The 141,207-nt window shown below is 45.0% G+C and overlaps 7 protein-coding genes and 1 pseudogene across 9 annotated transcripts; 6 read left to right on the top strand and 2 right to left on the bottom strand.

The window, feature by feature from the left end:
• Positions 1–51,353: 51,353 nt before the first annotated feature.
• LOC125540673 (1-aminocyclopropane-1-carboxylate oxidase homolog 2-like) lies at positions 51,354–53,771 on the top strand. The gene is made up of 3 exons (XM_048704261.2): positions 51,354–51,917; positions 52,975–53,296; positions 53,401–53,771. Exons 1-3 carry the CDS (start codon positions 51,403–51,405, stop codon positions 53,653–53,655), a joined length of 1,092 nt encoding a protein of 363 aa, XP_048560218.1. The 5' UTR covers positions 51,354–51,402; the 3' UTR covers positions 53,656–53,771.
• Positions 53,772–55,312: 1,541 nt separating this feature from the next.
• On the top strand, positions 55,313–58,842 carry LOC125534750 (1-aminocyclopropane-1-carboxylate oxidase homolog 6-like; annotated as a pseudogene).
• Positions 58,843–73,615: 14,773 nt separating this feature from the next.
• LOC125535119 (disease resistance protein RGA5) lies at positions 73,616–79,200 on the top strand. 3 transcript variants are annotated; one of them, XM_087542753.1, is made up of 5 exons: positions 73,616–74,122; positions 74,234–74,530; positions 76,270–78,248; positions 78,331–78,694; positions 78,794–79,200. In XM_087542753.1, the coding sequence occupies exons 1-3, from the start codon at positions 73,704–73,706 to the stop codon at positions 78,245–78,247; spliced, it is 2,694 nt and encodes an 897-aa protein (XP_087398879.1). In that variant the 5' UTR covers positions 73,616–73,703; the 3' UTR covers position 78,248; positions 78,331–78,694; positions 78,794–79,200. The 3 variants fall into 3 exon arrangements, with proteins under 3 accessions (XP_087398879.1, XP_048554129.1, XP_048554130.1); XM_048698172.2 differs by having other exon boundaries at positions 73,616–74,530; XM_048698173.2 differs by having other exon boundaries at positions 73,616–74,530; positions 78,316–78,694.
• A 15,610-nt stretch (positions 79,201–94,810) lies between these two features.
• LOC125534751 (disease resistance protein RGA5-like) lies at positions 94,811–102,026 on the top strand. The gene is made up of 5 exons (XM_087542752.1): positions 94,811–95,638; positions 97,954–98,393; positions 99,977–101,551; positions 101,660–101,720; positions 101,865–102,026. The coding sequence occupies exons 1-4, from the start codon at positions 95,562–95,564 to the stop codon at positions 101,707–101,709; spliced, it is 2,142 nt and encodes a 713-aa protein (XP_087398878.1). The 5' UTR covers positions 94,811–95,561; the 3' UTR covers positions 101,710–101,720; positions 101,865–102,026.
• LOC147982945 (disease resistance protein PIK6-NP-like) lies at positions 94,833–95,402 on the top strand. The gene has a single exon (XM_087540593.1). It carries the CDS (start codon positions 94,833–94,835, stop codon positions 95,400–95,402), a length of 570 nt encoding a protein of 189 aa, XP_087396719.1.
• A 381-nt stretch (positions 102,027–102,407) lies between the features above and the next one.
• LOC125535122 (1-aminocyclopropane-1-carboxylate oxidase homolog 3-like) lies at positions 102,408–132,698 on the top strand. Its single transcript, XM_048698175.2, has 2 exons — positions 102,408–103,242; positions 131,835–132,698. The coding sequence occupies exons 1-2, from the start codon at positions 103,034–103,036 to the stop codon at positions 131,956–131,958; spliced, it is 333 nt and encodes a 110-aa protein (XP_048554132.1). The 5' UTR covers positions 102,408–103,033; the 3' UTR covers positions 131,959–132,698.
• LOC147982944 (uncharacterized) lies at positions 108,373–109,695 on the bottom strand. Its single transcript, XM_087545647.1, has one exon. The coding sequence runs from the start codon at positions 109,693–109,695 to the stop codon at positions 108,373–108,375; it is 1,323 nt and encodes a 440-aa protein (XP_087401773.1).
• On the bottom strand, positions 113,840–119,685 carry LOC147982943 (uncharacterized). Its single transcript, XM_087545646.1, has 3 exons — positions 119,605–119,685; positions 113,978–115,131; positions 113,840–113,864 (listed from the first exon to the last, which is right to left on the bottom strand). The coding sequence occupies exons 1-3, from the start codon at positions 119,683–119,685 to the stop codon at positions 113,840–113,842; spliced, it is 1,260 nt and encodes a 419-aa protein (XP_087401772.1).
• Positions 132,699–141,207: the final 8,509 nt, after the last annotated feature.

The raw sequence follows: 141,207 nt of genomic DNA, 5'->3' as shown, positions 1-141,207 counted from the left end.
TAAATATATATCCCTTTAGGGGTAGGCACGCCTGTGGCAAGGTCTTGAGTCAATTTCAGGGCTCCTACAAAGTATGGACAATTGGCTTTACGCCTAGGGATGTCATTAGCATGAAACCATTTGGAACAAGCCTTCCCAATCCTTGCTTCATATTCCGCCTTGTTAATACACAACTCTAATGTCAGCTGTGGCCTAGTCTTGCTATATGCCAAATCAACATTAAAGAAGTCTCCGACTCCGCCTGGGTTGCTCCCTTTGATATCCTGAGTTGCTGCCACTAGTAGAAAAGGGGGCAAAGGTCCAGGCCGGGTCAGCCCATTAGTCCCGGTTCAATCCAGAACCGGGACCCATGGGGGCATTGGACCCGGTTCGTGAGCCCAGGGGGCCGGCCGGGCCACGTGGGCCATTGGTCCCGGTTCGTCTGGACCTTTTGATCCCGATTGGTGGGATGAACCGGGACCAATGGGCCTGGCTCCTGGCCCACCACCATTGGTCCCGGTTGGTGGCTTGAACCGGGACCAAAGGCTCCCATTTAGTCCCGGTTCATGCCACCAACCGGGACCAATGAGGTGCCTATATATACCCCCTCGTGTGAGAGCAGAGCACACTGCTCTGTTTTTTCTGGCCGCCGAGGGGGAGAGGGCTTGGTGGTGCTCTAGCTCACCTCTTATGCACACAAGGTGTTCGATGGAATGCCCGAGCCACACTACTTAAGCTTTCTCCTCTCCAAGCCCGACCTCCAAGCTCCATTTTCCTCAATATTTGTCTAGGTTTAGCGGTCCGTCACGCCCCGTCCCCGTCTTCACCGCCGTCGATCACCCGCGCCGAGCTCATCAATCACCGGCACCACCGTGGTGAGCCTCTTGTTCTTATCTTCTTTCTGAAAGGAAAAAATATTCTTACTTGTATGTTTACATAGATACTTGTATTATTTTCTTACTTTTATTATTGCATCTTATATAGTGCAATGGTTTTGGTATCCGCCCCCATCGGACCTCGTCCTGTCTATGATTCGGATGTGGTATATATTATCTTTATAACTATTGGTTCATTTATTGTTTATGAAAATTATGATGACCAATGTGACATAGATTTTATTTATCTAGGAGGTATGTGAACCGGAAATTCCAACCGACCCTATTGTCGAGAGGTTAAATTTAGTTGAAGAAGAAAACAATTTCTTGAAGGAAAAAATAAAAAAAATTGAGGAGGAGAAGATGATATTGGAGTTGCATGTTGCGGATGTCGTCGATGATCACAAGATCAAGATGGATGCAATGCACTTGAAGATTAGAAAGATTAGAAAATATGCCATTCATACCGAGGCTTGGTATCATTATGCCGTTGGATCAATTGTTACCTTGGTTGCGCTTATGATCACATTTGTTTTCGCATTGAAATGTTATACATAGTTTCAATGTATGGTTTAATTAATTAGATGCTCTGGAGAGCTATATGTTGTTAGATGAGAACTATGTATGTACTTTGGTTTTAATGTGATGATGAACTTCTATTAATTTGGACACTTAATTATATATAATGCACGCAGATGAACCGGCAATGGATGTACGGTGACAGACACACCTCCGAGTACAATAAGGGCGTGCATGAGTTTCTCGATGCGGCTGAGGCAAACAAGCAGAATGGTTTTATGTGTTGTCCATGCACTAAATGTGGGAATACGATGTCTTACTCTAACCGGAAAAAATCCTTCACTCCCACCTGCTTTACAAGGGTTTCATGCCACACTATAATGTTTGGACGAGGCACGGAGAAATAGGGGTTATGATGGAAGACGGCGAAGAAGAAGAGTACGATGACAACTATGTGCCCCCTGAATACGGTGATGCTGCAACGGGGGGAGCTGGTGAAGATCAAGAGGAACCAGACGATGTGCCCAATGATGCTGCAACGGGTGAAGCTGCTGAAGATCAAGAGGAACCAGACGATGTGCCGGATGATGATGATCTTCGCCGGGTCATTGTCGATGCAAGGACTCAATGCGAAAGTCAAAAGGAGGAGCTGAAATTCGATCGCATGTTAGAGGATCACAAAAAAGGGTTGTACCCCAATTGCGAAGATGGCAACACAAAGCTCGGTACTGTACTGGAATTGCTGCAGTGGAAGGCAGAGAATGCTGTGCCTGACAAAGGATTTGAGAAGCTACTGAAAATATTGAAGAAGAAGCTTCCAAAGGATAACGAATTGCCCGACAGTACATACGCAGCAAAGAAGGTCGTATGCCCTCTAGGATTGGAGGTGGAGAAGATACATGCATGCCCTAATGACTGCATCCTCTACCGCGGTGCATACAAGGATCTGAACGCATGCCCGGTATGCGGTGCATTGCGGTATAAGATCAGACGAGATGACCCTGATGATGTTGACGGCGAGCCCCCCAGGAAGAGGGTTCCTGTGAAGGTGATGTGGTATGCTCCTATAATACCATGGTTGAAACGTCTGTTCAGAAACGGAGAGCATGCCAAGTTGATGCAATGACACAGTGAGGACCGTAAGAAAGACGGGAAGTTGAGAGCACCCGCTGACGGGTCGCAGTGGAGAAAAATCGAGAGAAAGTATTGGGATGAGTTTGCAAAGGACCCAAGGAACGTATGGTTTGCTTTAAGCGCGGATGGCATTAATCCTTTCGGGGAGCAGAGCAGCAATCACAGCACCTGGCCCGTGACTCTATGTATGTATAACCTTCCTCCTTGGATGTGCATGAAGTGAAAGTTCATTATGATGCCAGTTCTCATCCAAGGCCCTAAGCAACCCAGCAACGACATTAATGTGTACCTAAGGCCATTAGTTGAAGAACTTTTACAGCTGTGGAATGGAAATGGTGTACATACGTGGGATGAGCACAGACAGGAGGAATTTAACCTAAAGGCGTTGCTGTTCGTGACCATCAACGATCGGCCCGCTCTCAGTAACCTTTCAGGACAGACAAACAAAGGATACCACGCATGCACGCACTGTTTAGATGACACTGAAAGTATATACCTGGACAAATGCATGAAGAATGTGTACCTGGGCCATCGTCGATTTATTCCGACCAACCATCAATGTCGAAAGAAAGGCAAGCATTTCAAAGGCGAGGCAGATCACCGGAAGAAGCCCGCCATGCGTACCGGTGATCACGTACTTGCTATGGTCAATGATTTACACGTAATCTTTGGAAAGGGTCCCAGCGCACTAGCTGTTCCGAATGACGTTGAGGGACACACACCCATGTGGAAGAAGAAATCTATATTTTGGGACCTACCCTACTGGAAAGACCTAGAGGTCCGCTCTTCAATCGACGTGATGCACGTGACGAAGAACCTTTGCGTGAACCTGCTAGGCTTCTTGGGCGTGTATGGAAAGACAAAAGATACACCTGAGGCACGGGAGGACCTGCAACATTTGCACGAAAAAGACGGCATGCCTCCGAAGCAGTATGAAGGTCCTGCCAGCTACGCTGTTACAAAAGAAGAGAAAGAAATCTTCTTTGAATGTCTACTCAGTATGAAGGTCTCGACTGGCTTCTCGTCGAATATAAAGGGAATAATAAATATGCCAGAGAAAAAGTTCCAGAACCTAAAGTCTCATGACTGCCACGTGATTATGACGCAATTGCTTCCGGTTGCATTGAGGGGGCTTCTACCGGAAAACGTCCGATTAGCCATTGTGATGCTATGTGCATTCCTCAATGCAATCTCTCAGAAGGTGATCGATCCAGAAATCGTACCAAGGCTAAGGAGTGATGTGGCGCAATGTCTTGTCAGTTTCAAGCTGGTGTTCCCACCATCCTTCTTCAATATCATGACGCATGTCCTAGTTCATCTAGTCGACGAGATTGTCATTCTGGGGCTTGTATTTCTACACAATATGTTCCCCTTTGAGAGGTTCATGGGAGTCCTAAAGAAATATGTCCATAACCGCGCTAGGCCAGAAGGAAGCATCTCCATGGGCCATCAAACAGAGGATGTCATCGGGTTTTGTGTTGACTTCATTCCTGGCCTTAAGAAGATAGGTCTCCCTAAATCGCGTTATGAGGGGAGACTGACTGGAAAAGGCACGCTTGGAAGGGACTCAATAATATGCAGGGACGGATATTCTTGGTCTCAAGCACACTACATAGTTCTACAGAACTCTACCTTGGTGACCCCGTATGTCGATGAACACAAGAACAGTCTGCGCTCCAAACACCCGGAGCAGTGCGACGACTGGATTACATGTGAACACATCAGGACTTTCAGCAGTTGGTTGGAAACACGTCTCAGAGGTGACAACACTGTTTGTGATGAGCTGTACTTGTTGTCCAGGGGACAATCTTTGACTGTATTGATTTACAAAGGATACGAGATAAATGGGAATACATTTTACACGATTGACCAAGATCAAAAGAGCACCAACCAAAACAGCGGTGTCCGCTTTGATGCAACAACCGAGAGGGGAAAGGACACATATTATGGTTACATAGTGGACATATGGGAACTTGACTACGGACATGATTTTAAGGTCCCTTTGTTTAAGTGCAAATGGGTCAATCTGAACCGTTCGTCCTAGCCAATGATGTGGCACAGGTTATCTATGTGAATGACATGTCTACCAGACCGAGAAAAAGAAAAGATAAGGAAGCGAATACATCATACGATGAGCCAAAGCGCCACATTGTTCTTTCAGGAAAAAGGGACATCCTGGGAGTGGAGGGCAAGGCAGACATGTCTAAAGATTATGAAAAGTTTCATGAAATTCCTCCCTTCAAAGTCAAGGCTGACCCTAGCATCCTGATAAACGATGAAGATCATCCATGGTTATGGCGCAATAAGCAAATGACACAAGCGAAGAAAAAGTGAAGACATTCTCTCGCAACTATTATGATGATACCATGCCAACTTTGTAACAGACGAGTTCATTTGAAATGCTTTAATGTCTTATGGTTCGGCCCTCGTAATACCATTAATCCCGGTTCGCTCCTTGTCAACTATGTTCTCACCAAGAACACTCTCAAGAGGGCAGCCACGTGGGCCATTGGTCCCGGTTCGTCTGGACCTTTTGGTCCCGGTTCCACGCACGAACCGAGACCAATGCGCCTCGCCACTGGCCCATGACCATTAGTCCGATTTGTGCCACAAACCGAGACTAAAGGGTTGGTCCTCGTTGCGGTCAGAGTTTAGTCCCACCTCGCCAACCGAAGGACGCTCACACCGGTTTATAAGCCCGTCCCTCTCTGCCTTGTTGAGCGCCTCTCAAAGTGAAAATAGATGCCCCTATACAGGGAATTTGACCTAAATTCATAGTGAATTTCTCTGAAATTCATAGAAATTTATTATGAATTTAGGTTGAATTTTCTCTATAGGCGCATCTATATTCATTTTTTTAGTAAAGTTAATCACAAACTTGTGATTCACACAAATTTCAAAGAATTCAATTTTTAACTATTCAAATTTGAAAACTAATGGCACTAACATAAAGTTTATAATTTTTCTAAAACTAATGGCACTAACAGAAAGTTTATAATTTTGCTGACCTAAAAGCAAAAAGAATTAAAAAAATAAAGCAAAAAACAAAAGAAAATAAATAATGCAGAAAACAAAACAAAAAAACTGGAAAAAAAATTAAAAATAGGAACAATAAGTATTTTGTTGTAAGTAGAAACAAAATAAAATAAATAAAGCAACAAAGAAAACAAGAAAACAAAAAAATTGTTTCCAAATTTGAAAACTAATGGCACTAACAGAAAGTTTATAATTTTTCTAAAACTAAAAGCAAAAAGGATTAAAAAATAAAGCAAAAAAAAATAATGCAGAAAACAAAACAAAAAACCTGGAAAAAAATAAAAATAGCAACAATAAGTATTTTGTTGTAAGTAGAAACAAAATAAAATAAATAAAGCAACAAAGAAAATAAAAAAACAAAAAAATGTTTTCAAATTTGAAAACTAATGACACTAACAGAAAGTTTATAATTTTTCTAAAACAAAAGGCAAAAATAATTAAAAAATAAAGCAAAAAACAAAAGAAAATAATTAATGTAGAAAACAAAACAAAAAAACTGGAAAAAAATAAAAATAGCAACAATAAGTATTTTGTTGTAAGTACAAACAAAATAAAATAAATAAAGCAACAAAGAAAATAAAAAAACAAAAAAAGTGCCAACTACTGGGCCCCCACGGCCTGAATACGACTAGAAACCCTACCATGGGCCAGGATTCAGGCCCGCAGGAGGCCCAGTAGGCCCACAGGCAGATAAGTGACTTTAGGCCCGTAAGCCTGTATTTGAGAGGAGCTCGAAGTGGTCAGCGCAGCAGCACTTATAAACCACTGTCGAGCCCTCTCGGCTAGCGAGGTGGGACTAAACATCCCACCGCACCGCGCCAGTTCCAGCACATGGCCTTTGGTCCCGGTTGGTGCCACCAATCAGGACTAAAGGGGCGCATTGTGAAGGAAATATGCCCTAGAGGCAATAATAAAGTTATCATTTATTTCCTTATATCATGATAAATGTTTATTATTCATGCTACAATTGTATTAATCGGAAACATAATACATGTGTGAATACATAGACAAACAGAGTGTCACTAGTATGCCTCTACTTGACTAGCTCGTTAATCAAAGATGGTTATGTTTCCTAACCATGAACAAAAGAGTTGTTATTTGATTAACGGGATCACATCATTAGAAGAATGATGTGATTGACATGACCCATTCCATTAGCTTAGCACCCGATCGTTTAGTATGTTGCTATTGCTTTCTTCATGACTTATACATGTTCCTATGACTATGAGATTATGCAACTCCCGTTTGCCGGAGGAACACTTTGTGTGCTACCAAACGTCACAACGTAACTGGGTGATTATAAAGGAGCTCTACATGTGTCTCCAAAGGTACATGTTGGTTTGGCGTATTTCGAGATTAGAATTTGTCACTCCGATTGTCGGAGAGGTATCTCTGGGCCCTCTCGGTAATGCACATCACATAAGCCTTGCAAGCAATGCAACCAATGAGTTAGTTGTGAGATGATGTATTACGGAACGAGTAAAGAGACTTGCCGGTAATGAGATTGAACTAGGTATTAAGATACCGACGATCGAATCTCGGGCAAGTAACATACCGATGACAAAGGAAACAACGTATGTTGTTATGCGGTCGGACCGGTAAAGATCTTCGTAGAATATGTGGGAGCCAATATGAGCATCCAGGTTCCGCTATTGGTTATTGACTGGAGATGTGTCTCGGTTATGTCTACATTGTTCTCGAACCCGTAGGGTCCGCATGCTTAAGGTTTCGATGACAGTTATATTATGAGTTTATGAGTTTTGATGTACCGAAGGAGTTCGGAGTCCCGGATGAGATCGGGGACATGACGAGGAGTCTCGAAATGGTCGAGACGTAAAGATCGATATATTAGATGACTATATTCGGACATCGGAAAGGTTCCGAGTCATTCGGGTATTTTTCGGAGTACCGGAGAGTTACGGGAATACGTATTGGGCCTTATTGGGCCATATGGGAAAGAAGAAAAAGGGCCTCAAGGGTGGCCGCACCCCTCCCCTTGGTCTGGTCCGAATTGGACTAGGGAAGGGGGGCGCCCCCTTCCTTCCTTCTCCTTTTCCCTTCCTCTTTTCCTATTCCATATGGGAGGTGGAATCCTACTAGGACTAGGGAGTCCTAGTAGGACTCCACACTTGGCGCGCCCCCTCCTAGGGCCGGCCTCCTCCTCCCTTGCTCCTTTATATACGGGGGCAGGGGGGCACCTCTAGACACAAGTTGATCCACGTGATCATATTCTTAGCCGTGTGCGGTGCCCCCTTCCACCATAATCCTCGATAATATTGTAGCGATGCTTAGGCGAAGCCCTGCGACGGTAGTACATCAAGATCGTCACCATGCCGTCGTGCTGACGGAACTCTTCCCCGACACTTTGCTGGATCGGAGTCCGGGGATCGTCATCGAGCTGAACGTGTGCTAGAACTCGGAGGTGCCGTATTTTCGGTGCTTGGTCGGTCGGGCCGTGAATACGTACGACTACATCAACCGCGTTATGCTAACGCTTCCGCTGTCGGTCTACAAGGGTACGTAGATCACACTCTCCCCTCTTGTTGCTATGCATCACCATGATCTTGCGTGTGCGTAGGAAATTTTTTGAAATTACTACGTTCCCCAACAGTGGCATCCGAGCCTAGGTTTTATGTGTTGATGTTATTTGCACGAGTAGAACACAAGTGAGTTGTGGGCGATATAAGTCATACTGCTTACCAGCATGTCATACTTTGGTTCGGCGGTATTGTTGGACTAAGCGGCCCGGACCGACATTACGCGTACGCTTACGCGAGACCGGTTCTCCCGACGTGCTTTGCACAAAGGTGGCTAGCGGGTGTCAGTTTCTCCAACTTTAGTTGAACCGAGTGTGGCTACGCCCGGTCCTTGCGAAGGTTAAAACATCACCAACTTGACAAACTATCGTTGTGGTTTTGATGCGTAGGTAAGATTGGTTCTTGCTTAAGCCTGTAGCAGCCATGTAAAACTTGCAACAACAAAGTAGAGGACGTCTAACTTGTTTTTGCAGGGCATGTTGTGATGTGATATGGTCAAGACATGATGCTAAATTTTATTGTATGAGATGATCATGTTCTGTAACCAAGTTATCGGCAACTGGCAGGAGCCATATGGTTGTCGCTTTATTGTATGCAATGTAATTGCACTATAATGCTTTACTTTATCACTAAGCGGTAGCGATAGTCGTGGAAGCATAAGATTGGCGAGACGACAACGATGCTACGATGGTGATCAAGGTGTCGCGCCGGTGACGATGGTGATCACGATGGTGCTTCGAAGATGGAGATCACAAGCACAAGATGATGATGGCCATATCATATCACTTATATTGATTGCATGTGATGTTTATCTTTTATGCATCTTATCTTGCTTTGATTGACGGTAGCATTTTAAGATGACCTCTCACTAATTATCAAGAAGTGTTCTCCCTGAGTATGCACCGTTGCGAAAGTTCTTCGTGCTGAGACACCACGTGATGATCGGGTGTGATAGGCTCTACGTTCAAATACAACGTGTGCAAAACAGTTGCACACGTAGAATACTCAGGTTATACTTGACGAGCCAAGCATATACAGATATGGCCTCGGAACACGGGGACCGAAAGGTCGGGCATGAATCATATAGTAGATATGATCAACATAGTGATGTTCACCAATGAAACTACTCCATCTCACGTGATGATCGGACATGGTTTAGTTGATTTGGATCACATGATCACTTAGAGGATTAGAGGGATGTCTATCTAAGTGGGAGTTCTTAAGTAATATGATTAAATTGAACTTAAATTTATCATGAACTTAGTCCTGGTAGTATTTTGCAAATTATGTTGGAGATCAATAGCTCGCGTTGTTGCTTCCCTGTGTTTATTTTGATATGTTCCTAGAGAAAATTGTCTTGAAAGATGTTAGTAGCAATGATGCGGATTGGATCCGTGATCTGAGGTTTATCCTCATTGCTGCACAAAAGAATTATGTCCTTGATGCACCGCTTGGTGACGGACCTATTGCAGGAGCAGATGCAGACGTTATGAACGTTTGGCTAGCTCAATATGATGACTACTTGATAGTTTAGTGCACCATGCATAATGGCTTAGAATCAGGACTTCAAAGACGTTTTGAACATCATGGAGCATATGAGATGTTCCAGGAGTTGAAGTTAATATTTCAAGCAAATACCCGAGTTGAGAGATACGAAGTCTCCAACAAGTTCTATAGCTAAAAGATGGAGGAGAATCGCTCAACTAGTGAGCATGTGCTCAGATTGTCTGAGTACTACAATCGCTTGAATCAAGTGGGAGTTAATCTTCCAGATAAGATAGCGATTGACAGAATTCTCTAGTCACCATCACCAAGTTAGTAGAACTTCGTGATGAACTATGATATGCAAGGGATAACGGAAACGATTCCCAAGCTCTTCGTAATGCTGAAATTGACGAAGGTAGAAATCGAGAAAAACATCAAGTGTTGATGGTAGACAAGACCACTAGTTTCAAGAAAAAGGGCAGAGGGAAGAAGGGGAACTTCAAGAAGAACAGCAAGCAAGTTGCTGCTCAAGTGAAGAAGCCCAAGTCTGGTCCTAAGCCTGAGACTAAGTGCTTCTAGTGCAAAGGGACTGGTCACTGGAATCGGAACTACCTCAAGTGATTGGCAGATAAGAAGGATGGCAAAGTGAACATAAGTATATTTGATATACATGTTATTGATGTGTACTTTACTAGTGTTTATAGCAACCCCTCAGTATTTGATACTAGTTCAGTTGCTAAGATTAGTAACTCGAAACGGGAGTTGCAGAATAAACAGAGACTAGTTAAGGGTGAAGTGATGATGTGTGTTGGAAGTGGTTCCAAGATTGATATGATCATCATCGCACACTCCCTATAATTTCGGGATTAGTGTTGAACCTAAATAAGTGTTATTTCGTGTTTGCGTTGAGCATGAATATGATTTGATCATGTTTATACGGTTATTCATTTAAGTAGGAGAATAAATTGTTGTTCTGTTTACATGAATAAACCTTATATGGTTACACACCCAATGAAAATAGTTCGTTGGATCTCGATCGTAGTGATACACATAATCATAATATTGAAACCAAAAGATGCAAGATTAATAATGATAGTGCAACTTATTTGTGGCACTGCCGTTTAGGTCATATTTGTGTAAAGCGCATGAAGAAACTCCATGCTGATGGGCTTTTGGAATCACTTGATTATGAATCAATTGATGCTTGCGAACCATGCCTCATGGGAAAGATGACTAAGACTCTGTTCTTCAGAACAATGGAGCGAGCAACAGATTTGTTGGAAATCATACATACTGATGTATGTGGTCCGATGAATATTGAGGATCGCGACAGGTATCATTATTTTCTGATCTTCACAGATGATTTGAGCAGATATGAGTATATCTACTTGATGAAACATAAGTCTGAAACATTTGAAAAGTTCAAATAATTCCAGGGTGAAGTGGAAAATCATCGTGACAAGAAAAAAAAGTTTCTACGATCTGATCGCGGAGACAAATATTTGATTTACGAGTTTGGTCTTCAATTAAAACATTGTGGAATAGTTTCACAAACTCATGCCACCTGGAACACCACAACATAATGGTGTGTCCGATCGTCATAACCGTACTTTATTGGATATAGTGCAATCTATGATGTCTCTTACCGATCTACCACTATCGTTTTGGGGTTATGCATTAGAGAAATCTGCATTCACGTTAAAAAGGGCACCATCTAAATCCGTTGAGACGACACAATCTGAATTATTGTTTGGCAAGAAACCAAAGTTGTCGTTTCTTAAAGTTTTGGGTTGTGATGCTTATGTGAAAAAGTTTCATCCTGATAAGCTCAAACCCAAATCGGAGAAATATGTCTTCATAGGATACCCAAAGAAGACTGTTGGGTACACCTTCTATCACATATCCGAAGGCAAGACATTCGTTGCTAAGAATGGATCCTTTCTAGAGAAGGAGTTTCTCTCGAAAGAAGTGAGTGGGAGGAAAGTAGAAAACTTGATAAGGTAATTGTACCTTCTCCGTTATTGGAAAGTAGTTCATCACAGAAATCTGTTCTTGTGACTACTACACCAATTAGTGAGGAAGCTAATGATGATGATCATGTAACTTCAGATCAAGTTACTACCGAATCTCGTAGGTAAACTAGAGTGAGATCCGCACCAGAGTGGTACGGTAATCCTGTTCTGGAAGTCATTTTACTAGACCATGACGAACTTGCGAACTATGAGGAAGCGATGATGAGCCCAGATTCCGCGAAATGGTTTGAGGCCATGAAATCTGAGATATGATCCATGTATGAGAACAAAGTATGGACTTTGATGGATTTGCCCAATGATCGGCAAGCCATAGAAAATAAATGGATCTTCAAGACGAAGACGGATGCTGATAGTATTGTTACTATCTACAAAGCTAGACTTGTCAAAAAGGTTTTTTGACAAAGTTCAAGGTGTTGACTATGGTGAAATTTTCTCACTCGTAGCGATGCTTAAGTCTATCCAAATCATGTTAGCAATTGCCGCATTTTTATGAAATCTGGCAAATGGCTAAACAAAACTGCATTCCATAATGGATTTATTAAAGAAGAGTTGTATATGATACAACCAGAAGGTTTTGTCAATCCTAAAGGTGCTAACAAAATGTGCAAGCTCCAGCGATCCATCTATGGACTGGTGCAAGCATCTCGGAGTTGGAATATGCGCTTTGATGAGATGATCAAAGCATATAGTTTTATACAGACTTGCGGTGAAACCTGTATTTACAAGAAAGTGAGTGGGAGCACTACAACATTTCTGATAAGTATATGTGAATGACATATTGTTGATCGGAAATAATGTAGAATTATTCTGCAAAGCATAAAGGAGTGTTTTGAAAGAAGTTTTTCAAAGAAAGACCTCGGTGAAGCTGCTTACATATTAAGCATCAAGATCTATAGAGATAGATCAAGATGCTTGATAAGTTTTTTTTTCAATGAGTACATACCTTGACAATATTTTGAAGTAGTTCAAAAATTGGAACAGTCAAAGAAAGAGTTCTTGGCTATGTTACAAGGTGTGAAATTGAGTAAGACTCAAAGACCAACCACGGCAGAAGATAGAACGAGAATGAAAGTCATTCCCTATGCCTCAGCCATAGGCTCTATAAAGTATGCCATGCTGTGTACCAGATCTATTGTATACCCTACACTGTGTTAAGCAAGGGAGTACAATAGTGATCTAAGAGTAGATCACTGGACAGCGGTCAAAATTATCCTTAGTGGAATAAGGAAATATTTCTCAATTATGGAGGTGACAAAAAGGTTCGTCGTAAAAAGTTACGTCGATGCAAGTTTTGACACAGATCTGGATGACTCTAAGTCTCGATCTAGATACATATTGAAAGTGGGAGCAATTAGCTAGAGTAGCTCCATGCAGAGCATTGTAGACATAGAATTCGCAAAATACTTACGGATCTGTATGTGACAGACCCGTTGACTAATATTATGTCACAAGCAAAACATGATCACACCTTAGTACTCTTTGGGTGTTAATCACATAAACGATGTGAACTAGATTATTGACTAGTAAACCCTTTGGGTATAGGTCACATGACGATGTGAACTATGGGTGTTAATCACATGGTGATGTGAACTATTAGTGTTGAATCACATGGCGATGTGAACTAGATTATTGACTCTAGTGCAAGTGGGAGACTGAAGGAAATATGCCCTAGAGGCAATAATAAAGTTATGTTTATTATTCATGCTAGAATTGTCTTAATCGGAAACATAATACATGTGTGAATACATAGACAAACAGAGTGTCACTAGTATGCCTCTACTTGACTAGCTCGTTAATCGAAGATAGTTATGTTTCCTAACCATGAACGAAAGAGTTGTTATTTGATTAACGGGATCACATCATTAGAAGGATGATGTGATTGACATGACCCATTCCATTAGCTTAGCACCCGATCGTTTAGTATGTTGCTATTGCTTTCTTCATGACTTATACATGTTCCTATGACTATGAGATTATGCAACTCCCGTTTGCCGGAGGAACACTTTGTGTGCTACCAAACGTCACAACGTAACTGGGTGATTATAAAGGAGCTCTACAGGTGTCTCCAAAGGTACATGTTGGGTTGGCGTATTTTGAGATTAGAATTTGTCACTCCGATTGTCGGAGAGGTATCTCTGGGCCCTCTCGGTAATGCACATCACATAAGCCTTGCAAGCATTGCAACTAATGAGTTCGTTGTGAGATGATGTATTACGGAACGAGTAAAGAGACTTGCCGGTAACGAGATTGAACTAGGTATTAAGATACCGACGATCGAATCTCGGGCAATTAACATACCGATGACAAAGGGAACAACGTATGTTGTTATGCGGTCTGACCGATAAAGATCTTCGTAGAATATGTGGGAGCCAATATGAGCATCCAGGTTCCGCTATTGGTTATTGACTGGAGATGTGTCTCGGTCATGTCTACATTGTTCTCGAACCCGTAGGGTCCGCACGCTTAAGGTTTCGATGACAGTTATACTATGAGTTTATGAGTTTTCATGTACCGAAGGAGTTCGGAGTCCCGGATGAGATCGGGGACATGACGAGGAGTCTCGAAATGGTCTAGACATAAAGATCGATATATTGGACGACTATATTCTGACATCGGAAAGGTTCCGAGTGATTCGGATATTTTTCGGAGTACCGAAGAGTTACGGGAATACGTATTGGGCCTTATTGGGCCATACGGGAAAGAAGAAAAAGGGCCTCAAGGGTGGCCGCACCCCTCCCCTTGGTCTGGTCCGAATTGGACTAGGGAACGGGGGCGCCCCCCTCCTTCCTTCTCCTTTTCCCTTCCTCTTTTCCTATTCCATATGGGAGGTGGAATCCTACTAGGACTAGGGAGTCCTAGTAGGACTCCACACTTAGCACGCCCCCTCCTAGGGCCGGCCTCCTCCTCCCTTGCTCCTTTATATACGGGGGCAGGGGGGCACCTCTAGACACAAGTTGATCCACGTGATCATATTCTTACCGTGTGCGGTGCCCCCTTCCACCATAATCCTTGATAATATTGTAGCGGTGCTTAGGCGAAGCCCTGCGACGGTAGTACATCAAGATCGTCACCACGCCGTCGTGCTAACGGAACTCTTCCCCGACACTTTGCTGGATCGGAGTCCGGGGATCGTCATCGAGCTGAACGTGTGCTAGAACTTGGAGGTGCCGTAGTTTCGGTGCTTGATCGGTCGGGTCATGAAGACGTACGACTACATCAACCGCGTTGTGCTAACACTTCCGCTGTCGGTCTACAAGGGTACGTAGATCACACTCTCCCCTCTCGTTGCTATGCATCACCATGATCTTGCGTGTGCGTAGGAATTTTTTTGAAATTACTACGTTCCCCAACACATTGGTACCGGTTCGTGGCACAAACCGGGACCAATGCCCCCCTTTAGTCCCGGTTGGTGGCACCAACCGGGACTAAAGGTGGGCATTGGTCCCGGTTTGTGCCACGAACCGGGACCAAAGCCTTTCCTATATAACCAAACACTTAGAAAATTTCCCCCCACCCGCCATTCTTCTCTCCAACGGCGCCAGGCTGCTGCGCTGCTCCTCGACGCCGGCCCCTGCCCCGACGTCGCCGTCGCCTTCCCTAGCCGCCCGAGGTCGCCGTCGCCGCCGCCGCCCGCTCGCTGTCGCCCGTGCCCTCGCCCGACGCCGTCGCCGCTCGCCGCCCTGCCCCGACGCGCGGCGCGCGCCCCGGCCCGCCCGTCGCCGTCGCCCTGCCCCGCCTGTCACCGTCGCCCCGCCCCGCCCGTCGCCGTCGCCCTGCCCCTCCGTTGGTCCGGCCGGCGCCCCTCCCCTGTTTTTTTATATATTATATGCTTGTGTATATTGTGTATATTGCTTCTTTGTGTATATTATGTATATATGTCAGTATATGTATTGTGTATATTGCTTCTTTTAAGATTTTTTTTCATATATATGTTTGTATTTTGTATTTTGCTTTTCTATAAAAATGTATATATGTTTGTATGTTCTCTGTGTATATATGTTCATATATGCAAAAGTTAGATTTAAATATTTAGAAAAGGATTATCTATATATGTTCTCTGATTTAGTACATTTTAGGTTAGTTTCATTTTTATAAAAGTTTTATATATTTAGGAGAGGAAAAAGGAAAATAAGAAGAGGAAAAAGGAGAAGAAGAGGATAGGAAGAAAAGGAAGAGGAGAGGAAGAAAAGGTAGAGGAGAATAAGAAAGGAATAGAGGAGAAGAAGAAAAAAAATAGAAAACATTTGTATATATGTTCATCTTCTCCTCTATTCCTTTCTTCTTCTCCTCTTTTTTTCCTTTTTTTCTTCGATCTTCTCCTCTATTCCTTTCTTCTTCTCCTCTTTTTATTTCTTATTCGTTTTCTTATGTTTTATCGGGTCTGTCGTCGTCGATATACCCCTCCCGATAACTTCAACACGAGGGGGGGGTCGATATACCCCCTCCCGATAACTTCAATATGAGGGGGGGGGTCGATACACCCCCTCCCGATAACTTCAACACGTGGGGGGGGGTCGATATACCCCCTCCCCGATATATTATTTTCCCATGTACGTATCTCGTGTCGATATAAACTCCCGATAACTTCAACACGTGGGGGGGTCGATATACCCCCTCCCGATAACTTCAACACGAGGGGGGGTCGATATACCCCCTCCTGGTAACTTCAACACGTGGGGGGGGTCGATATACCCCCTCCCCGATAACTTCAACACATGGGGGGGTCGATATACCCCCTCGCTCCCCGATAACATTATTTTTCCCGTGTATGTATGCCGTCGTTGTCGATATTACCCCCTCCTTGAAGCATTCTCGAGGCCACCCCAAACCCTTGAAGCGTTGTTGAGGCCACCCCAAACCCTAGAGAAGCAGCGTCGAGGCCACTAATTAATATGATTCCTTACTGTGATTAGTTAGCTAGTTCTATGTTTGCCACTAATATATCCATCTGTCATGTTTGAATAATAATTGCCATGTTGTAAATATCTGTAGAAACTATGGACACCCCCGAGACGAAGCACAAGAAGAGTTGTTGGGGGACATAATCGCACGAGGAAGTGATGCCGTCTGCTCGTTGTTTCTCAACGACACCGATGGTCTGGAAGCAGCTGGCTATGATTATGATGGCTCCGGTGACCCAATGCCGGTGCAAGAAGGAGACCGTGAGGACGGCTCCGGTGACCCAATGCCGGTGCAAGAAGGAGACCGTGATGACGGCTCCGGTGACCGAACCGAGTCCGGCCAGGTATATATATTAGTTAAGCCTGTGCTGACTAGCTAATTGATGCATTCATTGTTTTGGTATGTACACATATTAATTAAGTCTTTGTTCTTTTTTCTAGCCCTCTGGATCGAGCACAACTTCGGTAAAGAGACGAGGCCCGAAGAAAAAGTTGAGCTTGGATGAAAGGTTTGAGATCATAGCAATCGCGCGCGACGGCCAACCGATTGAACCCATCCGGACAAAGAACGCATTTGTTGCTCAGTGCGGGGTTCTGGTTAGGGACAAGATCCCGATCAGCATCCAGCAATGGTTAAAGCCGGCTACAGAAGACCCTGAGGTGTCTTCTGTCAATGATATGCAAATAAATGATCTTTGGACTGAGCTGAAGTCAAATTTCACCCTACCGCCAGAGGATGATCCGGAGAAGCCAGTTAAAGAGCAATTAATCAAGTCTTTTGCTCTTAAGAAGATGGCAGACCTATTCAGGAGGTGGAAGAAAGACCTGAATAGGTTTGTCGATAAAAAAGAGACACCAGAATTCAAGGGCAAATATGAGAAGATCAGAGATCACTGGCCCGCATTTGTGGCCCACAAGACATCGGAAAAGAGTAAGAAGATGTCGGCGACAAACAAGCAAAATGCTGCGAAGAAGAAGCATCACCATCGCACGGGGTCAGGTGGCTACCTCGTAGCCCGGCCTAAGTGGGCCAAGGCTGAGAATGATCTGGTTGATAAAGGGATCGAACCAGAGACAATGAACTAGCCAGACCATTGCCGGACTTGGTTCTTCGGGGCTGGTGGAACCTTGGACCCTGTATCAGGGAAGTGCATTTGGACGGACGAGCAATTGGAAATACAAGTCAAGAGGCTTCAGCACTATATCGAAGCAGCGCAGCAAGGGACGTTCGTTCCAGACAGAGAGAACAACGAGCTCACAATGGCCCTCGGGAATCCTGAGCACCCTGGACGGACACGAGGCACGCCAGGCTCCATTCCGTGGAAGGCTGGGTTTCCGGACGCAGGCGGTTACAAATGCCAGGAGAGGAGGAATAAAGTGCAGCACACCCAACTGCAGGCGCTGCACGCAAGGGTACAAGCGATAGAGAAACGAGAAGCAAATTGCAGCAAACGAGCTGCCGAAGCTTCCCCCGAAGCTACCCCGCCATCTCAGCGGAGAAGTAGCGTAGCTTCCACCGAGCTTCTTCAGCCGGAGCATGTCTTGACGGCTCCTGCCAGCTATCCTGTGGATGCTATCACGGAGTCTCAAAATTGCCACCTTATGACGCAATTGATGAATTTGAAGGTCAAGGCGGCTGTTGGCTCTGTTTTTCCTACTGAACCCGCCGCAACTTTTCACTGCCGGCCGATTCCAGAAGGATATGCTAGGGTGATGGTGGATGAAATAACGGAGGGATTTGAGGACCTCCAGCTTGACCACCCTACCGGTGAAGGGGATACTCGGCTGGGTTCTGCTCTGAAGACTCCATGCCTATGGCGGAAGGAGCTCATCAACCTTCCGAACTGGACGCCTCCGCCTCCTCCTCCTCCTCCGGCGAGTCAGGGCACTCCGCCTCCTCCACCGCCTCCTCCTCTGGCGAGTGACGATCAGGGCACTCGGCCGGCTCCTTCTCCGGCGCGTGGCGGCACTCTGCCTCCTTCTCCGCCTGCGCCGGCGCGCCCGAGCAGCCAGCCTCCTCCTTCTCCGCCTCGTCAGCAAGGGCGGAAGAGACCCGCCGCCGCTCCGGCTGCTCCCGCGCGTCGTAGTCCTTCTCCTCCGCCTCGTAAGCAAGGAAAGAAGACAACCGCTTCGTCTGCTCTGCCGGCGTCTAGCAGTATAGCCAGAGGCGGGAGGAAATACAAATTCGGTCCATCTCTGAAGACTCCAGAGAAGTTACCATAGGAGATGACCCCGGAGGTGAACGCGAAGATCACGCGAACAGAAGTGAAGGACTGGTTTCAAGGGTTGAAAGCACAGAGACATCCACCTCCGGAGGAGAAGGTAGATCTAGTGAAAGCGAAGCGCACTCTGGCTGCCCTGAGAAAACCACCCAAGTCTCCGCCCAAAGGCAACTATGAGCGCATTATTGGAAAGGCATTTGTCGAAGCGGAGCTGTCGGGAAGTACTGTCGGTGATCAAAGGATGAAAGAACGATGAGCTGGGAAACAAATTGCCCAGCTCGGCGAACAAGCGAAGCAATCGTGCCCCCCGCTCAAGGTGCCTAGCGACATCGTCGCTAATGATCCGAGGATGGTGCCCGGTTATAGCAATCTTGGAGATTACCTGCCCGACGATGTACATTATGATTTCTTGGAGGTGCAGATACACAGATACGAGTACGGGAAGCCTCTCGTCAAAGATGAAAGATCTCTAACAACGATGATGCGAAGATTGCATGATTGGTACATGAAAACCTGCAGAGAGTCTGGGGGGATGATTACTTTGTATCTGAGAGTTAGAGAGGAGCATGACCTCGTTGGAATTGAACTGTTGCATGTTCCATTTGAGGAGTTCTTTCAGTTTTTCAATCAATTGACCCTGAATAAAGCAACGGTCACCTGCTACTGTCTGTAAGTAGTACTACTTCTGTCAATAAGTCTCTCTATATAGGTCAGCTCTTTCATTGCATGTATTTATAATTATCCTCACTATATTATGCAGATTGAAGATCGTCGAATTGAAGAAAAGACAAGTCGGTGATATTGGGTTCATTAACACAAATCTCATAGATGCAACTGAGGTTAAATTTCATGCCGAAGATACCGAGGCCAACTTGCTACGATCGTTGGTAATAAATGAAAACAAAGATATAACACTCTTTCCTTACAAATTCAAGTGAGTATTACTGTCTTGTGCATATTCGGTTTCCTTTATATATTAGTCCAGGTTATAGTAATGTAATTGATGAGTTATGCATGCGTGCGAAGGTTCCACTATATTCTCCTAGAGATTAAGCTTGAGCAGGGAGTAGTAACTGTCTTAGACTCGAAACGAAAAGATCCCCAGGAGTATGCGGACATGACTCAAATGCTTGAGAAGTAAGTTAAATCGATCATTATCCACCATATCAGCAACTTTGTTCATTTCTGATATCAAGTAATTGTTTTCTTTGTCTGGCAGGGTTTGGAGAAAATTCACCAAAAAAGCTCTGGGACTTCCGAAGAAGCTAGAATTTAGACACCCGAAAGTAAGTACTATAGTAGCATGTTCCGCGCATCTCCTAGTGATTCAAGCTCTAGTTTCATCAATACCATTTGGCATTCTTGCTTATCAGTTTGATTGACCTCTATTTCTTGTAAAGTGGTTGTGGCAGGAACAAGGGAATGATTTCTGTGGATACTATATTTGCGAGTCCATCCGCCACACGACCTGTGAGCGGGGCTACTCTGACGAACAATATGAAGTGCGTAAATAACAATATTCACAATTTTATTTTATTACCATCATTTGTGTTGAGTTTCATTCATTCATATATATATATATATATATATATATATATATATATATATATATATATTGACCCCCTTCTTCAAATTAGATGTTTCGGATGCGGGATGAACTCCTAGCACCAGATCGCATGCGAGTAATTCAAGAGGAATTGGTGGCATTCTTTCTTGACCACGTGATCGCTGAAGACGGAGAATACTATGTGGACCCTGCGTCCATATATTAGGAGATTATATTTGTAAGAGATAATTATTGTATATATGTAGCCGGTAGTGTCGGATAGATATAGGAGAACTTGTTGTTCGACCAATCTCTCGTAGAAGGAGAGGTGGTCGATATCACTTCTCTCTGTATGCATATATGTTCATGACGATCTTTTGTTTCCTTCGTTTGCTTACTGGCTAGCTAGCGTGTCTAGTCCTCTCTATACGTATGTATAGTACGTAGCGTCGACCAAGCACGGACATAAGAGAGGACACTTCTCTCTATTAATTAGCTAGCTAACACAATATATGAAACACCTAAATTAACCCCCCAAAACCCCCACCCCCCTTCAAAAAAAACCCCAGCCACAGAAATGCTGACGCGTGGATGCCTATTGATCCCGGTTGGTGCTACCAACCGGGACCAAAGGCCCTCCTGCCTGGGCTCGGCGCACAGGCCACGTGGATGCCCATCTGTCCCGGTTCTGGACTGAACCTGGACTAAAGGGTCAGGGCATTAGTAATGACCCTTTAGTCCCGGTTCAGGAACCGGGACAAAAGGCCCTTACCAACCGGGACAAATGGGCCGTTTTCTACTAGTGTGCCTCTAACACCGCACATTCTCCCATGATCTTCACGTAATAAATTTTGTAAGGTCTATCATAGTATATCATTGTTCTCATCTTCACAATCAATATGTAGTGATGCACCTGGATTGTTCATATGGTTGACCTCATCTACTACTCTTTTCTTTCCTTCTTTGCTTCATCCTCCTATCAATTCCCTCTGGAATGTCTTACCAAAATATAGCAACTACATGATGAGGCGCACTCAGGAAAGAGTAACACATAGGACCCAGTCCAGCTAAGTGATGCTTGAACTAGGTTTAACCCCGACCAAGTTTAATAGTTCCACAATATCCACAAGACAATGCATTTTCTTCCAATGATTTCCGATGACACCATATATTTGTTACATCATTTGCATTACCTTAAATAAAAATACAGGTGCATATGTAATGATTTTTCATGTAATTTGGATAAAATTTGATTCAAAGCAAAATGAATGCACACTGGATAAGAATCCGTGTTTTAGAAAGGGGCGTCATTTATTTTGCCCCTCCTTCAAACAATATATCTATTTGTATGGCTACTCCAATATAATCATTACAAAAATATTCTACAATCAATTGGGGCATCCCATACAGAATCTGTGAATTTGGCCATTTTCAGTGACAAACTGACAATCACCATGGGTTATTGGCAAACCATGAACTGCCTTATTAAAACAATAGACAAAAAAAGACGTTTACTAAAGTGAATAACTCAATGTTGTTTAGCCTTATTATAAGGACACTAGACATGAATCTAGTACAAATTGTTTGAAGCAGGGTAACAACTATACTAAGCATAGCTCAATTCCAAATCTCTAGATCTTTTCTTCATCTCTTGGAAAACTGATTGATTATTTACTATCGTCAATGCAGTGGCTCAACAATTGCATAGGGAGAAGGAATTATGCATCATTTATCATGCTAATGTTCTTTGTTTTGCTGATGGTGGGTGCCAACCCTGAATTTTTTGCAATCTTTATATGTTTCAGAATTCCACTATTTAGCAAACTAAAGAAATATACCAAATAGAACTGGTCAAACAAAAAATTCTTGAAAACTGAAGAAATAACTTTTCTTTGGTATTGGAATCGGCAATGGAACCTCCGGGCCTCTGCATATGCCACCATTATGAGCCACACCGGTGACAAGCCCGCTCCGGATGATGTTGTCCATGAATCCCATGGCTTGTCCTCCTCCTCCTCCTCCCGATGAACGGTTGATAGGGATGGTCACGCTACCACTTCCATGACCTCTGCCTCCAGATCTGCTTTGTTGGCCATCAATGAAAACATCACCTCTGCTCTGACCGACGGCTATAGACATAGAGAATTTATGATTATTTGCAAGGGGTTTTCATTTGGTTTTCACTGGGTTAACATCACATCTCGGTTATTTATAATGCTAATACTTCAAGAGAGATGGAAATTCATCTTTCAATTGTTTGGCATAAAGTATTGCATATGCAAGGAACCAAGGAGAATCACGACAAACCTAGCCAAATGGAGCAACTTCCATATTGGGGCCTCACCCACCAGGCGAACCAGAGTGAAAGACGACCTTCCTGTGAACACCCCCGCTCGCATGGATGGTTGTATGAGGTGCCTGAAGCTTCATCTTATCAATACAAGACACTTTCGTGAAGGGACAACACACATTGGAGAACCCTAGCCATTGCCACCACTACCAGAACACAGAGAGAAGAGATCTGGAGAACCACCAAAGATCTTTGTAGTTTTGATCCTTCCATCTCCATCATCATTTCATCACTCAACTATTTTAAGAGGAATTCCAAGTTGTAATATTGATTTGTAAACTCTATTCATACTCATCTAGAGATCGAGACTTGTTTGATCATTCATTTCATTGTGGATGTTTACGGTCTTATTGATATGGTTCTAATGGGTTTATTCTCCGAGATGATTGGTTATTCTCCTATGTTTGTGAGTAGTCCCCCCTAGGCGTGGGAGATGTAGGTGAGTGGTAAGATTCATTTGTGTCCATTCTATATGTCATCATTTGTGTTTGTAGTCTTATGATTTGTCTAGTAAGTTGTTATTCTGTGGTGAACTCTATGTGTGTTGTCCAGAGGGCCCAGGCAACATGATCTCAAGATCTACATAGGTAACACATATTGTTTAGGAAATCTGTGACCTTTGACGTGACAGGTGGAGACATCTATGAGGACCGAAGATAATATGTGATAACAACGATCCATTAAAGTTACTCGTAAATGCGCACGTGCAACGCACGTTAATCTTTAGGCAATATATTAATTGCATGCGGATATTAGGTATGCTATTATTTGTCTGTTAGTCATGTGATTAATGCAATATTTGGTATGATATTAATTGCATGTTAAACACATTTAACGCTCCCCGTTGGAGCAGTCTAGGTCGTTGGATTGACTTAGTTCGATGGACGAGATCAGTTGGATCTGCCCCTTTGGGTCTTTTTATATTGGTATAGATGCTTGGTTCCAGTATAAGGACCTTAATTTTGGATACTACCACTCTATGGCAACGGCAAAGAAGGACCATAGAATGGAATATTATCCCTCTTGGAGGAGTTCCATAACCTTATGGTGATCCGCCTACCAAACAAACAAATTAAACACTATATTCGTGATACAAGGTAACCGGTATTACCGTCGCACTTGCACACTTGATGTATACCATAAAATGAATTCTCTCCACACCTAACCTCTTCATTGAAGGAAGATAACCTTAGTTTCCGTTTTATTTATGTTCCTTACTTTCAAATGCATTATGCTCGTTGCCACAGACTCATCATATTTACTACTCTGGTCTATATGCCTCTTAGGACAATAACGATATTTGCAAAATCACAAGCAGTTATTCATAAGAATTGTGACAACTTATGTGTGACAGAAACGCTACTTATAAATACTCTCCTCCTCTCTTTGTTGGGACGATTAGTAATTTAGATACTTATGCAAAAGTGCTACACCACCCTGTTTGGCGTGTAGGACATCAAGACGCATGACATGCGCCATGGATGTTGGCGATGACCGCCATTCCTACTGTTTGCAGCTCGCCATCGCCCCGCCCCCTCCCCTTTCCAACAGCCACCATGACGGAGAGCACCCCACTGCCCCAGGTGGAGGTCGTGGAGTGGCGAGAGCATGGCCGCGCTGCAGCTAGATAGGGAGCCAAGGGGTGGATTGTGCGCCACCTTTGCTGGCTCACTTCCGCCATGCTGGTCGCCGCTAACATTTTGCGGGAAATGGATTCGAGGAGAAGAGACGAGAGAGACTAAGTGTTTTCGGTTTCTAGGGTTAGTGCTTGGCTGTATAGTAGCAAGACACGGCATGGTTTCCTTGGCTCTCGCAACGCTGAATTATTTTGCTCGAAAGGCCCATATACCGGGGGCAGCGAGAAGCTCGGTATCCGCCCGGTAACCGGTTTTCTCTGGCGGTACCCAAAACTTGGATACTAGCGACCGAGAAAATCACAAGTTTTAAATGCAAAATCGTAATTTTCAAATATCAAAACTTAACGTATTATGCCCTCGTGCAGGATCCACCTACTTCGCAGATCGCGAAGCAATCAGGTGACCAGAAGGGATGGGCAGGTGCATGCTCCCGCTCCTACATCCCCCTACGAATTTCTGCCGATGAGAACTGCTACATAGACGATGGCATGTGCCCGATCTCTGGACGACGAGATACAACAGCCATCGATCACCTCAGTTCACGTGGGCTATAGCCATCGATCGCAAGGTCGTCTGCAGATCGTCTTCCAAATTGTCGTGTGCAGAGTAATTTCATCTGCCGATATATGACACCTCGAGCGACTAGGGGCCTTTGTGTGTGGGGGGGCGTGGGGGATGAGGGGGGGGGGGGGGGGGGTGTTCTGTTTGTGCACGAAGATGAAGGACAATTCCCTCACAACACCGATCTAGCTACACAAACTTTACGTGGTGATGAAATCAGGAGAAATACAACAAGCACACACGTTCGTCAGATAGCCAGCCACCACGTGCTGATTCTCCAGGTCATGACATCATCGATTACGGTCCGCACGTGTGCCACCCTACCGCCGTAAAGCACGGAAACAAAGAAAAAATATCCCAGCCGTGTTTAATAAAACCCTGCACTATTCATATATATACGTGCCTTCCCTGTGCTCACGTACGTCGCATCCCGATCTATAAAAAGAGAGAGAACAGAGGGATTCGCTAGCCAGAACCAGCAGCTTGCGGCACGACGGCGATGGAGACGACCGAGAAACAGGCAGCAGCGGCAAGCGCCGCAGCCGATGGCAACGAGGCGGCAGAACCGGTGGCGGCCTCGCTCTCGGAGTGCTAGAATCTGGCAGAGGGCGACAAGGCGGAGGCAGGCATGGGGAAAAGGATGGTCAGGGTGAGCCAGAAGTACATCGACATCGTGCTGAGGGAGAAATCCACCGGCACCAGCATGTACAGGAAGAACAGGGCCATGGAGATCGTCGAGAACTACAAGGGCCCCCTTGATCTCCGGTCTCTCGTGGCAATCAGCAATGGTATTAGGGAGAAGATACACGCCGACGACGCAACGATCCTCGAGCAGTACCACCGCCTCGGCTACGCCTACGCCGAGGTCAAGCAGGAGGAGGAGCCGTCCATCGACAATGAGAAGGTCTGCGCCCCGCTCGCCAGGTCAAGGCCGCAGGTCCCGCCGGCTTGATCTTCATCTGGAGAAGACTTCAGTGTTTATAGATTACCTAGCAAACTTGCTACTGATGCCTGTATCATCTACCTATTCTATTCTAAGTTCGTTTAATTCGATTGTGTTTGTCAGACCAGTTCTCATATGGTACACTGGAACAAAAGATCTAATATGGGACAAAGGTTAATTGTGCTGCATGCCTGCATAGTATGCTCAGAGTTTCTCCTATATTATTGTGCTCTCCCTTCTGTCAGTGATTGCTATGTTGATTGGCCCCTAAGATGCAGCGGAATTTGTATTAGATGATAAACACTATTGAGTCACAACATCGTACATGTGCCTTGTGATTATAATAAGTTTCCACTCATAGATTTTTAATTTGAAACGATCATTACCAAGCTAAAGATGAGGCGGATTTGAGGATTATTACTTGTCACACCTAAACTTAATAATCTTGCATCCTTGGGATTTGTAAGTTATTTACAACTTCTATACTCCAATACACTCCAAAAAGTTCCAGCGATCAACTAAAAAAATATATATGGATATTAATACATGGAACTACTATGGAAAAGAGGACATACAAATATGCTATCAGTTTTGCTAAAGCACATCACACACACACACGCGCACACACACACACACACACACACACACACACACACACACACACACACACACACAATAGAGTGGAGGTCGTAAAAAAGATACCATACGACTCACCAAATCACAAAAGTAGTATCAAAATAATACAAAAACACAAAATCTAGTTTAAAATAAATCATCTATTTGAAGTGATCACCAATATCATGGCTAAACTCAAACCACTGGTCAAAACTTTTGGCTTTTTGGAAAGTTTCATGAAGAAAATGGAATGGAATAATACAAAAGAAAAGGCATACATTAATTTGGAGGAAAAATATATTTTTGTTTAGATTTATGATCAAACATACTATTTTTTTTCTTTTGCTGTAAAATCATTTAATAAAAAGTAAAAATAATTAGTATAAATAGGCGAGAGCGTAATTACGTTGTCCTGACACCTACAATAAATATTTTGAATTGAAACACATGGCACAAAAACAATGAGTAAAGAGTAATGATAAATTATTTTATTTTTCTATACGATGGAGTGTCCGCTTATCATATAGATAAATATAAACAACTATCAGATTTGATGTCCAGCTAGGTGAGAAGACACATGATTATTAAGGGCAAGGACGCGACATAAAACCTAAACTCAACAAAGTCTATGAGGGGAAGGGGAAGTATTTCAGCCAACTAGACCGAAGCTAGGGTCGCCGCCGCCGGTGGCCGCTTGCTTTACGAGAGATTCGTGAAGAACGACGGTGATTCGAGCAGCCGAGAAGGATCGATTAGTTGATGAAAGCCTATGTCAAGTTAATGTGTACATAAGGGTGCTAGTGTGTGCGCGTGTGCTACTACTAGAGTCAATCGAGCTGCCTGTACAATGATGCACTCGTGAAGCCTAATCAAGTTTCTGATTGATGTTCTAACGGGTTGAATTTCTCTTCAAACTTATTGTCCCCTAGCAAGAATAGATACTGTTTGCTATCCTCCGGCGGCTCCTATCATCGAGACTTTTTGACTTCGCCGTTCCTCGTTGCACCTACTATTGGCAACAATGAAAGTCCTTTCTTGGAATTGTCGCGGCATGCTTTCAATGCTGGCAGTACGTGAGCTGTTGGATCTTTAGGGGCGGGTGAGAGCAGACGTGATGTTTTTGTCTGAATCTCATCTAAACAACAAGTCCACATTACTCATTACTCCCCAAAATACACGTAGACCCTACCCCTATGAGCACCTTCGAGAGACTGAGCCGACATGTCATCTTGAGATTGATGAAATTAACAAAGACGCCTCGTAGTTGACGGGAACGTCTCCTTCCACTGAACGTGCATCATCAAAAATCCTGAAATAAATTCAAAAATTATGTGAGCATCAGGACATGAACCCTGATGGGCCGGGGATACCATTGCCAGCTAACCATCCAACCACATGTTTTGTTTGCTAAACAAGTGGAAGGTTGGCACCTCGAGGGATGACAACCCACAACGAAATCCCTGGTGGGGCGTGACGTGTCCCAGACAATGACATACGCCACAAAACTAAGCTGTAAAGACGTTGTTATCTATAATACCTAGATAGTTGATCCCCACTATCATATTTCTCTTGACATGCAACCTATCCACATCATTGGTCCCACTCCCACCAATTATCTTGACACACTAGATCATGAAGGCGCGCGTTGCCGCGCCCGTTCATCCTTAAGAAAGGATACGTAAGTTAAAGAAATATTTGATAAAATTTAAATGACTCAAATTACGATGCTTCAATATTGCGATGGGGCATAATTCTCAATCATTTATTAGAATTTTTTGACTAATCACTTAAATCCTTTGTTAGTGTTTTTTTAGGGCCAATGGCAGTGGGATTTGTTAGTGTTTTTCCTATATCACAATCATCAGAATGTTCCAGAAATTACATAAAAAAACGTACCACATTTTATCTTAGTCTTGTGTGCTTTGGACATAATTAAACTCTCCGAGAGTTATTCAATGGAATATCTTAATAGAATTAGCTATCTTCTTAGGTAAAATGAGCATGCTGCAGCAAGGCGCAAACGGTATTCAAAATCAGGATCCTCGCAAGCATTCCAAACATTCAACATAATTTTTATTTAAAAAGTAATCATTGTATATAACCATGAACAAGTCCGGAAACAACAATCTGACAAAAAACTGTCTAACACCTCTTTAGCAAGTGCCACCACAAATTAGTTTTCAGAATGCTCTTGTATGCTATTTACCTGAACTTCCCTGTGCACATATTCTGCAGTTGATACGCCTGTAAAAGACATGGCAAGCTAAGTCGCTATGATTAGTATAACATAAGCTAAACAGCTGCTTTGCATGCTTGCAAATTGCTTGGGTAACATGCAATAACGCATACAAATTACAAAGACCAATGTACTCAGAGATTCAGGGATAATCTCTCTTGACATACATCTATCAGAAGAGAAAAGTGAAGGTATAACTCATAAGAAGGCTCATATTTATCTCCTACAACATGAACGACATTGCTACATCAATTGTTGGTTTAATACTTTAGGACATCATTACCAAAATTTTAATTATTGATACAAAATGTCTTCCATGAGTAGGTAGGCGTGAACTGAAAATTTTATAAGTCAGAAATTCCTATAAATCATTGAATAAAGAAATTAAAATATACTTAAAATATGGGGAGAAAAGCTCACCTAGCCTTGGGACTGTTTGCGCCATGAGGACTGATGAGTAGCTGCCTTCAGGCTTTATCGCCCAACCTCTTACCCTGAGAAAATGTTGTCCTCTTTCTTCTAGAGTTGCTGCCGCCAAGGTAGCACTCGAGATGGTGGCTTGTTGGCATGCACTTCACGCGTGGCCTTAATCGTCCAGCCGCGCTTGCTCTGGCCCGCAACCTCCATGGAAGAACGCTGCAGGGCACGACATTGCGAAGATGAGACCCACCACGGGGGCCTACGGAGGATGAGTTGAGGGCATCAACGCCGAGGACGACAAGCAATAGAAGCTCGCCGACGGGACGAAGGTCGGCGGCGGCGCAACGCCGAAGAACAGGGGAGCAGCTCGAGGTTAGGTTAGGCGACCTGGCATGTTATTAGATGGATAACGTACGAATCAGGCCAGGAGGCTTTGTACGTTCGACTGGAAAACTCTTGGGCCTTCTACCTAACGGCCCAATTCGGGACAGTTAGTGTAACTCGTTCCCCGGAGCAGCAGCCCGAAAATAGTACGCTGGACGGCCAAGCAAATCCTGTGCGTAGGTGAGAGTGATCCGACGGCTGTGGGCATCAAATCTCTGTGGAGGGCTGTAGCTAGCCCCGCTTTACTGTTTCTCAATGTAGGCTTCCAATGCATGCCCGCATGCCCATATGACTCTCTGTCTTCCAAGATGTTGGCTCCTGTTCTGGAACTAACGTAGGCATCTCAAAAGACATTATTGATGGTGGGCATTCAAAGAGACATGATCCACCGGCTTAGTTACCTTTTTTAGCATCTACAAATCTTGGCCAGCGCCTCTTAATAATCGCATCAGCATCTCTTCAAATTATGGTCGATGCGGAGGGGTAGAAAGGAGGTGAAAAGCAGGAGCGGTGGGGATCAACGAGCTTGCGACCCTGCGTTGCACCTCAAATCGTCTGTCCGCACCGCCGAGGAGGAGAATAGAGATGGAGGATCGGTGGCGCGCAGGGAGTCGGAGGACCACATATCGCTGCCGCTCAGGTCGGCCATCTACTCCGAGTCTCCGACGCGCTCCCCTCGCGGCGGCGCGACCTCTCGGAGTAGTGACGGCCCGGGTCCGCTCCGCCTCCAGTCCCATTGGGTACGTCGCCGACGGCAGGGACGGGGGACCAGCTCGCGGCCCTCGACAGGTGAAGATCTTCGGTGCAGGGACGGGGAACCAGCACCGTCGTGCACCACCCGCTTGACGACGAGTTGTTGAAGGGTATGGACTTCGACAAGGAGTCCCCGTCCAGGTACTATGATGACGTCGCGAGGAACCAAACGTGGCCGTACATGCCTACAAGGGCGATGCAGGTCGTGGGAGGCAGGATTTACATGCTCAGTTGCTCCCCGTGGGCCTGTAGTTCCTGTTCCGAGATGTGACCGCGCTCGGCGTCGGGATGTTCGATGTCCTGTGGGTGCAATTCTACAGGAACAAGCTCTGCCAGTTCACGCCCTGAGACGGGAGCATGGAGAGCGCATCGCATAAGTTGATGGCGGCATTGCCGGGTCGCTGGATGTTGTGGACAGCAGGTTCATCGACGCGGACACGCACCTGTCGCAGGTGCTACCACGGCTGGGAAGGTGCAGCCAATTAACACTACTCTTACGAGGCTACGACAAGTACTCTGTGTTTAGTGTGAAGCTGCAGATAAACTTGCAAAACCGGAATAGTAACACAGGTACCGCTACATTCTTCTTTACGGGCTCACACCACCGACCTGATAGCTGTTACCAACATACTATTAACAGTTATGATTTTGTGTTACGGTTGTTTATTTGAATTTATAGACACGTCACATTTTTCTTTGACAAAATTACAGGAAACGGTGCGTCCTTTTATAGCAAAAGCATAATCTGTAAGTGGTTACTGTTATGTCCATTCTGATTCTGATTCTAACTTGGTCCATACATTGATAGTGCATACTGCATACACAGCATAAGTCAAGAATTTGCAGGCTGGTGATTTCCTTGGCATTTCGCTTCTATGCATTTTTATCTCCCTATTGTTGTTATACAGATACATAGTGGAGTCATCGGTGGCATCTTCCTAACCACTGGCACATGCAGGCAATCCGATCAAGGTTCTACCATGAGCCGTCATATGATTGAAGAGCTATTGTGTCAACACCTACAGTTTTTGCCAGTTCTTGCAAATTTTATGTTTCAACTTTCTCAAGCATTCAACCAAAGTGCAGATTAATATATCAACTAGCACATGTGCTTGCTTACTTGCAGCAGAGCTCGATTTCATCAGGTGTGTACTATGAATTTGTTGGTCCCTTTGGAGATTTTTCTATTTATCTTGCCTAATGTGTTGATTGGATTTACAATTTTCTTTGGTTCATAATACTGAAAAATCTCTACAGGGTGCTGTCGATGATGGATGTAAACAATTTTACAAAAATATAATATGTGATCATAATGAAGGAAATATGCCCTAGAGGCAATAATAAAGTTATTATTTATTTCCTTATATCATGATAAATGTTTATTATTCATGCTAGAATTGTATTAACCGGAAACATAATACATGTGTGAATACATAGACAAACAGAGTGTCACTAGTATGCCTCTACTTGACTAGCTCGTTAATCAAAGATGGTTATGTTTCCTAACCATGGACAAAGAGTTGTTATTTGATTAACGGGATCACATCATTAGGTGAATGATCTGATTTACATGACCCATTCCATTAGCTTAGCACCCGATCGTTTAGTATGTTGCTACTGCTTTCTTTATGACTTATACATGTTCCTATGACTATGAGATTATGCAACTCCCGTTTGCCGGAGGAACACTTTGTGTACTATCAAACGTCACAACGTAAATGGGTGATTATAAAGGTGCTCTACAGGTGTCTCCAAAGGTACATGTTGGGTTGGCGTATTTCGAGATTAGGATTTGTCACTCCGATTGTTGGAGAGGTATCTCTGGGCCCTCTCGGTAATGCGCATCACATAAGCCTTGCAAGTATTGCAACTAATGAGTTAGTTGCGAAATGATGTATTACGGAACGAGTAAAGAGACTTGCCGGTAACGAGATTGAACTAGGTATTGAGATACCGACGATCGAATCTCGAGCAAGTAACATACCGATGACAAAGGGAACAACGTATGTTGTTATGCGGTCTGACCGATAAAGATCTTCGTAGAATATGTAGGAGCCAATATGGGCATCTAGGTCCCGCTATTGGTTATTGACCGGAGACGTGTCTCGGTCATGTCTACATTGTTCTCGAACCGTAGGGTCCGCACGCTTAACGTTACGATGACAGTTTCATTATGAGTTTATACATTTTGATGTACCGAAGTTTGTTCGGAGTCCCGGATGTGATCATGGACATGACGAGGAGTCTCGAAATGGTCGAGACATAAAGATCGATATATTGGAAGCCTATATTTGGATATCGGAATCGTTCCGGGTGAAATCGGGATTTTACCGGAGTACCGGGGGGGTTACCGGAACCCCCCGGGGGGTTGTTGGGCCTACATGGGCCTTAAGGGAGAAGAGGAAAGGAGGCAAGAGGTGGCCGCGCGCCCCTCCCCTTCCTAGTCCGAATAGGACAAGGGAAGGGGGGCGGCGCCCCCCCCCCCTTTCCTTTCCCTCTTCCTCCTCTTTCCCCTTCTCCTTATCCAACTAGGAAAGAAGGGAGTCCTACTCCCAGTGGGAGTAGGACTCCCCCTTGGCACGCCCCTCCTTGGCCGGCCGCCCCCTCCCCTTGGCTCCTTTATATACGGGGGCAGGGGGGCACCCTAGGACACACAAGTTGATCTTTGTGATCGTTCCTTAGCCGTGTGCGGTGCCCCCGTCCACGATATTGCACCTCGGTCATATTGTAGCAGTGCTTAGGCAAAGCCCTGCGACGGTTGAACATCAAGATCGTCACCACGTCGTCGTGCTGACGGAACCCATCCCCGAAGCTTTGCTGGATCGGAGCCCGGGGATCGTCATCGAGCTGAACGTGTGCCAAGAACTCGGAGGTGCCGGAGTAACAGTGCTTGGATCGGTCGGATCGTGAAGACGTACGACTACATCAACCACGTTGTGCTAACGCTTCCGTTGTCGATCTACAAGGGTACGTAGATCACACTCTCCCCTCTCATTGCTATGCATCACCATGATCTTGCGTGTGCGTAGTAATTTTTTTGAAATTACTACGTTCCCCAACAGTGGCATCCGAGCCTAGGTTTTATATGTTGATGGTATATGTACGAGTAGAACACAAGTGAGTTGTGGGCGATATAAGTCATACTCCTTACCAGCATGTCATACTTTGGTTCGGCGGTATTGTTGGACGAAGCGGCCCGGACCGACATTACCGTACGCTTACGCGAGACCGGTTCTCCCGACGTGCTTTGCACAAAGGTGGCTAGCGGGTGACAGTTTCTCCAACTTTAGTTGAACCGAGTGTGGCTACGCCCGGTCCTTGCGAAGGTTAAAACAGCACCAACTTGACAAACTATCGTTGTGGTTTTGATGCGTAGGTAAGATTCACTACAAGAATCTTGTTAATCCATGACGGATAATGTCTGTCATGGAACAGTGCAAAACCGTCAAGGAGGGTGGTCCATGACGGACTTAAAATCCGTCATGTATATCGCGTCATAATTTGACAACTGTACCACCATGACGGATCCTGGCCGTCACCGATTAGTCCCTAGGCCCGCCCAGGCCCGGTCCTCTGTGACAGACTAGTCCGTCATGGATTGAGATGACGTTGCACAAAAATGGGCTTGACATGGCATCTACATGGCACCAGCATGGATGTGACGTGTCATCCGCATTTTTTATTGTGGTAGTTTAGACCATTTATTTTGGTCCAGCCATGATTTCCATCCAACCAGCGCCACCCATTACACGTAATCAAACAAGCTTTCACAACAAAATTAATTTCTATTGAACAGGCCCATCATTTGAAGCATTTGACAAATTTCTATTCAATATTTCACTGAGTAAAGCCCTTCTAAAAGGTGGCCAATAATACATCCAGATAATACATCCAACATCAGATCACATGCCCTCAATAATAATTACACCAGATTACATCTACAAATATACAAGATTGTACAAACCCTCATAATCATCAAGTTCACGTCTACACCTCCAACTTCCTTTGTGGCTCCGACCACCAAGTAAACCTGTAACAAACAATATGCTTCTGTTACAAAATGGCAAGTTGATTACAACAACATAAATAGTAGTTATTACCATCTGAACCATCATTTTTATTTCACGTGATTTGAACCTCACTCGTGAGGCCTATATACTTAAGAGTTATGCCAGGATTGCTTGTCTTTCATTAATCAACAATATTGTTTCATTGCAGCAACACAACATCGACGACTAATCACGTGTAACCTAGTGCCAAATAGTTCAAATCATCTTGAAGGGCATAGGAGCTTACCCATGCCAAAGCGCTGAGGAGCTCCACCTTGTTGTGCAACTGTAGGTACCTTTGGAAAATTATCATCCCAAAGATCAGAGGGGTGTTGACAAATGATAAAGGGATAGGAACAAGATAAATTATTGTTTCTGGAAAACTACTTGCAACAAAATTGTACCTCTTTTTACCATAGTGCACACCTTTTTTCCCCTAAGCCATGATCATGAACTAACTTCGTGTCATTTTTCTTATGTAAACAAATACACCTATCTATGTGTGAGAACAGACATAATAGGTATACTATAGTATCAAGAATAGACAAGTGAGCTCTTTTTTACAAAAATGTATTTTACAATGAACCTAATGAAACTAATTATGTGGTGTAGATGTTGATATAGCTTCTAATAAACTTGGTCAAATTCAATTATTTTGGAATTGAGGAAGCAGATTATAAATAATACTCCTGCCTATTAATGGTAAAGAAAGCAAGAATAAATGAAATGTTCAAGGTGGAGACACTTTCAAAGTTACACTACACTTAACATGATTTAATAAAGTTGAACCACTAACTCTTGATTTTGATAATAGATCCTGCATTAAACAAATGCAAATTTTGATTATTATATTTAGAATTGGTAGAGGAAATCAATCAAACATAGAACTTATATAATGGGCTATGGCAATCTGATCTCTACCAGTACTGCAAAAAATAACAACCAAGATGGAAGTAATGATAAACAGAAGAGCTATACAGGGAAGTAATGATGAACATAAGAGCTATACAATGGTTCACATAACATTTCAGGGAAGTATATCTAAACTATTATAAAGTAGTTATGACTGACTATGTACTATATTAATGGGCTATTAATACATACACTTTACATCAGTAGAGAAATATGTCAGACAAGGAACACTGATTCCACAATACAGAAAGACAAAAAGGCTACAGTAGAATGTAAAGCAACATCCGGTAATTCTTAAAAGTGGATAACTCCCTTTTCCTGGTATATCAAGAAGCATTCTGGAAGTGATTGAACCTGTACTACACTCCCTTTTATTAGGCAGTAAGAAGAGGTTCAATTCTCCATCTCTTTCGGTTCTAGAAAGATACAAAAATGTATCGCACATACAGTTCTGCACATTCCCTTTTATTAGGCGGTAAGAAGAGGTTCAATTCATCTCTTTTGGTTCTGGAAAGATACAAAAATGCACAACAAATACAATTTTGCACTCTGAAGTTCACTTTAACAGAATACAGATAAAAAAGTACAATCAACTAAAAGTACAGCTACCTGATTGCAACAGTCATCCTAATCAAATCAGGAAAGCATCAAACAATTTAGTGACTATGAGCCTAATTTGCTACTTGACTATAAATTCTATAACAGAGGGATTAATGTTTGTAAATATTAAATCATCAATTCTTGAGAGGAAAGATACAAAATCAAGCTGAATCAAGCAGAAGAGGGAGGCAGAGGTCGCAGTGCTCACCGGAGACATTTGTAAGCCATAGGAGTACAGGACACACCGCTGCGCCAGAGACGCGGAAGTGGGCGTCGGGGTCGCCGCCGTCGAGCCCAACGCAGTCAAACGCACTGAGCTTGGGGGAGGCGGAGAGGCGCGAGGGGGCGCGATGCACGACGGAGCGGTGCTGCTGGAGACGCGCCAGCAACGGACGTGTCGCCGCAGCCGAAACCCTAGGCATGGGCTAGGGTTTGAGTGCGAGCGCAGGGGGCTGGGAGTGGCGGATCCAGACGGGCAGGAGGGCGGAGGGGTCGGAGATGAACTCGTGAAGGTGCTGCACGGTGGCGGACGTCGCCGGAATCGGCGGATGTTGGTGGCGGCGCGACGATTCGCAGGAGAGAGAGAGATGGGTCGCGCGAGGGATGGATTGGTGGGGGTTGCGGCGGATCTAGCAGATGCCGGAGCAGCGAGGTGAGAAGAGGGAAAGAGCCGGCGACGAGCAGTGGGAGGAGGCGATGTGCTGGTGGGTGGCGGCGATGTGTGTGAGAAGATGGGGAATGGGGAGGAGGGCTGCGATGAAGGGAGAGACAGTGAGAGGAGGGGGCCGAGGAGGAGGCACTTAGGGTTTGGTTTTTATACGTGAATGGTTAGGCGGGCTTTGGCGGGCTTTAGCGGGCTTGCGGGGCTGTACCGGGCCATTCATGACAAATTTCGAAAACGTCATGCGAAATCCGTCATGGATCAACAGATTTCTTGTAGTGATTGGTTCTTGCTTAAGCCCGTAGCAGCCACGTAAAACTTGCAACAACAAAGTAGAGGACGTCTAACTTGTTTTTGCAGGGCATGTTGTGATGTGATATGGTCAAGACATGATGCTAAATTTTATTGTATGAGATGATCATGTTTTGTAACCGAGTTATCGGCAACTGGCAGGAGCCATATGGTTGTCGCTTTATTGTATGCAATGCAATCGCGCTGTAATGCTTTACTTTATCACTAAGCGGCAGCGATAGTCGTGGAAGCATAAGATTGGCGAGACGACAACGATGCTACGATGGAGATCAAGGTGTCGCGCCGGTGACGATGGTGATCATGACGGTGCTTCGAAGATGGAGATCACAAGCACAAGATGATGATGGCCATATCATATCACTTATATTGATTGCATGTGATGCTTATCTTTTATGCATCTTATCTTGCTTTGATTGACGGTAGCATTATAAGATGATCTCTCACTAAATTATCAAGAAGTGTTCTCCCTGAGTATGCACCGTTGCAAAAGTTCTTCGTGCTGAGACACCACGTGATGATCGGGTGTGATAGGCTCTACATTCAAATACAACGGGTGCAAAACAGTTGCACACGCGGAATACTCAGGTTATACTTGACGAGCCAAGCATATACAGATATGGCCTCGGAACACGGAGACCGAAAGGTCGAGCGTGAATCATATAGTAGATATGATCAACATAGTGATGTTCACCAATGAAACTACTCCATCTCACGTGATGATCGGACATGGTTTAGTTGATTTGGATCACGTAAACACTTAGAGGATTAGAGGGATGTCTATCTAAGTGGGAGTTCTTTAAGTAATATGATTAATTGAACCTAAATTTATCATGAACTTAGTACCTGATAGTATCTTGCTTGTTTATGTATGTTTGTAGATAAATGGCCCATGCTGTTGTTCCGTTGAATTTTAATGTGTTCCTTGAGAAAGCAAAGTTGAAAGATGATGGTAGCAATTACACGGACTGGGTCCGTAACTTGAGGATTATCCTCATTGCTGCATAGAAGAATTACGTCCTGGAAGCACCGCTGGGTGCCGGGCCTGCTGCTGGAGCAACACCAGATGTTGTGAACGTCTGGCAGAGCAAAGCTGATGACTACTCGATAGTTCAGTGTGCCATGCTTTACGGCTTAGAACCGGGACTTCAACGACGTTTTGAACGTCATGGAGCATATGAGATGTTCCAGGAGTTGAAGTTAATATTTCAAGCAAATTCCCGGATTGAGAGATATGAAGTCTCCAATAAGTTCTATAGCTGCAAGATGGAGGAGAACAGTTCTGTCAGTGAGCATATACTCAAAATGTCTGGGTATAATAATCACTTGATTCAGATGGGAGTTAATCTTCCAGATGATTGCGTCATTGACAGAATTCTCCAATCACTGCCACCAAGCTACAAGAGCTTCGTGATGAACTATAATATGCAAGGCATGAATAAGACTATTCCCGAGCTCTTCGCAATGCTGAAAGCTGCGCAGGTAGAAATCAAGAAGGAGCATCAAGTGATGATGGTCAACAAGACCACTAGTTTCAAGAAAAAGGGCAAAGGGAAGAAGAAGGGGAACTTCAAGAAGAACAGCAAACAAGTTGCTGCTCAAGAGAAGAAACCCAAGTCTGGACCTAAGCCTGAAACTGAGTGTTTCTACTGCAAGCAGACTGGTCACTGGAAGCGGAACTGCCCCAAGTATTTGGCGGATAAGAAGGATGGCAAGGTGAACAAAGGTATATGTGATATACATGTTATTGATGTGTACCTTACTGACGCTCGCAGTAGCACCTGGGTATTTGATACTGGTTCTGTTGCTAATATTTGCAACTCGAAACAGGGACTACGGATTAAGCGAAAATTGGCTAAGGACGAGGTGACGATGCGCGTGGGAAACGGTTTCAAAGTCGATGTGATCGCGGTCGGCACGCTACCTCTACATCTACCTTTGGGATTAATATTAGACCTAAATAATTGTTATTTGGTGCCAGCATTGAGCATGAACATTATATCTGGATCTTGTTTGATGCGAGACGGTTATTCATTTAAATCAGAGAATAATGGTTGTTCTATTTATATGAGTAATATCTTTTATGGTCATGCACCCTTGAAGAGTGGTCTATTCTTATTGAATCTCGATAGTAGTAACACACATATTCATAATGTTGAAGCCAAAAGATGCAGAGTTGATAATGATAGTGCAACTTATTTGTGGCACTGCCGTTTAGGTCATATCGGTGTAAAGCGCATGAAGAAACTCCATACTGATGGACTTTTGGAACCACTTGATTAAGAATCAATTGGTACTTGCGAACCGTGCCTCATGGGCAAGATGACCAAAACGCCGTTCTCCGGTACTATGGAGAGAGCAACAGATTTGTTGGAAATCATACATACAGATGTATGTGGTCCGATGAATATTGAGGCTCGTGGCGGATATCGTTATTTTCTCACCTTCACAGATGAGTTAAGCAGATATGGGTATATCTACTTAATGAAACATAAGTCTGAAACGTTTGAAAAGTTCAAAGAATTTCAGAATGAAGTTGAAAATCATCGTAACAAGAAAATAAAGTTTCTACGATCTGATCGTGGAGGAGAATATTTGAGTTACGAGTTTGGTGTACATTTGAAACAATGCGGAATAGTTTCGCAACTCACGCCACCCGGAACACCACAGCGTAATGGTGTGTCCGAACGTCGTAATCGTACTTTACTAGATATGGTGCGATCTATGATGTCTCTTACTGATTTACCACTATCGTTTTGGGGTTATGCTTTGGAGACGGCCGCATTCACGTTAAATAGGGCACCATCAAAATCCGTTGAGACGACGCCTTATGAACTATGGTTTGGCAAGAAACCAAAGTTGTCGTTTCTGAAAGTTTGGGGCTGCGATGCTTATGTGAAAAAAACTTCAACCTGATAAGCTCGAACCCAAATCGGAGAAATGTGTCTTCATAGGATATCCAAAGGAGACTATTGGATACACCTTCTATCACAGATCCGAAGGCAAGACTTTTGTTGCTAAGTTCGAAACTTTCTAGAGAAGGAGTTTCTCTCGAAAGAAGTGAGTGGGAGGAAAGTAGAACTTGACGAGGTAACTCTACGTGCTCCCTTATTGGAAAGTAGTGCATCACAGAAAACTGTTTCTGTGACACCTACACCAATTAGTGAGGAAGCTAATGATAATGATCATGAAACTTCGGAACAAGATACTACTGAACCTCGTAGATCAAACAGAGTGAGATCCGTGCCAAAGTGGTATGGTAATCCAGTTCTGGAAGTCATGCTACTAGATCATGATGAACCTACGAACTATGAAGAAGCGATGGTGAACCCAGATTCCTCAAAATGGCTTGAAGCCATGAAATCTGAGATGGGATCCATGAATGAGAACAAAGTGTGGACTTTGGTTGACTTGCCCAATGATCGGCAAGCAATTGAGAATAAATGGGTCTTCAAGAAAAAGACTGACGCCGACGGTAATATTACTGTCTACAAAGCTCGACTTGTCGCAAAAGGGTTTCGGCAAGTCAAGGGGTTGACTACGATGAGACCTTCTCACCCGTAGCGATGCTTAAGTCTGTCCGAATCATGTTAGCAATTGCCGCATTTTATGATTATGAAATTTGGCAGATGGATGTCAAAACTGCATTCCTGAATGGATTTCTGGAAGAAGAGTTGTATATGATGCAACTGGAAGGTTTTGTCGATCCAAAAGGAGCTAACAAAGTGTGCAAGCTCCAGCGATCCATTTATGGACTGGTGCAAGCCTCTCGGAGTTGGAATAAACGCTTTGATAGTGTGATCAAAGCATTTGGTTTTATACAGACTTTTGGAGAAGCCTGTATTTACAAGAAAGTGAGTGGGAGCTCTGTAGCATTTCTGATATTATATCTGGATGACATATTACTGATTGGAAATGATATAGAATTTCTGGATAGCATAAAAGGATACTTGAATAAGAGTTTTTCAATGAAAGATCTCGGTGAAGCTGCTTACATATTAGGCATAAAGATCTATAGAGATAGATCGAGACGTTTAATTGGACTTTCACAAAGCACATACCTTGACAAGATTTTGAAGAAGTTCAAAATGGATCAAGCAAAGAAAGGGTTCTTGCCTGTGTTACAAGGTGTGAAGTTGAGTAAGACTCAATGTCCGACCACTGCAGAAGAAGATGGAAGATGTTCCCTATGCTTCAGCCATAGGCTCTATCATGTATGCAATGCTGTGTACCAGACCTGATGTGTGCCTTGCTATAAGTCTAGCAGGGAGGTACCAAAGTAATCCAGGAGTGGATCACTGGACAGCGGTCAAGAACATCCTGAAGTACCTGAAAAGGACTAAGGATATGTTTCTCGTATATGGAGGTGACAAAGAGCTCATCGTAAACGGTTACGTTGATGCAAGCTTTGACACTGATCCGGACGATTCTAAATCGCAAACCGGATACGTGTTTACATTAAACGGTGGAGCTATCAGTTGGTGTAGTTCTAAACAAAGCATCGTGGCGGGATCTACGTGTGAAGCGGAATACATAGCTGCTCCGGAAGCAGCAAATGAAGGAGTCTGGATGAAGGAGTTCATATCCGATCTAGGTGTCATACCTAGTGCATCGGGTCCAATGAAAATATTTTGTGACAATACTGGTGCAATTGCCTTGGCAAAGGAATCCAGATTTCACAAGAGAACCAAGCACATCAAGAGATGCTTCAATTCCATCCGGGATCTAGACCAGGTGGGAGACATAGAGATTTGCAAGATACATACGGATCTGAATGTTGCAGACCCGTTGACTAAGCCTCTTCCACGAGCAAAACATGATCAGCACCAAGGCTCCATGGGTGTTAGAATCATTATTGTGTAATCTAGATTATTGACTCTAGTGCAAGTGGGAGACTGAAGGAAATATGCCCTAGAGGCAATAATAAAGTTATTATTTATTTCCTTATATCATGATAAAATTTTATTATTCATGCTAGAATTGTATTAACCGGAAACATAATACATGTGTGAATACATAGACAAACATAGTGTCACTAGTATGCCTCTACTTGACTAGCTCGTTAATCAAAGATGGTTATGTTTCCTAACCATGGACAAAGAGTTGTTATTTGATTAACGGGATCACATCATTAGTTGAATGATCTGATTGACATGACCCATTCCATTAGCTTAGCACCCGATCATTTAGTATGTTGCTATTGCTTTCTTCATGACTTATACATGTTCCTATGACTATGAGATTATGCAACTCCCGTTTGCCAGAGGAACACTTTGTGTGCTACCAAACGTCACAACGTAACTGGGTGATTATAAAGGAGCTCTACAGGTGTCTCCAAAGGTACATGTTGGGTTGGCGTATTTCGAGATTAGGATTTGTCACTCCGATTGTCGGAGAGGTATCTCTGGGCCCTCTCGGTAATGCACATCACTTAAGCCTTGCAAGCATTGCGACTAATGAGTTAGTTGCGGGATGATGTATTACAGAACGAGTAAAGAGACTTGCCGGTAACGAGATTGAACTAGGTATAGGATACCGACGATCGAATCTCGGGCAAGTAACATACCGATGACAAAGGAAACAACGTATGTTGTTATGCGGTCTGACCGATAAAGATCTTCGTAGAATATGTAGGAGCCAATATGGGCATCCAGGTCCCGCTATTGGTTATTGACCGGAGACGTGTCTCGGTCATGTCTACATTGTTCTCGAACCCGTAGGGTCCGCACGCTTAAGGTTTCGATGACAGTTATATTATGAGTTTATACGTTTTGATGTACCAAAGGTTGTTCGGAGTCCCGGATGTGATCACGGACATGACGAGGAGTCTTGAAATGGTCGAGACATAAAGATTGATATATTGGAAGCCTATGTTTGGATATCGGAAGTGTTCCGGGTGAAATCGGGATTTTACCGGAGTACCGGGAGGTTACCGGAACCCCCCGGGAGCTATATGGGCCTTAGTGGGCCTTAGTGGAAAAGAGAAGGGGCAGCCCAAGATGAGCCGCGCGCCCCTCCCCTCCCTTGGTCCGAATAGGACAAGGAGAGGGGGCCGGCCTCCCTCTCTCTTTTCCCCCCTCCGCGAGTCCTATTCCAACTAGGATTGGGGGGGGGGGGGGAATCCTACTCCCAGAGGGAGTAGGACTCCTCCTGGCGCGCCTCTCCTAGGCCGGCCGCACCCCCCCTTGATCCTTTATATACGGAGGCAGGGGAACCCCAGAGAGACACAAGTTGATCCACGTGATCATACTCTTAGCCGTGTGCGGTGCCCCCTTCCACCATAGTCCTCGATAATATTATAGCGGTGCTTAGGCGAAGCCTTGCGACAGTAGTACATCAAGATTGTCACCACGCCGTCGTGCTGACGGAACCCTTCCCCGTCACTTTGCTGGATCGGAGTCCGGGGATCGTCATCGAGCTGAACGTGTGCTAGAACTCGGAGGTGCCGTAGTTTCGGTGCTTGATCGGTCAGGCCGTGGAGACGTACGACTACATCAACCAAACGCTTCCGTTGTCGATCTACAAGGGTACGTAGATCATACTCTCCCCTCTCCTTGCTATGCATCACCATGATCTTGCGTGAGCTTAGGAATTTTTTTGAAATTACTACGAAACCCAACAGTATTGAGATACCGTCGATCGAATCTCGAGCAAGTAACATACCGATGACAAAGGGAACAACGTATTTTGTTATGCGGTCTGACCGACAAAGATCTTCGTAGAATATGTAGGAGCCAATATGGGCATCCAGGTCCCGCTATTGGTTATTGACCGGAGACGTGTCTCGGTCATGTCTACATTGTTCTCGAACCGTAGGGTCCGCACGCTTAACATTACGATGACAGTTTCATTATTAGTTTATACATTTTTGATGTACCGAAGTTTGTTCGGAGTCCCGGATGTTATCATGGACATGACGAGGAGTCTCGAAATGGTCGAGACATAAAGATCGATATATTGGAAGCCTATATTTGGATATGAAATCGTTTTGGGTGAAATCGGGATTTTACCGGAGTACCGGGGGGTTACCGGAACCCCCCGGGGGGGTTGTTGGGCCTACATGGGCCTTAAGGGAGGAAAGGAGGCAAGAGGTGGCCGCGCGCCCCTCCCCTTCCTAGTCCGAATAGGACAAGGGAAGGGGGGCAGCGCCCCCCCCCCCTCCCTTTCCTTTCCCTCCTCCTCCTCTTTCCCCTTCTCCTTATCCAACTAGGAAAGAAGGGAGTCCTACTCCCAGTGGGAGTAGGACTCCCCCAGTGGGAGTAGGACTCCCCCTTGGCACGCCCCTCCTTGGCCGGCCGCCCCCTCCCCTTGGCTCCTTTATATACGGGGGCAGGGGGCACCCTAGGACACACAAGTTGATCTTCATGATCGTTCCTTAGCCGTGTGCGGTGCCCCCCTCCACGATATTACACCTCGGTCATATTGTAGCAGTGCTTAGGCGAAGCCCTGCGACGGTTGAACATCAAGATCGTCACCACGCCGTCGTGCTGACGGAACCCATCCCCGAAGCTTTGCTGGATCGGAGCCCGGGGATCGTCATCGAGCTGAACGTGTGCCAAGAACTCGGAGGTGCCGGAGTAACGGTGCTTGAATCGGTCGGATCGTGAAGACGTACGACTACATCAACCACGTTGTGCTAACGCTTCCGTTGTCGATCTACAAGGGTACGTAGATCACACTCTCCACTCTCATTGCTATGCATCACCATGATCTTGCGTGTGCGTAGGAATTTTTTTAAAATTACTACGTTACCCAACACATAATTAGGTCAGGTGAATATGGTTATACTATATATGATAATATTTTTCAACTCAAAACTCACAAGCTGGATTTAGTACTCCCTCCGTTTCTTTTTACTCCGCATATAAGATTTGGTCAAAGTCAAACTACACAAAATTTGATCAAATTTATATAAAATTATGAACATCTACAATACTAAAACTATATAGTATGAAAATAAGTTTCATGGTGCATCTGATAATATTGATTTCATATTGTGAATGTTTATATTTTTTAATATAAAGTTAGTCAAACTCTATAAAACTTGACTTTGACCAAACCTTATATGCGGACTAAAAAGAAACAAAGGGAATAGCATGTTTTGTTTCTGTTTGTTCATACTTGTGACAATAATTTTTGAAGCAATGTTAAGGAGCTGGCCCATTGCTGGAAAATTTCTTTTTTGATGGCATCGGTAGTAGATGACGTGGCTACAACAGAATGCAGGAAAATCATGTAGTGGAATGCTCCCATTCAGATACGAAGTCTACTAGATGTCCCGCAGCAACGCGCGGGGAATCCATCTAGTTAACTTAAAAGCAAGGGGCCACCTATTGTTCAGTTGGCTGGAAAAACAATTGGGCCAGTCGATTCCCATGAAAGGTTGGATTTGAAATAAACTGCACGATCTCCTTATACCTCCGTCAGACCCTTTGATGTTCATCTTCCTTTTTTTGCTGTCCTTGCAAATTCTTCTTCGCTCTCTTGCTTACCGCCGGTTCAACCACCTGCTCCCGCTCCTAGTGGCTAGCGGCGCTATCATGCACACCTCACCACCATGCCCTCTCCTCTGCCTCTATCGCGTTGCTGCCACCCCGAGCAACCTTCTAAACCTACACAGGCACCAAATTTTCTCCCACTCGCCCACGAATTTCTCCACCTTTGACAGCCATCAACCTACGATGCCGTTGCCGCGTTGTTGCCGACTACTGGTCGCTCCTGATCAAGGCCTCGCCAGCATCCCTACACACCTAGCGCTCGCCGTGGCACCGTTAGCTTCAATTGTGTTGCTTCGTCGGAAGTCGACTGGCACGAAAGAAAACCTGATCCGACCAAGGATTAGCAAAACCATAAAGTTAAGTAATCCCTCTAAAGTTGTGCAAAACTGCGTCAATTAATTTGGATGAGAGAAAGTACATACACTTTTCATGTTTTATGAAAAGGCATTTCTCACAATTGTTATTTCAAAATAATAAACAAGTAGTGCTGGTGAACCCGCATCCAAGATGATCCAAAAAAAAAACATGAACACACGCGTACGTACTCCCTCCATGCGGTAATATAAGAGTGTTTTTTACATTAAACTAGCGTCAAAAACACTTATATATTATGGGACGAAGGGAGTATAATTTTTTTTGTTTTTTGGAAAAGGGATGGACCCTGCCTCTGACGTACGTACGTTGTGTCCGTCGACGGGAGTCCAATCTGTAATACCCTACTGTTCAAAAAATATATCTGGAATACCCTATCTAGTAGTCGACTCCTAGCTAGGGCTTGGCCTGCATGTTTACATGCAAGCATGTATTTGCCCTCCGTGATCAGCTCACATCGCATCGACTAGTTAGATCTCCTGTGAGAGCCAGCTCACGGCACGACGGTGATGGAAACTACGAGGGAGAAACAGGCGGTGACAGCGGCAGAGACGCCAAGCAAGACTGCATCCCGCCGATCGAGCGTCGGTGAAGGCGACAAGACGGCACTCATGGTGGCCCTAAAGTGCCAGAAGCTGGTGGAGGGCGACAAGGCGGATGCGGGCAAAGGGAAGAGGATCGCCAGGGTGAGCCAGAAGTACATCGACACCCTGCTTCGGGAGAAAGCCACCTACACCGGCGCCTACATGCCTTCGCGGTCCATCACTACCAGAAATAACTGCAGCTGCCGACGGCCCCCGTCAGCATAGATGGAGGTATGCCGACGGCCTAGCTCAAGCCGTCGGCATATGTCGGGCAGTGGGCATAGAGGTGGACCCGACTACCCGGGCGGCGACAGTTGTTTAACGGCGTGAGGCCTACGCTGACGGAGCTAACGGGGGCCGTCGTCATAGCTATGTTGACATCGTCGATCCGCATGCTCTGCCACATCATCGATCCGAGCCCCTCGCCGGTCCGTGGGGTGGCATAGGTATGCTGACAGCCTGGCCATCGGCATAGGCCTGGCCCATGGCCTCTGCCATGTCATCAATCCGCGTCCTATGCCACGTCATCGATCCAGGGCTCTGTCGATCCGTGGCCGTTGGCATACCCACGCCCTAGGAGCTACCAGTGGGCGCCACGTGGCGAAGCTATGCCGACGGCCTAGCCGTCGGAGCTACCAGGCCGTCGGCATAGCTTCGCCACACGGCGCCCACCGGTTGGGCTGCACTTGAAGACGGTGTCGTCAGCCACCGTTAGGTGTGGAACATTGCCTACGGTCTGGGCCGTCGGCATAGCCGTACGGAAGCCGTCGGGGTTGGTCTCTATGCCGACAGCTTTTCTATGCCGACGGCATCCTGGGTACACCGACGTATATGTTGCTGACGGCCATATGCCGACGGTGGCCGTCGGTAATCAGGGCTATGCCGATGGCCTGGGCCGTCGGCATAGCCATTCATTGTGGTAGTGCATGGAGTACCTCAAAAAGTACAAGGGTCCCCGTGAAGCTGAAGCTCGGGCGCTCGTGGCCCGCGGCGAGGCCGCCAGGGAGATGGTGCGAGCCGGCGACGCCACGATCCTCGAGCATTACCACCGCCTCGGCTACGCCTACACCGAGGTCGAGGAGGATAACTCCTTCATCCATGCCCCAAAGGTGTCTGGCCCGCTTGCCAGGAACATGCCTCAGTCCCGCCGGCTTGATCTTCATTTGGATGTCACTAAAGCGATTAAGTTGATCACTAAAGTAGTGATCTAAATAATCTTATATTTCTTTATAGAGGGAGTAACTAGTATTGTGTTGGTCGGATCTGATATGCGACAGATGTGCTTCTAGCTAGTATAGTTTCTCACAGATTTCTCGTATGTCCTTGGCTCCCTTTATATCATTAGCTTTGATCAGTACGTTATGTATCTTGAATTCTTGTTTGACCCCTTGAGAAGGAGAGAAATTTGCATCAGATATTGTGTGGAAATATTTGAATTGCAGGGCTACTTGAAAATGCAAAACGAGAAACCTGTTGTATACTTTGCCGAGTGTGTCAGCTCGTGGTGGCTCATGGCAAGGTCTGCTGAGTGTCAATGGGACGTCACTCGGCAAACATGGACGCGTGGTGGCGCCTGGTGAACCCCAGGCACAACTTGGCCGAGCGTTTTTCAGCAAAGGGCGGGGACCTGTGGCATGATGCGGTGCTTCACGGTTTACTGAGTTTCTGCCACATGGCACCATCGACTCCCTTTCATATCAGTATTTTTTTCCTACGAGTTCTTGCGAGTGTCCAAGGAGAAGTACTCAGCAAACAAGGCTTCGCTAGACCATGATCAGCCTCGGAAAGGTGCCAATGAGGCATTGACAGAGATTTCTAGATGTCCACTACTGTTATTGGCATTTTTGTCAAGTTCCGGCAGCTCTCGGCAAAGGGCCAAACAAACTCGACAATGTGTTTGCCAAATTCCATCATCGGAAAAAAGGACTTGGCTGGGAAAACGTCGACAATGTTTACATTTGCTGAAAGCTGAATCCTTGGTAGTGGGCACTCGGCCAATATGCGGAGAGACATGCAAGTTCGCCAAACCAGGAACTCGGCAAACTGCCAGAGCGGACGGAATGGCCCGTTAACGGTGGCGCCATGTGGCGATGTGTTTGCCGAGTGTGGTGCTCGGCAAACCTCCTACAAATGAGAAAAAGGCGCGTATACATGTTTGCCGAGTCCCTTAGCGTCAGAACTCGGAAAACCTCAAATGAACAAGAACGTGACGTGTGGCCCAATGTTCACAGACTCCTAGGGAGACGGAGCTCGCCAACATTCGCCGAGTGTGGAATCCAAAGAATCTTGACGAATGAAGAAGTGCCACGTGTCATTACGGTTTGCCACGTTCCTTGTCAAGGGAAGTAGAGAAACCTATGTTGAGTGTAGCACTCGGCATAGCCTTTCTTAGAGTTGCCATTTCGTGCCACGTAGTGGAGACAGTTCCACTCCATGACGTGGCCACCGGAACGAATAGATCCGGCAACTACGTTTCCCTCGAGCATATATCTAGCATCCCCGTCAACGCTGGTGGCCAGAGTGATCTGGCACAGAATCAGGTTGTCTCATCGTCGTTGACTTGACCACTGTGTAAGAAAAGCCATGATGCTGAAATCTTACTCCAGAGTGATCTGGCACTTGAATTCAACTTTTAAATCTCATTCTTCTACAAATCTGGATGACTTTAAGATAGTTTAAATCAAAATAATAGTTGGCGAAATAGCTCCATAAATATTGCGGAAGCTTTGGTGCCTTCAACGTTGGCATATCCATAGTCAGGGCTGGTCCCCTGGGCCATGGCAACAAGTGCGACGACCTAGGGCCCAGCCCAAGCAGGGGCCCATATCTCTTGTGTGTGTATATACCTATATTCATAAAAATATTAGTATGTGAAAGAAGCGGGCACAACCCATTAGGAGAGAGGCCACACACGAACTCAATCGCAAAATCCTCTTCTTCAACGATTGAATGCCCTCAGTTCCTAAGAGCCCAAGACCCCAACCCCCTAAGATAATTAGTGAATTTTTTGTTGTATTTGCATCCTATGGATTTCTTAAGGTTCTATTATCCTATAAATGCCCCAAGGCCTCAGGCGGGCGAAGGTGAGCCAATGATGCACCACCCTGGCAGGAACCCAAGAGTAGCACCCAACACCTATTCAATGCCTTAAGCGTCGTCTTCTAGTACTTTCATAGGAAGTGCACACACCATTCGACCTTGGGCCTTGGCCCATTAACTTCTTCGCACCGTATGCATGTTTCTTCTTCGCGTTACACTCGTTTTCTTCTTCTTCTTGGTTCCCTTCGTTTTCTGGGCTTTTTTACTTCTGTTGTTATGCTTGTTTTTGTTCATTTTTTTGTTTTTTCCTCTCCTTTCTTTACTTTTTTTTTCCTTTTTCAAATTGATGACCTTTTTCCAACTTTGGAAAAAAAATATAAAACTCATGAATTTTTCCAATTGGTGCAGTTTTTTCAAATTCTGGAACCTTTTCAAATCTTTCAATTCATGAAAGTTTTCAAATCCGTGTTTTTTTAAATTCACAAATGTTTCCCAAATTCCTGAACATTGTTTCAAATCCACAAACTTTTTTTTGAGTCTCTGAGCTTTATTTCAAATTCACAAACTTTTTTTCAAATTTGTGGACATTCGTGAACTTTTTTCCAAATTCATGATTTTTTTTCAAATCGCAAACTTTTTTCAAATTTATGAATATTTCTCAAATTCACTAATATTTTGCTTCCAAATTTATGATATTCTCTGACTTGTAAACTTTTTTCAAATTTATGAACTTTTTTATTCATGAGTTTTTTCAAAGTCCTTTTTTTTAGTTTTTGAAATATCAACGGTTAACAAGCCAAACCGTTAAGGGTCAAATGGTTAATCGTTAAGGGAAGCGAGCGAGCGGGCGGTCGGTTGAGCGGTGCTTGTTTGATAACCCCAACTGAATCATGTGCATGTGCGTTGGTTGGCACAACCAATGCTTAAAGCGCTGGTTAGGATCTCATAGAGCAGCAACCCACATCGCCATATTCATAGACTAGACAAGCCAAGCCATCCCACATCCTGTGATCACAAATGTACTTGCATCTGTATCCACAAAAAAACAAGTACTTGCACTTGTCTAAACAAAACAAATGTGTTTTTTTTTTGCGAATCAGACAAGCGTTTCGTTCCAAAGTCACAGGGTTAAAATCGAAAGGCAATAAATCCTCACAATATGGGGATATCTGCCCAGCATCAAGTGTGGAACAAACTCCCTGTCATTCATTATCGACTTGATCTCTGCTATCAAGTGTCCATAGGCCTATCGAGACGAACTATCCGCCGAGAGGATCGACGTTGGCACGTTTTCCCACATGTGCAAGATTACCCGAACCAGGCAGCTATGCCCAATAGCACGTGTGCAAAGTGCAAACTAACATGCACGTATAATACATGTGCGATGCGACTCCATCCGGCTAAACATCATTACTGCCGGCCACTAGCCCTCCTTAATTAATAAAAAATGTGAAATAATTAGCCGCCATCTTTTCTTTAAACACGTGATGCTTGCATGCATTGCATTGCACTCTAACAATTGTTCCAGTAAATTAGATGGGACCTACGAATATATAAAAAGTTTTTAGGCTGGTCATAGTGGGAGTAATATAAATAGTAACATAGATGCCACATAAACAAAGAGGATGATGTGGCATGTAGTTAATAAAGAGAGAGACAAATAGAGTAACATACTCCCTTCGTCCGGGTTTATTAGGCCCAAACACCACTTTGATAGGACCAAGATAGTGCTTAAAGGAAGAGGTTGAAAACTAATATGTTATCATCACATAACGGTTCCCAATGCATAATAAGTCTATAAAATAATAATTGAAGGTATCTATTTTACCACACCTATGATACTACTCACTACGAAGATAAGTTCGTTTCCACAATGACTAGCCTTACGAATGTACGTAGCGTCATGCGATTGCCGTAGGGACTGGAGCGCGGCGGAAGAAGTCGTTTCCTGGTCGTGCGTGCGCAAGGCCTGGTCGCCGCGCCTCTATCGTGCCATGCGACATGGATATTTAATTCTGGAGCCACCCACGTTTTAGGCCTTCCTTCTTCCCGGTCGCTCTCGCGGCACAGTTTCAGCACGAGCAGCTGCACTCCAGCAAGCACACTCACCAGCTAGAAATTACTACATATAGAAGAGCACTCGAGCAGCCAAACCTATCCATCACACCCACGCCACCACCCATCCACGATCACGTACGTGCGCCACCAAACCATGTCGGCCACCTCCTACGACCGCGCAGCCGAGCTCCGCGCGCTGGACGCCACCTACGCCGGCGTCCGCGGCCTCGTCGCCTCCGGCGTCACCCACGTCCCGCGCATCTTCCGTGTCCCCGACCAGCACCATGAGCCACGGCAGCACACCACCGTCCACGCCGGCCAGGAACTAGCAGCCATCCCGATAATCGACCTCGGATGCGGTGACCACACGGCTGTGGTGGCTGCCGTCCGTCGGGCAGCGGCAGAGTGGGGGTTCTTCCAGGTGACGGGCCATGGGGTGCCGGAGACGGTGATGGCCGTGGCGACCGATGCTGTGCGGGCATTCCACGAGGCCGATGGTGGTGAGGGTAGTGACAAGGCGCGGCTCTACTCGCGTGAGCCGGTGAGGGCGGTCAAGTATCACTGCAACTTCGACCTGTATCAGTCGCCCGTGGCCAACTGGCGCGACACGCTCTACCTCCGCATGGCGCCCAACCCGCCTGACGCCGATGATCTGCCGGACAGCTGCCGGTGAGTGCTCTGGTGGTATCACAGTAGTTTCTCCTATCTTGGTTTTATGATTGGCACAAGCTAATGCTGGGCCCCGTTTTTTTCTAATAAACTTTCGTATAACCTGTTTTTTTGTGGGTTTCATATAACTCACTTTGATTGATTTGCCCCTTCCAGAAAAGAGTTTTTTTTACCCCTAAAAAAAGAACTTATTTTTGCCAGAACTTCCAGAAAAGAACTATCATGGAGAAAAAAGCAAAATAAAATAAAATAACCAGTGTTAAAGGAAAGCATAATGCATGATGTTTTGGACATAGCGTGGGTGGTAAGAAATATTTTCATTGACGCCAGTTTTTTACAAGATGACGACTATCATGTTTAAATGACATGTACTCGTCGTATATATTTCAACTAATAATTAGCGTGTGCACTTAAATAATTGTGTGAGATCTAACTAAATGCAAGTATGATGATCTACCCATAGTGATTTTCTTGAGAAACGAAGATCTATAGGTGATGAAGATATAACATATGCAATATGTTTAAAAATAATTATGTCGATGTAACGGATATGATTTAATTTGTACTGTATGTATATCTAAAGGATACATTTTGTTTAAGTACAATTATTGAGATCTAATGGTTATGAATTGTGTGCTACAATTATGAAGACCTAGTGGATACAATATGTATCAGATATGTAGATCTAGTTCCCCGCAAAAAAAAAGATATGTAGATCTAGTGGGTCTGATCTGTTTAGATACATTCACGTAGATCTAAAGATGGTGATAGGTCCACCAAATCATCGAGGGAATGTTTTACTTTTCGTGCGATAATTTCTAGCATGACTTTGTTTCTTCTTCTCGTTTTTTAGTTTACAATAAATATGCCATATAGTTTATACCTAAATGGTGTATGTATTGTTTGTGTGAGTTCATCCTTGGTTATTGACTAATTGATTATAGCTATGCTTTGAAATTACTTTCTATGGGACATATTTTTGTTGTTATTTTTCAGAAATGCTACTTAAATCACATGTTTGAAATAAATGACTTATCACTTAAATGTTGATTTGCAGTGATGTGTTGTTTGAATATGCCCACCAAGTGAAGAATTTGGGGAACACTTTGCTCGAGCTGCTCTCAGAAGCTCTTGGACTCAAACCAAGCCACCTAGCAGATATAGAGTGCAACCAAGCCCAGGTCTTACTGTGCCACTATTACCCTCCCTGCCCCCAGCCAGAACTCGCCATAGGGACAAGCCGACATTCAGACGGTGGCTTCCTAACCATACTTCTCCAAGACGAAATCGGCGGCCTCCAGATCTTAAAGGAGGAGCAGTGGGTAGACGTCACTCCTACTCCTGGAGCATTCATCGTGAACATTGGTGATCTCTTACAGGTACCTAAATCATGCTCACCCACCCTTAATTATTTGGTTTATTCAACATAGTGGCGTGTGCCATTCATTCTAAACTATTTATTTTACGTTACAATAATGTGCAGTTGATCTCCAACGATGGGTTTAGGAGCGTGGAACATAGGGTTTTGGCGAAGAACGTTGCTCCACGGGTCTCGATTGCAAACTTCTTCGGAACGCATATCGATCCGACATCAACAAGGATTTACTGTCCAATTAAGGAGTTACTGTCTGACAAGAAGCTACCGTTATATAGGGAAACCCTCGCTAGTGATTACATCAAACATTACTACTCCATTGGGTTAGATGCAAAAACTGCTATTTCTCATTACCAGCTATGAACTGGGATATGTGGAGAGCCTGTGCTCTCTTGGTGCAAACAAGAACCATGTATACCTAGAACATGAATAATTGAGCAATGTTCAATGCTAAGAAATGGATAGTATAATTGCATACATGTTAGGCCTTGCAGTTTTCCGACAACTAGTGTGATGGCGAGTGGCGGATCTAGGAATTGAACTTAACCTAGGCGCGGGCAATAATGGTCTATTTTTTTTACAAATGCAAGTATACTTAACAAGAGCTTGTTGAATTCAAGTACTCAATTCGGGAGAAAAAACATTAGAAAAAAAGGACTTCGAAACTACTAACATAGAGTCTTACGGCATCTTCAACGGCAACCCGCAAATTTGCTCCTGCATCCCTCCGTGGACAGGGAGCCAATCCGTGGACACGAACACGGGAGACCGCCATTCAACGGTAGTCACATATATCCGGCCTCCCTCATGTTTCTAAGTTCGCACGATCAAATAGCCGCATACATAGAGTCCAAACGTTTAAATAGCGCATGCAACACTAGTTCAAACTTAAAAAAGTTCAAATATCACATCCCCACATTGTTGTCCCCTTTAACCACCCCTTGATGCTCAATCAGATCTTCCTTCAACTGCTCGTGAGTTGACCAATACCGAATTTATTGATGCATTTGAATAAACTCTTCAAATGTGGCTGGATTTTGGTCTGAAAGTTTGATAGGATCACCCCTGTTTTCAAATTAAAGAGCTGCGGCAGCATTACCACCCTCATCCTCGACGATCATGTTGTGCGTGATCACACAACATGTCATCATCTCCCATAAGGTCTCCGGAAAAACTGCAAAACGGTCCTGCAGAACTCCAAATGCCCTCTCGACATCCTTTCTAGCTGCTTCTTGTCTTTTGGCAAAGTGAGCCATTTTTTGGCCAACTGTGTTAGAGATGGTGCTAACAAAGGTAGCCCAAAGAGGATAGATACCATCAACCAGATACTAGCCCATGTTTACTCATGTCCATTTAAAAGTATAATGGCAAGGATGAGCTTTTCCTTCAGTTAGCGTCGCAAACAATGGTGATCGCTCCAGTATATTGATGTCATTGTGAGACCGGGCATGCCAAAGAAAGCATGCTAGATCCAAAGATCCAATTATGCAACTGTTTCAAGAATGATGGTGGGCTTCTTAACATGACCTTGATATTGCCCTTGTAAAGACTTCGGGTCGTTCTTCCATTTCCAATGCATGAAGTGAAGAGATCCAAGCAAACCTAGCCACCCTCTTCCTTCTGAGGTTGCCAAGAGCCTCTTGGTGTCTACCATAGTTTGTTCTCTCAGGTACCGAGGTCTGAACACCTCGACCATGGCAGTTGCAAACCTGACCATGGCATCTTCGCATGAGCTCTCAAACATCCGTAGGTACTCGTCCCATGAATCAGCGGTCGTGCCATATCTGTAGTGCGGCCGCTCACTTCCGCCAACCAGAGAAGCCAATCGGTCCCACGGTGTGCTTCTTTAAGACGTAGTCATCATAGGACCGGACACCATGGTACAAATGATCGAAGATAGTCTTGCACATCTGAAAATGCCAACGAAAATGGTCAATAAATAGTGCATCAGGGGCAAATAGTCGATTAGACACCATCAGTGTCAAATGGCCAACACGCCCTATTGGCGGTTGAGCACTCGATGACCCTTGACCGAGCCCTTGAAATTGAGAACATGCTCCTCCGCACGCTCCGAGTCTTCAAGGACCGCCTGCATCGACACCATCTCATCTGCGTACTACTCCTCGTCAGACAATCTGTTGCATGAATGATAAGTCCATTTTGTATCATGTTTTCTTATTGTTATTTATAGTGTTTTTATCATTATTTCACTTTGTGATGCAATTTTAATGTCTTTTCTATTTGATTATGCAAGTGCAATGATAACCCACAAGTATAGGGAGTCAATGGTAGTCCTTTCGATAAATAAGAGTGTCGAACCCAACGAGGAGCAGAAGGAAATGATAAGTGGTTTTCAGTAAGGTATTCTCTGGAAGCACTGAAAGCAGAGGTAATAGATAATTTTGTAGCACGATAATTCGTAACAAGCAACAATAGTAAAAAAGTGCAGCAAGGTGGCCCAATCCTTTTTACAGCAAAGGACAAGCCGGAACGTTCTCTTATATAAAACAAAGCGTTCTCGAGGACACATGGGAATTATCAACTAGTCACTTTCATGTTTATTTGATTCGCGTTCGCTACTTTGATAATTTGATATGTGGGTGGGCCGGTGCTAGGGTGTTATTCTTACTTGAACAAGCAACCCTCTTATGATTACCCCCTCTCGCAAGCATCCGCAACAACGAAATAAGAATTAAAATAAATCTAACAATAGCATGAAACATATGGATCCAAATCAGCCCCTTACGAAATAACGCATAAATTAGGGTTTAAGCTTCTATCACTTTAGCAACCCATCATCTACTTATTACTCCACAATGCATTCCCTTAGGCCCAATTATGGTGAAGTGTCATGTAGTGGACGTTCACATGACACCACTAAAGGAAGCAACGACATACATATCATCAAAATATCGAACGAATATCAAATTCATATGATTACTTATAACAAGACTTCTCCCATGTCCTCAGGAACAAATGTAACTATTCAAAAATAATATTCATGTTCAAGATCAGAGGGGTATTGAATATGATTAAGGATCTGAACATATAATCTTCCACCAAATAAACCAACTAGCATCAACTGCAAGCTATAATCAACACTGCTAGCAACCCACATGTACCAATCTGAGGTTTTGAGACAAAGATTGAATACAAGAGATTAACTAGGGTTTGAGATGAGATGGTGTTGGTGAAGATGTTGATGAAGATTGGTCCTCCCACGATGAGAGGATCGTTGGTGATGTCGATGGCTTCGATTTCCCTCTCCTGGAGGGAAGTATCCCTGGTAGAATCGCTCCGCCGGATGGCAAAAGTGCTCCTGCCCAAGTTCCGCCTCAAGACGCCAGCGCTTCATCCTGAAAGTCCTCTCCTATTTTTTAGGGTAAATGGTCTTATGTAGCAGAAGGAAGGGGCCAGAGGCCTCCTTGGGCCACATAAGGCATCAGGGCGCGCCCTGGCAACTGGTGGGTCCCCTCTGGTATTTCTTTCCTCCAATATTTTTAATATATTCAATAAAAAATCCTCATGAAGTTTCAGTTCATTTGGAGCTCTTTAGAATAGGTATATCTACTGTAGTTATTTCAGGTCCAGAATTCCAACTGCCGGTAATCTTCCTTTTCATATAAATCTTGCAAATTAAGAGTGAAAAGGCATAAGAATTGCATCATAAAGTGAAATAATGACCAAATACATTATAAATATCAATAGGAAAACATGATGCAAATTGGACGTATCATTCTACATGAAGAGGGAGATTGCAGGTAGCTGGAATTCTGGACCCAAAAGAGCTAAAACAATAGCGATTCCCCGGAGCTCCAAATGACCTGAAACTTTACGAAGGTTTTTTATTGAATAAATGAAAAATACTGGAACGAAGAACCACACACGATATCTATATTCCTTTTGCTATTTGTATTGTACCAGGAAACTAACATGTGAAGTATACAGACTAATCATGGAAGTACACACATGCAATAATATGAAAAGTACATACACTAACACACGAATTACACATACACTAACACCGGAAGTTCACGTGCATGTCAAAATGACCTTTATTAACTCCTCGAAAGAGAACCAAAAGGAATCTTTTGAGGAGTTAAAGCCTTTTAGGAGTTCATCTAGATTCTCTAATACATGATATTTTAGCCATAGCGCGGGTGGTAAGAGATATTTTCATTGGTGGTAGTTTTTACAAGATATTCAGGGTGACGACTAACATGGTTAAATCACATGTACTCGCCATTTATACTTCAACTAAGAGTTAACATGTGCACTTAAATAATTGTGTGAGATCTAACTAAGTGCAAGTATGATGGTCTACAATAGTGATTTTTTAGATACGAAGATCTATATGTTATGAAGATATAACATATGCAATCTATTTAGGTATGGTTATGTAGATGTAACGGATACGATATATTTAGGTACCGTTATGTAGATAAAAAAGGTACAATCTGTGAAAGTACAATTATATAGAACTAACAGTTATGATACGTGTGCTTACACTTATGAGGGCCTAGCGGATACAATATGTATCAATTGTGTAGATCTAATGGATTTAATCTGTTTAGTTACATTTAGGTAGATCTAATGATTGTCATAGGCCCGCCAATGTTTTGCTGTATAGGACATCTTTATTTTTTCTTCCCTGTTTATTAGTATACAATAGATATGTAATATAATTTATACCTATATGAAGTATGCATTGTTTGTGTGAGTTCATAGTTGGTTGTTGACTATTTTATTAGAGCTAAATTGCGCAGTCAAATTACTTTCCATAGGACATCTTTCTGTTGTGATTTTTTAGGAATTCTTCTTAAATCACATGTTTGAAGTAAACCACCCAACACTAAAATGTTTATTTGAAGCAATGCGTTGTTTGAATATGCCCACTAAGTGAAGAATTTGGGGAACACTTTGTTCAAGCTGCTCTCGGAAGCTCTTGGGCTCAAACCAAGCCACCTGGCAGATATAGAGTGCAAGCAAGGGCAAGTCTTACTATGCGACTACTACCCTCCTTGCCCCCAGGTGAACTCGCCATCGGGACATGCCGACATTTGGACGGTGGTTTCCTGACCATACTCCTCCAAGGTGAAAACGGCGGCCTCCAGATCTTCAATAATGAGGATAAGTGGGTAGACGCCACACCAACACCCCGAGCATTCATTTGTGAATATCGGTGATATCTTACAAGTATTTAAATCATGGTTAACCACCCTTAATTATTTGTTTTGTTCAACACAACAGCTTTGGCTGATCATCAACTATTTCTTTTATGTTACAAAAATGTGCAGTTGATCTCCAATGATGGATTTAGGAGAGTTGAACATAGGATTTTGGCGAAGAACGTTACTCCACGGGTCTCAGTCGCGTACTTCTTTGGAACACACATCGATCCAAATTCGACAAGTATTTACAGTCCAATTAAGGAGTTGTTGTTTGACGAGAACCCATCGTTATATAGGGAAACTCTCTAGTGATTACATCAAACATTACTACTCCATTGGGTTAGATGCGAAAACTGCTATTTCTCATTACCATTTATGAATTGTGGTATGTGAAGGAGAGTTTGTGCTCTGTTGGTGCAAATGACAACCATGTATATGTAGAATACGAAGAATTGAGCAATATGCAGTGCTAAGAAATGGATAGTAAACTTGCATACATGCAAGTAATTGCAGTTTTCCAAGAACTTGTGTCGTGGCCAGTGGTGGGTCTAGGAATTGATCATGGTCAGGGCGAACATTTAGGGTCTAAAATCTTTTTGTACGAATGCAAGCTTATATGACTAAAACTCATGGAATCAATTACTAAAAATAGGTAAAACAAAAAAATGTTCTTCGGAACTAATAAAATAGTATTTTTCCTTGCAATGTGAACTTGATGCCATAATAGAACTCCACAAAACCAAGTGACACCTACAACATGTGAAACGAAGAATTGTGAATGTAGATCTTAGCACAAATGTGGTAATAGCTGTAGCTCTTTATAAGATGGAAGTATATCTTTAATATGTAGTTGAAAACACGAGATTCTCGGGGTAAATGATCTCGACGGTCGTTCAAAGAATTTAAGTTGTAGTCGTAGAAGCAAATGTGGCATCCTCTCATCGCTACTTCAACCAATCATAGTCTTTATGCCATGATTCCTTGAATGCCCTCCCTTTTTGTACGACCAAAAAATGATTCCAACGAGCCAGATCTCTTGACATTTCTGCCCTTCTCATTTCATCTCAAATTTCCGAGATAGCATACTTTTTTGGTATTTGGTGATTTGCCGATTTGGTATCTCGCTCGATTTGGGGATGGATTTCTCATTTCTCCATAAGAGCAATGTTTCTCCTGTGTTGATTCCAATTTGGAATTGCCTACAAAGTGGGGCCGGTCCAACATTGTAGCTGAGAGCGAGTTATTGTTTTTCAGGTTTATTGTCGGTATTCCAATGTTTTGGCATTGTTTTCTTGGGTTTTCTTGGGTTTTCTTGTTTTCTTCAGTTTTCCTTTTTCCTTTTTCCTTTTTCTTTTTCTTTGGTTTTCCTTGTTTCTTTCTTTGATATTATTCGGTCTTTTATTTTCATTTTATCTTTTTTTAACCGATGTCTAAATTTTTTCATACATTTTGATTTTTCCTATACAACAGAAACATTTTATATACACATTTAATATTTTTTGAAACACACATATAACTTTTTCTAATATATGTTTTTGATGGATATTTTCGCACACATTATAAATTGTTTGTATACATATATAATATATTATTACATGCCATTAAAATTAGTTGAATACATGATTAACATTTTTTCTAATACATGTTTTGAACATTTTTTAAAATAAATTTTAAACAGTGTTGAAATAAACACTGAAGATTTTTTAAAACATTGCGAGCATGTTTTTACAATGCTCAATATTTTTAAATGTCACAAACATGTTGTTGAAACACGTGAACATATTTTGTAAAATGTCACGTACCTTTTTTTGAATGGTATGAAGCAGTTTTTTTAGTTACATGAACATTCATTTACATTTTATAACATTTTTTATACCGTCACATATATTTTCTGAAATGCGTGATTTTTTTCTTTAAATATCACATATGAACTAATTTTTTTTATATACGTATTTCGTATTTTTCCTAAACTATGAACAATAGGAAAAGGGAAAAAATCACGTACATACTATTGTCGCGGATGCGGTCTTGTCTCTCGTAGCAAGTGAGACGGGCATTGCCTATTTGGCGCCTGTGGCACCCGTTACAGCCATATGTTTTTTCTGAGAACAGTTACAGGCATAAATGTTACAAGGCGCACACCCCCTCCGCGGTCGGTCAGCCCATTTAACCATTTTTTCCTTTTTCTGTTAAAAAATAAAAAAGTCTCGACGGCAGGTTTCGACCTTGAGACCCCTCGACTAAGGCATACTGCTGTAACCACTTGCCATCGCGATTGAATGTGCCAACTTACTTCCTTTTCCCCTTTTATTCTCTTCAAACCGGGGAATTTGTTTTTTCTTGTTCTTTTCATTTTTTGTCTTTTTATTAAATGCACGAACTTCTTTTTTCAAAATTCATGATTTTTCAACTTCAATGATTATTTTTTCAAATTGAATGACCTTCTTTTAAAATTAATGAACTTTTTAGCCACACTCTACAATGTGTCATCACTCACACTCTTTAGTCTAGGCAGCAACGAATTTGGTGGAGAGATACCTTGTAGAGTGTGGCTGGGATATACCCCGACAAGCTATTGTAACTTAGATCTAGCATTCTAAGGTTTGGAATTTGACCCAAAGTTTCTGGAATTGATCCTGCTAAGTTGTTTTGTGCTAGCAGGAGGGAACGCAATGATGAAACATTGCCCAAAGATGCTGGTATAGTACCAGAAAGTGAATTCCCTGTAAGATTAAGAAATCGCAGAGCGTGCATCTTTTGGAAATGTGGGATAGGCCCGGAGAGAGCATTCGACCGGAGGTCAACAAGACGAAGTTTGGATGAGTTGAACAAATTAGCTAAGTTGTTCCGTGAGAGGATTATCGCACTGAGTGACGAACTATTTGCTAAGGAATCAGGGATATCTCCGCTAAGAGAATTGTTTGCAAGGTTCACATATCTAAGAGATGCAGCTGTACCTAATGACAGAGGGATGTTACCTACAAGGTTGTTGCCCACAAGATTCAGAGTTTGGAGGCTCCGGAGCTCACCTATCTTGTCAGGTATGCGTCCAGAAAATTGATCACTTGAAAGCTCCATCTTCTTTATAGAGAACTAAGGCCTGCTATGCAGTGGGCATCGGTTCACCTACGCGGTGCCGGATGCGCGCGGAATAGGGGCACCCAAGCGAGACATAAACTTCTCTAAAAAAAAGAGCAACCCAGACAAGACCTCGTAGTAAGCGCTCGATGCGCCAGTTAGCAAGGTAGCACTTGGGCGACCCATCATGTGGGTTGGACAAACAATGGCCGTTCGCTAAGTTTGCAAGATAGCAAGACAGCGCTTGCTCGGATCGCGGTTGACTATTCAATTATTGACAGTTGATATTTTAGAAAAGACAAATTCAGTCCTGACTTTTCTTTTGCAAATCCGAAACAAATTAATTGATTCGAGAAATATTCATGGATTTAAAATGTATTACTGAATTTGAAAAAAATCAGGAATTAAAAAAGTTCACAAATTCAAAAATATGTTCAGGAACTAGGAAAATATTCAAGAATTTAAAAAGTTTCATGGATTTGAACAACATTTCACATATTTTAAAAAACTTCCCGTATTTGTAAAAACTTTATGCATTTGAAAAAAAGAACATGGAAAAAGGTTACATATTTGCAAAAAGTTCAAGAATATTGAAAAAGTTCATGAATTGAAAACTGTTTAAAAAATAATGAAAATGAAAAGTATAGAAAAGTAAAAAATGGAAAGAAAAAAGAAATACAAAAACGAAAAAAACAAAAACAGTAAAAAAAACCATGGAAAAACATAGAAAAAACCACACTAGAAACATCTAGTAGCTTCCTATACTAGGTGCTGGACTAATTGGGCCGCCCAGTAATTGAGAGCGTGAGACCCGCGTACGCGTAACAAAGAAAACGCCGCAGCACGCATTGGATAAAAAGTGCGAACAAGGGGCCTTTTTGGATCATTGCCACGAGGTCGAAATCAGAGTATTCCTTTCAAAGATCACTCCCACCCTAGGTTGCGACCAGTGGCGCACTGCATGCGCGCCACTTGTCGCAATCGGAGAGTTTTCCCTTTTGCGTAGATTCGTTTATTCAAAACGTTTTATCTTTCAAATTTTGCGTCCAAATCTCAAACCGTTTTCACCGTTGGATTCCTTGCGTCAAGATCTTTGAAATTAGATCTCATGTTGATAGATTTTGATGAACCTTTTTTTCCTTTTTGAAAGAGGCATGACCGTGCCTCTCGCGAAAGGAAAAATCGTGCCTTACGTGGAAGCAAAACCGTGCCTCTCGTGAAAGAAAAAAAACAGGTGAAAAACCAAAAAAACGGAAAAATCGTATAAAAAGCCGAAAACACGTGCGAAAAAAACAAAATTCGGAGGAAACGTCCAGAGCGTGGCACGTGGCGATGGCTGAGAGCGGCCCAAGTGACGCGCTCTCAGCCCACCTGAAGTGATCGTTGGGGAGGCTCCGAAGAAGCACTCCTTCGTTAGTTGCTCCCGAGCGAGGTTCCCTTCCAAAGTTCTGGCATTGTTTGGATGGAGGGCCAGATTTTGAATCGACTCCAACTACTTTAGCTAGTAATTCAGCTTTTCCACCAATTTGAGGGCGAAACTGGGGCAGGCGATTCCTTTGCCAAATAATTGATGTGCCTAGGTTTCAATCAAACAGACCCATAGACTCGCTTTGATTTCCCCCTTGTGTGTGGCTGGGCTAGGCGCCAATAGGCAGCATGCCAACATCCACTTAATCATGGTACTGCTTGAATCCTTAAAGCCAAGGCCTGCGCCGGCGGGTACAAGCGCGCCATGCTGGACTTCGTGGCCATCAGGACCGGACGCTGGTTATTTTTCTTTTGAATCGGGCATAACCCCTTTCCATTAATTGAATAACGGAAATACATAGTCTGAGACAGTTAAGAAGGAAACGGGAAAGGGGAAAGTGAGTTCGGCATCGCCGGGAAATCCACCGCAAGAACTCGCCCGCGAGACACTTGCTATGGGGCGAAAACCCGACGACACATCTAACACACAACCACCCATACAGTACATATCAGCAAAATGGAGACACAACACTCTGAACATATTGAGCACCAAGACGCTCACACAGGAGCAGGGGACCAAAAGAACCAAACTAAAAACATGCCAAAGTAATGTCTTCCAGCGTAGCCAGTAGCCGTCCTATTCAGGGACACGAATCAGCTTGCCGTCTCGTCCCTAGGTGCCGCACAGAGTCTCATCATGGTACTGGCGTTTTCCCTCTGCATCTGTGCACCTCACTACATGGCCTCACGGTCTGCGCCTTTCAGAAGACCTGCCCAATAGTTAATAAAAACACAGGCCGAAAACACAATTTCAAAAGGGGTACTGGGTAGTTTAAATTCAAAAGTAGCTCGGTTACGAGTATTCCAAATAGCCCAGTAGATCGCTGCTAGCCCAAAGGTATAAAATCTGGCCCTATCGGGCAAGAAAACGAAGCACCAGAAGAAGTACTGCCAAATGTTGTTTGGGCATAAGTCAGTGCCAAGTACCAAACCCACAGTTCGCCATACCACTCGAGCCATGGGGCATAGGAAGAATAAGTTCTGGGATGTTTGAGTTTATTACAAAACGAGCACTTTGTATTTCCGGGCCAATTTCTTCTTCCCATGACATCTCTTGTCAGGACAGCATCTTGGAATAGCTGCCAGAGGAAAATTTTGATTTTCAGAGGAATCGGGGCCTTTCAGATCCACTGAAAATCACAGCCAACAATATTCTTTTCCAGCTGTTCGTACATGGACTACGGCCCAATCAACTCGATCAGGCTCGTCATCAAGCTGAATTCCATCCACTATTACCTGCATCTCCCTCCACATGGAGTCAAGAGGGGGGCATAATCGCCTACCGAAGAGGTCAGATATTTTCAGATTTTTCCATCGAGCCACTGTTATATCAGGATAGTTACAGATAATGAACAGGTGAGGGAATTTAGTGTACAGGGGTGGGAGCCCTCTCAAGGAGTCATATAGTAATCTTTTACTTTCATTATGGCCTTCCAGATAGGGGAATCGTTGAACTTACTACTAACCGAGGCTATAGTATCCTTTTTAGATATTTAGCTTTCACCACATCTTGCCATAGGCCCTGTTGCGTGTCAAGTTTCCACCACCACTGGACCAACAACCTAATATTATGTTTTCTCAGGTGTTTAACCACAAGGCCCTCTTTGTTTTTTTTCATGATAATACGTGTATCATTTAATTCAGAAAGAACAAAGTACAAGTCACGTAAAGACCGACATGACAAAACTGAAAAGATAGCAGAACATCTCTGAGCTTGACACCAACGCCCGTCACCTGCCTCCGGCACCACCACAGCAGCCACCGAAGGAAGACGAATCACCTCTTCACCCGAGCTCGACGCGGCTCCATCGCTGATATGCAGCTTTGCGGACCTCCAAGGTGGCTCACTAAAAGTGAAGCCTTTACCGTTGAACGAATCAGACCGGGGCAACACCCCGGACACGCCATCGAACTCCAGATCTGCCACCCCACCACGACTAAAACGCCGAAGGAGGAAACCATATCTGTCATCCACGAACCATGAGCCCAGCACATGCTCCGTCTTCCAGATGTCGTCGATGCAGACCACAATCTGCATCTGCTCCTGGACTACCTCCCAAGCTCCGTGCCGACGCTGGAGCAAACGCCGTCGCAACGGCGGAGCCCGAGGACACAGGTCCACCATGAGGATGCCGCCGCCGCCACGCCATCCTTGCTTGAACAGGCTGGTTTTCAAATCCATCCCCAACCATAGGACTAATGGCCTCGTCAGGGAAGGATCCGAAGAATCTTTATTCAGCATTGTCATCGTCGCCGCCGAAGCAAAGACGATAAACAATCTAAAAACCTAGACTACGAGGGAGTAAAAGCAATCCACACGCAGGCCCCCTTTGTTTTTCGAGTGACACACCCGGCTCCAATGAAGTAGATGGTATCTTTTCCTGCCATCTAGTTCCGGACTTCTACCACATGAAGGCCAACAGCAAGTTCTCAAAAAAATGAAGGCCAACAGCACAGCACGCTCTGCGGGCCCATCATCGACGACACCAAGCTCGTCGGCCTGCGCAAGAAGCCGGCCGCCCGTCGTCTCATGTTGTGAGCTGGCCCGGCTGCGACGTCTTATACACGTCCGACAATTTGATTAGTTTCCTGAATTTGAGACAACGGGATGGAGGGCACAGGACTACGCCGGCTTGAAGTGGCCTGTGCTCCAGTGCGTGTTGAGATTCCGGTGCTTCGGTGTGTTTTGTGGGCTGCACAGTAAGTGTTCGACTAAATACACAAGCCGAAGTTCAGAAAATCGGCCAGAAACAATCATTTTTAGTGGAGTAAAAATAGTCCTCTAAAGGATACTCACCGTTTACTCCTCTAAATTTTGGGGGTTCGACTAGAGATGACCTAAGGTACGCGTGTCCTTCAGGGCGAGCCAGATCCTAACCTAAATGCAGATGTACAATAATGTTGAAGTTCTTGGGAACGGCGACTGGAACAGAGCCGAGTCGTAGCAAACGCGGAGTATAACACTTCTCCAGACTCATCAAATCCCAGTTTTATGAAGGGAATATTGCTCATTCCAAGACAAGCTCGAGGCCTCTCATCTCTAGCATGAAGGGTGGGTAACAAACCATATAGGACATCCGAATGCTAGGATGGCCCAGAGAGAATTCCTCTTCAAAATCATAAACCACATGCCGTTAGCAGTTCGTGAGAGGATGATTTATTTCTTCAAAATAGAAGCAAAAAATATTCCTCATAGATTAATTAAGTAGAAGAGAATTGCCCAGTTAATTGACAGAAAACCAGACGAAAACCAATAAAACATGATCACTTATGGACTACTCTCAGAGCATGAATCTCCACAACCACACCAGCCGGCGACAAACACCCCCGACCCGCTACAAGCACAACCCCCGGCTCATGGAGCACAACATCCCGAAGGAACCCCATCGAAAACACATCAACAATCAGACACGACAACCGAAAATGAAGAAAAAGAAGAGAGGGTGATTAGACATAGAGGCTTGCTGATGCAGATGATGCTGATTTTCACTCGACACGACAACCCGAAAATAAGAAAAAAGTAGAGAGAGTCATTTATTCTCCTGAAAACATTTAAATGGTCGCATTGGAGTTCACTTATTTTAATTTTGATTTCACGAATCTTCGTAAGGTGCGAATTGATTGCAGAAGACAAAACGTTAATCCCTGCAGAGCTCTAGATTTGTCAGGTTGCTACTCAAACACGACCAAGAAATCACTAGGGCAATGACCTGTTAAGGCTTGTATATCTCTTGCGCCCTTCACTTTATCTACGATAACAAGAATCATGTTATATAATAATCATAATTCTAACCACTCATACGCAGCTGTGACATACGTAACAAAGATTAGTTTCTTAAATACAGTAGATTGACACGTCATTGTAACCGGCTCCAAACAAAATTGATTTATTCCCGTCTCACTGCTAATTAATCAGTCGTTCCAGTGGTTGATATTATTTTGAATTTATGGCAGGTCATGATGGTGTGATGTGAGCATTATTTTAAAGTTCGTGGTAAGCTGGCCCTGATGTACTAGTACTCCCTCTTTTTTTTTTTTAAGCTAAAACGCCTTCTGGCTCTTTATTCATTAGGCGCTAGCATGTCTGACTGCAAACAATCAGTCAGCCACCCAGGGATTGTATCAAAAAATTGCATAACAATAGAAAGGTTTCTTGAATGCCTAGCTAGACGGTGTGCCGCCATGTTAGTTTGGCGACACGCAAACCGTAGCCTAAATCCCTGGAAGAAAGTAGACAACTCCTTCATCTCCATGATGAGGTGAAAACACGTCGACCTCTGAGGTGCTACCCAGAGTCGCTGAATCTCCTGACAATCCGTCTCCAACACCACCTGCATGCAAGTAGTTCAATGGATAAAGGATCAGTAACTCCATCATATCGTGATCCTCCCGCTCTAACAAATGTGCCATGATGATCTCGAGCAATGAAGCCCGCCCCGCCACATATTTGCCCCGCATCCGTAGCTCCATCGGTGTTGACCTTTATCCACCCCTCCTCAGGTGGTAGCCACCTCCGGGGAGTAGTAACTTGGGCCTTCCTCCTCTCAGGGATTTCCAGTGCCCTGATAATCTCTTCTATAATCACCATTGATTTGACCGGCTGGTATACTAACTCACCATGAGTATAATTGTTCCTGGAATGCCACATAACCCACATCACAGTGATCATAATAGCCGCCTCCTCCTTCTTGAACAAACGTTGATCTAACAGATCTCGAGACCATGACAATGGGTGTAACCGCGGTATCTCAATACCAAAGAAGCGCTCCGCTGCTTCCCAAAAACGTTTTGCGTGGTCACACTCCATGAGCGAGTGAAACAGCGTTTCATTGTGATGTCCACACATCGGACAGTGCGGTAACTGCTTGATGTGTCTCCTCTTGAGCTCACCAAAGGAAGGCAAGAACTCCTTTAGCACTCGCCACCAAAACACCCGGATCTTCGGAAGAACATTGATCTTCCATAATGCCTTCCACATGATTGACTCACCCGAAGATGAACCAACCATCTCAGCCGCCTGTAGCTTAGATTGCATCACGTGTCTGTATGCCGAACTGACCGTGAAGATACCAAATTTTTCCCTTGACCATGCCCACACATCCGCTCCTGCCACACGCGGTCTTGCCATGCCAAGAATAGCTGCCGCATCTGGGGCATAGAAAATGCTCTGAACGAGCTCCTTATCCCACTGATTTGATACTGGGTCAATCAAGTCCGACACTAACTGGACTGAGTTTTGCTTGAGGGCTCCTAACGGTTTCATAGATATAGTTCCATCTATCCATTGATCATGCCAGACTTCGATGGTCTCTCCATTACCAATTCGCCAAATGAGTCCCTTCTTCAACAACTCTCTCCCTATGATGATTGCTTTCCATGTCTTGGATGCACTCGCGGGACACCCCGCCGTTAGAAAATCCTCATGAGGGAAATAGCGTGCTTTAAGCACTCGGTGCACACAAGCTGTTTGGACTCTCAAGAATCCTCCATGCTTGCTTTGCCAACATCGCATCATTGAAAATTTCCAAGTCTCAGAATCTCATCCCTCCTTGTGATTTCGCAATGCACATCTTATCCCACGATTGCCAATGCATTCCTTTTCTGTCAAGAGATCCAGCCCACCAATATTTGGACATATTTGTCGACACTTTCTTGCACAAACCTTTTGTGAGTTTGAAACAACTCATAGAGTAGGCCGGTAAAGCTTGGACCACTGACTTCAAAAGAACTTCTCTCGCTGCACATGACATTTTCCTTTCACACCATCCTTGTACTCTTGCCCTTGATCTTTCATTAATATGTTCAAAGCTTTGTTCTGTAATTCTTCCCGCTGCTGTAGGGAGCCCAAGGTATTTTTCTGACATCGCTTCTCTTTGAATTTGTAAAGCTGCCTTGGCTCCCCTCTTTACTTACGAGCCACTATTAGGGCTAAAAAAGACTGAACTTTTCTGCTTATTTGCGCTTTGTCCAGAGCCAATGCTATACTGATGCATAATTTCATTTAGCCTTGTGGCGCTTCTAGAGTCAGCTTTCATGAAGATCAAACAATCATCTGCAAATAAGAGGTGGGAGATCCACGGAGCATTATTGCTAACTCTGATTCCTCTATCTATCCACCCTCCATCATAGTTTTGCAGCAAACATGAGAGGCCCTCCCCACATAGCAGAAATAGATATGGTGAGATCGGGTCCCCTTGGCGGAAACCCCTCGACGGCGAGAACACCGGCAGCAGTTCCCCATTGACTTTCACCTGGAAACTTACTGTCGCCACGCACGACATAACAAGGGCTGTCCATCGATCATGGAACCCCAGTTGACGCATTATCCCTTCCAGATATTCCCATTCAACGCGGTCATAAGCCTTGATCATATCGATCTTGACCGCACACCACCCTTGTTTTCCTCTCTTCCTTCGCATTGAGTGTATGCACTCGTACGCCACTAGGACGTTGTCGGTGATCAACCGTCCTGGGACAAAAACACTCTGCTCCTCTGCAATAATCTCATCAAGAATCTCCCTCAAGCGATTAGCAAGCACTTTAGAGCAGATTTTGTATATAACATTGCACAGTGAGATCGGCCTATATTGTGTAATGTTTTGTGGGTTCTTTACCTTTGGAATAAGCACAATCACCGTGCTGTTCACCGTGGCAGGCATGTGTCCTCCGTTTAAAAAACCTAGGACCGCCGCTGTAACATCCGGTCCTATCAACTCCCAATGGCGCTGGTAGAACCCTGCATGGAAACCATCACATCCGGGCGCCTTCGTCGGCCCCATGGCAAAGAGCACAGCCTTCACTTCTTCTTCTCTGAACGGTCTCATGAGTCGCTCGTTCATTGGATCTATTATTTTATGTGGCACATGGTGAAGAACTGCCTCCACATCTGTATACTCTTGCGCCGTGTACAGCCCAGTATAAAACTGCTGCACCTCGGCATGAATTTGTTCTTTCGTCTCGCAGATTCCTCCATCCGACGTTTGGAGGCTCCGGATCCGATTAATACTCTTGCGTGCTGCCGCTCGAGCTTGGAAAAAGCCCGTATTGCGGTCACCTGCTTTCAGCCAGTCCGCCCTAGACCTCTGCCGTGCCATGATTTCCTCCTTATGAAGGAGCTCCGAGAGCTGGCGGGCTAGGTCTTTTTCTTTCTTCGTCGGTCCTCGAAACAGAGAATTAGACCTCTCGTTCTCATACTCCTTACGTACTTTCCTGATTTTCTTCTTCACATCTCCGAACTTTTTCGATTTCCAGTCCGTAAGCTGCACTTGCATGTCCAACAGGGCCTGCTCGATGCCCTGTAGACCTTGCGAACCAGCCCCCTTGCGCTACCCATGTAGAACGGCGGCATCATATGATTCTTCCTGCTGCCACGCCTCCTCATACATGAACCTGCGCTGGTACCGTTCTTCTGGCAAGATTACCCCTTCATCTTCACCACTAGCATGCAGTGGTCTGACTTTGGCGTTGGACAGTGTCGCACAAAAGAGGAAGGGAACATTGACATCATTGCCGGATTAACTAAGAACCTATCAAGCCGAACTTTCACGTTTGAATCTCCATGTTGCATATTATCCCACGTGAAGGGCACATCCTGGTAACCCAAATCGTGGAGTTCACAATCATCCACACATTGCCGAAAACCCTCCATCTGCCACTCCGGACGGTCATGGGCACCAAAGTACTCCGAGCTATCAAGTATCTCATTAAAATCACCTCCACACAGCCACGGGGCATCACTTTGAGCCTTCAACCATCTCAACAAATTCCAACTTTCTGCACATTCACTTCGTCTAGCTTTCGCATAGAAACCCGTAAACCGCCACTTTTTATTATCACCAATATTCTTCACCAACACATCAATATGCTGGTCTGAAAAATTATTAAGAGTTACATCAACCTCTTTTGACCAAAACAAAGCTAGTCCACCACTGAGGCCGTCGCTACTAACTGGGTAGCAACCCTCAAAACCAAGTCGGGCAGTGAAATCACTAACCCTTCTTCCCTCAATCTTCGTCTCCGCAACAAAGACTAGGGCAGGAACTTCTCTCTTCACTAAATCGTGAAGTTCACGAACCGTCTCCGGGTTCCCAAGCCCGCGACAGTTCCAAGATATACAATTCATTGCTCCCTGCGGGGCTGGTACTCAGCCTCCGTGAGGTTACTTGCCTCTTCTTCCACAGCCTTCTTCTTCTTCGAGTCTCTGCTATCCTCCCGTGACCCAGACGACTCATTTTCCTCGTTCTGCCTCTTCCTCATGACTGTCTCACTATCTTGCAGTAGCATAGGGTCGGTCCCCGGCCTCTCCCCTGTGAAGTATTCATGTCGACCCTCCGATAGACAGAATTTGTCCCTCGGCCTGTCCTTCCTCCTCTGCCATTCGCACCCCTCCCCCTTGCATTGAATTGGTAAACAGTGTTTTTAACTCTGCCAGAAGGTGGTTTCTCAGGCGAGTTTACTTCCAACCCCGGCTCCACATCTTCATCTCCTTCTCCTGTCTCCTGCTGCCTCCCCATATCCCGGGCGGTCTCCTTCTTGTAAGTTGGTGTTCTCCCCCAACTCTTGTTTTTGCTAGATATAAATCTGAGAGCCTCCCGATATGGTGGCTTTCCCTGCTCATCTCTCCCAGCAGGTGTAGGGCACATAAGCTCAGCGTGTCCCAGCATCCCACATGAGAAGCAAAAGTAGGGTAGATTTTCATATTGGGTATCAAAAAATTCAGACTCTTTTGTTTTTGCTTTCTCCAATTGCACCCAGCGCATCAATGGTTCATCCACTTTGATCCAAGCCTTGAATCTCAGGCAGTCCCCATAAGCAAACCCCTTCTCATCCGCGTCCAGCGCTACGACATCACCTACCATGCTTGCAATACGCTTCGGCCATGGCGGACATAGTAGGTTAAAAGGGAGGTTTATCACTCGTGCCCAGATTTTGATCTTATCGAACTTGAGTTCTGAGGGGCGCGATCTGATGTTAAAACTCTCCAGAACCACATAGTGCTTCCCCACCATCCATGGACCTCCCTCGAAGATCCGATCGCAGTCGCGCTTGATACTAAAACTGGCCAGGAAAACATTCTCTCCCTTCGGCCGGAAGCTCAGCCCCCTCGGATTGCCCCACGCCGGGCGCAGGGCCTCCTCAATGGTATTCACATGAAAAGCCTTTCGATACAAAACCTTCCCGATGAGTGCATATGGTTCTTCAACGCACGCTTCCTCCTCCTCATCGATGACAAGCTTCGTCTTCTCCTTCTCCGTTAAATCCAACCGATCCATCATCTGCTCCACCGTCTCAGTCTCCTTCGACGGCCCTCTCCTTCCTCCCATGGCGCTTGTCTCCGCCATCAACTCACCCGGCCTTCCCCGATCCCCTTACTCGCAGCGCCGCCAAGGGTGGGAAAGGACGCCAGGTCCCCCCTTGATCACCCCGAGCAGGCTGACTGGCAAGTTCCGGCGATCGAAAGGTAGATTAGCCGGCGATCGCCAAACCCTAATCTTGCGCCCCCGAGATCGCCTCGTGCGCCGCCCTGCCACTCGAAACCCTAGAAAATGTTTCGGGGCATAATCTATTTTCGCCTACTAGTACTCCCTCTAGTCCTTTTTAGTCTGCATATTAGTTTTGTCTGAAGTCAAACTATCTTTACTTTGACCATACTTACAGAAAAAAGTATCAATATTCACATTGCCAGATCAATATTCGTTAGATTCAGTATAAAATATAGTCCCATAGTATATATATTTGGTGTTGTAGATATTGATAATTTTTAATACAAATTGGTCAAACTTGCAAAGTTTGACTTACATAAATCTAATATGCGGAGAAAAAAGGACAGAGGGAGTGTGTGAATTCTGGAATCATTGCACATTATTCCATGTGCATTCAACGCCTAGATCAGTGTGATTATATAACTGGATATTATCTCTGCAAGCTCCGCGTACCCCGGCCGACCACTTTGAAGTTTGAATGCGTACACTGCATGCAGATGATTGTGAACTTGCCTGGCTAGCTAGCCACGGTTTCACGCTCAGGCATCTAGATGATGACTGAAAAAACAATAAAATGAAGAACTTTATTACCTCTTCATCGTGATAGTCAAAATCAAATGGTTAGGTATTTAACATTAACATTAATATCATTATCAAATGTTTAGGCGGCAATCTTGCTCATTTTTTCTCGCTCGTTTTTAGAGAGTTCAATATCACCAGTCGCTTGATCGTTTGATAACGGCTTTTAGATTATAACCAAGTCGTAACTCCCTCTAATCCAAATTAATTGACGCAATCTCTGTATAAAAGTTTTGCACAGAGAGCCAACCGCACAGCATAACGCCGGCCCCGATCTAAGTGCATGTGATTACAGGAATCCATGTGCGTTCAACGCCTAGATCAGTGCGATTGTACTATTGCTGAATAGTGTATTATCAGTGCACGTTACCCCGCGGCCGACGACTTTGACTTTCATTCAGACGCACTGGCCACGGCCAAACAGATGTAGTACATGCTCGTGTAAACCTAATTTCCCCTTGAACTTGTTCCGGTTCTATACATAAAGAGTAGCTGTGCAAGCACCCAAACGTACATCAACCACTGTTCGCCCCCACAACCAAACAACAGAAACTATACTACTCAAGCCATATCAATGGATCTGGCAACCGGCGCCATTGGCGACCTGCTCCCCAAGCTGGTCGAGCTCCTCAAGGGGGAGTACAAGCTAAAGGAGAATGTCAGGGAAGGCGTCGTGTCTCTCTCTCGAGAGATGAGGAGCATGCACGCTGCCCTCCGCAAGGTGGCGGAGGTGCCGCGGGACCGGCTTGACGAGCAGGTCAAGCTCTGGGCAGGGGAGGTGAGGGAGCTATCCTTTGACATGGAGGACGTCGTCGACAAGTTCCTGGTGCGTGTCGATGACGGCTCCAAGCCTGCACCCAACTCAAAGAAGCTCAAACAGCTCACGAAGATGATGGTCGGCTTGCTCGCCAAGGGGAAGGCTCACCATGAGATCATTGACGCGATCGGGCAGATCAATAAGCAAGTCCAAGTGGTTGCTAACATGAACGGAAGGTACCCCGTTGACAATATTGTCTCTACTTCTGCAGCGGTGGTTCCCATCGACCCTCGTCTTGGGGCTTTGTACACAGAAGTAACAGAGCTTGTTGGCATTGCTGGAAAAAGGGATCAAGATCTAATGAAGTTGCTCTCGGAGGGAGACAATGTGTCCAAGAAAAAGTTGAAGATTATCTCTGTTGTCGGATCTGGAGGATTGGGCAAGACCACTCTTGTCAAAATGGTTTATGACAAGATCAAAGAAGATTTCGATTGCAGTGCGTTTGTTCCCGTCGGTCGAAATGCTGACGCAAAGAAGATTCTCCTGAAGATTCTTTGTGATCTTGACACGTACGTAGGTCTGATCACCATGTTGGATGTAAGACAACTAATCAGCAAACTCAAGGAAACTCTCGAAAACACGAGGTACGTGTCTATATATGTTATGGTATAATTTGTAAATTGTGGTAGGTCATAGACAGAGTATAAAATGTGATGCTAACCCTACGTGATATGTTATATCGCGTTAAAAAATCACCGCATTTTACATTGTGTATTTTTTCGCCAGCAAAAAAAGCTAGGGAGTGTAACAATGATATAGGGTGGCCGCATGTAGAGCAAAATAGCATCATATATATAGGAACCATTCTTGCTACTTCCACGTACATTGGATGCATTCTAGGAAGTATCTATCATAAATAGGAATATGAGGCCACGTAGGTATTATACACATATATATGTGGAGTACTACTTTTTAAAATATGATGTCATTTTGAAAATATGCTAAAAATATGGACTTACTTGCAATTGTTTCATGTTATTCGCTGCGTGGTATATTATTTGTGGTATCTTTGTATTAAAAGAGTATATGCATGTACTCAGAATACTCACAATGATAAATGTAGCATACATACTAGCCCATGGGAGTATATTTCTTGGGCTACTACCAGGTGTAATTACACATGTGTGTTTAATATAAGTAGATAATACCCACATGCGTTCCTATGGGAATTCATACTAATAAAATTGCGAAGATAACCTAATATATGAGAATAAGACTCCTTCACATTCTCGCCATATGAATTGAAAAAGATCTAGCACTGAATGAACATTTTATAGTGTCGTAAGATTTTCTGCTATGGTTAAATTATTTGTTATTGGAAAAATGGAAATAAAAAATTATAATTTTGAGTGCTTGCTGATTTGAAGGGCTTGCAATATTCTGAAAAATAAGAAGTGGATGATTTCCATATACTTGATGATGTGGACACCTTGCGTCTCCTTGAAAATGGGATCACCAACTTAGATATAGGATATAGAAAGTATCTATCTACAGTTTTAATATTGATAATTGGTAGAATATTTATCTATTTGTAAATCCATAAAGTTTTCAAATATTGAAATGGTTTAGAAGAAAAATATAATAACCTAAAGTTCGTCGTCTTTGGTTCGGCAATTTTGTAACAGTGTGTATTAATTAGGTACGGTGTACCACTACCATACATAGGGGTTCATTAGATACATCTTGATAATTAGTTTTATATTGTAAATGTTTGGTATTGTAGGTAAAAATAATTTTGTCTATAAACTTGGTTAATCTTTGCAAAGTTTGACTTCTGAAAAATGCACTACATTATGAAAACAGAAGGAGTACTTCATGTCGTCTCTATAGTATACTTCTTTATGGCAAAAGGCATGCACTCTACCAATTCATGTAGATAGATAGATAGAAATAAGAAAATTAGTGCATAAAGGTACTCTGATTAAAACAAGATCATTAAGGATGTATTAGTGGTTGATAAGATAGTTGTATCTTAAATCTGCCACGTAATGCAGAGATGGCAACAAAAACATGATGTATAATGGGTTATCTCTACTACCCAAATATCCCTAAATATGTGTGAGAGATATTGTTGTTAAGATATCATCATTTAAATAGAACCAGGCAAGCTTTTTCTTTCCTCCACCTCGACATTTATCATACGTGGCACTCCTAATGTAGCACGATTTTACATGCCCTAATATCCACAAAACCGGTCCATGTTTACTCCTTGCAACTTAATTATACTTAATTGTTTTATCAAGAATCTTATCTCTTGGTCATAATGCTAGATTATATTATCATCTGCACCTGCATTTTGCTAATGATTACATAATTGATATAGGTACCTCATTGTAATTGATGATATAAGGGATGAAAAACTATGGAAAATAATCAAAGGGGCATTCTCTAATAGCAACAATTGTGGTAGTCGGTTAATCATGACAACTCGTATAGTCAGTGTAGCTAAATTATGTTGCTCATGTGCTGACGGTTCAATCTATCAAATGGAGCCACTTAGTGATGATGATTCCAAAAGGCTCTTCTATAAAAGGATATTTTCTCACGAGAGTGGTTTTCCTCTTGAATTTGAAGAAGTGTCCATAGATATATTGAAGAAATGTGGTGGAGTACCATTAGCCATCATTACTATAGCTGGTATCTTGGTTATTAATCATCACGTAAAACCGAAGGATGAGTGGCATGTTTTGCTAGATTCCATTGGTCGTGGACTTACCAAAGACCCCAGTGTAGAGGACATGTTGAGAATACTAACGCTTAGCTATTATGACATGCCTTCTCATTTGAAGACATGTTTTCTATACCTAAGCATGTTTCCGGAATATCACTATATTACGAAAGATCAATTGATATGGATGTGGATTGCTGAAAGTTTTATCCAGTGTGAAGATCCACAAACTTCTCTATTTGAGATCGGAGAAAATTACTTCAATGAGCTTGTGAATAGGAGCTTGATCCAGCCGGAATATTTTGATGGGTTTGTAATTGCTTGTCGTGTACACAATAGTGTTCATGATTTAATTTGTTCCTTGTCAAGTGAAGAGAACTTTACTACTATATTGAATGATACTCGGGATAGCATTTCTTCTAAAAGAAAGGTCCGTAGGCTGTCCCTCCAAAATAGTATCAAGGAAGAACATCAAAATACACATCTCAAATTTGCAAGGTCTATTGCTACATTTGATGATGTTGATATTGGTTTCATGCCTCATTTCTCAAGGTTTCTTTTTTTGCGCGTATTGGATTTGACTGAATGTGATGTTAGTGATCATAACCATCTTAACATTCGGGAGTTGTGGAGTTTACTTCAGCTGAGGTACCTAGGCCTATACAAATCAGGAATTTCTGAGGTCCCAGAAGAAGTTGGAAAGTTGCAGTTTTTGCAAGTGCTGGATTTGAGAGGGAATTATGATATAACAGAACTCCCATTAGCAATTACTAAGCTCAGAAGATTGATGTGCCTACAAATTGATTCTTCCTGCAGTCGGATACCAGATGGAATTGGAAACCTGATATCAATGGAAAATCTCAGTTCTATCTGTGGTGACTGTCTAGGCACCGTGGAAGATTTGGGCAACATGGAAAGACTAAGGAACCTTAATATTTCCTTTAATGTTATGAGCTTGGAGTTGGAGCAAGCTTTCGTGGAGTCCATAGGGAAACTACGCAACATCCAATGTGTACATATTTGGTTCCTTGGTTATCATCATTATGTATTCATGGATCTCCTGGGGAGAGATTGGGCGCCCCCTCAAAGTCTTCGAGAATTTTCTGCAAAGTTCAAGCTCGTCTTCAGCAAACTGCCAACATGGTTAAGGAGGAACCCCTCGCATCTATCACAGCTCTCCAGGTTAGATATTTTTGTCGACGAAGTGCGACAGGAGGATCTGGAATTCCTTGGAAGGTTACCGGCTCTCCGTGACCTCTCCTTGGAGACAATGCGCCAAAATCCGTTACTCATCGGTGCTGACGGTTTCCGTTGCCTGACAAGACTGAAGCTGATTTGCAATTGGGCTGGCCGAATTGTGTTCAAGCCAGAAGCTTTGCCCAAGACTGAACATGTTGATATCTTGATATATTTCCGTGCTGCCAACGGTCGCGATTGGTTTGAGCTGGGCTTGGAGAACCTGCAGTCCCTTCGGATGGTCATAGTCCAAATCAGATTGTCGCCGGGAGTGATAAGCAGCGACACCGGGGCCGAGCAAGGGAAGGCTACTTTGGAGAACACACTCCATGCCCATCCTAATTGTCCCAAAGTTTACGTCTCCATTTACGCAGAGCCATCAGGCTGTCACTACTGAGGTAGGTAACTAAAAACTATGATGCTTTTATGCATGCATGTCTTCTTTATGTACTGATCGATCTTTAGTCTCTCTTTCATCAGGTTGGCTCTCGTGACCACAACGCCATCATACAACCGATTCGGGGTGAAGAAGCTGCAGTTTACACTTTACACACAGTTTGATTTCCATCATTCAGCGTTAAAGATTCCATAGTGACTCCATGATACCCTGGCCATCAAACGACCGATTCAGGGTGAAGAAGCCCCAATGATTTTGTTCGAGCTACACTCGGAATCTCTGGGGCTCAAAGAGCTCTTATTGCTACCTGACAGATAAAGAGTGCAACCAAGGAGAGATCATACTCTGCCACTATTGCCCTCCCTGCCCTCAGCTTGAACTCTACATTCGGTGGATGTCATGTCAACACCTGGAGAATTTATCGTGAACATCGGTGATCTCTTACAGGTATGTACACTGTGATTCACCCAAGCATGAATTTATTTTGGGACACACAAGTACCATGCTTGACCATTCTGAACTGATTATTTTGTTCGAAACGTTCAGCTTATCTCCAACAAGGCGTTCAGGAGGGTGGTGCGGGAAAGAATGTCGCGCCAAGGATCTTGATCGTGTACTTCTTCAGCATGCATTTCCATCCGGCCTCGACTAGGAGCCTAGGATCCATGGTGTGATCAAGGTCTGACGAGAATCCATCGTTGTACAGGGAGACCCTTGTGAGATATTACATCAAGCATTACTGCCCCATTTTGTTAGATGAGAAATTGGACATCAGGTTGAGCAGTTTGTAATACCAAGAAAAGTGATAGTAAAATGGCAGTCCAAGTACCAAAATGTTGTATACAGGCCTAAATCGTACAGGCGTGCACTGCACTGGTTTGGTTTTCTGATGCATCATACCAGAACATAAGTACGTACTACAAAATCTTAATGAAATTCAAGTTTGTTCCATCTTTTGTGAGAACCTTCCCCTTGAGTATGCTTCATGTCAGATCCTGTAAAAGCAGAGTAAGGCCCTGTTCGGAAGGCGAAAATTCCTGGTGATCCCCTTTGGGCATCGAACTGTTTCCTGAAAATTTCTTGATTGCCATTCATTTGGTTTGAGCTGTGGAGCAACATAAGAATGGCCAAACTGTTCAATCATCAGCCATCTTTCGTGGCACAACTAGGGAAAAGCCTAGCAGCAACGCGGGTTTTAGGACTATCAGTAGCGCGGGCAGGAGCGCTACAGCTAAAGGTTAGCAGTAGCATTGGTTAACCCACGCTACTGCTACACCGACTTAGTAGTAGCGCTTTCCCGACGAGGCGCTACTGGTAATTACTAGTAGCGCTTCTCCCAGACCGCGTTAGTACTATTATTCCGTATTTTATTTCTTTTTTATTTCATGTTGTATTCATACGCCTCTATACAAGTTTTCATACAACAACAATTTAGAGATTGTTTTTACATCATAATGAGTTATTACATCACTGGGTAAAAGAACCGTGGACAATACGCGGTTCTTTCACGCAATGATATAATAAATATCATCATCATCATCATATCATTAACAACTTATCATCATAATACATCATTGTCATATAACACCTTCTCATGATCATCGTTTTCATCGATGAGACATCACATAGCAAGTTGGTCACTAGTCATAATCACAACTACTCCTCATCATCAACTCTAACACATTGTACCACATAATAAACATATTGTACCTCATAGGACCTACTACATTCTCTTAGGACCTACTATATTCTCTAAGGTAAAATAGCAAAAAACAAGATAGCCCCTCGCTCTCCATTATGGAGAATGCAGATTATCCTGTCTCCAATTCTTGTCTTTCGCTTAATGTTGCTTCCAAGAACCTCCTTACCAATGTCCAAATATTTTTTCCACTTTTTGATTAGCATGTGTTCACCGGTTTCAGAAATCCGATATGCACAGGTGAGATCCGTAGGATGACCTGGCTGTATGTTCAGAACTTCAAGGCGACCATTGTAATACATCAGATGAGGCACACAATCCATCGGGATTTTCTGTTGAAAAACATAGTAATAACTTCGTAGTTAGCAATGATGTACTAGTTTTAGAAGTATGCAAAAGATGCACGGATGTCGTAATAGTAAAAAAATCTTACCAGGGTATCTCCATAGAAGTTATCGTGGTTCAACACGTGCACTAGTGGCACGTATTCACCATAATTTGGAGGAGTTCGATAATAGGTATTGTAATTCTCAAAGAAAGTAAAAAATACGATCAAATGTTTTTTCTCCTTATAAGTTAATTCGGAGCCATCGGTGTAGTGGGTTTTGTCTACCATCTTCTGCATATTCTTTGAAGAATGAAAATAAGCTGTCAATGGAAATAAGCTGTCAACTATTTTGAAATAAACAATATAAATTAGTTAATAACTATGTTTGAGAAACTCACATAGCAGTAGCGGAAGCGTATCAACAAGGACCCAAATGTCCATATTGTTTTGCTCGATGTCAGGATCAGCAAGATCCATGGTGACAATCATACCCTCATAAAAACCATACATTCTGCAAAGTGCTTCCCAATTTTGGCAACCAAAATGGGTTACGCTCTGAGAATTGTACAGATTTACTTCAAAATCCATATCATGATGGGTCCTTAGGTGTATTTTCTTTGTTTCAAAATTTTCATGGTCTTCAAAACCCATCCTCTCCAAAACATAGCGTCTTGCATGGCATGAGATAAGCTAGTCGAACTGTAAAAGATGAAAATTAGACGTTGAAATAGTTGAAGTCGTGCTTAATTACGAAAAAAACACTTGTCGTCGTTGTGTACCGTTTCAACGTCGAAGGTCTCCTCGAGCTTAATGCTGAAGCGCTGATCATCGTCCAGGTGAGGGCACCTGTCGCACAGACCTCGATCATCGTGGCACCAGCTGCACTCCCCCAGAAGGCTTTCGTCACCCGAGTACGACATTTCCTACGTTCATAATTCAAAGATTAAACTTGTACAGTTAAATATATGTACTAAAAACCCTAAATTAGATCATTATTTTTCAAGAAAATCCAGGCCACTCGATATTTCCTACATATTCTAGCACAAGTCATGCCAGAATTCACGGAAAAATCCGGCATGACCTTTGCTAAAAAAGGACATATCGAGCGCCTGAAATTTGCCGGAACGGAAATTAATCAACACTCCGGCAAAACATAGGCCACTCGGAGGTGTAACCTGAACATGACCGGCCACTTGGGCAACACAGGATATACATGTTTTTATCTACATCATATATATCTTATAGGACTCATATTGACATGGAGATTTGGTTGGTCTCACCTCGAGGTCGAAGGGGGTCGGTGACGGGGACGACGGCGGGGATGATGGAGGGGCTCCTTGATTTCTGCAAAAGCAAAAACCCTATAAATTATCACTAATACATCCCGAATAATTGCTTAAAATAAAAAATAACAACAAATATGACATGTTCAACTAGTTCTTACTAAATATAAACTTACTATAAATAGAAAAAAAAACTAGTTCTTTTTAAAAATAAAGTAGTTCAACTAGTTATATTAATTTTCTTACTAAAAATACATTAGTTCTATTAATTCAACTAGTTCAACTAAATAAATTTACTTACTAATTATTTTAAACACTTACTAAATAAACTAGTTCTATTAAGCACTTACTACAATTAAACTAGTTCTATTAAACACTTGCTAAAAATTCTACTACCCTAGTTCTACCCTAATTTTTCTTAATTCTATTTTATTCAAAACACCTAAAATAGTCAAAAAATTATTCTATTAAAAAACCTACATTCTACAATGTCTACATTCTAAAATCTAGATTTAAATTACCTACAATTTGCAAAAACAGAGACAAGGGAGGGAGGGAGGAGAGAGGAGGGGGAGGGGCCGGCCGGAGGAGGAGGAGGGAGGGGCGGTGGGAGGAGGGCTTCCGACGAAGGAGGGAGGAGGGAGGAGGGAGGAGGGGGCGGCCGGAGGCGGAGGGAGGAGGGAGGAGAGGGCGGCCGGAGGCGGAGGGAGGAGGTCGTGGTGGGAGGAGGAGGAAGGAGGGCGTGGTGGGAGGAGGAGGGAGGGAAGGAGGGAGTACCTCGGTGGAGGACGGACGACGGCGGCGGCGGCGGCAGACGACGGGTATCGGCGCGGGTCAGAGTGACTGAGATGGAGAGTGAGTGAGAGAGGGTCGGCCGCGTGGGAAGGATAAGGTAGGGTTAGTAGTAGCACGTGTGCGAGAAAAGCGCTACAGCTAAGGAGGATAGCAGTAGCGCTGGGCGAGGATACGCGCTACTGCTAAGTTGGGCTAGCCATGTGCGCCCAGTTCAAACATAGCAGTAGCGCGGTTTATTTACGTGCGTTGCTACTAAGTAGCAGTAGCGCATTATTTTGTCCAGCGCTACTGCTAAGATGATGTGTATAAGGTTTTCCCTAATAGTGTGGAATTGTTGCGCAATGTGAAAGAGCTGCTACTCCATATAAACCAAGAGAGAACAAACAGTCCTAATGAGTTTGTTAGGACGGCAGTCGGGCTGCGGACCCACTGTAGACTGCCCTCCGTGGTGCCATTGGCGCCTCTCTTGAGCTTCTCCTCGAAGGCGATGCTTTCTGGCGTGTCCGGTGTAAGGGTCACCATGAACGACTGGGTAGTTCAGGTCCTTGCCTTGGATCTTCCCCGCCGTCACAGCTCACGTTCTACATCGGCTCCACAATGATGTCGATGATGAAGCTCTCGTTGTACCCTGGCCACGAATAGTAGGGGGAATGTAGTCTGTTGGCGTGAGGTCGTAGATGGACGAGGCTGGGGTCCAGGGCAACTGCTCTGCTCTTATTCTCCTTTTTGATGAGACCAACCACTTTATTTAAATATCAGCGTTTATGGAAATATATGTTGTGTCTAAACAAGCGAGATTAGGATCTCATGCGAATATGTAGGCAAGGTTAGACATTTGGTGATCGAGATCCACTGTGGCTGCGCCTCGTCTCGACAACGGCAAGGTAATCTTCGCGACACGAGGACATCCGGGTCTCTTGGCCCAGGCATGGTGGTGGTGGCTGCCTTCTCCACCGAAGGCGGTTGGCCATGCTGGTAGTGTCGGATCTTGGATCCCACTATTAGCATCGGCGGCGAGTTGGGGAGACATAGTCGCCGATGAAAACCGAGCCGACTCCGGTCATGGCGGGCGATGGCGGCGTCTACGTCGTTACCCTGATGAAGGCATCGTCAAGCAACTATCGTCAACCTGCTCATGCCGCTCCGGGAGAAATCCTAAAATCACCGGATCGGACAACGGCGGCGCTGCGGTGTCGTGTTCCCTATTGGGGCATCGTCTGTGGAGCAGCAACGGATGGAAAGAGGCGTGAGGTGGTGTGGCATGCCTTCTCTCGCGTCGACGACGGCGGGTCTCGGCGGCATGGAGCAGCGGGGTCTTGGCGCTGGACGTGGCGTGACGGCCTCGCGCAGGCGGTGGCGTTGTCTGGGGCCATGGTGGCGTCGACAGCTGACCTGGCAAGGTCTTCGCGTCAGTACCTGCTCTGAAGATGGTTAGGTGGATGACGGCGGCGGTAGCCTCAGTGAGTGCGCCGGACCGGTGTGTGACCCACTCCCCGCATGTGGCTGGGATGGGGCATCCGGCATTAGATGTTAGGCTTTGGTGCTATGTATGTTTGGTATTAGGTTCGGACATTTGGCACCCCTGCATCAAGGGGATAGGAATAGCGACAGGTGTTGCCTAGATGGTGGCTTCAGGCTTACTGATGTATTGCTTTGTGAGGTCTCTGTGAATAATTAATAAAATGGTTGCATGCATCGCCCAGATGCAGAGGCCGGGGTAATCCTCCTTTTCTAAAAAAAGAATTAGACATTTGGTCACATATGTTTAGGCTCAGTTCGACATAGGCAAAGTGTCGGTCCATAGGACTCTACTGTTGCCGTATTGTCGGTTTTCTTACTTTTTCTAGTGTCAGACTTTGATATTTGGCTGTGTGCATCCTAATTATGCAGAGGCCGGGTGTTGCTCATAATATTTTGTATCCGCTTAATGTTACATTTGAGATAATAAAATCGCCCTTTATCGAAAAAAAATGTTTAGGCTCAGTTAGCACCGAGAGAATAGAAAGCCACGGGAAGTTTGTGAAAATCTACGGAAAGCAAGTGGGCAATCGAAGGCGTAAGCTAATGATACTTTCGGCTACTGGATTTAAGCCATCTGTGTGCGACGCTCACCATTTAGGCTGCTCCCATTTCGCTTGCCACTGCTACGAAAATCGCTCTCTAAATTGGATCAGTCACACCACTGGCAATCACTCTCCTGGGAGAGCTTTGATGGCTCTCATGTGATAACTAAATCGCCTTCCCAATGTCTGACTCGGTCCCTTTTTGTTGGTGCACTCGTTTTGTAACTCCAACACACAAGATTATTATTTTTTGGATGAAGAACACTGCAGGATGTTCGTCCGGAACATTGGCGAATAGACCGATGTGTGATCGCACCAGGTCAATGCCCGCTTGGTTTGATTTTGAAGATCGCAGAATTTGGACCTTGAGGAACAACTGGAGAGGCCACGGTCAGTGGATCGTGCGGGCGAATCTATTCAAGCATCTCGGTTTACATGGTGGGAACGCCGTTGGTATACCCACCCACGGGGAGCAGGTCCAGTCAGTCTACCTCCCTAACTGTATCCAAGAATTAGTAGTACTGGCAACAAACCGTTGGCTAAACCATTTTTTTTAAACATGGTACAATGAAGATGCTTACATATATATGCACTACATCTTCAAGATATTGAGTTGGCACAATATCTTTAGATTGTCAAAGTCATCATATGTGTCTCGTAGTTGACAGGAATATCTCCTCGCACTAAACAAATATCGACAAAAAGAGTAAAATAAATTCAGAAAAATGGTAGCACCAGTGCCAAGTTTAAGACTTGAACCCTTATGAGTATCATAAGAAACCTAACCATTTGAGCTATACTTAATCCCCCTACACCAAATTACTCTCCTTTGATGGATTACACCGAAAGAAACAAGCACGATAGATGTTTTGTCATCCAAACACGCACCACCATCTCCCTTGTTAAGTTGTTGCCTGCCGGTGCTGATTGGAGCTTGGGCCGGAAACTCCCCACGCCCAGCCTCTTGACTTGGTGTATTGATAGATCATGTTATAAGATTTTGATGCAGGTTTTCGAGGTCAGACCTTCGTTGCTTCCTCCTCTTGGAAAGACAATGAGAATCACAAGGAGGTGGAATCGTGTAGGCATAGAGACAAGCGAAGGCAGATGGCTCATGATCTGCCCGGTTCGTCGGAGAAAAGAAGCGAACATCCAACCACACAGAATGCGGGACGAGGATGGCCAGGTTTGGAAAACGCCCCAGATGTGGCCGGTCATTCCAATTTGTCGACCTTTCAATAGATTACTACAGTTCAAGACAAACAGTTTTTTTTGGATGGTTCTAAATCAGGTTTTCCAGGTCTTATGACAATTTTATCAAAGTTTTGTTTCTCTTTTTCCTATTGCTTCTTCTGCCAGTTTACATTTTCTCCTTTTTCTCTTTTTCTTTAAAAAATTGTCACAAAATTTTAAATTATATCCCTGTTTTTTTTAAAGACACCTTCCAGAAAAATATTCATAAATTTCAAAAAATATCCTCAATTTTGGAAAAATGTTAACAAAAGTTCTAAAAATGTTGTTTGTTTCTTTAAGTAAATGTTCACAATTTTATAAAAAACTATTCCTGAAATTTCAGAAAAACTTATACTACATAGAAAAAATTTCATACTTTAAAATAAATTCAAACTTTTCTTTTAGAAAAATGTTCATTTTCTAGAAAAAGTTCCTAGAAGATGATCACATTTTCCCAGAAAATTTTCATTTAAAGAAATAAATATAAATATTTGTTTTTAATTCGCTCGAAGGCTGGCAACAGCTCCCGAGCATCAAATCGGAGGGCCTAGTTGTGGCGTCTATGCGATTGGTTGCCATCTTGTCGCAATAAGCGACACATAGGCGCTCCCGGCGGGGCCACCTTGCCACTCCTCATGGATTTGACATGTCGGCGCTACACCCTTGTTTAATCCCACGCTGAATGGCCTGCTACATCCACAACACATTTGGATCAACGCGCCCAACAACCATATACAAAACCACCCAGGATTAGCCTAGTAAGACGATGACCACCAGGCCGCTCTGGCTTGGATCTGGAGAGATACAAGGCAACACATTCGAGGATCACGTGCCATGAAATCATTTGTAAATAAAATGTGAGAAAGAACGGAGAGCGGATTTTTGGATCCTAGATGCTGCCGATCCCCCTTATTAAACACAATGAAAAAATATTTGTAAGTTTTGAAAATTCAAAAATAATTACATGGCATATTTACAGTTTAGAATAGTAACGGTAAACTAAGCGTGAGTGAAGAGTAGCTTATTCTACACCTCAGTAACTTTACATAAAATATATAGTAACAGAGTATACAAAATATAGTAAGAAAAAATTAATGTAGTAAATTAAAAACATGGGTCCAGGCGTGGAAAAATGCTCTAGAGTGGCCGGGGATTCCTATTTGTCGACCTTTCGATAGACTACTGCAGTACAAGACAAACAGTTTTGGGAACGTTCTAAATCAGGTTTTCCCGGTTTTATTGAAGCAAGTTTTTTATATTTTCGTTTCTCTTCTTCCTGTTTATTCTTCTGTCGGTTTACAATTTCAGCATGTTTTTGTTTCTTTTTCATTTTTCTTTAAAAAATTGATCAAATTTTTCTTTAAATATCCCTGATATTTTTTAAAGAAATCAACTTTCCTGGGAAAAATTCACTAATTGACAATAATCTTCAGAATTTTAGGAAATGTACATAAATTTCAAAAAATACACCAAATTTTGTGAATATGTTCAAAATTGTTCTAAAAACCTTCGATTTTTTACTCAATAAAGTTTTAAAATGTTTTTAGAAACTATTTCGGAAATTTCCCAAAATCTCAGACTATTTAGAAAAATGTCCATAAATTTCGGAAAAAATTATACTGAATTTAGGAAAGAAGTTCACAAAATTTCTACAAATGTTCTATTTTATTTCAGAAAATGTGCAGATTTAAAAACAAAACTATTGTGAAATATATAAAGTTTAGTCTATTTACTGTTAAAATTATTTTCAAAATATTAGAAAATGAAAATGATCATCTAAAATGCTCTCATTTTTTTCAAAAATGTTCAGAAAATTAAAAAAATGCAGTTGTTTAAGAAAAGGTTCTTAAAAGATGGTCACAGTTTCCCAGAAAATTATATTTCTAATAAATGATCAAGTTAAACAATATATGAATATTTGTTTTGAACTATATCAAAAACCCGACTCATATCCATGTTCAATAAAACACAAACAGGAGAAAACTAATTTAATTCGCTTGAAGACTCACTACCGCTCCCGATCATCAAATCAGAGGGCCCAGTTGTGCCGTATGTGCGATTGGTCGCCATCTTGTCCCAATAAGTGAAACATAGGCGCTCCCAGCATGGTCAGCTTGCCAGGCTAACCAATGCCTCACAGATTTGACTTGCCAGCACAAAAAACCTGTTGAACACCACCCAGAATGGCCTGCTACATCCACACCACTTTTGGATCAACGCATGCTTTTTTTTTTTTGCGAATGAACGCATGCTACAACCGTATACCAACCCGCCCAGGATTAGCCCAGTATGACGAGCATCGGATCTGGCCAGAGGCTTTGTTTGGAAATCCGACGACCACCAAGCTGCTCTGACTTGGATCTGGACGGACACGAGGCACCACATTCGAGGGTCACATGCCACAACATCATTTATAAATAAAATATGAGTAAGAATGGAGAGCGGATTTTTGGATCGTAGATGCTGCCGAGCCCCCTTCTTAAACATACTGGAAAAAAATTGTAAGTTCTGAAAATTCTAGAAAAAATCACGCCACATATTTATAGGTTAGAAACTTACCCATGTAATTTTTTTATGGAAAATCTATGTTTTCCAGACTCAAACTGTAGGTCGCATTCGATTATTTTACACTCGTTTGATTTGTATTGAGGAACACTTCCCAATTGCATCACGAGTAGCGAAAAACACAACACAACGGGCTTGCATAATTGAGTACTACTAGCTGTTTAATAGTGGCGCGCTTTAATATTACCAAGTGCATGTATATTTTTGAAGACCAGTGCAGAGTCCAGCTGGTCTTAATTTTATTCATGCCGACAGCTTAACAGCTCGCCTCCCAAAACAAACAAATAGGCTGGCATCACGATCGATTGGTTTACCTACCTGTTTGTTGGGCCGTCAGCCAAACTAAAGCAGACTTACAAATTATTGGAGCATTTTCTTGTCATCATCACTGAGTAATCGCACAACGGTTGCCAAACGAAAGCCCCGTGAAAGGGAACGAAAGGGATTATGTACGTTGGTTTTCATTGATTAGTGTACTAATTCCAATGTCATCGCGCCCTCATACAGAATGGTCATTAAACACATAGCAGCCAGAGCAAAGAGTGGAGACAAAGGGGGGGAAAAGCTGAAGGAAGAAAGGAAGTTTGAGCCACACAGAAAAATTCAGGCTCAATTCACATGTCCTTATCATGCTGGTGTACGTATGAAAAATATACGCCCAGCCTCTTGACTTGGTGTATTGATAGATCATGTTATAAGATTTTGATGCAGGTTTTCATGGAAAGATTTTTTTTTAGAAAACTTTCAATATATTCATCTTCAATCATGATAGTACAACGAACATCTGAAATAATAAAAACTACATCCAGATTCATAGACCATCTAGCGACCCATCGCCAAAGTCAGGAACAACTTGTTGTAGTAGACAGTCAGGAAGTCGTCGTGCTAAGACTCCATAAGACCACCGCACCAGAATAACAACCGCCGCCGATGAAGAATAATGTAGATCGCAAGGATTCAGCCCAAAGACACACGAACGTAGACGAACAACGACGAGATCCGAGCAAATCCACCAAAGATAGATCTGCCGGAGACACACCTCCACACGTCCACCAACGATGCTAGACGCACAGCTAGAACGGGGGCTAGGCGTGGAGACCTTTGTTTTGTCCTCCTCTTGGAAAGCTGATGAGAATCGCAAGAAGGTGGAATCTTTAGGTGTGGCAAATCTAGGCAGAAAATAAAGGGTGGGCTCAAAGTTTACTCACTTCTATGTCGTGCGAACATGTATTGGGCTGGTCCTTGAAACTAGTAGTAAAATGGAAATTTGTAGCGCTGGACGGGGGATTGGGGGGGGGGGGGGGTGTTAACAACCCCGGCCTCTGCATCTGAACGATGCATGCAACTATTTTATAAATTATTCACAAAGACCTTACAAGGTAATACATCAATAAGTCTGAAGCCAACATCTTGGCAACACCTATCGCTACTCCTATCCCCTTGATGAAGGGGAGCCAAATGTCCGAGCCTAGTACCAAACAGATATCGCACCAAAGCCTAACATCTAAAGCCGGATGCCCCATCCAAGACACTACTTGGACTGGGTCACACACCAGTCCGGCGCACTCCCAGTGAGCATCACATGCACAAGCTGCAAGGGCCGTCACCTCCATCTTCCATCGATCCATAATCAGAGCAGAACTGATGCATCGACCTTGCTAGGCATCTCTGCCATCGATGCCACCACGACGCCAGACAACATTACCCTCCTGCACGAGTCCCTCGCCACACATCGGACGCCCAATCTCCACTGCGCCCCGTCGCCGAGATACGCCACCATCCATGTGTAGGATGAAGCACCGCTCCATCAAAGATGTCGTCCACTGGTCCGTCGAGCCCGTGCACACCTCCAAGAAAGACGACCCCAAGGGGGAAATGACACAAGAATGTCGCCGTCATCCGATCTACTGATGTAGGGCATCCCCCAGAGGTAGCAGATAGTGGCCTGGAACCCTCAACAGCCATGCCTTCGACAAGGAAACGACACCGAATAGCGTCGCCATAGCCGGCCTTGGCAGTAGCTGAGAGCAAGTTTTTTCACCCAGATTTGCTCCAATAACCTCCATCAAATGTCTTGTGCACGGATCGTCCAACACTGCGGCCGCCGCATCGCCCATTACGACTCCACAGCCGCCGACACATCCTCCGTCGTCCCGGGGCCGCCACCCCGGGATCTAGCCATCACCGTTCGCCAGAACTCGCAACCCCACGACAGAGCGACCAAGCCCCACCTCGGTGCCGAACGCCGTCCGCGGCAGACCAACGTCCGCGACCCTACCATGGAGCCGCAGAGCACTGCCCGCCGACACGGTGTGCACCACATTGAGGGCGGCCAACGAGTGTGGAGAAGTTAGATCCGGCCAAGCCCAGCCAGGATCCGGCCTCTCGCCGCGCTAACCCGCTCCCGCAACCCTGCATCTCGCCCGCTCTCAAGGCGACGTAGGTAGAGCGTGCGCGCGCAACGCCGCAAAGAGGGGAAACACCCTGCCGACACCTTCCCTGGGGCACACACGGACTTCATCGGCGACCCATCTACCGGTGGCGAAGCTGGGGATTAGAGGACCAGGGGACCTGACGGCGGCGGCGCTAGGTTTCCCCCGTGTCTCCCGGGGCAACGCAGGGGCGTGGGGCGTCTGGCAGTCCCTATATAACCCCCCGAGTGGTAAGCATCTCATATGGCTGATAATCTGCCTGGTCTATGGAGGAAAGAAGTGAACACCGTTGTTGCCAACAATGACAGAGACCTTCCACAACTTTATTCAATGTCCATCCAACCACACAGAATACGGGACGAGGATGGCTAGGTTTAAAAAAAAACTAGCTGTGGCTAGGGATTCCTATTTGTCGACATTTCGATAGATTACTACATTACAAGACAAAAAGTTTTGGTAACATTCTAAATCAGGTTTTCCCGGTTTTATGAAGCATCTTATCAGATTTTTGTTTCTCTTTTTCCTGTTCATTCCTCTGCCGGTTTACAATTTCAGCATGTTTTTTTCCCAATCCTCGTTTCTCTATCGTAAAATGATCACAATTTAGAGAAATGTTCATAAATTTCAAAAAACATCCTGAATTTTGTAAAAATGTTCAGAAGTTTTATAAAAAAAGTTTGATTTTATCTTCTAGAGAATATCCACAATTTTCGAAAAATATTGAGAAAATTTCGCAAAAAAGTTTAGACTATTCAGAAATATGTTCATAAATTTCAAAACAATATCCTGAATTTTGGAAAAATGTTCAAAAAAGTTATAGAAATGTTTGCTTTTTATCTGTAAAAATGTTCGGAATTTTTTAAAAATATCCTGAAATTAAGAAAAGGTTTAGAATATTTAATTTAGTAATATTAACAAAGCGAAAATTTTCATTTAAAAGGCTCACTATTTTTTTGAAAAATGTGAGGAAAATTCAAAAAATGTCCAGTTGCTCTAGAAAAAGTTCTTAAAAGATGGTCGTATTTTCCCAGAAAATCACATTTTTCGGAAAAAAATGATCTTTTTAAAAATAAACCATATGAAAAAACCGATTGATAACCATGTAATAGAAAACAAGCGGTAGAAAACTAATATAATTGGCTCGAAGGCGCACTACCGCTCCCGAGCGTCAAATTGGAGGGCCCAGTTGTGGGGTATGTGTGATTGGTCACCATCCTATCGCAATAAGCGACACAGAGGCACTCCCGGTGTAGTCACCTTGCCAGGCCAACGAATCCCACACGGATTTGACTTGTCAGCAGAACAACCCTGTTCAACACCGCCCTTAGGGCATGTACAATGGTTAATAAGATAGTTTTATCTTAAGTTTTGCATTTAATTTAGAAATGACAAAGAAAAATGTCTACAATGGGTCATCTCTTAGCCTTATCTTCAATAACTAGCAATTCCTAAAAATATGGTGAGACATATTGTGGTAAGAGATCATCACTTGTCTTATCTTAAATACTCCCTCCATTACAGTTTATTAGGCGCAACTCAGAGGGCTCTGGGACCTAGGTGTTTTCTAATTGGAAGGAAAAACGGAGCCAGTTAGCTGTAGATGCGCCTAATCAAATGTAAAATTGACGCATAGTACTCCCCGTCCATTAAACTGATTGCATGCACCGGTTTCCTTCTTTTCCCCCTGGCGTTTCCTACTCTGCATGCACCGGACCGAGTACTTTCCTTCCGCATGCATTTCTTCCGCGCGCGATTTCTACGCCGCGAGTTTCCTTTCGCGCGCGATTCCGCGCCTGATTTTCCTTCTGCGCCGCGCGCGAGTTTTCTTCTTGGCCGCCTGATTTTCCTTCTACGCCGCGCGCAGTATAAGTAGCTATGGCGATGGATGTTCACGAACAGACGGCGCTCATCTTCGGCTTCCTCCTCTTGGCCTCCTCGGTCCAATGGCACGGACGCAGCAAGATGAATCAGATCGCCGGCTTCCTCCTCTTGGCCTCCGTGGGCTGTCTAGGGTTGCTTTCCAACCGAGAGCGCAGCCGCCCGGAGGACTTCCTCCTCTTGGTCTCACCGGACGAGCGAGAGTTCCATCCATCTCCATCAGCACGGCTGGGTTCGACCATCTTCCTCCTCCAACGACTTTGCCTCGACGGCGCGTCGGCCTCGCACGCCCATCTCGCCCTCCGGCACCTAACGAGGCTGGTTCGTCGAACTGGAGTGGCTCCGTCGGCAGGGAAGGTACAGACAGCGGCGGCGGGGCCGGAATCGCAAGTTCTACGTTCGTGGGCTTCACGTTTGGCAGCGGCGGGATCTCGTTTGGCGGTGGCGGCGGGATCCACCTCTCCTTCTCCATGGACGCCCTCCACCTCTCCTTCTCCATGGACGCCCTCCATCTCTCCTTCTCCATGAACCTCAACTTCCTTCTCCATTTGGCTTCCACCTCGCTGGTTCAAGGAATAGCAAAGCAAATGGCTCTTCTTTTATACACCAAGGAATGGGGATGCGGTGTGAAAAGGAGATCAAAAGCTGCTGCATGCAAATCCTTCTCCATTCACACCTCAACAAAAATTGACGTGTTCCCACTTGCATGCAGAATTGGAAGGAGAAAGGAAAGAGAGCACCGCATGCACCAAACGCCACAATTAATTTTGTGATTAATGAAACACGCCTTAAATCTCTCCTATTCTGAAAAATCAAGGATTTGGAGATGCGCCCAACAAACAAAAATGGAGGGAGTAAAAGAAGATAAGCCTTCTCTTATGAATTCTCTCTCCTCCACCTCATCATTTATCCTACGTGGCACCCCTAAGATAGCACCATTATACATGCCCTTAATGGCCTGCTACATCCACACCACTTTGGATCAACGCACCTAACAACCGTATACCAACCCGCCCAGGATTAGCCCATTATGACGGGCATCGGTTCTGGCCAGGGGCTTTGCTTGGAAATCCGACGACCACCACGTCTCTCTGGCTTGGATCTGAACGGACATGACGCACCACATTCGAGGGCCACGTGCCACGACATCATTTGTAAATAAAATGTGAGAAAGAAAGGAGAGAGGATTTTTGGGTCCTAGATGCTACCGACCCCTCTTCTTAAACATACAATTTTTTTATAAGTTTCAAAAATTAAAAAAATCACGTCAAATATCTATAGGTTAGAACCTACTCATGTAATTTTTTTACGGCAAATCTATGTTTTCCAGACTCAAACTGTAGGTCTCATTCACATGTAAGTCACATAGGGTCATATTGTTCTAAAAAAATTGGCATGGTCAACTTTCTAACCAATACCAGTGCATGAATTTTATTTCTCTTAAAATTACAAAACTTACTGATATATTTTTCGCTTTGTTCTGGAAAATGGCAACACCAGAGTCCAGGATTATGCTACTCCCTCCGTCCTATAATATAAGACTTTTTTGATACTACACTAGTGTCAAAAAACATCTTACATTATTTATGGGATAGAAGGAGTAGTATGTTGGGAAGAAGTCTCTACACTTGAACAAGAGTGGAGACGAAGGGGAACAAAGAGAGAGCTGAAGGAAGAAAGGAAGTTTGAGCCACACAGCAAAACTCAGGATGAAGGGGGGCGAGTGGGAGGAGTGCGTGAACACAGAATTCTATTATTATCATGTGGGCAAAATATCTTGCAGGGAAAGGGAATATTTTATCGTATCAAAAAGTTTCAATATATGTGCAACTTTTTTTACTTTTTATGTGGAATTTTGATGCAAAGATATATTGCACTCGAATGTCCGCTGTAGCGCACAATCTCAATTCACATGTCCTTATCATGCTGGAGTAGTAGACGTGAATTTTTTTTTATCTGACAATAACAGGTTTTAAAAGAAATTGATTTGATCTTATCCTGTTGCTAAGTAATCAGTCGTTGGGTGTTAACTAAACACGTATGGATTTTGGCCCTAACCAAGTCGTACTCTTCTGCATTAACAAGTACAAAGAGACAAACGCATGTTAAGCCAGCGCTGATTTATGCGTTTGCACGAATCAATGCTGGTTACGGAGCGGCCTGGCAGACGAAATGCATTAAAAAAATGTGAACTTGGCTGGCCGGCCGAGTTCCTATAAAGAACAGCAACCCTGCGCACCCAAACGTACATCAACCACACTGCCCTTGTCCATCAAACAACACACCAAAAAATTACGAGCAAGGTAGCCATGGGCACCCTGCTCCCCAAGCTGCTGGAGCTCCTCGGCGAGGAGTATAAGCTGCAGAAAGGCGTCAGGGAAGGAGTCAAGTCTCTCGAGAAAGAGATGAGGAGCATGCACGCTGCCCTCTGCAAGGTGTCGGAGGTGCCGCGGGACCAGCTCGACCTGCAGGTGAAGATCTGGGCAGGGGAGGTGAGGGAGCTCTCCTTCGACATGGAGGACATCGTCGATAAGTTCCTGGTCCATGTCGGCGAGGGTTCTGAGCCTGCAGCAAACTCTAATAAGCTGAAGCAACTCACGAAGAAGATGGCCAGCTTGTTCACCAAGGGGAAGGCTCGCCATGAGATAGCTAACGCGATCAAGGACATCAATAAGCAAGTCCAAGAGGTTGCTGAAAGGCGTACAAGGTACAATGTCGACAATACCATCGCTAACCTCCCTACTGTGACTTCCATCGATCCTCGCCTTGGGGCTATGTACACAGAAGCAACAGGGCTTGTTGGAATTGCCGGAACAAGGGATCAAGAGATAATGAAGTTGCTCTCGGAGGGGGATGACATGTCCAAGAAGAATTTGTAGATTGTCTCCGTTGTCGGATTCGGAGGATTGGGCAAGACCACTCTTGTCAAATCGGTCTTTGAGAAGATCGGAGGTGATTACCACTTCAAGGCTTTTGTTCCTGTCGGTCGAAAGGCTGAGGCAAAGACGGTTTTCACAAATATCCTTCTTAATCTTGGCATGAATGGAAGTGAGCTCATCATGTTCAATGAGCAACTGCTCATCGACAAACTCCGGGAATTTCTCAAGAACAAGAGGTATCACCTGCCACTCACTTTTTGATGGCCACTATCTCACTCTAAAATTTCTTTCCATTGGCAACTCAGTTGGGTAATAGTGTGTAAAATATGAGGTAAAAAAATATTGTAGATTTTACAGCAGCTTCCATCATTTTCCGTCCTACTGTGACTATGTATGTGGTAGGTCATATAGTGTTTAAAACCCATTATCACGTTTGACTCTTTGTTCTAGCGTTGTGATAACTTTTACCTCATTTTATTGTTTGCTCCAAACCTAGAAGCTAGACCCACTCGTTAGGACGACACAGAAGATCGATAGATATCTCAGACCGATGTCTTTTTCAGTCTTAGCATATTATGTCAAAATTTTCCGATAATTTTATCAAATCAATCCAATTTAATGAAATCAACTCAATTGCCACAACTACAACATACTTCTATGGGCCATGTCAGATATATACCCCCTACCGTATATAGGCCTGACTGACAATCCAGCCAGGTGTAGCGTTATCATAAGGATCTGTCTTGTTAGTTCTGAGAATAACAAAATCACATGACCACAACAAAGTTGTAAAATGTAGCAACTTTTTTAAAAATGGGACAACTTTACATATAGGAACCAGCTTTGCTTTTTTCGGGGCCCATATATGCATCTCATACAATATGAAGTATCTAATCTAAATAGGACTATATAGGAGTATGCAGTGGTAGTATGAAATATATGAGGCCACCTAGTCATTATACATACTACACTTATGGTGAGCAATTTTCCCGGCTATGTTTTTTATGTACAAATCTGACGGTACAAAAAAATATGACAATGTCATGAGCTTGGTCTCACTTGCAATTTTGTTCATGTACATGGAATTGTGGTATCTTAAAACTAGAAAAAGTATATGCATGTACTCAGAATGATAAAGTGCTATACATACTACAACACTGTAGTATTTGAGACCTGGGCTACTACCGTGTGTAGTTACATACACATTTTTAATAGGGATTATCTATCTATATATTACTATTCACAAAAAAGAATATCTATATATTACTGCATATATACGGCATGATATTTATATGTGTGTGTCTGCATTAATCTATAAAATATCAATGAATTGTTTAGTTTACAAGAGAGTGAAAATAATCTGATGTTTGTTGTTTTTCGTTGAGCAAGTTTGCAACGGTGTTTAATTGAATGACATGACTTACTACCGGTTCATGGGGTCAATGTTTTATCTCATGTCAATCTTATCACTATTGAATTATACATCTTATCACTATTGTAGTACACCTTTCGTGAACGTGGAAGGTAATCACCTTTCCAATTCATATAGAAAACTAGATGGTGCCCCATATGTTGCTGCAGAAATTGGTTGCAATTTTTTGTTTTGATGAGATTCAATTGTCTAGAATTTGAACATGAGAGTGGAGACTAAACATACATATGATTTATTCTATTAGAATACTATATAGTTCCAAAATGTTTATAGAATTTAAGTAGTATTTCTGATGTGTGTTGATAAAAGTAAGGATTTGGCTACAAATCTGGACGTCTGATTTTTAATCATGAAAAATCTAACACCCGGGATGGCATATTATTTTGTCGCGAGCATGGCAATTTACTTCCGTAAGAATGGCAAATCCTTGCTGTGTTTAGTTTTTTCTGACAGGATTTGCCATGTTTGCTGAAAGAAATATGATGCTCGCGATAACGTAATTCCCATCCTTGGCATCAGATTTGTCATGCTTAAAAATCCGACATCTGACTTTTTTAACATTCACGTTGATGAAGTGCAATGTGTGCATGTTTCACGTTGAGAGAAATAGGAATTGTGAGGTTGCTAAGGTGGTGAGAATGAAGATTTAAAATACATATGATTTTTCTATTTGGTTATTATATAAGTAGTTAGAAACTATTTATGTAATGTAAGTAGTATTTCTCATTCGTGTTGATCAAAATAAAATGGCAGGGTTGATGAAGTGGGATGTGCATTTGAGAGAAATAGTAGAAATAGCATTTCCCATGCGTGTTGAGAGAACTAGATAATGTGAGGTTGATGATGTGGCATGTGTGGTGAGGTGGGATGTGTGCACGTTGAGATAAATAGAAATAGTAGGGATCAACTATTTAACTATATATCGGATGTGTACATAAATGTACTTTGGTTGAAACATGATCTTCCAGCAATTTATGCCATCTTATTGTTTGTCCCTTGTAGTTTACTTAAACTTCATTGCTTTTTTAGAATCATATCTTTGGGCCATAGCACAAGATTCTATTTAACTCTTTTTATGTGTACATGCATTCCATTAATCATCACATAAACTAAATATAGGTACCTCATTGTAATTGATGACATATGGGATGAAGAACTGTGGACAGTTATCAAGTGTGCATTCTCTAGTAGTAACAATTTTGGCAGTCGGCTAATCACGACAACTCGTATAGTCAGTGTATCTGAATCATGCTGCCAGTCTACTAATGATTCAATTTACACAATGGAACCTCTTAGTGATGATGATTCCAAAAGGTTGTTTTATAAACGGATATTTTCTCTAGAGAGTGGATGTCCTCCTGAATTTCAAGAAGTATCTAGAGATATATTGAAGAAATGTGGTGGTGTTCCATTGGCCATCATTACCATGTCTAGTCTTTTGGCTAGTGGTCATGAGGTAAAACCTAAGAATGAGTGGCACGTTTTGCTAGAGTCTATTGGTCGTGGACTTACTGAAAACCGTAGTGCCAAGGAGATGCTGAGGATACTATCATTTAGTTATTACTGTTAGGTAATCTTGTCCTAGTCATAGCAAGAGCTAGAGTCTTGTGTAGCATCGTTAGTACATGTAAGAAAGCTTGTGATCAACGTCGCCGTGTGATTAGATTAGGAGTTGAGTACTAGTCCAGGTTGAGTCCGGGTTAGACTAGAGTACTAATCGTGTTAGGTTAGGACACAAGGTTGAGTCGGTCTGCTAGACCTTGGGTCGCTGCATATATATACGCAGCAGGTCTAGACCTTTTGTAACCGAGGAAAACAGAAAATCAATAAAGAGAAGAGAGGCACGACACGTGCCTTTGGTAAAAATTATCGTGTGCGCGTCTCTGTCTTAATTTGATGTGATTGATCCTGTGGGCGAATTCCAACAATTGGTATCAGAGCTAGGTCGATTTGAAGCCGCCCTTGCCCCGGGGTCGCGACCCGATTAGCGCCTCGGGGTGAGCGATATGGTCGCTGGGTGGTGCAACGACGATGAAGAGCGAGCCATGATGTTGCTGGGTGATGCAGCGACAAGGAGGATCTGGCGATCGTCGTTCGGCGGAGCGACAAGGGGTGAGACGGCAGGCTGTCGTCGGGAAGGCGGTGGAAGAAGATCGTTGACGTGAGTGGTGGTGCCGAGGCACGGTGCCGGGATAAGTCGTCAAGATCGTCGTCCGGGGGAGTCGGATGAGTCAAGGAGTCGTGCGTGTTTGCACTACCAGTCGTCGTTGCGTCAGTGAGTCGTCGGTCAGTTGGTCGTCGTCGTGTCAGTCGTCGTCATGTCCAAGTGCTCGTCTATGTGAGGAAGCGTTGAAGATGAAGCGTGCCCAGGTCGTCTACGAGTTTCGACGAGAGGATCAAGTTCAACTATGTGGGGGCGGTAAACCAGTGAAGGTGAGTCTCTTCAATGAGGCCATGTCTCTACATGAGGCTGGAGTGGGCGGTGTAGTCCACAGGGTGGTGAGATCCACAAGGAGCCGGCATGTATCTTGCTAGGGTGGATGGCGAAGTCCACCGGGTGGTGTTTTCCACAGGTTACTAGCGAGGCTGGCTAGTCCAAGGCATATTTGAGGTGGTCCGTAAATTCGCCAAGTTGAAATTGGAGGGGAGATTGTTGCGATCAATGAAGCCTAGCAATTTCACTTGTCGTGGTGCGAGTGGATGAGTCGACAAGGGGTGATCTACAACGACTCAAGACCGGAGAAGCACAGAAGACAAAGTGTCAAGATTAGGGAGAGATTGTTAGGTAATCTTGTCCTAGTCATAGCAAGAGCTAGAGTCTTGTGTAGCATCGTTAGTACATGTAAGAAAGCTTGTGATCAACGTCGCCGTGTGATTAGATTAGGAGTTGAGTACTAGTCCAGGTTGAGTCCGGGTTAGACTAGAGTACTAATCGTGTTAGGTTAGGACATAAGGTTGAGTCGGTCTGCTAGACCTTGGGTCGTTGCATATATATACACAGCAGGTCTAGACCTTTTGTAACCGAGGAAAACAGAAAATCAATAAAGAGAAGAGAGGCACGACACGTGCCTTTGGCAAAAATTATCGTGTGCGCGTCTCTGTCTTAATTTGATGTGATTGATCCTGTGGGCGAATTCCAATAATTACGACCTTCCTTCATATCTGAAGACATGCTTATTATATCTAAGCATGTTTTCGGAAGATAGCAAGATCATGAAAGATCAGTTGATATGGATGTGGATTGCCGAAAGCTTTGTCCAAAGTGGAAAAGCAAATACTTGTCTCTTTGAGTTAGGAGAAACTTACTTCAATGAGCTTGTGAATAGAAGCTTGATCCAGCCGGTATATGATCATGTTGGCTCTGTACATGCTTGTCGTGTACACGATAGTGTACTTGATCTAATTTGCTCCTTGTCAAGTGAAGAGAACTTTGTTACTGTAGTGAATGGTACTAGTGATATCATGTCTTCGGAGGGCATTGTCCGCAGATGGTCCCTCCAAAATTATAAAAATGAAGAAGGTCAAACAAGGCCTCTCAAATCTGAGAGTATAGGACAAGCGAGGTCTGTTGTTACATTTGCACCTGCTATTGATCTAATGCCACCATTCTCGAGCTTTGTTGTTTTGCGTGTATTATATTTGGATGGTTATGATCGTACTAAGGAGGACCACCTCAACCTTCAAGAGTTGGGGAGTTTGCTTCACTTGAGGTACCTAAGTCTATCTGGAGAAGCATGGCACTCACGTCTATCTAGAGAGGCGGAAATTGATTTGCCGGAAGAGATTGGGAAGTTACAGTTTTTGCAGGTGTTGGATTTGCCTAGAGGTACAAGACTACCGTCGACAGTGATTAAGCTTACAAGATTGTTGTGCCTACGTATTAATGATGACATGTTTCAGCCTCCAGCTAGTTTTGGAAACCTGAGATCAATGGAAGTGTTGAGTATGATCAGTGTTGACTCTGTAAGCATTGTAAAAGAGCTGGGCAACATGGACAGACTGAGGGTGCTCAATATTCAGTTTGAGAGCATGGGGCTGGTGGAAGCTTTTGTGGAGTCACTAGGGAAAATGCGAAAGATCCAGCATGTACAAATTAGTGCCTTGCTTGAGCTCAATGTTTCAATGGATCACTTGGGGGAACATTGGGTGCCCCCTGCAAGTCTGTGTGTGTTTATCATGGACACACGAATGAAATTATCTATGCTGCCAGCATGGGACCCCTTACATCTGTCACAACTCTTCTGGTTACAAATATGTGTTGGGGAAATGCGACAGGAGGATCTGGGATTCCTTGCAAGGTTGCCTTCTCTTCGGCTTCTCCGGGTATGGAATGACAACCAAAGGCCACTATTCTTCGGTGCCGAGGGGTTCCGTTGTTTGGAATCAGTCGGCTTGTATTCCGAATGGCCGAGCCAAATACTATTCCGGGCAGGAGCGTTGCCCAAGGCCGAAAAAGTTTTTATCAAGATCAGTTTGCGGATGGCAAAAGAAATTTTTCTCGAGATCGGTTTGCAGGTGGCAAAAGAGGAAGCAGCCGGCAACTTCTTTCGCCACCCGCAAAGCGATTGGTTTGACCTGGGCATGGAGAACCTGCCGTCCCTTCGTGATGTCGACGTTGAACTCTTTTGTTGGGGAGTGACGGTGGGGGAGAACGCCCTCCGCGCCCATCCTAACCGCCCCAAATTCAAAATCTACTTGGACGTGAACATACCAGAAGGTAGGATGCTTGTCGTTTGCGTTCGCTAGTGCCTTTATGCATGCTTGTCTTTATGCATGCTTGTCGTTACTGAATTACTGACCGGGCTTTATTTTCTTTCCTTCGAAGGTGATATTGATGAGGACCGCGACTGCTACGAGGGCCAAGAGTCGGAGTGACGAAACTGCAGGTTAGAATAGATACAGTTTTGTTTCCGGTTGAAAAGAAAATCATTTAAAGGTTACAAACTGTGTATACGTACATGCGTAGATTTTCTTTTCCACACTTATTCGTATAGCCATGCTATACCTTCTGACACTACTTGTTTTTATAGGCTGCCATTGTTTTATTGGAGACGCACATCTGTAAAACATATGGGGTATGCGTACCGACGGCTTCAGCATCGACCAACGGTCGTCACTCTTTGAGCTTATTTCTTGGCTCAAAGAGAAAAAAACCAAAAAAAAGAGAGAGAAAAGTTTATGAAAAAAAGTATTCGCTCGCTACTAGTAGTTGAGTTTCTTTCTAGGCTTAAGCAAAAAATGGGGAGTGAAGTATATAAAAAAACAAAAAAATGCCTTTCATAGTTTAATGTGTGTGTTTACTGTTTCTCATTCAAGGTCAACTTATTTTCTCCAACAAAAAAATGAGTAAATATATTTACTACTATGCTCTTTAGTTTGCTAAATTATTTAAAAATATTAGGTGTCCATTTTAGCAAAAAAAAGATTAAAAAAGATTGTGTTTACTTTCTAGAGTCTAGAGGCATGTTGGCCCAAGAAAAAAAATACAAAAAAAAGTAGATGCTTGGTTTTTTACAATTTGCTAGTTTTGCTTTTGTTTTGGTTTTGTCGGTGGGTGGATTTTGAGGGGTGAGGGAGCTCCGCCTATGCTTCTAATTTTAAGCGTACGCTTAACGTTATTCATAGCCGGTCCCAAGCCCGGAAAAAGGAGGAGGGCCCAACCTTATATGGCCTGAAATTTGTATGCAAAATTTCATGATTTTCCTAACATTTTCATCTTCCTATCTATTCTACATGTTGATCATTTTTTTTTGGTTGGGCTGTCATATTCTTAGCAATCATCCATTAATTATACAGTTTCGAGGGACCAATTTGTTTGGATTTCAATGTTTAACTGTCTGTTTTGTCCAATTTCAAAGCTTGTACAAACCAAAACAAGGTTGGCAGTCCAAGTTTGAAACAATTTTTTGCGTTTTGTAATATCAAGATTAGCAGTCAGTCAAAGTTTGATTATTTGGTGAAAGTTGACAGCGAAGTAGAGAATAGCAGAGGAGGAAGAGCAGAGGAAAGCAGAGCCGTCTCTGGCTCCATGCCGGTCGCACCGGTACCCAAAGCAGAGCCTTCTCTTGCGTCCGCGGCCACGTCTCCCCCGCATCTTCCGCGTCGCCGTTTCCAGACAACCGCAACTTCCCCGGGTCCGCGCGCTGCGGTTGAGTGAGGGTTCTTCAAGGTGACAGGGCACAGGGCGCCCGAGCTGGCGATGGCGGCAGTGACGGTTGCGGCTCGAGGTTTCCTCAAGGCCGCCGCCGGCGAGGGCAGCGACAAGGCTAGGCTCTGCTCGCGTCAGCCGGCGAGGGCGGTCAAGTACCACTGCAACTTCGACCTGTACCAGTCGCCGGTGGCCAACTGGCGCGACACGCTCTGCCTCCGCATGGCCCCCGACCCACCCGACGACGGCGACAGCTGCTGGTGAGTGCTCTGCAGGTTTTCTGACTCTGATTCAATTCCTCCTACCGCACTGTTATTTGAGTAAGCTAGGCCGATTTTGTAAACTGAGTATGATTAGTTAGATGAATGAGTCCATCTTGTGATGTGCAATTTTTTGTGCCAGTAGTTAATTGCGTGTGCTTGGAACGATCAGATCCTTTTTTGCTTATATCACAAAACATTCGGGGATAGATGCAACACATATCTAGCGCAACTACAGAAAAAAAGAGTGCAAAACCAAACCTTGGAATTTTGATCTCACACTCTCAAAAACTAGTTCAAAGTAATTCAAACTACTCAATTTATGTGCAGATAGGCAAACGGCTTCAGTTTGACACCAAATTAGCACGGCGTTCAGTTTAATTTGTCACACAAAATTTCATGGATTTTTTTTCCTGACAAACAAGTGAAAATAACTTTCTCAACAATCTGCTCCCATTGACTTGCCCCCTCCAGAAACTAACTGTCAATGAGAAAAACAGAATTAGGAATTTCTGATAGGTTGTATGCTTTGTAAAAATAGTCGGCAATATTCTCTATCTCTTCTGGATGTCCTACTGCTAACACAATAGATGCTACTGCTTTCTCTATCTCTTTTTACAATTGGTGTAATCTTTGGTTAGTACTGATGGTATGGTAGTATGATTTTCATGGTGGGTGTGGAACCTGTTGAGTAAATAGGCAATTTCTCGATTAAATTAATCCATGAGTAAATCACTAGTATGGCATTGACTAAGTTGATGACGTACTGACTCTGATCTAAACATGCACGTACTAAGCAAACAGTAGACAAATCTACACATACTGCTAGTACTGCTAATATGAAAATAATCAGGAGCGGGATAAACGAGTTATACCCTCCAGTAGGCCACGCAGAGGCCGCGGCTTTGGTGGCAGCAGCGGCGTCCTCGGCGGTCTTCTTGTCGGCTTCAGCTTTCTCGGCGGCGGCACGATCGGCGTCGGTGGACATGGTGATGATGAAGGCGACGCGGGCGTAGAGGAAGTAGACGATCGGAAGCGAGCAGTCGCGTAATCGCTGCCCAAAAACCTATTCGCCCCTCACCCCGTACAGGAACCAGAAGGGCGTGGTTTCGGAGACCTGCTCTCCCGTCGACCGTGCACGCGGCGGACGGGATGGAGTCACCGGCGGCAGCAGCAGCAAAGGAACGACGGTGGGCGTGCGCGTGAGCAGATGTGATCTGTTCGTGACGGCTAGGGTTAGGAGACACCGCATACTTATAGGCGCAGCCGCGTGGAGAGACGTGGGCTCGACCCACGTCCGAGTCCGTGACAGCCCACGATCCGACGTCTCAGATCGTGGCCCAACTGTCAGAAAACTCTCCGTTAGTGACTGGCAAAAATAAGCGCGTAGGTGTGAGCTCGGCTCGGCTCAATCCCGCAACCCGCGGCGCGTCGTGACGAGGCGTGGCGTGGCGAGGCGGGCGGCGGAGGAGGAGTATGCGAGGGCCTCTTCTCTTCTCAAGCTCCAATAGCATGTAGAAGAGAAACCCTTATAAACCACTCCAACTCTCCTTCCACTTCCGGGGTGGGACTAAACTTCCCACCACACCTAGTGCCATATAACCCACATGGGCCCTTAGAGATTTTCCAGAAATTGCAATATGGGCCTAGAGCCCATCTCAGATTTCAGCAACCCCCCACCAGATCTCGAGGGCCCATTGTGTCCTCTGTTCCAATTGCTGTTTCGATATACCAATGTTTCAGTAAAGACCTGTTAAGGTTGAACTTCACCTAGAACAAGTGGCTACACTCCTTCACAACTGAACAATGGACTATGCCTTGAATTGTCAGTTTGGCGTAAAGAAGTTTCACTACATGTCTTACTAGTACTAGGCTGCCGAAGGCTGACCCGTCGGGTGGAGCATATAAGTCACACTCCTGGCCTATTCATGAGCTTACTAGAGATCACCCCAATCTCATAGACTGTGACCAGCAGTCGGGCTCATATAGGTGTGTTCCTCCAAAGATCGCTCTGTAGGATAGCATCTTGCTTTTATAAGCTTTGGAACACATTGAGACCGTAGTCATCCTACCATACAGTATCGAGAGTATTGCATCTCCAACGGAGTGGGTTAGTATAGTTACTCTCCTCAGTTCACCACTGGCTTGTTTTCCCAGGTCCTAGTTCACGGGATCTCCGATCACATAGGTTGGGTTACCACCATGGCAACTCATGTGGGTCTCATACCCATCTCCCTCGATGCATTATCTATCACAACACGTGATAGCCCTTTTGTAAAGGGATCTGCCAGATTCTTAGCCGTATGGACATAGTCCAACGCTATCGCTCCAGAGTTTCTTAATTTTCTGACAGCTTTTAATCTCATTCTTATGTGTTTGGTGGACTTCATGTTGTCCTTTGAACTCTTCACCTTAGTGATGACAGTCTGATTGTCACAGTTCATAAGGATAGCCGGAACCGGTTTATCAACCAATGGCAAGTCCATCAAAAGCTCTCGAAGCCATCTCGCTTCAACACCAGATGTGTCTAATGCCGTTAATTCTGCTTCCATTGTCGATCTCGTTAAGATCGTTTGCTTGCAAGACTTCCAGGAAACAGCGCCACCTCCAAGAGTAAACATATACCCAGTTGTGGCCTTCATCTCATCAACATCAGAGATCCAATTCGCATCACTATACCCTTCAAGTACCGACGAGTATCGGTATAGTGAATTCCATAGTTCATAGTACCTTTCAGATAGCGCATAACTCTCTCAACAGCATGCCAATGTACATCACTCGGTTTGGAAACAAACCGGCTCAGTTTGCTCACAGCAAACGCGATGTCAGGCCTCGTTGCGCTCGCTAGGTACATCAGTGAACCAATGATTTGAGAGTATCTCAATTGATCTTTAGCCATGCCTTTGGACTTTCGAATCAATACGCTAGGATCATATGGTGTTTGAGATGGTGTGCAGTCCGAATATCCAAAACGACTCAACACCTTCTCAACGTAATGGGATTGCAGAAGTGTGATCCCACCCTCATTATCTCTCAGTAGCTTGATGTTCAAGATAACATCAGCCACACCAAGGTCTTTCATCTCAAAGTTCTGAGATAGAAACGATTTGACCTCCTCAATGACTTTGAGGTTTGTTCCGAATATCAGTATGTCATCAACATACAAGCACAGTATAACTCCTTCGCCCCCACCATGGCGATAGTATACACATTTGTCAGCCTCATTAACAACGAAACCAACAGATGTCAGAGTTGTATTAAACTTATCATGCCATTGCTTAGGTGCTTGTTTCAGGCCATATAAAGATTTTATCAACCTACACACCTTTCTTTCCTGACCATCTATCACAAAGCCATCAGGCTGTTGCATGTAGATTTCCTCCTTTAGCTCTCCATTTAGAAAAGCCGTCTTAACATCCATCTGATGGACGAGAAGACCATGTGAGGCCGCCAACGAGAGTAATACTCGAATGGTGGTCAGTCTAGCCACAGGTGAATAAATATCAAAGAAATCTTCCTCTTCTTGCTGGTCATAGCCCTTGGCCACAAGCCTAGCCTTGTACTTTTCAATCGTACCATCGGGCCTAAGCTTCTTTTTGAACACCCACTTACATCCCAGTGGTTTGCAACCATAGGGACGGTCAGTGATCTCCCATGTCCCGTTGGCCATGATGGAATCCATCTCGCTACGGACCGCATCCTTCCAGTAGTCAGCTTCTGGAGAGGCATACGCTTCTGAAATAGAAGTGGGAGTATCATCCACGAGGTACACGAAGAAATCATCACCAAAGGTCTTTGCAGTCCTTTGTCTCTTGCCCCTACCAAGGGTTTCCTCGTCATCCTCCTCAGGATTTTCATCATGTGTTTGTTCATAATATTCCATAGGGATGGCAGGTTCAGGAGTCTCCTCAGATTCCTGTCTAGAAGTGCTTTGCATATCTCTCATAGGAAAAATATCCTCAAAGAATATAGCATCCTTAGACTCCATAATTGTACCGATCTTCTGGTCAGGTACCTCAGATTTCACTACTAGAACTCTATAGCCAACGTTGTTCTTAGCGTAGCCCAAATTAATGCAGTCCACGGTCTTATGTCCAAGCTTACGCTTTTTGGGGATCGGCACGTTGACTTTCGCCAAACAGCCCCAAGTGCGCAAGTACGAGAGTGTCGTCCTTCTCTTTGCCCATTTCTCATAGGGAGTGATCTCACTATCCTTTGTCGGAACTTTATTCAGGACATGACATGCCGTCAATATAGCCTCCCCCCACCATGCCTTGGATAAACCCGATGTATCTAACATGGCGTTAACCAAATCAATTAGAGTACGGTTTTTCCGCTCGGCAACCCCGTTTGACTGGGGTGAATAGGGAGGTGTCCTCTCATGAATAATGTCGTGTTCCGCACAGAAGGAATCAAACTCACTCGAGAAGTACTCTCCACCATGATCTGACCGGACTCGTTTAATTTTCTTTTCAAGTTGATTTTCAACTTCTGCCTTATAGATTTTAAAGTAGTGTAGAGCCTCATCTTTAGTATTTAACAGATACACATAGCAATATCTAGTGGAATCATCTATCAATGTCATGAAGTATCTCTTTCCACCTTTAGTCAACACACCATTCATCTCGCAAAGATCAGAATGTATGAGTTCTAATGGTGCCAGGTGTCTCTCCTCCACGGCCTTATGAGGCTTGCGAGGTTGCTTAGCTTGCACACATGAAAGGCACTTAGAACCTTTGGCTAAAGTGAAACTCGGGATTAAATCCAACTTGGCTAGCCGCGTCATAACACCAAAACTAATGTGACAAAGACGTGAATGCCAAACTTCAGATTCATTAACATTCGAATGAATATGGTTCACGACTTTATTACAAAAATCTGCGAGGGAAAGGCGGAACATCCCTCCGCTCTCATAACCTTTTCCAACAAAGAGTCCATATTTTGTAACAACTAATTTATTAGACTCGAAAACCAACTTAAACCCTTCTCTACATAGAAGGGAGCCACTAACGAGGTTCTTCTTGATGGCGGGGACATGCTGCACGTTCTTCAGCTGCACGATCCTTCCCGAAGTAAACTTCAGATCGACCGTGCCAACACCATGAACAGAAGCACTCGCGCCATTCCCCATCAATACGGACCCGTGACCTGTGACCTGGTAAGAAGTGAACAATGAAATGTCAGCACACACATGAACACCTGCACCTGTGTCCACCCACCAATCGTTGGGTTGAAACACTGAAAAACAGTAAATAAATTACCGTACGCAGATGCACCATTCTCATTGTTGCCCACAATCATGTTGACAGACTTGGAGTCCTGTCCTGACTTCTTGTACTTGTTTGGGCACTTGTTGGCCCAATGTTCAACCGAACCACAAGTAAAGCCGCCCTCGTCCTTCTTGTTCTTCTTGAAGGTCTTCTTACCCTTCTTCTTAAAGTCGGTATTGTGTTGGACACCGTTCTTTCCCTTAGGCTTGTGGGAGTTGAAGTTCTTCTGGTTCACCATGTTGGCAACAGAAGTCCCTTCGGCCCCTTTTCCGTGCGAGTCTTTTGCCCTCGAATTCTGCTCAACACTCAGATGGCCAATGACATCCTCCACAGAGAATTCACGCCTCTGATGTTTCAGAGTGGTGTCAAAGTTCCTCCAGGAATTAGGGAGCTTACCGATTATGCAGCCCGCGACAAACTTGCCCGGTAACTCGCACTTGAGAAGCTCAAGTTCCTTAACAATGCATATTATCTCATGAGCCTGCTCCAATACAGGACGGTTTTCAACCATCTTGTAATCGTGGAACTGCTCTATAATATACATCTCGCTCCCTGCATCGGCGGCTCCGAATTTAGATTTGAGCGCCTCCCACAAGTCCTTGGCGACATGCACATGTAAATATGCGTCGACCAGTTTATCTCCGATCACGCTAAGAACTGCTCCGAGAAACACAACGGTAGCCTCCTTGAACGCCTTCTCCTGTTCAGGAGCAATCGTTCCCGTGGAGACACCGGTGACCCAGAACACGTTCATAGCCGTGAGCCATAACGTGGTCTTAGTCTGCCAACGCTTGAAGTATGTACCGGTAAACTTATCCGGTTTCAGTGCAGCGGCAAAGCCACTTGCCAAGAAATTCCTACACATAATAGGTTTTTGGATTGTTGAGTAAATAGGCAATTTCTCCATTAAATTAATCCATGAGTAAATCACTAGCATGGCATTGACTAAGTTGATGACGTACTGACTCTGATCTAAACATGCATGTACTAAGCAAACAGTAGACAAATCTACACATACTGCTAGTACTGCTAATATGAAAATAATCAGGAGCGGGATAAAGGAGTTATACCCTCCAGTAGGCCACGCAGAGGCCGCGACTTTGGTGGCAGCAGCGGCGTCCTCGGCGGCCTTCTTGTTGGCTTCAGCTTTCTCGGTGGCGGCACGATCGGCGTCGGTGGACATGGTGATGATGAAGGCGACGCGGGCGTAGAGGAAGTAGACGATCGGAAGCGAGCAGTCGCGTAATCGCTGCCCAAAAACCTATTCGCCCCTCACCCCGTACAGGAACCAGAAGGGCGTGGTTTCGGAGACCTGCTCTCCCGTCGACCGTGCACGCGGCGGACGGGATGGAGTCACCGGCGGTAGCAGCAGCAAAGGAACAACGGTGGGCGTGCGCGTGAGCAGATGTGATCTGTTCGTGGCGGCTAGGGTTAGGAGACACTGCATACTTATAGGCGCAGCCGCATGGAGAGACGTGGGCTCGACCCACGTCCGAGTCCGTGACAGCCCACGATCCGACGTCTCAGATCGTGGCCCAGTTGTCAGAAAACTCTCCGTTAGTGACTGGCAAAAATAAGCGCGTAGGTGTGAGCTCGGCTCGGCTCAATCCCGCAACCCGCGGCGCGTCGTGACGAGGCGTGGCGTGGCGAGGCGGGCGGCGGAGGAGGAGTATGCGAGGGCCTCTTCTCTTCTCAAGCTCCAATAGCATGTAGAAGAGAAACCCTTATAAACCACTCTAACTCTCCTTCCACTTCCGGGGTGGGACTAAACTTCCCACCACACCTAGTGCCATATAACCCACATGGGCCCTTAGAGATTTTCCAGAAATTGCAATATGGGCCTAGAGCCCATCTCAGATTTCAGCAATCCCCCACCAGATCTCGAGGGCCCATTGTGTCCTCTGTTCCAATTGCTGTTTCGATATACCAGTGTTTCAGTAAAGACCTGTTAAGGTTGAACTTCACCTAGAACAAGTGGCTACACTCCTTCACAACTGAACAATGGACTATGCCTTGAATTGTCAGTTTGGCGTAAAGAAGTTTCACTACATGTCTTACTAGTACTAGGCTGCCGAAGGCTGACCCCTCGGGTGGAGCATATAAGTCACACTCCTGGCCTATTCATGAGCTTTCTAGAGATCACCCCAATCTCATAGACTGTGACCAGCAGTCGGGCTCATATAGGTGTGTTCCTCCAAAGATCGCTCTGTAGGATAGCATCTTGCTTTTATAAGCTTTGGAACACATTGAGACCGTAGTCATCCTACCATACAGTATCGAGAGTATTGCATCTCCAAAGGAGTGGGTTAGTATAGTTACTCTCCTCAGTTCACCACTGGCTTGTTTTCCCAGGTCCTAGTTCACGGGATCTCCGATCACATAGGTTGGGTTATCACCATGGCAACTCATGTGGGTCTCATACCCATCTCCCTCGATGCATTATCTATCACAACACGTGATAGCCCTTTTGTAAAGGGATCTGCCAGATTCTTAGCCGTATGGACATAGTCCAACGCTATCACTCCGGAGTTTCTTAATTTTCTGACAGCTTTTAATCTCATTCTTATGTGTTTGGTGGACTTCATGTTGTCCTTTGAACTCTTCACCTTGGTGATGAAAGTCTGATTGTCACAGTTCATAAGGATAGCCGGAACCGGTTTATCAACCAATGGCAAGTCCATCAAAAGATCTCGAAGCCATCTCGCTTCAACACCAGATGTGTCTAATGCCGTTAATTCTGCTTCCATTGTCGATCTCGTTAAGATCATTTGCTTGCAAGACTTCCAGGAAACAGCGCCACCTCCAAGAGTAAACATATACCGAGTTGTGGCCTTCATCTCATCAGCATCAGAGATCCAATTCGCATCACTATACCCTTCAAGTACCGACGGGTATCCGGTATAGTGAAGTCCATAGTTCATAGTACCTTTCAGATAGCGCATAACTCTCTCAACAGCATGCCAATGTATATCACCCGGTTTGGAAACAAACCGGCTCAGTTTGCTCACAGCAAACGCGATGTCAGGCCTCGTTGCGCTCGCTAGGTACATCAGTGAACCAATGATTTGAGAGTATCTCAATCGATCTTTTGCCATGCCTTTGGACTTTCGAATCAATACGCTAGGATCATATGGTGTTTGAGATGGTGTGCAGTCCGAATATCCAAAACGACTCAACACCTTCTCAACGTAATGGGATTGCAGAAGTGTGATCCCACCCTCATTATCTCTCAGTAGCTTGATGTTCAAGATAACATCAGCCACACCAAGGTCTTTCATCTCAAAGTTCTGAGATAGAAACGATTTGACCTCCTCAATGACTTTGAGGTTTGTTCTGAATATCAGTATGTCATCAACATACAAGCACAGTATAACTCCTTCGCCCCCACCATGGCGATAGTATACACATTTGTCGGCCGCATTAACAACGAAACCAACAGATGTCAGAATTGTATTAAACTTATCATGCCATTGCTTAGGTGCTTGTTTCAGGCCATATAAAGATTTTATCAACCTACACACCTTTCTTTCCAGACCATCTATCACAAAGCCATCAGGCTGTTGCATGTAGATTTCCTCCTTTAGCTCTCCATTTAGAAAAGCCGTCTTAACATCCATCTGATGGACGAGAACACCATGTGAGGCCGCCAACAAGAGTAATACTCGAATGGTGGTCAGTCTAGCCACATGTGAATAAGTATCAAAGAAATCTTCCTCTTCTTGCTGGTCATAGCCCTTGGCCACAAGCCTAGCCTTGTACTTTTCAATCGTACCATCGGGCCTAAGCTTCTTTTTGAACACCCACTTACATCCCAGTGGTTTGCAACCATAGGGACGGTCAGTGATCTCCCATGTCCCGTTGGTCATGATGCAATCCATCTCGCTACGAACCGCATCCTTCCAGTAGTCAGCTTCTGGAGAGGCATACGCTTCTGAAATAGAAGTGGGAGTATCATCCACGAGGTACACGAAGAAATCATCACCAAAGGTCTTTGTAGTCCTTTGTCTCTTGCCCCTACCAAGAGTTTCCTCGTCATCCTCCTCAGGATTTTCATCATGTGTTTGTTCATAATATTCCATAGGGATGGCAGGTTCAGGAGTCTCCTCAGATTCCTGTCTAGAAGTGCTTTGCATATCTCTCATAGGAAAAATATCCTCAAAGAATGTAGCATCCTTAGACTCCATAATTTTACCGATCTTCTGGTCAGGTACCTCAGATTTCACTACTAGAAATCTATAGCCAACGATGTTCTTAGCGTAGCCCAAATTAAAAGTAGTCCACGGTCTTATGTCCAAGCTTACGCTTTTTGGGGATCGGCACGTTGACTTTCACCAAACAGCCCCAAGTGCGCAAGTACGAGAGTGTCGTCCTTCTCTTTGCCCATTTCTCATAGGGAGTGATCTCACTATCCTTTGTCGGAACTTTATTCAGGACATGACATGCCGTCAATATAGCCTCCCCCCACCATGCCTTGGATAAACCCGATGTATCTAACATGGCGTTAACCAAATCAGTTAGAGTACGGTTTTTCCGCTCGGCAACCCCGTTTGACTGGGGTGAATAGGGAGGTGTCCTCTCATGAATAATGCCGTGTTCCGCACAGAAGGAATCAAACTCACTCGAGAAGTACTCTCCACCACGATCTGACCGGACTCGTTTAATTTTCTTTTCAAGTTGATTTTCAACTTCTGCCTTATAGATTTTAAAGTAGTGCAGAGCCTCATCTTTAGTATTTAACAGATACACATAGCAATATCTAGTGGAATCATCTATCAATGTCATGAAGTATCTCTTTCCACCTTTAGTCAACACACCATTCATCTCGCAAAGATCAGAATGTATGAGTTCTAATGGTGCCAGGTGTCTCTCCTCCGCGGCCTTATGAGGCTTGCGAGGTTGCTTAGCTTGCACACATGAAAGGCACTTAGAACCTTTGGCTAAAGTGAAACTCGGGATTAAATCCAACTTGGCTAGCCGCGTCATAACACCAAAACTAATGTGACAAAGACATGAATGCCAAACTTCAGATTCATTAACATTCGAATGAATATGCTTCACGACTTTATTACAAAAATCTGCGAGGGAAAGGCGGAACATCCCTCCGCTCTCATAACCTTTTCCAACAAAGAGTCCATATTTTGTAACAACTAATTTATTAGACTCGAAAACCAACTTAAACCCTTCTCTACATAGAAGGGAGCCACTAACGAGGTTCTTCTTGATGGCGGGGACATGCTGCACGTTCTTCAGCTGCACGATCATTCCCGAAGTAAACTTCAGATCGACTATGCCAACACCATGAACAGAAGCACTCGCGCCATTCCCCATCAATACGGACCCGTGACCTGTGACCTGGTAAGAAGTGAACAATGAAATGTCAGCACACACATTAACACCTGCACCTGTGTCCACCCACCAATCGTTGGGTTGAAACACTGAAAAAAACAGTAAATAAATTACCGTACCCAGATGCACCATTCTCATTGTTGCCCACAATCATGTTGACAGACTTGGAGTCCTGTCCTGACTTCTTGTACTTGTTTGGGCACTTGTTGGCCCAATGTTCAACCGAACCACAAGTAAAGCAGCCCTCGTCCTTCTTGTTCTTCTTGAAGGTCTTCTTACCCTTCTTCTTAAAGTCGGTATTGTGTTGGACACCGTTCTTTCCCTTGGGCTTGTGGGAGTTGAAGTTCTTCTGGTTCACCATGTTGGCAACAGAAGTCCCTTCGGCCCCTTTTCCGTGCGAGTCTTTTGCCCTCGAATTCTGCTCAACACTCAGATGGCCAATGACATCCTCCACAGAGAATTCACGCCTCTGATGTTTCAGAGTGGTGGAAAAGTTCCTCCAGGAATTAGGGAGCTTAGTGATTATGCAGCCCGCGACAAACTTGCCCGGTAACTCGCACTTGAGAAGCTCAAGTTCCTTAACAATGCATATTATCTCATGAGCCTGCTCCAATACAGGACGGTTTTCAACCATCTTGTAATCGTGGAACTGCTCTATAATATACATCTCGCTCCCTGCATCGGCGGCCCTGAATTTAGATTCGAGCGCCTCCCACAAGTCCTTGGCGACATGCACATGTAAATATGCGTCGACCAGTTTATCTCCGATCACGCTAAGAACTGCTCCGAGAAACACAACGGTAGCCTCCTTGAACGCCTTCTCCTGTTCAGGAGCAATCGTTCCCATGGAGACACCGGTGACCCAGAACACGTTCATAGCCGTGAGCCATAACGTGGTCTTAGTCTGCCAACGCTTGAAGTATGTACCGGTAAACTTATCTGGTTTCAGTGCAGCGGCAAAGCCACTTGCAGAGAAATTCCTACACATAATAGGTTTTTGGATTGTTGAGTAAATAGGCAATTTCTCCATTAAATTAATCCATGAGTAAATCACTAGCATGGCATTGACTAAGTTGATGACGTACTGACTCTGATCTAAACATGCATGTACTAAGCAAACAGTAGACAAATCTACACATACTGCTAGTACTGCTAATATGAAAATAATTAGGAGCGGGATAAACGAGTTATACCCTCCAGTAGGCCACGCAGAGGCCGCGGCTTTGGTGGCAGCAGCGGCGTCTTCGGCGGCCTTCTTGTCGGCTTCAGCTTTCTCGGCGGCGGCACGATCGGCGTCGGTGGACATGGTGATGATGAAGGCGACGCGGGCGTAGAGGAAGTAGACGATCGGAAGCGAGCAGTCGCGTAATCGCTGCCCAAAAACCTATTCGCCCCTCACCCCGTACAGGAACCAGAAGGGCGTGGTTTCGGAGACCTGCTCTCCCGTCGACCGTGCACGCGGCGGACGGGATGGAGTCACCGGCGGCAGCAGCAGCAAAGGAACGACGGTGGGCGTGCGCGTGAGCAGATGTGATCTGTTCGTGGCGGCTAGAGTTAGGAGACACCGCATACTTATAGGCGCAGCCGCGTGGAGAGACGTGGGTTCGACCCACGTCCGAGTCCGTGACAGCCCACGATCCGACGTCTCAGATCGTGGCCCAGCTGTCAAAAAACTCTCCGTTAGTGACTGGCAAAAATAAGCGCGTAGGTGTGAGCTCGGCTCAGCTCAATCCCGCAACCCGCGGCGCGTCGTGACGAGGCGTGGCGTGGCGAGGCGGGCGGCGGAGGAGGAGTGCGCGAGGGCCTCTTCTCTTCTCAAGCTCCAATAGCATGTAGAAGAGAAACCCTTATAAACCACTCCAACTCTCCTTCCACTTCCGGGGTGGGACTAAACTTCCCACCACACCTAGTGCCATATAACCCACATGGGCCCTTAGAGATTTTCCAGAAATTGCAATATGGGCCTAGAGCCCATCTCAGATTTCAGCAATCCCCCACCAGATCTCGAGGGCCCATTGTGTCCTCTGTTCCAATTGCTGTTTCGATATACCAGTGTTTCAGTAAAGACCTGTTAAGGTTGAACTTCACCTAGAACAAGTGGCTACACTCCTTCACAACTGAACAATGGACTATGCCTTGAATTGTCAGTTTGGCGTAAAGAAGTTTCACTACATGTCTTACTAGTACTAGGCTGCCGAAGGCTGACTCCTCGGTTGGAGCATATAAGTCACACTCCTGGCCTATTCATGAGCTTACTAGAGATCACCCCAATCTCATAGACTGTGACCAGCAGTCGGGCTCATATAGGTGTGTTCCTCCAAAGATCGCTCTGTAGGATAGCATCTTGCTTTTATAAGCTTTGGAACACATTGAGACCGTAGTCATCCTACCATACAGTATCGAGAGTATTGCATCTCCAACGGAGTGGGTTAGTATAGTTACTCTCCTCAGTTCACCACTGGCTTGTTTTCCCAGGTCCTAGTTCACGGGATCTCCGATCACATAGGTTGGGTTACCACCATGGCAACTCATGTGGGTCTCATACCCATCTCCCTCGATGCATTATCTATCACAACACGTGATAGCCCTTTTGTAAAGGGATCTGCCAGATTCTTAGCCGTATGGACATAGTCCAACGCTATCGCTCCGGAGTTTCTTAATTTTCTAACAGCTTTTAATCTCATTCTTATGTGTTTGGTGGACTTCATGTTGTCCTTTGAACTCTTCACCTTGGTGATGACAGTCTGATTGTCACAGTTCATAAGGATAACCGGAACCGGTTTATCAACCAATGGCAAGTCCATCAAAAGATCTCGAAGCCATCTCACTTCAACACCAGATGTGTCTAATGCCGTTAACTCTGCTTCCATTGTCGATCTCGTTAAGATCGTTTGCTTGCAAGACTTCCAGGAAACAGCGCCACCTCCAAGAGTAAACATATACCCAGTTGTGGCCTTCATCTCATCAGCATCAGAGATCCAATTCGCATCACTATACCCTTCAAGTACCGACGGGTATCCGGTATAGTGAAGTCCATAGTTCATAGTACCTTTCAGATAGCGCATAACTCTCTCAACAGCATGGCAATGTACATCACCCGGTTTGGAAATAAACCGGCTCAGTTTGCTCACAGCAAACGCGATGTCAGGCCTCGTTGCGCTCGCTAGGTACATCGGTGAACCAATGATTTGAGAGTATCTCAATTGATCTTTAGCCATGCCTTTGGACTTTCGAATCAATACGCTAGGATCATATGGTGTTTGAGATGGTGTGCAGTCCGAATATCCAAAACGACTCAACACCTTCTCAACGTAATGGGATTGCAGAAGTGTGATCCCACCCTCATTATCTCTCAGTAGCTTGATGTTCAAGATAACATCAGCCACACCAAGGTCTTTCATCTCAAAGTTCTGAGATAGAAACGATTTGACCTCCTCAATGACTTTGAGGTTTGTTCCGAATATCAGTATGTCATCAACATACAAGCACAGTATAACTCCTTCGCCCCCACCATGGCGATAGTATACACATTTGTCAGCCTCATTAACAACGAAACCAACAGATGTCAGAGTTGTATTAAACTTATCATGCCATTGCTTAGGTGCTTGTTTCAGGCCATATAAAGATTTTATCAACCTACACACCTTTCTTTCCTGACCATCTATCACAAAGCCATCAGGCTGTTGCATGTAGATTTCCTCCTTTAGCTCTCCATTTAGAAAAGCCGTCTTAACATCCATCTGATGGACGAGAAGACCATGTGAGGCCGCCAACGAGAGTAATACTCGAATGGTGGTCAGTCTAGCCACAGGTGAATAAGTATCAAAGAAATCTTCCTCTTCTTGCTGGTCATAGCCCTTGGCCACAAGCCTAGCCTTGTACTTTTCAATCGTACCATCGGGCCTAAGCTTCTTTTTGAACACCCACTTACATCCTAGTCGTTTGCAACCATAGGGACGGTCAGTGATCTCCCATGTCCCGTTGGCCATGATGGAATCCATCTCGCTACGGACCGCATCCTTCCAGTAGTCAGCTTCTAGAGAGGCACACGCTTCTGAAATAGAAGTGGGAGTATCATCCACGAGGTACACGAAGAAATCATCACCAAAGGTCTTTGCAGTCCTTTGTCTCTTGCCCCTACCAAGGGTTTCCTCGTCATCCTCCTCAGGATTTTCATCATGTGTTTGTTCATAATATTCCATAGGGATGGCAGGTTCAGGAGTCTCCTCAGATTCCTGTCTAGAAGTGCTTTGCATATCTCTCATAGGAAAAATATCCTCAAAGAATGTAGCATCCTTAGACTCCATAATTGTACCGATCTTCTGGTCAAGTACCTCAGATTTCACTACTAGAACTCTATAGCCAACGCTGTTCTTAGCGTAGCCCAAATTAATGTAGTCCACAGTCTTATGTCTAAGCTTACGCTTTTTGGGGATCGGCACGTTGACTTTCGCCAAACAGCCCCAAGTGCGCAAGTACGAGAGTGTCGTCCTTCTCTTTGCCCATTTCTCATAGGGAGTGATCTCACTATCCTTTGTCGGAACTTTATTCAGGACATGACATGCCGTCAATATAGCCTCCCCCCACCATGCCTTGGATAAACCCGATGTATCTAACATGGCGTTAACCAAATCAGTTAGAGTACGGTTTTTCCGCTCGGCAACCCCGTTTGACTGGGGTGAATAGGGAGGTGTCCTCTCATGAATAATGCCGTGTTCCGCACAGAAGGAATCAAACTCACTCGAGAAGTACTCTCCACCACGATCTGACCGGACTCGTTTAATTTTCTTTTCATGTTGATTTTCAACTTCTGCCTTATAGATTTTAAAGTAGTGTAGAGCCTAATCTTTAGTATTTAACAGATACACATAGCAATATCTAGTGGAATCATCTATCAATGTCATGAAGTATCTCTTTCCACCTTTAGTCAACACACCATTCATCTCGCAAAGATCAGAATGTATGAGTTCTAATGGTGCCAGGTGTCTCTCCTCCGCGGCCTTATGAGGCTTGCGAGGTTGCTTAGCTTGCACACATGAAAGGCACTTAGAACCTTTGGCTAAAGTGAAACTCGGGATTAAATCCAACTTGGCTAGCCGCGTCATAACACCAAAACTAATGTGACAAAGACGTGAATGCCAAACTTCAGATTCATTAACATTCGAATGAATATGGTTCACGACTTTATTACAAAAATCTGCGAGGGAAAGGCGGAACATCCCTCCGCTCTCATAACCTTTTCCAACAAAGAGTCCATATTTTGTAACAACTAATTTATTAGACTCGAAAACCAACTTAAACCCTTCTCTACATAGAAGGGAGCCACTAACGAGGTTCTTCTTGATGGCGGGGACATGCTGCACGTTCTTCAGCTGCACGATCCTTCCCGAAGTAAACTTCAGATCGACCGTGCCAACACCATGAACAGAAGCACTCGCGCCATTCCCCATCAATACGGACCCGTGACCTGTGACCTGGTAAGAAGTGAACAATGAAATGTCAGCACACACATGAACACCTGCACCTGTGTCCACCCACCAATCGTTGGGTTGAAACACTGAAAAAACAGTAAATAAATTACCGTACCCAGATGCACCATTCTCATTGTTGCCCACAATCATGTTGACAGACTTGGAGTCCTGTCCTGACCTCTTGTACTTGTTTGGGCACTTGTTGGCCCAATGTTCAAACGAACCACAAGTAAAGCAGCCCTCGTCCTTCTTGTTCTTCTTGAAGGTCTTCTTACCCTTTTCTTAAATTCGGTATTGTGTTGGACACCGTTCTTTCCCTTGGGCTTGTGGGAGTTGAAGTTCTTCTGGTTCACCATGTTGGCAACAGAAGTCCCTTCGGCCCCTTTTCCGTGCGAGTCTTTTGCCCTCGAATTCTACTCAACACTCAGATGGCCAATGACATTCTCCACAGAGAATTCACGCCTCTGATGTTTCAGAGTGGTGGCAAAGTTCCTCCAGGAATTAGGGAGCTTAGCGATTATGCAGCCCGCGACAAACTTGCCCGATAACTCGCACTTGAGAAGCTCAAGTTCCTTAACAATGGATATTATCTCATGAGCCTGCTCCAATACAGGACGGTTTTCAACCATCTTGTAATCGTGGAACTGCTCTATAATATACATCTCGCTCCCTGCATCGGCGGCCCCGAATTTAGATTCGAGCGCCTCCCACAAGTCCTTGGCGACATGCACATGTAAATATGCGTCGACCAGTTTATCTCCGATCACGCTAAGAACTGCTCCGAGAAACACAACGGTAGCCTCCTTGAAAGCCTTCTCCTGTTCAGGAGCAATCGTTCCCATGGAGACACCGGTGACCCAGAACACGTTCATAGCCGTGAGCCATAACGTGGTCTTAGTTTGCCAACGCTTGAAGTATGTACCGGTAAACTTATCCGGTTTCAGTGCAGCGGCAAAGCCACTTGCCGAGAAATTCCTACACATAATAGGTTTTTGGATTGTTGAGTAAATAGGCAATTTCTCGATTAAATTAATCCATGAGTAAATCACTAGCATGGCACTGACTAAGTTGATGACGTACTGACTCTGATCTAAACATGCACGTACTAAGCAAACAGTAGACAAATCTACACATACTGCTAGTACTGCTAATATGAAAATAATCAGGAGCGGGATAAACGAGTTATACCCTCCAGTGGGCCACACAGAGGCCGCGGCTTTGGTGGCAGCAGCGGCGTCCTCGGCGGCCTTCTTGTCGGCTTCAGCTTTCTCGGCGGCGGCACGATCGGCGTCGGTGGACATGGTGATGATGAAGGCGACGCGGGCATAGAGGAAGTAGACGATCGGAAGCGAGCAGTCGCGTAATCGCTGCCCAAAAACCTATTCGCCCCTCACCCCATACAGGAACCAGAAGGGCGTGGTTTTGGAGACCTGCTCTCCCGTCGACCGTGCACGCGGCGGACGGGATGGAGTCACCGGCGGCAGCAGCAGCAAAGGAACGACGGTGGGCGTGCGCGTGAGCAGATGTGATCTGTTCGTGGCGGCTAGGGTTAGGAGACACCACATACTTATAGGCGCAGCCGCGTGGAGAGACGTGGGCTTGACCCACGTCCGAGTCCGTGACAGCCCACGATCCGACGTCTCAGATCGTGGCCCAGCTGCCAGAAAACTCTCCGTTAGTGACTGGCAAAAATAAGCGCGTAGGTGTGAGCTCGGCTCGGCTCAATCCCGCAACCCGCGGCGCGTCGTGACGAGGCGTGGCGTGGCGAGGCGGGCGTCGGAGGAGTGCGCGAGGGCCTCTTCTCTTCTCAAGCTCCAATAGCATGTAGAAGAGAAACCCTTATAAACCACTCCAACTCTCCTTCCACTTCCGGGGTGGGACTAAACTTCCCACCACACCTAGTGCCATATAACCCACATGGGCCCTTAGAGATTTTCCAGAAATTGCAATATGGGCCTAGAGCCCATCTCAGATTTCAGCAATCCCCCACCAGATCTCGAGGGCCCATTGTGTCCTCTGTTCCAATTGCTGTTTCGATATACCAGTGTTTCAGTAAAGACCTGTTAAGGTTGAACTTCACCTAGAACAAGTGGCTACACTCCTTCACAACTGAACAATGGACTATGCCTTGAATTGTCAGTTTGGCGTAAAGAAGTTTCACTACATGTCTTACTAGTACTAGGCTGCCGAAGGCTGACCCGTCGGGTGGAGCATATAAGTCACACTCCTGGCCTATTCATGAGCTTACTAGAGATCACCCCAATCTCATAGACTGTGACCAGCAGTCGGGCTCATATAGGTGTGTTCCTCCAAAGATCGCTCTGTAGGATAGCATCTTGCTTTTATAAGCTTTGGAACACATTGAGACCGTAGTCATCCTACCATACAGTATCGAGAGTATTGCATCTCCAACGGAGTGGGTTAGTATAGTTACTCTCCTCAGTTCACCACTGGCTTGTTTTCCCAGGTCCTAGTTCACGGGATCTCCGATCACATAGGTTGGGTTACCACCATGGCAACTCATGTGGGTCTCATACCCATCTCCCTCGATGCATTATCTATCACAACACGTGATAGCCCTTTTGTAAAGGGATCTGCCAGATTCTTAGCCGTATGGACATAGTCCAACGCTATCGCTCCAGAGTTTCTTAATTTTCTGACAGCTTTTAATCTCATTCTTATGTGTTTGGTGGACTTCATGTTGTCCTTTGAACTCTTCACCTTAGTGATGACAGTCTGATTGTCACAGTTCATAAGGATAGCCGGAACCGGTTTATCAACCAATGGCAAGTCCATCAAAAGCTCTCGAAGCCATCTCGCTTCAACACCAGATGTGTCTAATGCCGTTAATTCTGCTTCCATTGTCGATCTCGTTAAGATCGTTTGCTTGCAAGACTTCCAGGAAACAGCGCCACCTCCAAGAGTAAACATATACCCAGTTGTGGCCTTCATCTCATCAACATCAGAGATCCAATTCGCATCACTATACCCTTCAAGTACCGACGAGTATCGGTATAGTGAAGTCCATAGTTCATAGTACCTTTCAGATAGCGCATAACTCTCTCAACAGCATGCCAATGTACATCACTCGGTTTGGAAACAAACCGGCTCAGTTTGCTCACAGCAAACGCGATGTCAGGCCTCGTTGCGCTCGCTAGGTACATCAGTGAACCAATGATTTGAGAGTATCTCAATTGATCTTTAGCCATGCCTTTGGACTTTCGAATCAATACGCTAGGATCATATGGTGTTTGAGATGGTGTGCAGTCCGAATATCCAAAACGACTCAACACCTTCTCAACGTAATGGGATTGCAGAAGTGTGATCCCACCCTCATTATCTCTCAGTAGCTTGATGTTCAAGATAACATCAGCCACACCAAGGTCTTTCATCTCAAAGTTCTGAGATAGAAACGATTTGACCTCCTCAATGACTTTGAGGTTTGTTCCGAATATCAGTATGTCATCAACATACAAGCACAGTATAACTCCTTCGCCCCCACCATGGCGATAGTATACACATTTGTCAGCCTCATTAACAACGAAACCAACAGATGTCAGAGTTGTATTAAACTTATCATGCCATTGCTTAGGTGCTTGTTTCAGGCCATATAAAGATTTTATCAACCTACACACCTTTCTTTCCTGACCATCTATCACAAAGCCATCAGGCTGTTGCATGTAGATTTCCTCCTTTAGCTCTCCATTTAGAAAAGCCGTCTTAACATCCATCTGATGGACGAGAAGACCATGTGAGGCCGCCAACGAGAGTAATACTCGAATGGTGGTCAGTCTAGCCACAGGTGAATAAATATCAAAGAAATCTTCCTCTTCTTGCTGGTCATAGCCCTTGGCCACAAGCCTAGCCTTGTACTTTTCAATCGTACCATCGGGCCTAAGCTTCTTTTTGAACACCCACTTACATCCCAGTGGTTTGCAACCATAGGGACGGTCAGTGATCTCCCATGTCCCGTTGGCCATGATGGAATCCATCTCGCTACGGACCGCATCCTTCCAGTAGTCAGCTTCTGGAGAGGCATACGCTTCTGAAATAGAAGTGGGAGTATCATCCACGAGGTACACGAAGAAATCATCACCAAAGGTCTTTGCAGTCCTTTGTCTCTTGCCCCTACCAAGGGTTTCCTCGTCATCCTCCTCAGGATTTTCATCATGTGTTTGTTCATAATATTCCATAGGGATGGCAGGTTCAGGAGTCTCCTCAGATTCCTGTCTAGAAGTGCTTTGCATATCTCTCATAGGAAAAATATCCTCAAAGAATGTAGCATCCTTAGACTCCATAATTGTACCGATCTTCTGGTCAGGTACCTCAGATTTCACTACTAGAAATCCATAGCCAACGCTGTTCTTAGCGTAGCCCAAATTAATGCAGTCCACGGTCTTATGTCCAAGCTTACGCTTTTTGGGGATCGGCACGTTGACTTTCGCCAAACAGCCCCAAGTGCGCAAGTACGAGAGTGTCGTCCTTCTCTTTGCCCATTTCTCATAGGGAGTGATCTCACTATCCTTTGTCGGAACTTTATTCAGGACATGACATGCCGTCAATATAGCCTCCCCCCACCATGCCTTGGATAAACCCGATGTATCTGACATGGCGTTAACCAAATCAGTTAGAGTACGGTTTTTCCGCTCGGAAACCCCGTTTGACTGGGGTGAATAGGGAGGTGTCCTCTCATGAATAATGCCGTGTTCCGCACAGAAGGAATCAAACTCACTCGAGAAGTACTCTCCACCAAAATCTGACCGGACTCGTTTAATTTTCTTTTCAAGTTGATTTTCAACTTCTGCCTTATAGATTTTAAAGTAGTGTAGAGCCTCATCTTTAGTATTTAACAGATACACATAGCAATATCTAGTGGAATCATCTATCAATGTCATGAAGTATCTATTTCCACCTTTAGTCAACACACCATTCATCTCGCAAAGATCAGAATGTATGAGTTCTAATGGTGCCAGGTGTCTCTCCTCCGCAGCCTTATGAGGCTTGCGAGGTTGCTTAGCTTGCACACATGAAAGGCACTTAGAACCTTTGGCTAAAGTGAAACTCGGGATTAAATCCAACTTGGCTAGCCGCGTCATAACACCAAAACTAATGTGACAAAGACGTGAATGCCAAACTTCAGATTCATTAACATTCGAATGAATATGGTTCACGACTTTATTACAAAAATCTGCGAGGGAAAGGCGGAACATCCCTCCGCTCTCATAACCTTTTCCAACAAAGAGTCCATATTTTGTAACAACTAATTTATTAGACTCGAAAACCAACTTAAACCCTTCTCTACATAGAAGGGAGCCACTAACGAGGTTCTTCTTGATGGCGGGGACATGCTGCACGTTCTTCAGCTGCACGATCCTTCCCGAAGTAAACTTCAGATCGACCGTGCCAACACCATGAACAGAAGCACTCGCGCCATTCCCCATCAATACGGACCCGTGACCTGTGACCTGGTAAGAAGTGAACAATGAAATGTCAGCTAACACATGAACACCTGCACCTGTGTCCACCCACCAATCGTTGGGTTGAAACACTGAAAAAACAGTAAATAAATTACCGTACCCAGATGCACCATTCTCATTGTTGCCCACAATCATGTTGACAGACTTGGAGTCCTGGCCTGACTTCTTGTACTTGTTTGGGCACTTGTTGGCCCAATGTTCAACCGAACCACAAGTAAAGCAGCCCTCGTCCTTCTTGTTCTTCTTGAAGGTCTTCTTACCCTTCTTCTTAAAGTCGGTATTGTGTTGGACACCGTTCTTTCCCTTGGGCTTGTGGGAGTTGAAGTTCTTCTGGTTCACCATGTTGGCAACAGAAGTCCCTTCGGCCCCTTTTCCGTGCGAGTCTTTTGCCCTCGAATTCTGCTCAACACTCAGATGGCCAATGACATCCTCCACAGAGAATTCACGCCTCTGATGTTTCAGAGTGGTGGCAAAGTTCCTCCAGGAATTAGGGAGCTTAGCGATTATGCAGACCGCGACAAACTTGCCCGATAACTCGCACTTGAGAAGCTCAAGTTCCTTAACAATGCATATTATCTCATGAGCCTGCTCCAATACAGGACGGTTTTCAACCATCTTGTAATCGTGGAACTGCTCTATAATATACATCTCGCTCCCTGCACCGGCTACTGCTTTCTCTATCTCTTTTTACAATTGGTGTAATCTTTGGTTAGTGCTGATGGTATGGTAGTATGATTTTCATGGTGGGTGTGGAACCTGTTGAGTAAATAGGCAATTTCTCGATTAAATTAATCCATGAGTAAATCACTAGCATGGCATTGACTAAGTTGATGACGTACTGACTAAGTTGATGACGTACTGACTCTGATCTAAACATGCACGTACTAAGCAAACAGTAGACAAATCTACACATACTGCTAGTACTGCTAATATGAAAATAATCAGGAGCGGGATAAACGAGTTATACCCTCCAGTAGGCCACGTAGAGGCTGCGGCTTTGGTGGCAGCAGCGGTGTCCTCGGCGGCCTTCTTGTTGGCTTCAGCTTTCTCGGCGGCGGCACGATCGGAGTCGGTGGACATGGTGATGATGAAGGCGACGCGGGCGTAGAGGAAGTAGACGATCGGAAGCGAGCAGTCGCGTAATCGCTGCCCAAAAACCTATTCGCCGCTCACCCCGTACAGGAACCAGAAGGGCGTGGTTTCGGAGACCTGCTCTCCCGTCGACCGTGCACGCGGCGGACGGGATGGAGTCACCGGCGGCAGCAGCAGCAAAGGAACGACGGTGGGCGTGCGCGTGAGCAGATGTGATCTGTTCGTGGCGGCTAGGGTTAGGAGACACCGCATACTTATAGGCGCAGCCGCGTGGAGAGACGTGGGCTCGACCCACGTCCGAGTCCGTGAGAGCCCACGATCCGACGTCTCAGATCGTGGCCCAGCTGCCAGAAAACTCTCCATTAGTGACTGGCAAAAATAAGCGCGTAGGTGTGAGCTCGGCTCGGCTCAATCCCGCAACCCGCGGCGTGTTGTGACGAGGCGTGGCGTGGCGAGGCGGGCGGAGGAGGAGGAGTGCGCGAGGGCCTCTTCTCTTCTCAAGCTCCAATAGCATGTAGAAGAGAAACCCTTATAAACCACTCCAGCTCTCCTTCCACTTCCGGGGTGGGACTAAACTTCCCACCACACCTAGTGCCATATAACCCACATGGGCCCTTAGAGATTTTCCAGAAATTGCAATATGGGCCTAGAGCCCATCTCAGATTTCAGCAATCCCCCACCAGATCTCGAGGGCCCATTGTGTCCTCTGTTCCAATTGCTGTTTCGATATACCAGTGTTTCAGTAAAGACCTGTTAAGGTTGAACTTCACCTAGAACAAGTGGCTACACTCCTTCACAACTGAACAATGGACTATGCCTTGAATTGTCAGTTTGGCGTAAAGAAGTTTCACTACATGTCTTACTAGTACTAGGCTGCCGAAGGCTGACCCCTCGGGTGGAGCATATAAGTCACACTCTTGGCCTATTCATGAGCTTACTAGAGATCACCCCAATCTCATAGACTGTGACCAGCAGTCGGGCTCATATAGGTGTGTTCCTCCAAAGATCGCTCTGTAGGATAGCATCTTGCTTTTATAAGCTTTGGAACACATTGAGACCGTAGTCATCCTACCATACAGTATCGAGAGTATTGCATCTCCAACGGAGTGGGTTAGTATAGTTACTCTCCTCAGTTCACCACTGGCTTGTTTTCCCAGGTCCTAGTTCACGGGATCTCCGATCACATAGGTTGGGTTACCACCATGGCAACTCATGTGGGTCTCATACCCATATCCCTCGATGCATTATCTATCACAACACGTGATAGCCCTTTTGTAAAGGGATCTGCCAGATTCTTAGCTGTATGGACATAGTCCAACGCTATCGCTCCGGAGTTTCTTAATTTTCTAACAGCTTTTAATCTCATTCTTATGTGTTTGGTGGACTTCATGTTGTCCTTTGAACTCTTCACCTTGGTGATGACAGTCTGATTGTCACAGTTCATAAGGATAACCGGAACCGGTTTATCAACCAATGGCAAGTCCATCAAAAGATCTCGAAGCCATCTCGCTTCAACACCAGATGTGTCTAATGCCGTTAACTCTGCTTCCATTGTCGATCTCGTTAAGATCGTTTGCTTGCAAGACTTCCAGGAAACAGCGCCACCTCCAAGAGTAAACATATACCCAGTTGTGGCCTTCATCTCATCAGCATCAGAGATACAATTCGCATCACTATACCCTTCAAGTACCGACGGGTATCCGGTATAGTGAAGTCCATAGTTCATAGTACCTTTCAGATAGCGCATAACTCTCTCAACAGCATGCCAATGTACACACCCGGTTTGGAAACAAACCGGCTCAGTTTGCTCACAGCAAACGCGATGTCAGGCCTCGTTGCGCTCGCTAGGTACATCAGTGAACCAATGATTTGAGAGTATCTCAATTGATCTTTAGCCATGCCTTTGGACTTTCGAATCAATACGCTAGGATCATATGGTGTTTGAGATGGTGTGCAGTCCGAATATCCAAAACGACTCAACACCTTCTCAACGTAATGGGATTGCAGAAGTGTGATCCCACCCTCATTATCTCTCAGTAGCTTGATGTTCAAGATAACATCAGCCACACCAAGGTCTTTCATCTCAAAGTTCTGAGATAGAAACGATTTGACCTCCTCAATGACTTTGAGGTTTGTTCCGAATATCAGTATGTCATCAACATACAAGCACAATATAACTCCTTCGCCCCCACCATGGCGATAGTATACACATTTGTCAGCCTCATTAACAACGAAACCAACAGATGTCAGAGTTGTATTAAACTTATCATGCCATTGCTTAGGTGCTTGTTTCAGGCCATATAAAGATTTTATCAACCTACACACCTTTCTTTCCTGACCATCTATCACAAAGCCATCAGGCTGTTGCATGTAGATTTCCTCCTTTAGCTCTCCATTTAGAAAAGCCGTCTTAACATCCATCTGATGGACGAGAAGACCATGTGAGGCCGCCAACGAGAGTAATACTCGAATGGTGGTCAGTCTAGCCACAGGTGAATAAGTATCAAAGAAATCTTCCTCTTCTTGCTGGTCATAGCCCTTGGCCACAAGCCTAGCCTTGTACTTTTCAATCGTACCATCGGGCCTAAGCTTCTTTTTGAACACCCACTTACATCCCAGTGGTTTGCAACCATAGGGACGGTTAGTGATCTCCCATGTCCCGTTGGCCATGATGGAATCCATCTCGCTACGGACCGCATCCTTCCAGTAGTCAGCTTCTGGAGAGGCATACGCTTCTGAAATAGAAGTGGGAGTATCATCCACGAGGTACACGAAGAAATCATCACCAAAGGTCTTTGCAGTCCTTTGTCTCTTGCCCCTACCAAGGGTTTCCTCGTCATCCTCCTCAGGATTTTCATCATGTGTTTGTTCATAATATTCCATAGGGATGGCAGGTTCAGGAGTCTCCTCAGATTCCTGTCTAGAAGTGCTTTGCATATCTCTCATAGGAAAAATATCCTCAAAGAATGTAGCATCCTTAGACTCCATAATTGTACCGATCTTCTGGTCAGGTACCTCAGATTTCACTACTAGAACTCTATAGCCAAGTTAATGCAGTCCACGGTCTTATGTCCAAGCTTACGCTTTTTGGGGATCGGCACGTTGACTTTCGCCAAACAGCCCCAAGTGCGCAAGTACGAGAGTGTCGTCCTTCTCTTTGCCCATTTCTCATAGGGAGTGATCTCACTATCCTTTGTCGGAACTTTATTCAGGACATGACATGCCGTCAATATAGCCTCCCCCCACCATGCCTTGGATAAACCCGATGCATCTAACATGGCGTTAACCAAATCAGTTAGAGTACGGTTTTTCCACTCGGCAACCCCGTTTGACTGGGGTGAATAGGGAGGTGTCCTCTCATGAATAATGCCGTGTTCCGCACAGAAGGAATCAAACTCACTCGAGAAGTACTCTCCACCACGATCTGACCGGACTCGTTTAATTTTCTTTTCAAGTTGATTTTCAACTTCTGCCTTATAGATTTTAAAGTAGTGTAGAGCCTCATCTTTAGTATTTAACAGATACACATAGCAATATCTAGTGGAATCATCTATCAATGTCATGAAGTATCTCTTTCCACCTTTAGTCAACACACCATTCATCTCGTAAAGATCAGAATGTATGAGTTCTAATGGTGCCAGGTGTCTCTCCTCCGCGGCCTTATGAGGCTTGCGAGGTTGCTTAGCTTGCACACATGAAAGGCACTTAGAACCTTTGGCTAAAGTGAAACTCGGGATTAAATCCAACTTGGCTAGCCGCGTCATAACACCAAAACTAATGTAACAAAGACATGAATGCCAAACTTCAGATTCATTAACATTCGAATGAATATGCTTCACGACTTTATTACAAAAATCTGCGAGGGAAAGGCGGAACATCCCTCCGCTCTCATAACCTTTTCCAACAAAGAGTACATATTTGGTAACAACTAATTTATTAGACTCGAAAACCAACTTAAACCCTTCTCTACATAGAAGGGAGCCACTAACGAGGTTCTTCTTGATGGCGGGGACATGCTGCACGTTCTTCAGCTGCACGATCCTTCCCGAAGTAAACTTCAGATCGACTGTGCCAACACCATGAACAGAAGCACTCGCGCCATTCCCCATCAATACGGACCCGTGACCTGTGACCTGGTAAGAAGTGAACAATGAAATGTCAGCACACACATGAACACCTGCACCTGTGTCCACCCACCAATCGTTGGGTTGAAACACTGAAAAAACAGTAAATAAATTACCGTACCCAGATGCACCATTCTCATTGTTGCCCACAATCATGTTGACAGACTTGGAGTCCTGTCCTGACTTCTTGTACTTGTTTGGGCACTTGTTGGCCCAATGTTCAACCGAACCACAAGTAAAGCAGCCCTCGTCCTTCTTGTTCTTCTTGAAGGTCTTCTTACCCTTCTTCTTAAAGTCGGTATTGTGTTGGACACCGTTCTTTCCCTTGGCCTTGTGGGAGTTGAAGTTCTTCTGGTTCACCATGTTGGCAATAGAAGTCCCTTCGGCCCCTTTTCCATGCGAGTCTTTTGCCCTCGAATTCTGCTCAACACTCAGATGGCCAATGACATCCTCCACAGAGAATTCACGCCTCTGATGTTTCAGAGTGGTGGAAAAGTTCCTCCAGGAATTAGGGAGCTTAGCGATTATGCAGCCCGCGACAAACTTGCCCGGTAACTCGCACTTGAGAAGCTCAAGTTCCTTAACAATGCATATTATCTCATGAGCCTGCTCCAATACAGGACGGTTTTCAACCATCTTGTAATCGTGGAACTGCTCTATAATATACATCTCGCTCCCTGCACCGGCTACTGCTTTCTCTATCTCTTTTTACAATTGGTGTAATCTTTGGTTAGTACTGATGGTATGGTAGTATGATTTTCATGGTGGGTGTGGAACCTGTTGAGTAAATAGGCAATTTCTCGATTAAATTAATCCATGAGTAAATCACTAGCATGGCATTGACTAAGTTGATGACGTACTGACTCTGATTTAAACATGCACGTACTAAGCAAACAGTAGACAAATCTACACATACTGCTAGTACTGCTAATATGAAAATAATCAGGAGCGGGATAAACGAGTTATACCCTCCAGTAGGCCACGCAGAGGCCGCGGCTTTGGTGGCAGCAGCGGCGTCCTCGGCGGCCTTCTTGTCGGCTTCAGCTTTCTCGGCGGCGGTGGACATGGTGATGATGAAGGCGACGCGGGCATAGAGGAAGTAGACGATCGGAAGCGAGCAGTCGCGTAATCGCTGCCCAAAAACCTATTCGCCCCACACCCCGTACAGGAACCAGAAGGGCGTGGTTTCGGAGACCTGCTCTCCTGTCGACCGTGCATGCGGCGGACGGGATGGAGTCACCGGCGGCAGCAGCAGCAAAGGAACGACGGTGGGCGTGCGTGTGAGCAGATGTGATCTGTTCGTGGCGGCTAGGGTTAGGAGACACCGCATACTTATAGGCGCAGCCGCGTGGAGAGACGTGGGCTCGACGTGTGAGCTCGGCTCGGCTCAATCCCGCAACCCGCGGCGCGTCGTGACGAGGCGTGGCGTGGCGAGGCGGGCAGGGGAGGAGGAGTGCGCGAGGGCCTCTTCTCTTCTCAAGCTCCAATAGCATGTAGAAGAGAAACCCTTATAAACCACTCCAGCTCTCCTTCCACTTCCGGGGTGGGACTAAACTTCCCACCACACCTAGTGCCATATAACCCACATGGACCCTTAGAGATTTTCCGGAAATTGCAATATGGGCCTTGAGCTCATCTCAGATTTCAGCAGAACCACCTATATATATATTTACTATGAATGCTTAAGAGCACAGCTGAAATGAGTGAACCAAACGATACTACTTCCATTGGAGCGAGCTAATCCTTACTTATCAAAATTACTTCGCATTGAACGTAATTCGTTTATGAGATTTTCTTTTTGTTGATTTGCAGCGATGCTCTGTTTGAATATGCCGTACAAGTGAAGAATTTGGGGAGCACCTTGTTCGAGCTGCTCTCCTATGCTGTTGGGCTCAAACCGAGCTACCTGGTAGATATAGAGTGCAACCAAGGATAAGTCATACTCAAAGCGAGCTACTTGTTCGAGCATCTTCAGGACACATTTCCACCCTGCCTCGACGAGGATGTATGGTCCGATCAAGGAGCTGTTGTCTGATTGGAACCCACTGTTATACAGGGAGACCCTTGTGAGAGATTACGTCAAGCATTACTACTCCATCGGGTTAAATACAAAAACTGCATTCTCTGATTTCCTGTTGTGAACTGTGATGTTTAGTTTGTGTCCTGATAGTATAGACGATGTTAATATACCATTCATTTCGGCTTGAGCTGTTGAGCAACATAGGAATTGGCAAACTGTCCAATCTTCAGTTATTTTTTCTAGTAGCATTGTTGCACTATCTGACAGAGCTGTTTTTTTTTAGAAAAGGAGGATGACCCTCGGCCTCTGCATCTGGGCGATGCATACGGCCACTTTATTAATTATTCTCACAAGACTTTACAAAGTAATACAAAAGTAAGACTAAAGCCGCAGTCTAAGCACCTCTATCCAGCTGATGAAGGGGCGCAAGTAGCCTGGGCCTAATACCAAACAGACATTGCAACCAAACCTAACATCTAAGACCTGAGATCCCATCCAGAACGCCTGCCGGGCATGGGTCTCACCGGTCCGCGCGTGCACTCAGATGCCGCCGCCGCCAACTGCCACCGCTCCATCTTTAGAACTGTACTGATGCATCAACCTTGCTCGGTCTAGCTATCGTCTACGCCACCACGGCGCCAAACGGCACCTCCTCCCTGCGCCACTGATACACCTCAGCGCCATGCTGCCAGGTATCACCAGCCGACACATCTTGAAGTCCTTGGAAGATCTGTCGTGCGTAGCACCTGCCGAGCAGGCATGACAAAGCGTAGCACTTGTCGGTCAGGCATGACTTGACATCACCACCGAAGCTCCGTGCAAGATGAAGCCGCTCCACCTCCTGCCTCTGACATCCAGCGCTGCTTCGCAAACGATGCTCCCAAGAGAGAAACGACACTGCAGTGCCGCCATCGTCCGATCTGGAACACCAGATCCTAGGGTTTCCCCCGGAGCAGCACGAGTGGGTCGACAGTAGTTACACGACGATACCTCCATCAAGGTAACGGCGAGAACGCCGCCATCGCCTGCCGTCGGCCCGGTTTTCACCGGCAACCATGTCTTCCCTACTTGCAGCCGGGACAAGATGATGGATCTCGAGATCCGATCACCAAGCCTCTGGCCGGCCATCTCGGTTTGGGCAGGTGTGGATGGAAGTGGCCTGGACCTTATCACGGTTTGGGCAGTTGCTCGCGCCTGTTAACTCTACCTCAGGATACCGAAAAAGTCTTTCGCCCCGCTTTATATATAGAGCAACAGCCACTTACAACGAGCGATACAGCACACCACACGACACGCACCCAATTTAACATACAAAGGTGCTAAGAAGCAACCAACACTCTCCCAAACAATTCCAAGACAACAGCAGATACACACTAGGCTCACTAGGAAGTCGAGGGGGCACTCAACCGGGAATAAGCCATCGAGAAGAGACCAAGCTGCAAGCCGTCGATCAGTGAACCCCAAGGCGGTGCCTTCAAGAAGGATACGCCACCGGAGTGCCGCCACCACCCGATCCAGAGGATCAAGATTTTCATCCGGGGTACCTTGGAGGACATGGAGCAACCACAACGGAGTCTTCAAGAAGATGACGGCGTCATCGGGCGCCGCCTCCGTCGGCCTGGACATGCCAAGCAGGATTTTCATCCAGGTCAAACACACTCCGCCTTCGAACAGGTTGCGGACAGTCTCGGGGACAGAACTGCATCACCGCCACCGATCGACAAGCACCAACCGCCATGCCGCCCACGCGACCATGGAGACTAGCCCGCACCCAAGCCGCGAGCTCCGCGCACGAGCACGCCGCTCCCGCCACCAAGGCCACCGCCATGCATCCCGACACTCTGGAGACCGACAAAGGAACAGACTTGGAACCGACTGATGTATCGACTGATGTCTATTACGCAACCTTATTCTTGTAGACTCGTGTTGGGCCTCCAAGCGCAGAGTTTTGTAGGACCGTAGCAATTTTACCTCAAGTGGATGACCTAAGGTTTATCAATCCGTGGGAGGTGTAGGATGAAGATGGTCTCTCTCAAACAACCCTGCAATCAAATACAAGAAATCTCTTGTGTCCCCAACACACCCAATACAATGGCAAATTGTATAGGTACACTAGTTCGACGAAGAGATGGTGATAAAAGTGTAATATGGATGGTAGAAATATATTTTTATAATCTGAATAAATAAAAACAGCAAGGTAGCAAATAGTAAACGGGCACAAAAATGGTATTGCAATGCTTGAAAATGAGGCCTAGGGTCCGTACTTTTGCAATCTCTCAACAGTACTAATATAATTGGATCATATAACCGTCCCTCAACATGCAACGAAGAATCACTCCAAAGTTCCTATCTAGCGGAGAACATAAGACGGAATTGTTTGTAGGGTATGAAACCACCTCAAAGCTATTCTTTTCGATCGATCTATCCTAGAGTTCGTACTAAAATAACATCAAAGCAAATTCAGATTCATAATATTCAATCCAACACAAAGAACTTCAAAGAGTGCCCCAGGATTTATACCGGAGAAACAAAGACAAGAACGTGCATCAACCCCTATGCATAGATTACCCCAATGTCACCTCAGGAATCCGTGAGTTGAGTGCCAAAACATATATCAAGTGAATCAATACGATACCCCATTGTCACCGCGAGTGAGGGAGTCCTGGATTAGGGGGTGTTCGGGTAGCCGGACTATACCTTCAGCCGGACTCCAGGCTATGAAGATACAAGATTGAAGACTTCGTCCCGTGTCCGGATGGGACTTTCCTTGGTGTGGAAGGCAAGCTTGGCGATGCGGATATTCAAGATCTCCTACCATTGTAACTGACTCTGTGTAACCCTAACCCTATCCGGTGTCTATATAAATTGGAGGGTTCTAGTCCGTAGGACAACTCCATCATACAACATTCATACCATAGGCTAGCTTCTAGGGTTTAGCCTCCTTGATCTCGTGGTAGATCTACTCTTGTACTACCCATATCATCAATATTAATCAAGCAGGAGTAGGGCATTACCTCCATCGAGAGGGCCCGAACCTGGGTAAAAACATCGTGTCCCTTGTCTCCTGTTACCATCCGGCCTAGACGCACAGTTCGGGACCCCCTACCTGAGATCCGCCGGTTTTGACACCGACATTGATGCTTTCATTGAGAGTTGCTCTGTGTCGTCGCCTTTAGGCTCGATGGATCCTTCGATCATCAACAACGATGCGGTCCAGGGTGAGACTTTTCTCCCCGGACAGATCTTCGTCTTCGGCGGCTTCGCACTGCGGGCCAATTCGCTTGGCCACTTGGAGCAGATCGAAAGCTACGCCCCTGGCCATCAGGTTAGGTTCGGAAGCCTAAACTACACGGCAGACATCCGCGGAGACTTGATCTTCGACGGATTCGAGCCACAGCCAAGCGCGCCGCACTGTCTCGTGGGGCATGATCTAGCTCTGCCGCCGAACAGTGCCCTGGAGGCCGCAAACGCACCAGCTCCGACCCTTAATTTGGAGCCAGCTGCGCCAATCGAGGATGAGCGGTTGGACGTCACCTCGGGGGCTGCGATCTCAAAGGCGATCGAGCCAAATGCCAGCCCCGCACTCTGCATGACCCGTGACTCCGAGGATCCGGACTCCTCTCCGGACTCCGAACCCCCCGCGCCCCTGCCGATCGAATCCGATTGGGCGCCGATAATGGAGTTCACCGCCGCAGACATCTTTCAGCACTCGCCTTTTGGCGACATCCTGAATTCTCTAAAGTCTCTCTCTTTATCAAGAGAGCCCTGGCCGGACTACGGTCAGCGAGGATGGGATACGGATGATGAAGAAATTCAAAGCCCACCCACCACCCACTTTGTAGCCACTGTCGACGATTTAACCGACATGCTTGACTTCGGCTCCGAAGACATCGACGGTATGGACGACGATGCAGGAGACGAACAGGAACCAGCACCTGTAGGGCGCTGGAAGGCCACCTCGTCATATGACATATACATGGTGGATACTCCAAAAGATGGAGATGGCGATGGAACAGCGGGGGATGACACCTCCAAGAAACAGCCAAAGCGCCGGCGTCAGCGGCGCCGCTCTAAATCCCGCCAAATTAAAAACGGTGATTCCGGCACGTGAGATAATACTACCCCGGATAGCGCCGAAGAACACCACCTCCAGCAAGATTCGGCACAGGAAGATGGAGAAGCCAGCCCTCATGAGAGAGCGGCAGAATGAGAGGTTGAGGATGATAACTATATGCCTCCCTCCGAAGACGAGGCAAGCCTCGACGACGACGAATTCATCGTACCATCAGACCCCGCCGAATAAGAGCGTTTCAAACGCAGGCTCTTAGCCACGGCAAGCAGCCTCAAGAAAAAGCAGCAACAACTTAGAGCTGATCAAGACTTGCTAGTTGACAGATGGACTGAAGTCCTTGCGGCCGAAGAGTATGAACTCGAATGCCCCTCCAAGAGTTACCCAAAGCGCAGGCCGCTACCCCGATCAGAGGAGGAAGCACCTACATCACCAGCGCACAACATGGCCGACCGGCCACCTCGCGGCCGCGACAGAGAGGCCTCTAGGCCCTCCAACCAAGCCATGCCCCGACGCCGTTCAACTAAGGCACGGGAAAATGCGCCAGACCTGCGAGACGTACTGGAGGATAAGGCAAGACAAACAAGATCGATCTACGGATTGCGCAGGCGCCCTACAGCACGTGACGGTGATCTTCACTCCGGATACAATAAATCCGGCCGGGCCGAACACAACAGACATAGCGCCTCCGAGCTGCGTCGTGATATAGCCCAGTATAGAGGCGCCGCACACCCACTATGCTTCACAGATGATGTAATGGATCATAAAATCCCAGAGGGTTTGAAACCCGTAAACATCGAATCATACGATGGCACAACAGATCATGCGGTATGGATTGAAGATTATCTCCTTCATATCCACATGGCCCGCGGCGATGATCTACATGCCATCAAGTACCTCCCGCTCAAACTTAAGGGACCGGCTCGGCATTGGCTTAACAGCTTGCCAGCAGACTCAATCGGTTCTTGGGAGGACCTGGAGGCCATATTCCTTGACAACTTCCAGGGCACTTACGTGCGGCCACCGGATGCCGACGATTTAAGCCACATAATTCAGCAGCCAGAGGAATCGGCCAGGCAGTTCTGGACACGGTTCCTAACAAAGAAAAACCAGATAGTCGACTGTCCGGACGCAGAGGCCCTAGCAGCCTTCAAGCATAATATCCGTGATGAGTGGCTTGCCCGGCACCTGGGACAGGAAAAGCCAAAATCTATGGCAGCCCTCACGACACTCATGACCCGCTTTTGTGTGGGAGAAGACAGCTGGCTAGCTCGCAGCAACAACTTAGCAAAGAACCCTGGTAACTCGGATACCAAGGACAAAAGTGGCAGGACACGTCAGAATAAGCAAAAGCGCCGCGTTAGCAGCGACAGCAATGAAGACACGGTAGTCAATGCCGGATTCAGAGGCTATAAATCCGGTCAGCGGAAAAAGCCATTCAAAAAGAATACTCAGGGCCCGTCCAGTTTGGACTGAATACTCGACCGCTTGTGCCAGATACATGGCACCCCCGAAAGGCCAGCCAATCACACCAACAGGGATTGTTGGGTGTTCAAGCAGGCAGGCAAGCTAAGAGCCGAAAATAAAGACAAGGGGCTGCATAGCGACGACGAGGAGGAGCCCAGGCCGCCGAACAGTAATGGACAGAAGGGTTTTCCCCCACAAGTGCGGACGGTGAACATGATATACGCAACCCACATTCCCAAGAGGGAGCAGAAGCGTGCTCTACGGGACGTATACGCGATGGAGCCAGTCGCCCCAAAGTTCAACCCATGGTCCTCCTGCCCGATCACTTTTGATCGAAGGGACCACCCCACTAGCATCCGTCATGGCGGCTTCGCCGCATTGGTTCTCGACCCAATCATCGACGGATTTCATCTCACAAGAGTCCTCATGGACGGCAGAAGTAGCCTGAACCTGCTTTACCAGGATACAGTGCGGAAAATGGGCATAGATCCCTCAAGGATTAAACCCACAAAAACGACCTTTAAAGGCGTTATACCAGGTGAAGAGGCCAACTGTACAGACTCGGTAACACTTGAAGTGGTCTTCGGATCTCCGGACAATTTCTGAAGCGAAGAGTTAATCTTCGATATAGTCCCGTTTCGCAGTGGCTATCACGCCCTGCTTGGACGAACCGCATTTGCAAAGTTCAATGCGGTGCCGCACTACGCATATCTCAAGCTCAAGATGCCAGGCCCTCGAGGAGTAATCACGGCCAACGGAAACACCGAACGCTCCCTCCGTACGGAGGAGCACACGGCGGCTCTCGCAGCGGAAGTACAAAGCAGCCTTCTAAGGCAATTCTCCAGTCCGGCCACTAAAAAGCCAGACACTGCCAAGCGCGCCCGGAGTAACCTACAACAAGACCGCCTGGCACGTTCTGAGCAGGCGTAGCAACGCAGCCCCAACCCCAGCCCTCGCAACATAGCGAAACCAGTGCCTCACGTACATAACTACGCTCTTGAAATACCATGGGCGCAGGGGAAGGGGCACAATAACGGCACGCCCAAAATACGGCTTAAAACGTACTAGGGGCTGCCGGATTCTTTTTTAATTTTCTCTTACTTTAAGAACTCCATACTTCGGATGACTTGTTCGGCAATTCAACTGCCGCACAAACGATGCAAGATCAGGGAGGCAGACAAGCTATGCCGCATTATGGAACCCCCAGGTGGTCTCTGTTACGAGCAGTATACCTGTTTTAAATACAATTCCGCGGCCTGCTCCTGGCTAGGACATGTTAAATAGTCCAATATCTTTTGCTTATCGCACTACTTGTATCGTTCTGCTTTGATAGCGGCCCTTCTATAAACAATGCATAGCTTTTCGTCCATTTTTTGCATTATCTTTCTCATATATATGTTTATTTAATGACATGTTGCACCCGTACACCATGGTACGACAAACACGCCAGGGGCTTCAGTACCCCTCAATATGGTGTGAGAAGCCCGTACACTTTCACAAGTGCGGCACCCCGAACTTATAGCACTATATGCATCGGCTCCGAATCATGATTTGGGTCAATAGTTGGGTTTGCCCGGCTCCTATGTTTTGGTGCCTTATGTTCCGCTATATCGGCTAAGGTAGCACTAGGAGAACCACTGCGATTGTGCCCCGGTTGAGCTGGGTTAAGCACCTCAGTGGAGAAAGCTAAAACTGACTGCCATGATGAGGCGAGAGACCGGTCGTTGTTCGAGAGGTTTTTCGAGTCCCTAAAGACTTATGCCGCTTCGAGCGAGGAGCCGGCTTTTGTCCGGCCAAGGCGTGGATAGCGCCCCGAACTCGGTCTTCCAAACTAGGGGCTTCGCCGAAATTTAAAATTATAAAGTTCTATGGCTAAGTGAGAGTGTTCAAGCATTATAGTCCGATTGCCTAGTTCGTTATGCTGAGCGCCTCCCTCGAAGGACCCAACTATGGGAAAAAGAGCGCTCAGGTTTATCCCGAACACCCCAGCACTAGTGGCACAGGGGCAGAAGCCGACGACTGGCCATCTCTCAATTTTTTGATAAACAGCCGCACAGAAAATAATATTTTAAATTCAACAAGCATTGCTTAGCGCCTATGAACAAGTTTTCAGCGCACAGGATAAACACGAGCGAGTTCATTCAAAAATTACATCCTTGGTACATTCATCCGCCACAAGACGGGCACCCGCAAGAACATCCTTGTAGTAGTTCTCGGGCTTGCGATGCTCCTTCCCCGGCGGCGGCCCGTTCTTCACAAGATTCTCACTGTCCAACTTACCCCAGTGCACCTTTGCACGGGCAAGGGCCCTCCGGGCACCTTCGATGCAGACGGACCGCTTGATGACCTCGAGCCTTGGACAGGCCTCCACCAGCCGCCGTACCAGCCCGAAGTAGCTCCCAGGCAGGGCCTCTCCGGGCCACAGCCGAACTATGAAGCCCTTCATGGCCTGTTCGGCCGCCTTGTGGAGCTCGACCAGCTACTTCAGCTGGTCGCTCAAGGGCACAGGGTGTCCGGCCTCAGCATACTGAGACCAGAACACCTTCTCCGTCGAGTTGCCCTCTTCAGCTCGGTAGAATGCGGCGGCGTCGGATACGCTGCGGGGAAGATCTGCAAACGCCCCTGGAGAGCTCCGGATTCGGGTAAGTAACAAGTAGAAAAAGGGTCAAACGTGAAGCACATTAGTGCTGGTTTGTATTTGAGCCGGCACTAATGTATACATTAGTGCCGGTTCCAACGGCTAGCCGGGCCGCTTTCATTAGTACCGGTTCATGCCACGAACCAGTACTAATGAGAGTGGTGGCAGGATGTTGTCAGACTGGGGCCCCTCCAGCCCCTTTAGTACCGGTTCGTGGCACGAACCGGTACTAAAGGTCGTCCTACATAAACCCTTCACACCCGAGCTCGCTCTGTTCTTCCCCTTTCCCCTCTCCTCTCTGTTCTTCCCCTCTTCCTCTTGAGCTCATCACACATTTTGCCCAAAATTTGTCAAGATTTGAAGGCCCCCATCCATTCAAATGATCACAAAGGTTAGCAACTTTGTCCTTTCATCTCTCATTGCTAGATTAGCTCTTGCAATCCTTTATATAGTGATTAATTTGTGAGTTTAGTAATTTGGGAGGATATATATATATCTGTGTGTGTGTGTGTGTGCTAGTATTTGATTTATATGCAATTTGAGGTCAAAAATAACACTTAGTTTGCATATGTAGGTGTGGTTTACTTAGTGCCTTCTAAATCTCCGTCGTAACCACCGTCGATCGCCCGCACCGTCCCGTCGCCGGCACCACCTTGTGGTGAGCCTCTTGTTCATGAAATTTTATATAAAAATTGATGTTTGTGTGATTTGGATATATAGTTACTCGTATAATTATCTTACCCGTACGTTGTTTGTTATACATATAGTGCCATGGTTTTGATATCCGTCCCCGTCGGCCCTCGTCCTTGTTATGATTCGGATGTGGTATATATATTCTCTTTTAAAACTAGTTGCATTTCATGTTTATGACAAATTATGCCCATCAAGTTGACATAGAAATTTTTTCTAGGAGGTATGTGAACCGGAAATTCCAACCGACCCTATTGTCGAGATGTTAAATTTAGTTGAAAGAGAAAACGAGTACTTGAAA

Source organism: Triticum urartu, chromosome 2A (assembly GCF_056163025.1).
Source record: "Triticum urartu cultivar PI428250 chromosome 2A, HENAU_Tu73, whole genome shotgun sequence".
In the NCBI taxonomy this organism is placed as follows: Eukaryota; Viridiplantae; Streptophyta; class Magnoliopsida; order Poales; family Poaceae; genus Triticum; species Triticum urartu.
This window is presented reverse-complemented; position numbering and strand designations above follow the sequence as displayed.

What these genes read in the sequence shown, in the direction of transcription:
- LOC125540673 (XM_048704261.2), top strand. Translation starts at nt 51,403, where the DNA reads ATGTCGGCCACCTCCTACGACCGCGCAGCCGAGCTCCGCGCGCTGGAC. An exon ending in GATCTGCCGGACAGCTGCCG is followed by an intron (nt 51,918 to 52,974) that starts GTGAGTGCTCTG and finishes GTTGATTTGCAG; the next exon opens with TGATGTGTTGTTTGAATATG. An exon ending in ACATTGGTGATCTCTTACAG is followed by an intron (nt 53,297 to 53,400) that starts GTACCTAAATCA and finishes AATAATGTGCAG; the next exon opens with TTGATCTCCAACGATGGGTT.
- LOC125535119 (XM_048698172.2), top strand. Translation starts at nt 73,704, where the DNA reads ATGGATCTGGCAACCGGCGCCATTGGCGACCTGCTCCCCAAGCTGGTC. An exon ending in GAAACTCTCGAAAACACGAG is followed by an intron (nt 74,531 to 76,269) that starts GTACGTGTCTAT and finishes TAATTGATATAG; the next exon opens with GTACCTCATTGTAATTGATG.
- LOC147982945 (XM_087540593.1), top strand. Translation starts at nt 94,833, where the DNA reads ATGGGCACCCTGCTCCCCAAGCTGCTGGAGCTCCTCGGCGAGGAGTAT.
- LOC125534751 (XM_087542752.1), top strand. Translation starts at nt 95,562, where the DNA reads ATGAATGGAAGTGAGCTCATCATGTTCAATGAGCAACTGCTCATCGAC. An exon ending in GAGGATACTATCATTTAGTT is followed by an intron (nt 98,394 to 99,976) that starts ATTACTGTTAGG and finishes CGAATTCCAATA; the next exon opens with ATTACGACCTTCCTTCATAT. An exon ending in GGACGTGAACATACCAGAAG is followed by an intron (nt 101,552 to 101,659) that starts GTAGGATGCTTG and finishes TTTCCTTCGAAG; the next exon opens with GTGATATTGATGAGGACCGC.
- LOC125535122 (XM_048698175.2), top strand. Translation starts at nt 103,034, where the DNA reads ATGGCGGCAGTGACGGTTGCGGCTCGAGGTTTCCTCAAGGCCGCCGCC. An exon ending in GACGACGGCGACAGCTGCTG is followed by an intron (nt 103,243 to 131,834) that starts GTGAGTGCTCTG and finishes GTTGATTTGCAG; the next exon opens with CGATGCTCTGTTTGAATATG.
- LOC147982944 (XM_087545647.1), bottom strand. Translation starts at nt 109,695, where the DNA reads ATGTCCACCGACGCCGATCGTGCCGCCACCGAGAAAGCTGAAGCCAAC.
- LOC147982943 (XM_087545646.1), bottom strand. Translation starts at nt 119,685, where the DNA reads ATGGTGAACCAGAAGAACTTCAACTCCCACAAGCCCAAGGGAAAGAAC. An exon ending in ATACCGAATTTAAGAAAAGG is followed by an intron (nt 115,132 to 119,604) that starts GTAAGAAGACCT and finishes GCCGCCGCCGAG; the next exon opens with AAAGCTGAAGCCGACAAGAA. An exon ending in AATGAGAATGGTGCATCTGG is followed by an intron (nt 113,865 to 113,977) that starts GTACGGTAATTT and finishes ACTTCTTACCAG; the next exon opens with GTCACAGGTCACGGGTCCGT.